Below are 121896 nucleotides of genomic sequence, written 5' to 3'. Positions count from 1 at the left end.
TTTAAGTAGTTTAATTAGAATCACCTGGAAAACTAATTATCACATGTATTTAAGATTGATTTCAGTGATCCATTGAGCCCTGAGACACAATACCATCCACAAGGTTATTTGAAAAACAAAACAAGTAAATCTTTGACACTTAAATCCAATCTGCTTAATAATTTGGAACACAGTGTATACACATATACTATATACATGCTATACACACATGTACTATATACAGTACACACATACCATTCACACGTACTATACACACTCATGCACTATTCACACACACACACACTATACATACACATTTACTGTACACATGTACTATATACAGTACACACATATACCATACACACTCATGCACTATACACACATATACTATATACACAAATGTACTATACACACATATACTATATACACAAATGTACTATACACACATGTACTATATACTGTGCACACGTACTATACACAGTAAACACATATACCATACACACGTACTATACACACACATACTATATACACAGTACACACATATACCATACACACGTATTATACACACATGCACTATACACACAGACTATATACACACATGTACTAAACACAGTACACACATATAGCATACACACGCACTATACACACATGTACTATACATACACTACCAGATGGATCAATAATATTCTTTTTATTAATGTCTAGCAGTGATACAATATATCAGAAATGTTGATGTTTCTCACCATGGAGACAACAAAAACTCTCACTGTCGCCCTAATCCACTCCCGCCTGGACTACTGCAACTCTCTTTTAATTGGCCTCCCCCTCACGCGACTTTCCCCTCTCCAGTCTATCCTTAATGCAGCAGCCAGGGTCGTCCATCTGGCTAATCGTTACTCGGACGCGTCCGCTCTTCGCCAGTCGTTACACTGGCTGCCCATTCATTACAGGATACAATTCAAAGTACTTGTTCTCACCCACAAAACTCTCCACAGTGCGGCACCCCCATACATCTCCTCCCTCATTTCAGTCTATCGGCCTAGCCGACCGCTGCGCTCTGCAAACGACTTTCGAATAACCTCTGCACTAATCTGTACCTCCCACTCCCGACTCCAAGACTTCTTCCATGCTGCGCCAATCCTCTGGAATGCTCTACCCCAATATTAGGACCATCCACAACTTGCATAGCTTTAGGCGCTCACTCAAAACTCATTTGTTCAGAGCGGCCTATCACGTTCCCTAATCAGTCATTTTATGTTTGTGTGTGTGTAGCCCATTCGCTATCTCCATCTACCCCCCACCCCCTGAAGATGGCTGGACCATCACTGTAAATACACCATTGTAAATACACACCTATGCTTTCTATCTCCCCACCTCATTGTAGATTGTAAGCTCTCACGAGCAGGGTCGTCTTAGGCTACGTTCACATTTGCGGTCAGCGCCGCAGCGTCGGGCGCCGCAGCGGCGCCGCATGCGTCATGCGCCCCTATATTTAACATGGGGGCGCATGGACATGCGTTGTGCTGCGTTTAGCGCCGCATGGCCGCAAGCGTTGGACGCAAGAAACGCATCAAGTTGCATTTTTTTTGCGTCCAACTTGCGGCCAAAAACGACGCATGCGGCGCAAAACGCAGCGTTTTAGCGTGCGTTTTGCCGCGTTTTTGTTTGCGTTGTGCGCTGCGGCGCACAACGCAAATGTGAACGTAGCCTTATTTTGCTTTATTGCTGTATTGTTAAGGCTACGTTCACATTTGCGTTGTGCGCCGCAGCGTCGGCGCCGCAGCGCACAACGCAAACAAAAACGCGGCAAAACGCACGCTAAAACGCTGCGTTTTGCGCCGCATGCGTCGTTTTTGGCCGCAAGTTGGACGCAAAAAAAATGCAACTTGATGCGTTTCTTGCGTCCAACGCTTGCGGCCATGCGGCGCTAAACGCAGCACAACGCATGTCCATGCGCCCCCATGTTAAATATAGGGGCGCATGACGCATGCGGCGCCGCTGCGGCGCTGACCGCAAATGTGAACGTAGCCATAACATTGTTACCTATGACTGTTGTGTTTGAAACTGTTAAACTGTAAAGCGCTGCGGAATATGTTGGCGCTATACAAATAAAGATTATTATTATTATTATTATGTTAAAAATACAAAAAAGTTACAGAATATCATAAAAAAGGTGTATGACGGTATATATAACAATAAGTATCCAAGTACCCTCAAGCACAGTAAGAGAATAAAATATATATCTGTGCAAGGTATATTTCCTGAGAATATTAATAAAAGCCAACAAAAATCAAGTGAAAAAAATTAATAAAAACTCCAATATATTTGTGCAATATGTGCAAAATGTGTTGATCTTTTGTAAGTTTCTTCTAAATGTACTAAACACAGTACACACATATACCATACACACGTACTATATACACTCATACTGTACACACATGTACTAAACAGTACACACACATGTACACACATATACTATATACACACATGTGGACAGAATGTCACACAACATTGATGCTTGGTGGGTGTGTGAAGCAAGCCTAGCAGGTGACGGTACAGACTGTCACATTTGCCCCCCGCACGTTTCGCCATCGCCCCCTGCGCCCCCAGCACGGAGCAGCATCATCTGTGCACCACATCAGCGGCCCGCTGCACAAGGAGGAAATGAGCGAGGCGGGCGGGCCCTAGAAGCCAAGTATCCAGCGTGTGTGAGGCTCTGTCCTGAGTGTCCCTTTGTCCCTCCTCTCCGTGCACAGCCCCGATGACAGCGGGGACCCCCGGACCCATGCCATCCTGATCCCGGCCCCAGCATGCCGGACACCGAGCCGGACAGAAGCAGGAAAGCTCCGGCGGAGGGGGAGAGGGCAGACCCGGCTGGCAGCCAGCATGGCACGGCTGGGGTCCTGGGTAAGGCTGCTGTCACGCATTGGTGTATGCGGGCTCCCGGCTGATGTGTGGGCACAGCTTGGCCTCTCCGCAGTGCCCTGGCCATGCTTTGTGTGCACCGGCTGCTAAATCCAGTGTTTGGGCTTCCGGGCTGAGCAGGCGGGAGGGTGAGACGTGACATTCAGGTGTACTGGCGGCTTCCTGAAAAGTCATGCACGGTGTGTCCCCCGTGTGTGTACGGTGTGTCCCCCGTGTGTGTACGGTGTGTCCCCGGCGTGTGCACGGTGTGTCCCCCGTGTGTGTACGGTGTGTCCCCCGTGTGTGTCCCCGGCGTGTGCACGGTGTGTCCCCCGTGTGTGTACGGTGTGTGCACGGTGTGTGTGCACGGTGTGTCCCCCGTGTGTGTGCACGGTGTGTCCCCCGTGCTGTGCTCCGCAGTGGTGCACGGCGCCTGCCTCGTGTGGCTGCAGACATGGCTTGTCACGGTTGTGGTGGGACGTTATGTGACTGGCGCTGCGGTACCGGACAGGAGCCCGCCGTGACTACATGGAGCGGGCTGGGACCATGTGCAGCCATCAGCTGTCTGTCTGTCCGTCCGTCCTATAGCCAGTAATGGGGGCAGGTGACGGTCTGACACACGGTGCAGCCGCCGGTCCAGTCACACAGCTGTGACTGTCGTCTTAGGGCTGCAGCCTCCTAAAGTCCCAGCTGTCCCATCCCCCTCCCCGCGGTCCAGCAGCGCTGCCCCCGGTCCTGCCCATCCGCCGCTATACACATCAGTGTGCAGTACCAAGCCCCGCTAACTCCGCACGGGAGTACGGCTGATTGTGGGGGTGCCGGAGCCCTCCGATCACACATCTGACCTAGCCTAAGACTAGGCCATCAGTGGGACAGTAGTGGCCAGCCTCTTTAAGGCATGTGATTGGCTGCAGTGGTGACAAGTGCGATAGATGTGGTGTCCCTGCTGCAGCTTCTCACCAGCCTGGAGCAGCGGATGAGAGGCCGTGCTGGAGCTGTGACAGATGTGTGACAGCTGGGGTTGTCATTTTCCAGGTCTACAATAGTATGTTCACACTTGTTCTTTGCTGTCAGGTTTCTGCTGATCTATACTGCATTGAAAGGGTGTTGTCACCTATTTGGGGTACATATGTAATGTGATGGACAAGCGGGGCATAACATTTTCCAAAAATTGATTCCTAAAATATATGTACTTATTATGTATTCATCTTGGAGCTTACGATATTATTGAATAGAGTTAAGCAAGAGAGCCACAGGACCCTGATCAGACCAGCGCCCACCTCCTACTAATGTATCAGATTGCTGCGAACCCTCAGTAAGGCTACGTTCACATTTGCGTTGTGCGCCGCAGCGTCGGAGACGCAACGCACAACGCAAACAAAAACGCAGCAAAACGCTGCGTTTTGCGCCGCATGCGTCCTTTTTTTGGTTGATTTTGGATGCAGCAAAAATGCAACCTGCTGCGTCCTCTGCGCCCGGACGCACGCACCGCAGTGACGCATGCGTCACAAAACGCAAGTGCAACGCATGTCCATGCGCCCCCATGTTAAATATAGGGGCGCATGACGCATGCGGCGACGCTATGGCGCCCGACGCTGCGGCGCAGACCGCAAATGTGAACGTAGACTATGTCTACGTTCACATTAGCGTTCTGCGCCGCAGCGTCGCCACATGCGTCATGCGCCCCTATATTTAACATGGGGGCGCATGGACATGCGTTGCACTTGCGTTTTGCGACGCATGCGTCCCTGCGGCGCACGCGTCCAGGCGCAGAGGACGCAGCAAGTTGCATTTTTTGTGCGTCCAAAATCAAGCAAAAAAAGGACGCATGCGTCGCAAAACGCAGCATTGTGCATGTGTGTTGCTGCGTTTTTGTTTGCGTTGCGTCGCCGACGCTGCGGCGCACAAAGCAAATGTGAACGTAGCCTTACCTTGTGGTGGGACACATATATGGCATCACCGGGGTCCATGACCAGAAAAGGCATCGGGGATGCCGCGATTAGTAGGTGGTTCCCAGTGCTCTGGCCCGGCAGCCATGGACTACCAATGTGGCTGTAGGTCCAGGGTCCTGCAAATCTTTTTTGGCTTCTCTAAACTCATACTCAAAGCCATACTGATAGGGAATTTAGATTGTGAGCCCCATCGGGGACAGCGATGATAATGTGTGCAAAACTGTAAAGTGCTGCAGAATATGTTAGAGCTATATAAAAATAAAGATTATTATTATAAGATTATTAACTTGACCTCCGAGTGAAGCCTGAGAATAACTGGAAAAACGTACTGTAAGGCCAGCTGCAGAGCTGCAGCACATCCACAGCAAAATCCAATACGGTTGTGGTGCAGATTTAGCCTCTCTACATTAATAGCTAGCAGCAGAGGTTGTTTAGCAGCAGAGGTTGTCTAGCAGCAGAGGATATTTAGCAGCAGCAGATGTCTAGCAGCAGAGGATATTTAGCAGCAGAGGTTGTCTAGCAGCAGAGGATGTCTAGCAGCAGAGGTTGTCTAGCAGCAGAGGTTGTCTAGCAGCAGAAGTTGTCTAGCAGCAGAAGATGTCTAGCAGTAGAGGTTGTCTAGCAGCAGAAGATATTTAGCAGCAGAGGTTGTCTAGCAGCAGAGGATATTTAGCAGCAGAGGTTGTCTAGCAGCAGAGGATATTTAGCAGCAGAGGTTGTCTAGCAGCAGAGGATATTTAGCAGCAGAGGTTGTCTAGCAGCAGAAGATGTCTAGCAGCAGAGGTTGTCTAGCAGCAGAGGTTGTCTAGCAGCAGAGGTTGTCTAGCAGCAGAAGTTGTCTAGCAGCAGAAGATGTCTAGCAGCAGAGGTTGTCTAGCAGCAGAAGATATTTAGCAGCAGAGGTTGTCTAGCAGCAGAGGTTGTCTAGCAGCAGAGGTTGTCTAGCAGCAGAGGTTGTCTAGCAGCAGAGGTTGTCTAGCAGCAGAGGTTGTCTAGCAGCAGAAGTTGTCTAGCAGCAGAAGATGTCTAGCAGCAGAGGTTGTCTAGCAGCAGAAGATATTTAGCAGCAGAGGTTGTCTAGCAGCAGAGGATATTTAGCAGCAGAGGTTGTCTAGCAGCAGAGGATATTTAGCAGCAGAGGTTGTCTAGCAGCAGAGGATGTTTAGCAGCAGAGGTTGTCTAGCAGCAGAGGATATTTAGCAGCAGAGGTTGTCTAGCAGCAGAGGATATTTAGCAGCAGAGGTTGTCTAGCAGCAGAGGATATTTAGCAGCAGAGGTTGTCTAGCAGCAGAGGATATTTAGCAGCAGCGGTTGTCTAGCAGCAGAGGTTGTCTAGCAGCAGAAGATGTCTAGCAGCAGAGGTTGTCTAGCAGCAGAAGATATTTAGCAGCAGAGGTTGTCTAGCAGCAGAAGATATTTAGCAGCAGAGGTTGTCTAGCAGCAGAAGATATTTAGCAGCAGAGGTTGTCTAGCAGCAGAAGATATTTAGCAGCAGAGGTTGTCTAGCAGCAGAGGATATTTAGCAGCAGAGGTTGCCTAGAAGCAGGTTGTTTTTTTTTTAAGAGAAGGACAGAGCAATAAGTGGCAGATCATTAAGGTCTTCCTGCCATAGTTTCGGCATAAAACATTTTAATAAGTCACAATATCTTTGCACAACTTGAAAGTTGCACAAAAATATTGCAACAGTTGGGCCCCTATTCATCAGGATTTTGCTCTAAATTGCTTTAAAACTCACAAAGTTTTTGCTAATTTTTTTTTGCAACTCAACCAAAGTGGTAGGAGCTGGGGTGGGATGAGTGTGCAACATGATGTGGGCATGACACCACAGCTCGGCTTACTCATGATGAACCGCCACGTTCCTTATGCCAGAAATCTTGCCCGATTTCTGGTATGGTGCATGTAGGTGCACGCTACCTGTCAGACATGTCTGATTCTTTAAGAAGAACATGCGTCTTAATGATTCATGACTCCAGCACACACCCCTCATCATGACCGGCAAGAAAATCACCAGTCTTGATGAAACTGTTCTTGGGTGGTTACACACCCGTCCCGGCTCTATACACCAGTATAGGCGTAACATCGTCATGACGAGGCATGGCTATGCCCGCCCATCTAATTCATGACAAGGTTACACCATTTTAGTGGGGTAACTTCAGGAATGTACTCCATTGTCTGTCTGGAGAACATTTCTGGGGCATCCACTGGTTATCAGATTCACCTAATTCATGAAGATATGTGGCACATTGTACTCCAGCAAGCCCCTTAATTAAGAAGTGCGTGCACAGCGCCAGTCTTAATGAATCAGTTTGCAAATACAATAGTGCTTAAAAGTTTGTGAACCCTTCAGAATTTTTCAGATTTCTGCATGAATGTGACCTAAAACCACATCAGCTCTTTGTTGGATAGCTGAAAAGTTTATTTGGTGTGATATTCCTACCTCTTCATACTGATGAGCTGGACAATAAGCTAGGCTGGCGGCCTGCGGGCGGCCACTTCATTCACTGTCCTCTATCATCGACCGTGCCATAGGCAACAACAAATGAACAAATGAGAGACACTATAGTCTAAATGTGTATCACCTCAGGGCACCTCCACCAAATAGACAGTAGATCTGTGTTTGCAACGATAAACATTGGCCACAAAACTGGACTTTCTTTAAGAATGTTTCAGGAAGCCTCTTGTTTTAGGACTAGCATCCATTGAGGAAGGTCTTGAATCCAAAGCTGAGGAAACGTGTTTAGGCACAAGCCACTTTGTACAGTTAGTTGATGGCTCTGAACCAGGTTCGGAGGTTGGTCTAGGGTTGCATTTCTGAGGGCACTCCACATTGAGCTGACAGTGAGGTTTGGATGTAGGATGATTGATTCTGTAGACATCTGGAGTTTGACACGAACATGTAGGCATGGATGGAGTCAAATCTGTGCCGCTGCTTCCTCATGTATCGTGGCATACCAAAGTGTACACCGTACTCTCATGTCTGATATTTGTCCAATTACTTAAGTCATTTTCATTTTGCATATAATTGACCAATGACCAGTTGGTGGTCATTTCATGGCTGAGACTGCTCAGTATAAACGCAGCTTGTGTCTGAACATGCATAACGTTTATCACCATGACTTATGCTGGATGGTGAATTGGCGCATTTTTAGTCTGTCTAGTCCAAGCTGAAATCATCTATTAGTCGGCGTACTTTTAGAACACTTCTTAAGGTACCGTCACACTCAGCGACGCTGCAGCGATATAGACAAGGAGCCGATCGCTGGAGCGTCGCTGTTTAGGTCGCTGTAGAGACGTCAAACACAGCAGCTCCAGAACGATGCAGGAGCGATCCTGTGACGTAGCGGTGACTCACTTATCGTTCTCGCAGGTCGTTAGCTCCATGTAAAACATTGCTGGCATCGTTGCTTTTGCTGTCAAACACGACGATACACGCCGACCTGACGACCAAATAAAGTTCTGGACTTCTAGCTCCGACCAGCGATATCACAGCGGGATCCAGATCGCTGCTGCGTGTCAAACACAACGAGATCGCTATCCAGGACGCTGCAACGTCACGGATCGTTGTCGTTCTCGTTGTAAAGTTGCTGAGTGTGAAGGTACCTTTAAACATACAAATATTTTCAGCACACGGTACATTTACTACAAATGCGCCTAGCCATACAAACTTTTTTAGGATTTTTTTTGTTAAATTCTACGTTCCCATGAAGTATCTCCACTGTAGACCTCCAGCAGCAGAGATGCCACAGCGATATCTGGTGCAAAGGGTGAAAGTTGCATCTAATCATATGCTACAGATCTCAAACTTGCAGCTCTTGACAAGTTCCGTTTTGCAGCGTGTGCATGAGATTTCTGATAGTGGCCCTAGAAAACATGCCACAATAAATCTGCAGTGTTTTTTCATATGTGGGAATTTACCCTAACGGTAAAGCCAGATATGGCCGCCATGTCTGGCCTTACATTAAGAGTGTCTAATGAGGCAGAAAACATGTCTAGAACCTGACAACTGAAACATGGACCCTGGCTGTGTGATCTCAGCCAGGTTAGTTCGATTCTGAAAGGCTGCAGCATTTCAGAGAAAAACATATTGTAAAGCCACCGAGTTCCACGGGAGAGTCGGTTCTCTTTCATAAATGTGGCCCCTCATGTACATCAAACTCGATTTATTTGCAGAATTCTGGTGTATTTTAGTTAGTAAATGTACCCCACTATGATTTTGACATCTTTGTACCGCCACTGTAAATATCCTGTGCAGTATGATGTTAAAAACAACTAACACAGAAAAAAAAAAAAAAAACACATACCATAAGATGCTGCCTTCCCAAAACCCTGTCTGATGACAAATGCACACCTAGCAGGATGCAGCAGCACCCCACTGATAAAGGCAAGGGGCAGCACAGGTGCAAACTACTGATAAAAACACCACCCCCACACCTACCAGATTATGGAGGGGTTGGCTGCCTAGTAGAAAAAATTGCACATTGATATGGCTTGTGTAGGACGTCTGTCACACAGGTATGTGTTATGCAATGTGTCTGGCTTGCAGCCTATTAATGACGCCCTTGTATTATCAGGCGGGCTGCCCAGCACTATAATATGCAAAACACAGGGACAGACGCCCTAATAGACCAAGCCAACAAAACGAGGCCCAGCTGCATCCTGCAAAAAATGATATGATAAGAAGTGCAAAAAAATTAATGCATATGATAAATACATTAAATGAGGTATTGGTTAATATTTTGGCCAAAATAGATAAGCTCGCAACCCAACGTCAAGGGTCCTCATGCTTGCGAGTCCTAACACTAATATCAAAAATATGTATGATGTTACTCTTTCAGTCGGATTTTAGAAAACCTCATTCACACAGTGACATTCTTTGGGTATGCTGTGATTTTGAGAAATGCGATCCAACATGCTGAAGACATGTTGGTTGATCATCCTTCTCCCAGAATTACCAATTACAATCACACTTTCCTTTTTATATGGTTATTCCTGTTTTGATTGGAAATCCTCTTAATTACCATGGCCAGTCAACAGAGAGGGATTGTACTGCCACATGTAGTTCTTCATTCCAATTTTTCGCTACAATAAACCCTCTTTAATGGGGCATTAATAAGTGATGGCGTATTGGTAGCCCATTCTATTATGAGTATGAGTCTATCTTTGGGGACCTGAAAATTACGAGGCCGTGGCACTGTTTCTGTCACCATTTTTTCCTTTTTTTCTATTGGCATTCCATTATGGGTCTATCATACCAAAATGTGATCTCTGGAGACTATAAGTATGGCCAGGAAAAGACCACATACCGGGAGCTGGGCAGTATCGCTCATTCTTTTACAAACATGGGTTTTTAGCGTTGCTCCTGCCACTCTAATAATAATGTCACCACTGTTGAATTCTATGACAAGGACATATAACAAGTGTGTATGTGCTTTAGTAATCAGGGGAATTAACTGGCCGGCATTTGTAATCCAAGATTTAAACACATTGACTGGTTTTTGATGTGTAAAAAAAAAAAAAAAAGCCAGACTGTGCTTTAGGTTATCTGCACGTTCTGCTTTGAAGTGCTTGGATGTAATTTCACTGCTACGATTCTGTCTCTTGGTTATTTGGAGCAAATTGCTTTAGTTGCATGAGTTTGTTTTTAATAGTTGTAGGTTTTCCCATCACTTCATACAGTATGTTCAGGATATTTGATATTGGGTAGATTGTCTCATCAATTCATATTTTTGGGATATCCTTTTGATCTATTTTGCTGATATTGGTAGCTAGGTCTTTACTATAGGCTAGCTTGTGTTTGTAGTGATAATATACCGTAATTTATATGCCATACATAATCTCAGGTACCAACCTGTCGACTTCGGAGACGGAGCAGATATTCCTGATTTCTGTCCCCTAGCGCTGTTATTCAATGTATCACTTAAATTTTTTTTATTTGAAATGCCAACAGATTGGACAGTTCTACGATAAATGTTGGATCCCCTCTTTTTGATGCTCAGCAGCCTGGTCTCCGAAGGGTAAAGTCTGAGAGTGCCTCTAATCAAAAAGCTAGTTGGCAAAAGTGTTATTAATGGTAGCAGAAAAAATCTGCAAAAATAAAATGTGAATATAAATATATAGACATTATGTTAGTCGAATAATGAGCCTGTAGAACAATAAGCATGCACAATATGCCAGCTTTCAACCTTGGGGGTACTTGATTTACTTGCAGCACTGCTGACAATGCAGTAAAAAGCTTCATGCACATGAGCGTATATGGGATATGGGTCAGATTTAGGCTCTGTTCACACTTCTGTTTGAATATTCCATTTGCGCATTCAATTTTGGTAAACAGAATTCATGCCCAAAATGGATCCATTGCGTAGGCGATGTAAATGATGCAGAACAATACCATTGACTACTATGAGGTTCATCTGTGTGATGTGCGTTATCTTCCATTTTAGAAATAGGTCCCCGGCGGCTTCTACCTACCTGCTTCCTTGGATTGATAGGTCTCTCCCTGCATACCTTTTATAGGGAGAGACCGGTCAGTGGCCAGCAGTGTGTGAAGAGAGACCACCAGGGACCTGCCTGTCAAACATACATGGCTGAGATCATGCAGCCAGTGTCTGCTGCATGCTCTCCATTGATCGGGCAGCATGTAGCTGTTAGGTTCCTTTTAAATACATTCCTCAACATTGAAATTGCAGCACCAAAAACTTGCAGAGTTATGGAAATCACATAACTGAATTCTTTTCAATCCTTTATTTCATCTTCTGAGATACATGTGTATTTTCAGCACCTGACTTTGTTGTACAAACCTGCCATCCAAATACAATAACAGCTCAGCATTACATTGATTTGGTTATGGAACCAGCGGTACGGCCATTTCTCCAAAGTTTCCTAAGAGCTATTTTTCAACATGACAACACCAGGTCGAATGTTGCTTATGTTACCATGAGCATTTTGGGTGGCCTAAATGTGCTATCATGGCCTGCAGCGTCTCCAGACTTGCCTCCCATCGAGCACGTGTGGAACGCCATTGGTCAGCAATTACAAAGAGACCTGTCAGCAGTGGATCTTGCTGATTTGTGTGCCCAGGTGCATTCAGTATGGCAGAATATTGCTCAGACAACCTCATTGATAGCAGCCAAAGCGTGTATGTGCGTGTATTTGTACATACAGTGGGGAAAATAAGTATTTGATACACTGCTGATTTCACAAGTTTTCCCCTCTACATAGAATGGAGAGGTCTGTAATTTTTATCATAGGTACACTTCAATTGTGAGAGACAGAATCTTTAAAAAATATCCAGAAAGTCACATTGTATGACTTTTAACCAATTAAATTGCATTTTAGTGCATGAAATAAGTATTTGATCACCTACCAACCAGCAAGAATTCAGGCTCTCACAGACCTGTTTTTCTTCAAGAAGCCCTCCTACCCTGCACTCATTACTTGTATTAATTGCACCTGTTTGAACTTGTTACCTGCATAAAAGACACCTCTCCACACACTCAATCACACTCCAACCTCTCCACCATGGACAAGACCAAAGAGCTGTGTATAGATATCAGGTATAAAATTGTAGACCTGCACAAGGCTGGGATGGACTACAGGACACTATTCAAGCAGCTCGATTAGAAGGCAACAACTCTTGGCACAATTCTTAGAAAATGGAAGAAAGACAAGAAGACCATCAATCTTCCTGTGTCTAGGACTCCATGCAAGATCTCGCCTCATGGGGCAAGGATGATTATGAAACCGGTTAGGAATAAGCCCAGAAACACATGGGAGGACCTGGTCAAGGACCTAAAGACAGCTGGAACCACAGTCTCAAACATTACCGTTAGTACCCACTATGTCTTCATGGATTAATATCCTGCAGTGCACGCAAGGTCCCCCTACTCACGCCAGCACATGTCTAGGCTCGTTTGAAGTTCGCCAATGACCATCTGGATGATCCAGAGGAGACATGGCAGAAGGTCATGTGGTCAGATGAGACCAAAATAGAACTTTATAGTATCAACTCCACTCGCCATGTTTGGAGGAAGAAGGAAGGGTGAGTGTAACACCAAGAACACCAGCCCAGCTATGAGGCATGGTGGGGGAAACGTCATACTTGGGGGTGCTTTTCTGCAAATGGAACAGGGCAACTGCACTGTATTGAGGGAAGATGGATGGGGTCATGTGTCATGAGATTTTATCCAATAACCTCCTTTCCTCAGTGAGAGCATTACAGATGGGTCATGGCCGGGTCTTCCAACATGACAATGACCCGAAACACACAGTCAGTTTAATTAAGGAGTGGCTCTGTAAGAAGCATTTCAAGGTCCTAGAGTGGCCTAGCCAGTCTCCATACCTGAACCCAATAGAAAATCTTTGGAGGGAGCTGAAACAATGTTGACCAGCGACAGCCCCGAAACCTGAAAGATCTGGAGAAGATCTGTAAGGAGGAGTGGGCCAAAATCCCTGCTGCAGTGTGTGCAAACTTGGTCAAGAACTACAAGAAACGTATGATCTCTGAAATTGCAAACAAAGGTTTTTGTACCAAATAAGTTCTGTTTTTCTATTGTATCAAATACTTATTTCATGCAATAAAATGCAAACTAATTATTTAAAAATCATACAATGTGATTTTCTGTTTTTTATTTTGAGATTTTGTCTTTCACAGTTCAAGTGTACCTACAATAAAAATTATAGACCTCTTCATTCTTTGTAGATGGGAAAACTTGCAAAATCGGTGGCGTATCAAATACCGTATATACTCGAGTATAAGCCGACCCGAGTATATGCCGACCCCCCCTAATTTTGCCACAAAAAACTGGGAAAACTTAATGACTCGAGTATAAGCCTAGGGTGGAAAATGCAGTAGCTACTGGTAAATTTCAAAAATAAAAATAGATACCAATAAAAGTAAAATTAATTGAGACATCAGTAGGTTAAGTGTTTTTGAATATCCATATTGAATCAGGAGCCCCATATAATGCTCCATACAGTTCATGATGGTCCCATAAGATGCTCCATACAAAATACGCCCCATATAATGCTCCACAAATGTGGATTATGGCCACATAAGATGCTCCATACAGATATTTGCCCCATATAATGCTGCACATGGCCCTATACAGATATTTACCCCATATAATGCTGCACATGGCCCCATACAGATAATTGCCCCATATAATGCTGCACATGGCCCCATAAGATGCTCCATACTGATATTTGCCCCATATAATGCTGTCCATGGCCTCATAAGAATCTCCATACAGATATTTGCCCTATATATTCTGCACATGGCCCCATACAGACATTTGCCCCATATAATGCTGCACATGGCCCCATAAGATGCTCCATACAGACATTTGCCCCATATGCTGTTGCTGCAATAAAAAAAATAAAAAATTACATACTAACCTCTCAGGCCCCCGGCACTTGCTATATTTACCTGCTCCCCGTTCCACCGCTGAGCATTGCTGTGTCTTCCCCGTCCTCCGCACTGACTTTCAGGCAGAGGCCAGCGTGCACTAATCACGTCATCACGCCCTCTGACCTCAGCGTCACTGCAGAGGACGCGGAAGACGCAGCGGCGCCGACGGTGGAACGGGGAGCAGGTGAATATCGCACACTGAGTTATACTCGCCTGCTCCTGGCACGATCCCTGCAGGTCTGTTCCCCGGCGCCGGCAGCTTCTTCCTGTAGTGAGCGGTCACAATATGGACCCCACTCCACTCCCATAGGGGTGGATCCTCATATTCATTACTGTAATGAGCGGTACCATGTGACCGCTCCCTACAGGAGGAAGCTGCCGGGGAACCAGGGATGTGCAGGGACCGCGCCAGGAGCAGGTGAGTATTATTAGACAGCTGTCGCTCCCCCTCCCCTGCCGACCCCTGGGTATGACTCGAGTATAAGCCAAGAGGGTTACTTTCAGCCCAAAAAAGTGGGCTGAAAATCTCGGCTTATACTCGAGTATATACAGTACTCGAGGTGAGCGGTGAGCCCGCATCAAAGCCGGGACATGTCAGCTGTTTTGAACAGCTGACATGTGCCCGCAATAGCAGCGGGTGAAATCTGATGATCGCTGCTATTTAGCAGAGCCGATCGAGTTGTGCCAGCTTCTAGCATGGCAAAAGTAAAAAAAAAAAAAAAAAAGTAAAAAAAAAAAATATATATATATAAAAGTTTAAATCACCCCCCTTTCGCCCCATTCAAAATAAATCAATAAAAAATCAAACCTACACATATTTGGTATCGCCGCTTTCAGAATCGCCCGATCTATCAATAAAAAGAAGGCATTAACCTGATCGCTAAACAGCGTAGCGAGAAAAAATTAGAAACGCCAGAATTACATTTTTTTGGTCGCCACGACATTGCATTAAAATGCCATAACGGGCGATCAAAAGAACGTATCTGCACCACAATGGCATTATTAAAAACGCCAGCTCGGCACACAAAAAATAAGGCCCTCAACCGACCCCAGATGATGAAAAATGGAGGCGCTATGGGTATCGGAAAATGGTGCAATTTTTTTTTAATTTTATTTAGCAAAGTTTGGAATTTTTTTTCACCACTTAGATAAAAAATAACCTAGACATGTTAGGTGTCTATGAACTCGTAATGACCTGGAGAATCATAATGGCAGGTCAGTTTTAGCATTTAGTGAACCTAGCAAAAAAGCCAAACAAAAAACAGGTGTGGGACTGCACTTTTTTTTCAATTTCACCGCACTTGGAATTTTTTTCCCGTTTTCTAGTACACGACATGCTAAAACCAATGATGTCGTTCAAATGTACAACTTGTTTCGCAAAAAATAAGCCCTCACATGGCCATATTGACGGAAAAATAAAAAAGTTATGGCTCTGGGAAGGAAGGGAGTGAAAAACAAACACGGAAAAACGGAAAATCCCAAGGTCATGAAGGGGTTAAAATCTTGCTTCCATTTTTCCATAATTTGCATATGATTAGCATGTCTATCAGTCCTGTAATTTCCATAACTCCATGACTTTTCCTTCTTGGTGCTGCAAATTCAACATTTAGGAGTGTATTTATTTGGAAAAAAGTCTAGCGTCACTGGATGGAAAAAAGACAAGTTCTGCACATTTTGGATTGATTAACGGCATTGAACATGGCTTTACACAGATTCCAGTAAGGCTTTTGAGATTTGGTGTATGGCAGGTTTATATAACACAGTCAGGAGCTGAAAATGCACATGTATAAAGGCAGACTTTCAGAAAATGACAGAAAACAAAGGGTTGACAAGAGGCTACCGTAGGTGGAAAATGGCAGACTGATCAGCAGTTATATACCCTGTTTATCCGAGGCACTCAGCACTGACAGGTTGAGTACTGTTGTATCCATCTATTAGTGCAGCTGCTGATCGCATCATTTTTTCTCTAACATGATATGTCAAGTAAGTTCCCTTATGGGCTCCAAATACTAAATGGCTCATCTGCTGAGGCGTCATTAAAACATTAACACTATCTGGCAACTGTCTGTATATAGCGGGATGAATGTTATGCGGCTGATGAAAACTAACTTGTTTAAATGGTTATTATTAGTGATGAGCGAATATACTCATTACTCGAGATTTCCTGAGCACGCTCGGGGGTCCTCCGAGTATTTTTTAGTGCTTGGAGATTTAGTTTTTCTTTCCGCAGCTGAATGATTTACATCTGTTAGCCAGCATAAGTACATGTGGGGATTCCCTACCAACCAGGCAACCCCCACATGTACTTATGCTGGCTAACAGATGTAAATCATTCAGCTGCGGAAAGAAAAACTAAATCTCCAAGCACTAAAAAATACTTGGAGGACCCCCGAGCGTGCTCAAGAAATCTCGAGTAATGAGTATATTCGCTCATCACTAGTTATTATGGATGTGTTGTTTTTCATTTAGGCACATCTTTTTTTTTTTACTTTTTTTTACCACATTTTTATTCAATTTTCATACAGAGGAAACTTTTAAAAACACCAAATGTGTCTCGGGGTTAGGGCTCATTCAGACATCCGTTTTCTGCATGCGAGTGCTATGTGGTTTTTTTTTGTCAGGCTGGGGTCACACATGGCGTAAGAAAATACGCCACGTATTATACGTCCGTACTACGGCCGTAATACGGAGAAATGTCCCCAAAATATTGATCCGTAGTCAGGGTGTGTCAGCGTATTTTGCGCATGGCATCCTCCGTATGTAATCCGTATGGCATCCGTACTGCGAGATTTTCGCGCAGGCTTGCAAAACCGACATCTAATGGATTTATGTGCTCAAATGTTAGGGAAAACATATATACAGTATATATATATATATATATATATATGTCATTGAGACACATATATATATATTCTGTATTTAGATTTCATTCAGCGCGATATCTGTGAACAGCCGCTAATTCAATTGCCGGCTTTTCATTTCTCCTGCACAAACCCGACAGGATATGAGACATGGTTTACATACAGTAAACCATCTCATATCCCCTTTTTTTTTGCATATTCCACACTACTAATGTTAGTAGTGTGTATGTGCAAAATTTCAGCGCTGTAGCTGCTGAAATAAAGGGTTAAATGGCGGAAAAAATTGGCGTGGGCTCCCGCGCAATTTTCTCCGCCAGAGTGGTAAAGCCAGTGACTGAGGGCAGATATTAATAGCCAGGAGAGGGTCCATGGTTATTGGCCCCCCCGTGGCTAAAAACATCTGCCCCCAGCCACCCCAGAAAAGGCACATCTGGAAGATGCGCCAATTCTGGCACTTGGCCACTCTCTTCCCACTCCCTGTAGCGGTGGGATATGGGGTAATGAAGGGTTAATGCCACCTTGCTATTGTAAGGTGACATTAAGCCAGATTAATAATGGAGAGGCGTCAATTATGACACCTATCCATTATTAATCCAATTGTAGGAAAGGGTTAAAAAACACACACACACATGATTACAAAGTAGTTTAATGAAATAAACACAGCGGTTGTTGTAATAATTTATTGTTCTCCCATTCCATTTCCAGGACCTCGCTTGGCAACATAATAAACGCACAAGATACATACCTTCTGCTGTCAGATCTCGTCCCACGAAGTAATCCATCTGAAGGGGTTAACTAATATTACAGGCAGGAGCCCTGCAAATGCAGCTGTGCTCCGTGCTTGTAATCCCCGGGGAATGAATGAAATGTAGGTCATTGACCTACATTTCCTTCAGTCGCGGTGATGCGCCCCCTGGTGGATGTCCTCATATGACCTGGAGCGTGGGAAAAAGTTCCCAGGCTGCAGTTCATGAGAACATCCAGCAGGGGCGCATCACCGCGACTGAAGGAAATGTAGGTCAATGACCTACATTTCATTCATTCCCCGGGGATTACAAGCACGGAGCACAGCTGCATTTGCAGGGCTCCTGCCTGTAATATTAGTTAACCCCTTCAGATGGATTACTTCGTGGGACGAGATCTGACAGCAGAAGGTATGTATCTTGTGCGTTTATTATGTTGCCAAGCGAGGTCCTGGAAATGGAATGGGAGAACAATAAATTATTACAACAACCGCTGTGTTTATTTCATTAAACTACTTTGTAATCATGTGTGTGTGTGTTTTTTAACCCTTTCCTACAATTGGATTAATAATGGATAGGTGTCATAATTGACGCCTCTCCATTATTAATCTGGCTTAATGTCACCTTCCAATAGCAAGGTGACATTAACCCTTCATTACCCCATATCCCACCGCTACAGGGAGTGGGAAGAGAGTGGCCAAGTGCCAGAATAGGCGCATCTTCCAGATGTGCCTTTTCTGGGGTGGCTGGGGGCAGATGTTTTTAGCCACGGGGGGGCCAATAACCATGGACCCTCTCCTGGCTATTAATATCTGCCCTCAGTCACTGGCTTTACCACTCTGGCGGAGAAAATTGCGCGGGAGCCCACGCCAATTTTTTCCGCCATTTAACCCTTTATTTCAGCAGCTACAGCGCTGAAATTTTGCACATACACACTACTAACATTAGTAGTGTGGAATATGCAACAAAAAAGGGGATATGAGATGGTTTACTGTATGAAAACCATGTCTCATATCCTGTCGGGTTTGTGCAGGAGAAATGAAAAGCCGGCAATTGAATTACCGACTTTTCACTAACAGCGCTGCGTATTTCTCGCAAGTCACACTGCAGGTCCGTGTGGAATCCGTATTTTTCGCGCCCCCATAGACTTTCATTGGCGTATTATTTGCGCAGTACGCTGACAAACGCAGCATGCTGCGATTTTGTACGGCCGTAGAAAGCCGTATAATACTGAACCGTAATATACGGCTAATAGGAGCAGCCCCATTGAGAATAATTGTGCCGTATGTAATGCGAGTTTTACGGACGTAGTTTCTGCGCTCTTACGTCCGTAAAACACGCATGTGTGACCCCAGCCTTAGACGAGAAATATTTTTTGGCTGACCAAATCTGCATATGAAAAAAATTGCAGCATGTCAGACTCACGCATTCAAATCCATACAGAGCTACAGCATGACATCCAATTTTATGGATTCATTGCAATTCTGTAATATAGGAAACTGTAAATTGTCCTGTAAATGATTAATATCTGCTGCAAAAAAACAAATTGTATACGGATCACAAGTGAGATAAAAATTGCCTTGAGTTTTCTGGATGAGACGGATTTTTTTTTTTTTTTTTATACAGCTGTGTGAACTATGCCTCTCACTGGAAAAAAAACTGATGAAACTCAGGCCAAATTTGGATGGTAAAACTCCGATGAAACTGATAAGATAAATACTGGTGAAATGTGAGCCAAATTTCTGAATGAGCCTTTAGGCTACAGCTTTTGGTGTGTTTTTGACACTGCGTCTTTTTGCTGGGTCAAAAACGCAGCGTCTTACAATTCCAGCAAAGTAGATTAGATTTATAGAAATTTCTTCAAAAATTTGCTTCTTTTTAGCTCAGCATAAACTGACCTGCGGTGCGTGGTTCAAATCCGCAGCGTGTCGTTTTCTCTTGTGGCACCCTGACTTTCCCCATAGACTTACATTAGGTGTCGAAATTCTGCATGTAAAAAACGCTCATGCATTTTTAGTGCGTTTCCACGGCAGAAACGCATCAACAATGCACGTAATCCACACATAATGTATGTCAATAATGTTTTGTCAAAGCCAAATACTAGGAAATTTAAAAAACAAAGTAGCTTTATTTAAAGCATGACATGCCAACAAGAGACAAGAGTCGCAACATTAAAAGTGAAATAAAAACACGTTAAAAAATTGCGCACGAAAGCAATAAAAAACGCCAGTAAGTTTTAATTAGTATTTAGTGAGTATTTTACCTCAGTATCTGTAAGCCAAAACCAGGAGAGGAACAGAGGAAAGTATAATAGAAACATATGCACCACTTCTGTATTATCACCCACTCCTGGTTTTGGCTTACACATACTGAGGTAAAAAACTCACCAAAAATTGAATGTGTGAGCTTTGCCCAAGAGTTGGAGAAATGGTGCAGAAAATCTGCAACCTCAAAAACTGAACAAAAGCTCATCGTGGGAACATAGTCTTAGGGCTCATTCAGTCGTCAGTGATTTTTCTCATAAGCAAAAAAAACTGTCCAGTTTCATCAGTGTTTTTGATCAGAGTGTTATTAGTTTGGTCAGTGTGTCTGTTTTTACTGTCAGTTTGGTCTGTGGTTCATCAGGATTTCTCGGATGGAAAGAAAAAAGTTTCTCTACCTTTTGCTTTCTAACAGTCCGTGAAAAATGGACAGCACACAGATGGCGTCTAAGTGCTGTCTAGTTTATTTTTTTTTCACGGTCCAATAGGCTTGCATTGGCAAGTTTGATTGGACACCCGAATTAATATTGGACAAGTCTCTGTGCAGACCACTCTGCCCGACAAAAAAATCTGACATTTGAACTATTCGATAGACTATCTTAGGTGTGATAAGTAACACAGTCGTGTGACTCTACAAGGAGGATAAACATGTTGTTACAGTACAGGGATAAAATTGCAGTGATATCACTATTAGAGCCGTATGTGACATTTCAGCACAGGGATGATGACATTTAGTAATGTGCGGAGATGTTACACGTAGTGATCGTGGTCACAGTGTAGAACTACAGTGATAATGCAAAAGTGATGTTACAAAACCGCACTGATGGCTTGGGACGTGTAATAGACACAGGAATATTGTCACTGACATCATGGAGTGTTCTGTTTGGTTTCATAAACCCAGTCGTCTTCTTCCTTCGGTCTTCGATGATGGGAACCTTGGTTCAAATAGTGCAGTTTGTTGATTTTATTTATTTGTTCAATGTGTTAACGAAAGTGACTGCTGTCTGAGCAGAAAGTGCTGTCTGAGCAGAAAGTGCTGTCTGAGTGGAGTGGACAATTAGTCTGAGTGGAGTTTTCTTAGCATGGTCTTTATGGATTTGATGTCTTGCTGAGAAACATTAAGGGCTCAAACTCAGGACATGAAAAATTGATTTATGAACTGTTTGAAAATATACACTATATGGACAAAACTGGTGGGATACCTATGTATTTCACCTACAGGGGCTTTTATGACATGCCATAGGAATTAATATGGACTTGGATGCACTTTGCAGCTAAAACAGTTTCCACTTTGCTGTGATGACTTTCTACAAGATTTTGATTCAATGGAGTGTCCTTTATTTTTTCTAGGCTATTTATTGGCAATCCCCCATGATATATTTATATACCATTATATAATTTTTCTGTTCAGTTGATATTGGTCTTTTTAGGATTTTGGAGGGTCTGTGGGATTTTTTGCCCATTCATCCAGAAGAGTATATGTGAGGTCAGACCATGATGGTGGAAAGGGCGTTGCTAGCAATATCCGTTCTACTACACCCTAAGGCCGGTTTCACACGTCAGTGATTCCGGTACGTGAGGTGTCAGTTTCCTCACGTACCGGAGCCACTGACACACGTAGACATATTGAAATCAATGCATCTGTGCAGATGTCATTGATTTTTTGCGGACCGTGTCTCCGTGTGCCAAACACGGAGACATGTCAGTGTTCGTGGGAGCGCACGGATTACATGGACCCATTAAAGTCAATGGGTCCGTGTAAAACACGTACCGCACACGGACGTTGTCCGTGTGCAGTCCGTGTGCTGTGCAGGAGACAGCGCTACAGTAAGCGCTGTCCCCCCCACATGGTGCTGAAGCCGCCATTCATATCTTCTCTGCAGCAGCATTTGCTGTAGAGAAGATATGAATAATCCTTTTTTTTTTTTGTTTCTTGTGTTTAACATAAAGATCCCTGTCCCCACCCCCTCCCACCCCCTGTGCGCCCGCCCGCTGTTATTAAAATACTCACCCGCCTCCCTCGCAGTGTCCTGTCCTGGCCGCAGCTTCTCCTGTATGCGGTCACGTGGGGCCGCCCATTACAGAAATGAATATGCGGCTCCACCCCTATGGGAGGTGGAGCCGCATATTCATGACTGTAATCGGCGGCCCCACGTGACCGCTCAGTGCAGGAGAAGGTGCAGCCAGGACAGGACACTGCGAGGGAGCCGGGTGAGTATTTTAATAACAGCGGGCGGGCACACAGGGGGTGGGAGGGGGGTGGGGACAGGGATCTTTATGTTAAACACAAGAAACAAAAAAAAAAAAAAGGATTATTCATATCTTCTCTACAGCAAATGCTGCTGCAGAGAAGATATGAATGGCGGCTTCAGCACCATGTGGGGGGGACAGCGCTTATCTCTAGCGCTGTCTCCTGCACGGTGCGTGTGGTACCCAGTCGGCACACGGGCAGCACACGTGTGCCGCACGTGTGCCACACTGATGTGCCACAGAAACGCACGGGCACACGGACATGGATAATTCCGGTACCGATTTTTCCAGTACCGGAATTATCTGGACGTGTGGGACAGGCCTAAAGGTGTTTGATCTGTGATGACCAGGCAAGTTCTTCCACATCAAACAATACTGCTGAAATCAGAGTGTATTCCCCAAACTTTTCCACACAAATTTTGAAGTAGACCGGTCTTGGTTCATGCACTGGACTTTATTTCCTTTCTCTCTTAACAATGCATTTGTATTAGTCCATGTCGGGTTATTGTGGTAACCCCGCAAACACCTTCTAGCATTATCTCCAAAAGTGTAAGGTCGGCTCATGCAGTCATCTGCTGCCTGAGTATTGAGATAGCATGTTATTGTCCTTGCTAGAAGTTGCTCCAAATTCCACTTGACTGAAGCTCTAGCCAGGTGCCTTTACTTCCTGCTACTCCTGACTTCCATTCAACCACCAGTATTTATTTCCAAACCGTCCAGCTAGGCCCACAACTGTCTCTTGAATCAAATTTCCAGATTCCCAGCTTCTTGTAATTGTTCTTGGCTCTGTTCCCACCATTTCAATCAAGGTAACTGATCCCTACAAGAAAGTAACCAGTTTGCCTATTAGTCACTTCTTTACTGTGTTTAACCATCTGTCTGCCGAAAACATGACTGCCATTAGTCCTTCATTGCACATGTCTCTACTTTAACCATTTTGTCTAGTTCTCTGTTGAAATTGGAGACTTTGATTTGTGTTTCAATTAAATCTAAGGGTATGTAAACACTGAGTCCTTTTTGCTAAGTTTTCAAAGCAGAATCTGAGCAGAAATTCAAAGTTTTTGAGATTCAGAGAGTTTTCGCTCAAACCATTCCTTGAAAAACTCTGTGTGCAAATGGCATAATAGTCACCTGAACTTAAAGGAGTTGTTCCAGTGGTGCCTGCAGTCACGGTCCCGGGGCTTTTTTGCAGTTGTTGTGACACCTTATGCCGTGTGCCCAATCAGTGCTGGCGTCACTGTCCCCGCCTTCGGATGTTTTGAACATGAAGAGGAAGTCCGGGCCGCAGCTGATCTCTGACTTCCTCTTCAGGTTCAATTTTGTAAGAAGGCGGGGACAGTGACGCCAGCGCAGATTGGGCGCTGGGCATAGTGTGTCATTGTACCGCAGGAGAGCCCCAAGACCGCGACTGCCGACACAGCTGAAACGGCGCTGGCACAGGAGGTGGGTATAAGCTGTTTTTATTTTATCGGGGCCAAACATTTTGATCCTAGTAGTGGACAACTGCTTTAAGGTTTTGGATAAGCTAGCTCCATGGGCAGGTTTGGATATGTGGGAAAGGTGTTGTTATCCCGCTCCTCAGATAAATGTGCCAACGCCTGAACGGGTTCAGGTGACAGAGTTCTGCTGGCCTAGGATATGCTGCGTGCACATAGCTGAGCATTGCAGGTACTTTAGAGCTATTTATGTGATCGTGACATTAGGCTCCATGGAATGGTGCTGAATTGATACATTATTACCATGCAATTTCAAACTGGTTACATGGATGATGTGTATAATCAATCACTGTTAAGCAGTGTGTGTTATCTAAATGCTCTAGTTATATTTCTTCTATTCTTTACTACAGCCGCTACGCACGCATCTGTCCTTGCATAGTATTGAGCCTTTGTCCATTATGAGAGTACATGAAGGTTGCATGGTGTCTCTATACTCTGGAGATGTAGTCTCATGAGATTTCTTTACTCAGGTCTATTAAATATTTGTAGCATTAGCAAACAGCTGTTGTCTCTGATGTAACCCTTGGACTTATTGAATATTAGAATACGTTTAAAAAATGTTCTGGATTTTATTAAGGAGGTTCCCATTAAACTGCTGTTGCCCTGCTGTGTCCATCTATGTCTACCAGTAGAGAAGAAGGCCTCCTTCAGACGTCTGTTTTTATATGGTCACAGATTGCACATACAGCCTTTATAGCCTGGGGGCATGTTGATATGCAACGTATGTATTTATTGTGATCCAATTGTTGTGTGTGTGTGGGGTTCTTTTTTTTTTTTTAAAGACTGTGTAGTGCAGGGGGGTTGTGGCAGTGTGATAGACAGGCACTGACCACAGGAAAGTTCAAAAACAAAGTCTCTTTAATGTCCAACGTACTCACAAATGGAAAATAAATGGTAACTTCCGGATCGCAGCCGGGAATCAAGACCTTCTGTATCAGAGACCGGTTGCCGTGAGCGACTGCACTACCGTGCTACGCTGAGGGGTGCCAGGCCTTTTGGCTCTGTTACCTCGCACAGGCTGAGCTTTTCAGAGCCACCTGCTCTGTAGTTTGCAAACCAAGACTGGCACATCCAACCCTCTGCTGCAGGGTTTTTAAAGTGGAATCTGTGGCCATGGGCCACTTGTAAGACCCGGCCTGGAGGAAGCAGACCTCACCACTACCATCCTTTAGTCCGCTCCAAAAATAAAAGCTCATGCCAGGTTTTCTTAAATCTGCCTTGGGCAAATAGCTTGGCCAAGACCAAACTTACTTTTAGGCCAGTTTCACACGTCCGTTTATTTCTGGTACCAAAAAAACAGTACCGGAGATGTCAGTGTGTGTACGCATCAGTACCACACGGACGGCCACCGGGGAAGAAGCGCCGGGCTGAACTGCGGTGACCTCAGGACCGTGGGAAAAAGCCGGTGATGAGGTCACCGCTAGTGAATGATGCTGCGCTTCTCAGCAGCTCATTCCCCAGTGGTTTTCAGCCGGGACGGTCGCATCTTGGCACCATCCAGATTGAAAACTATTTAGCCCCCAGACATGGATTATGGCATGGGACACAATGACGGACAGGTATGGTATATTGTTTGTTTAGTATTTTACTTTTATTACAGGCGATAGAGAGCATCGGGGAATTAGGTGTTGCAGTAAGTATGGTTTAATTTAGAATATTAAAGGAGTCTGTGTATTTTTTTTTCAAATAAAGTATTTTATTCTGGCTGTGTCTTTATTTAACATATAACTTTAGGTTTAATAATGGATGGGTGTCTTATAGATGCCTCTCCATTACTAAGCCGTGGGCTTGAGGTCACCTGAAAGGTGACAAAAACCCCGCAAATATTACCCCACTTGCCACCGCTACAGGGCAAGTGGGAAGAGCCGGGCAAAGTGCCAGAAAAGGCACATCTAATAGATGCGCCTTTTCTGGGCAGTTGCGGGCTGCTGTTTTTAGGCTGGGGAGCTTACCAGCCTGAAAATACCAGCCCCCAGTTGTGAGCTTTAGCAAGGCTGGTTGTCAAAAATGGGGGGACCCCTCTGCCATTTTTTTTTTTTTTTTTTTTTTTTTTATAATTTAAAAAAAGCAGTGTGGGGACCCCTCTATTCTTGATAACCAACCTTGCAGAAGCTGACAGCTGAGGATTGCAGCCCCCAGCTGTGAGTTTTTGTCTGGTTAAAGAAAATAGGGGGGAACTCACTTCGGGTTTTTTATTCATTTATTTCCTTAGATTGCAGCCGGTGGCTGTGGAATACCCCAATCATCCGCACCTACTGTCACTGTTATTAGCCCTTGCTGTCGTTCGGACTTTAATATAAGGCTTATCATTCTCCTTTGCTCGCCGGCAGAGCAGGGGAGAATGATGAGAGCCCGCTTCAGCACCAGCCGCCAGGGAACAGTGCTTACTGTAGCGCTTCTTCCCCGCGGTGCCGATGCGTGTCACACGGAGGACATCAATGTGTGTTCTCCATGTGCACGTGTGCGGGACGTTTTGCCGTCCATTCTGATGGTAAAGAACAGACATGTCAGCGTGTTTTGCCCACGGACACATGGTCCATGGAAACACACTGACATGTGCACAGACTCATTCATTAGTCTGTGACTGTAATGCTCTCCAGCGGCCTCAATACGCTTCTGTGCGCATCCTGGGGGACACATAGCGACCCTCACATATAACTCCTGTCGCTGCCTCACAACAGATATTTCTTCCTGCTCTTTCTTGTGGATCGAACTCGCCCATTCAAGTAAAATTGGCTAACCCACTAAAAGTTGTTCCATGTGGATATCCCCCCACAGTTATTTACTGATTAATGTGTAGAAGTTTGGAATCTATTTTTTTTTTTTTACCATATAAGAAAAACAGAAGCCACAATGATGGTATAGAAATGTACCAAAAATGGAAAAAAATTGGATTCGGCACATTGATGAAAAATGGTCCATCTTTTTCTTCTACAGAACCCCCCCTGACGTCTGAATAAGGCAGAAAGCTAGTACATTAGAGTGACGCCGCTCTGCGGAGCAGTGCTCCATTGCTGAGAGCTATGGACCTTTCCATGTTATTAGCCAGTGTGATAAATATTATATTGAGAAACTTTAGAGACCCATTAACCTAACTGTCTGTTAATTGTTTGTTCTGGACCATTACGTTCCCTGTGTACAAGCCTCAGCAGGGCTCTGGGGTATATCGAGCACTTCAGACTGACGGGAAATTATCCCTGGAAACAGCACTGTGCTTTGATGCATTCTCTTCCTTTTTTAGCCCATGTATAGGGTCCGAGGAAGGTTGATAAAAGGACATGGTGCAAAAAGAAAGCTTGGATTACCTGACATTAGAGGACCCTGTAACGGGTCATATCTGGAGTCCTTGGACACCAGTTGGATGCATGTTTAACCCTTGGATATCTGTTTTTGTATATACCATGCTGCTGCTGTTCTTGCAAGGTCACATTGCACTAGAATAGGCCTTCAGTGTGTGGGTATAATATCTGATTGTAGCAGTTACTAGAAATCTGTTGTGTGATGTTGTGAATGATAATGAGATTACTATTCCAAATAAGCCCTTTATGCTTGGAGAAATGTGGCCACGCTAGATATTATAAGACCAGTGATGTGCGAAAACATATGAAGTGTAAGCACCATGCATTTTCTGGACATGTTCTAATCCGACTTCTTCTTGGTAAAATAGAGAGTGTCTGGATTATTATCTTCAAACGACTGTGACCTAATTCATGACCTAGTAGGATATGAGCTTAGATGTGTAATTTTTCTTGGGAACGAGGGAGATTGGTAATCTGTGTGTGGCAGATCTCTGCCAGAGCTGGGGGCCTGCGTGATGCAGTAGGGGGGAGAATCACAGCTCGTGTGACCTTAATCCGAGAAACCAAGGTGAGTTGGGGGCTCTAGAGGAGAGGATGGATTTCTGTGATGATGAGCAGCATAGGACCACAAAAAAAGATTGAATGGATGGATTCTCAGCAGCAGTTCAAAAATATAGCACAATTAAAATGTGAAAGTTGACATAATACATTGTAACATTAAATGAAGGTTAGATATGAAAGTGTTCTTCTGACAGGCCTCGAGATATCCGGCAATTCCATATTAGATCTGAATGCATAAAACATTTACAGTGATCACACGCTACGTGTGCACAGTGCATATTGTATCAGATTTTATTACATTCTCTTTGTACAACATTTGTTAAAGGAACAGTAAAGTCTCTCTCCATGTTTACTGTGCAGACTATTAGGCCTGTAGTGTACTCCAGAAAAATATCTGCTCCCATGAGCACTACCCTTTTTATGTTTTGTGTTCTGATATTTTTTTTATACCATGTGTACAGGTGCTTCTCACAAAATTGGAAATCATCAAAAAGTATTTTTTTTTTCAGTTCTTCAATACAAAAAGTGAAACTCATATATTATATGGAGTCATTACAAACAGGGTGATCTGTTACAAGTGTTTATTTCTGTTAATGTTGATGATTATGGCTTACAGCCAATGAAAACCCAAAAGTCATTATCTCAGTAAATTAGAATACTTTAGAACACCAGCTTGAAAAATTATTTTAAAATCTGAAATGTTGGTCTACTGAAATGTATGTTCAATAAATGCACTCAAAACTTGGTCAGGGCTCCTTTTGCATCAATTACTGCATCAATGTGGCGTGGCATGGAGGCGATCAGCCTGTGGCACTGCTGAGGAGTTATGGAAGCCCAGGTTGCAGCCTTCAGCTCGTCTGCATTATTGATCTGGTGTCTCATCTTCCTCTTGATGATACCCCATAGATTCTATATAAGGTTAAGGTCAGGCGAGCTTGCTGGCCAACCAAGCACAGTGATACTGTTGTTTTTAAACCAGGTATTGGTACTTTTGGCAGTGTGGACAGGTGCCAAGTCCTGCTGGAGAATGACATTTCCATCTCCATAAAGCTTGTCTGCAGAGGGAAGCATGAAGTGCTCTAAAATTTCCTGGTAGACGGCTGCGCTGACTTTGGTCTTGATAAAACACAGTGGACCTACACCAGCAGATGACATGGCTCCCCAAACCATCACTGATTGTGGAAACGTCACACTAGACCTCAAGCACCTTGGATTGTGGCCTCTCCACTCTTCCTCCAGACTCTGTGACCTTGATTTCCAAATGAAATGCAAAATTTACTTTCATCTGAAAACAACTAGTGATGAGTAGTGTTGAGCATTCCGATACCGCAAGTATCGGGTATCGGCCGATACTTGCGGGTATCGGAATTCCGATACCGAGATCCGATACTTTTGTGGTATCGGGTATCGGTATCGAAACAACATTAATGTGTAAAATAAAGAATTAAAATAAAAAATTTTGCTATACTCACCTCTCCGACGCAGCCTGGACCTCACCGAGGGAACCGGCAGCGTTCTTTGCTTAAAATGCGCGCGTTTACTTCCTTCCGTGACGTCACGGCTTGTGATTGGTCGCGTGCCGCCCATGTGGCCGCGACGCGACCAATCACAGCAAGCCGTGACGTAATTTTCAGGTCCTGAATGCCTAATTCTGCATTCAGGACCTGAAAAATACGTCACGGCTTGCTGTGATTGGTCGCATCGTGGTCACATGGGCGGCACGCAACCAATCACAAGCCGTGACGTAATTTTAAAATGCGCGCATTTCCTGCCTCCCGTGACGTCACGGCTTGTGATTGGTCGCGTCGCCCATGTGACCGCAACGCGACCAATCACAAGCCGGAACGTAATTTTAAAATCCTGAATGCCTAGAATTAGGCATTCAGGACCTGAAAATTACGTCACGGCTTGCTGTGATTGGTCGCGTCGCGGCCACATGGGCGGCACGCGACCAATCACAAGCCGTGACGTCACGGAAGGAAGTAAACGCGCGCATTTTAAGCAAAGAACGCTGCCGGTTCCCTCGGTGAGGTCCAGGCTGCGTCGGAGAGGTGAGTATAGCAATATTTTTTATTTTAATTCTTTATTTTACACATTAATATGGATCCCAGGGCCTGAAGGAGAGTTTCCTCTCCTTCAGACCCTGGGAACCATCAGGGATACCGTCCGATACTTGAGTCCCATTGACTTGTATTGGTATCGGGTATCGGTATCGGATTAGATCCGATACTTTGCCGGTATCGGCCGATACTTTCCGATACCGATACTTTCAAGTATCGGACGGTATCGCTCAACACTAGTGATGAGCGAATATACTCGTTACTCAAGATTTCCTGAGCACGCTCGGGTGTCCTCCAAATATTTTTAAGTGCTCGGAGATTTAGTTTTCCTCACCGTAGCTGAATGATTTACATCTGTTAGCCAGCATAAGTACATGTGGGGGTTGCCTGGTTGAGGTTGAGATTAATAATGTAATAATATAGGAATATAAGTACATCATCTGTCTCTTGTTGGTGATGCATATTTTAAACCACCCTTGGTTGTCCTATATGGCCACATTCAGACATCCGTTTTTAAGGTACATGTTCTATCCATGTTATTCATGGCTAGATCACATACCCATTATAGTTTATAGGGCTGTTCAGACATCCATGTTTTTTGTGGAAGGCGTTTTCACAAAATAATCATAGAGAGACATGTCAGTTTTTAATTCTAGTTAAGGATCAAAATTACCCGTGCAAATCTATGGGTGCATAAAAAATTGCAGAGCAGAAAGATGGCATGAAAGTAAAAACTGTGGTCTGTCTGTGACTATCAGAGTAATGAATAGGAGAACATTGATGGGAAGACTGGCACACTGACCAAAACACTGATGAACAACAGTCCGTGTTTTTATTGTGTGGAGGAAAAACCACGGTGTCTGAATGAGGCCTTCTACCTGTGTGAGGCAGGGTATTGCGATGGTTGGTTTACTTTGGCACGTACGCTAACTTGAATATATTCTCTTCACGATTTATCTTTAATCCCCTCGGATGGTTTAATGCACTGAGGTTTTGTGGTAAAGCAACAATTATCGATCACAATGAAGCAAATGTCCAATCTCCAATTGCGGTAATTGAGCCATCTGCCTTGCAGCGTACAAGACATCAGCTGTTTCCGCTTTGCAGGCCACGGTTTGCATAGCTGAGCCTTCAGCTCCCTGGCACTGCATGGGTTAAGTCTGGTGCTGTTCTGTGTGACTTTGTGAGAAGGATAGCGAGCACATTGTACCGCAGTCACATTACTGTGACTCCTCCCAGCAGCATGAATGGAACAATTCATGGTCCAGAGGACTGACTCATGGTCCCAGACGCACAGTTCTCCAATCAGGTGCAGGGATCTAGGTCCATTCTCCGCATGCAAAAATGCTCAGCTTGTGCTGCAGGTATGCCCGGACCTGAACGTACTGCCGCTGCAGTGTTCGCTTATGGACATGCGTCATGGCTCTACAGCCTGCTTCCACCTATGTATGCAGGAACATGTATACGCATTTTATCAAAGGTTATTGTTAGTATGTCAGAACCAAGTACTTGAAAAATGATCGTGGGGCGACTGGCGAGTGTATAATTATAGTACGCTTCTTACAGTGGTTATGTCATATAGTGTGTGTAATTTCTGCTGACTTCTCTAAATTGGGCTGTAGAGCAAGAGCATGATCCTCAAATATATCTTAGGCCCAATCCAAAAGTTTTGACGTCCTTAACCCAGTATCGGGAGAGAACCATAATAGTTAGCTGCTTTCGGCATGAGCGTGAACAAAGGTGTAAGCCCATTTACATGAGCAGATAATCTGCTCATAACGAGCGCCGATCAATGATATTCCAGGATATCCATTTTCACAAAGTGCGTGAGTACTGTATACATATTGGATGTAGATTGTGTGTTCTGGGGCCATCTGATCTGTCGTGGATGTATTGGGTTGTGTTTCTCTTCGGAGTCCATTGGTGTGTCCTGCTGCAATTGCACTATTTCTTCTGTAGGAATAAGGATGATGTCAGTGTGTTTTGTGCTGAGTCGCCTTCTTGGAAACGTGCATTTGCGTGAGATGAAGAGATTTCCAGTCAGAAAGCTTCTCTAATAGCTTCATATACTATTGGCATTGTAAATCCTGTATTCTTCCAGTAGGTCCCTACATATAAAGTCATCCAAATGGTGTCATGTACACACTCATATCGAACTGTAGGTCTGAGTATTGCATATGGGACACTGTGTAGATTGTAATTTTTAGGCAGCCGCCTCACTGGGCTCCTTCTTTCTTCCCGATCATGAAGCCCACGATTCCATAATTTGCTGCAGTTTAAAAAAAAATAAAAATAACAGCCTGACAGACCAATTATCAGTCAATGGGATCCATGACAAAAAACTCCGCTCACCTCTGCCTAAAATCCTATAAAAATCCCTGAATCCAGTGTGCACCGAGCCTTTGAAGTAACGAGTAGTCACTGTGAAACCAACGCATCAAATACACTAGTATACAGCTGGTGAAAAAAATGGAGTTGTACTCATTTATCTGCCCCATTAATTTCATGAATGCTGCATATTATCCATTTACACCTGTCTAGGTCAATTGAGGGTCTTCTAATTTACATATAAATAACCAAACTGTATAAAATCTTGAGGTGAGAACAATCACAGAAGGTTGTTGGGGAAAAAAAATATTCCTAACACCATAGATAGATAGATCCGTTTTTCCCATAGTAACTGGTAGTATGTATGGTCAAAGTTTCCTGCGAGGATTTTTTGGCATGGTTATACAATGCCTCGTGCATATTATGGCTCCATACCACCTCAGAGTTGATGGACCAGGGCATTATAGACTGATACGAGCTCTGCGTATCCTTCAGGTGGCCATACACTTTAGATAGGCAGCCATTTCTCCCAATATCCTGATACATATGTCTAGACCTTTTTTTTTTTTTTTTTTTGTAAGTACTTCTTTGTTTTTCTTTACCCCCCTCAAACTTCTTGTCAAAATTAAAAAATAGCGTCTTTGTTTTTCTTTAAAAAAAAAAAAAAGAAGCTATATTGAAGCTCTTGTATTAGTCTCATTTCATTTGTGTACTATTTTAAAGAGGTTGTCCACTATTTTTACATTGCTGACCTATCCTTAGGATGACCGCGGGGTTGTCATTGCCGATCTGCTGTGAGCGCCTGATCTATCAAAATATAAAAAGAATTCATCCGATCGGTAAGTGGTGTAATGAAAAAACAATCAAAACGCACAAATTACTCTTTTTGGGGTTGCCGCAACATTGCAATAACGGGCGATCAAAAGATCGTATCTACACCAATATGGTATCGATCCTAAGTATAGGTCATCAATATAAAAGTAGTGGACAACCTCTTTAAGTAAGCTGCAGTACCGGACGACAGCCACTACAAGGTGTATGGAGCTGTGGTGTCACAGCTCATCTGTTTCGGGGCAACTTGTGGCAGTGCCAGGTGTTATACCCCATCAATCTAATAATGATGAACTATCCTAACAATAGAGCATTAATATCTTAATCCTGGGTAACCTTTAGAAATAGAAATTCTGCTTACCTGTAACCACCTCTGCATCATGTCTATACAGGAGATTTTGAGTTCTGCACCAGAAAAATAGAACTCTGACCCCCATAATGATAAATTGTGAAATGAAAATGTATTAAAAGGTGGAGATATCCCTTTATATCCTTTATATCATATAAATGACCAGCAGCACCACTCTTGTGGTTCTCCACTTTAGATTGGAAATAATGATGGCCCATATTTCAGTCACCTGCAGAAGCCAATCACTGGCCTTGATAGTCGGTTGAGACCGCTGGAGCGAGAGGATAATCCTGGTGACTATAGGTTACAACTGGCTGTACAGGAGCGATGATGTGTAAGGCTACGTGCCCACGATGAGCTCTTGGTGAATTTTTTTTTCTTTGCTGTGTGCTTTTGCTGGGTCTTCCAGTTCCAGCATAATGGATGGGATTTATAGAAATCTCAGGCGCACTGTGCTTTTTTTACTCTGTGTAAACTGAACTGTGGTGCTTTTTCCAAATCCGCAGAATATAAATTTCTCTTGCCGCGCGCCGAGTTTTCTGTGCAGAATTTCCCCATAGAGTTAAATTAGGTCTGGAAATTCCGCAGGTAAAAATGCACATGTGTTTTTAGTGCGTTTTTGCAATGAAAACACATAAAAAACTCTTGTAATTCGCACCTAAATATATCAATAAAGTTTTGTCAAAGCGAAAAACCAAGAAGTATCAAAAAGAAAGCAGATTTATTTGCAGCAAGCAGACACCCAAAAAGCAACATAAAAAATGTGTTAAAAACACGTTAAAAAAATCACACAAAAAAAATGTAATGAAAAACGCAAGTAACTAGGTGCAGAAAATCTACAACATCAAAAACACAAGCATAATGGCCCTGTTCATTAAAAGGGATAAAGAGGCATAAACATAGAAAATTAAATTTCTAATATTTTATTAATAATGTACCGGTAATTAAAAAGTGATTCACCAAAAAGCGTTTTTAAACACAAGGGTATTTCATTAAAAGTAGCAAATGACAAGACAAGCTATGGACTTTAGTAGCACACAATGGTTTCTAGGGAATATAACCCTAAAATAGGAATACAGACATGATTATTTGAAAAATTAATGCTCAAAAAAAGTGCAGAGTGCAAAGTGCATTAAGGATGGATAAATAAATGAACCTATCCAATAAAAATAAATCTAATATTAAGGTCAAGTGACCAAGCTAATTTTGAGCATACTAAGAGGCCCTAAACATTATGACAAAGTGCCAAGTGCTGGAGATCCATATTACATGAGTTGTGATCCACTGGAATAAATATGAGCCGTGTGGCTGGACAAGCCAGCGTGCAAAGGAATTATGGGAGGAAAAAGTGTACTTTTCCTCCCATGGTTTCTTTGCACACTGGCTATTTATATATAATGGGTGATCTATATCTGCACAGAGGATGAATGACAGACCATTCCAGGTACGTTTGTATCCGGTCCAGGCAGTGTTCTCTGAGCTGCCAGGATACATTGTAGCCCCCTGCGAGAGGTATTTGTACAACTGCTACTGATGTACATAGCTTATAAAAGATGGGTTGTGTGCTAGCCGATGAAATCTCAGATAGCGTTTGTCTGTGTTATACCCCAGTGTGAGCGAGCCCTTAAAGAGGATTTATCCCTGTAATTTTTCATTTGGACAAAGTACATGCTTCAATTGGCGCAGTTTGATTCTGGAACAGTTTTCTTTTTTCTTCTATGCCCCTCCATTCCAAAGTTACTTACCTTGGTAATAAAGATGCAGATATTTCCTTCAAGCAACTGGGCTTCTATGACAGATCTTCTATGTGCGTGATCGTCTATTTGATTGGCCAACATCAGAATAGAAAAAGTAATCGTCAAGTTCTTTGGTGTTTGTCCAGTTGGTTAAAAGGACAATTTACACCTTTATTACAGGGGAACATAACTTCCAAACAGAGGGACCTAAAAAAGTGAAAGTGAAACGTCCTCTTTAAGCAAACATCTATAAAAGATGAATACCATAGGCCTACGTGAGTGTACGCATATAAGTATAGTAACAGAATGGCCATAGCCTATATGTTACATACCACAGTACAGGGTCACTGTCATAAAGAAAAATTTAAATCCATAAAGACATCTCTAAAGGAGTAAGAAGAATTGACACTTCAACCTCCTTTTGAAGTAATCCTTCACATAGAACATATGGGATTCATAAGACCTAGACAGAAAGACTTGAAACAAGGAAAATGAGAGAGCGAACACTTCAATTTCCATTGAAGTGGGGACCTCCTGCGTCAACCATATAATTACACAGAGAGTTTTGCTGGGAAAGAGACACAAAGTCTGAGATCCTTGTATTCAAGAGGTAAAGAAGTGAAAAAAATCTAACACCATCAGATGTAACTGGACAATTGCAGTTAAACACTCTGTCTCCGGTGTCCAGATATGAATATTGGGGGTTTTGCATTGATTCGATATTTATGGGAGATACATTTTTGGTGTCATAGTGAAGGAATTTACCGAACGCATTCACTCACAGCACCATAAGGCGTTTCTAAACTCCTCCAACTTAATAACGGTCTGATAGATGGTGCTATCCCGGCCATGTTTAGTCTCTATAGATAGATTAAAAAAAAACATGACAACAGTATCTACCACCAGGGATCTCCAGGGGTAAAGAGATCTTGTAAGTTGGGAATCTCCTAATATTCTGAAAGACCCAGCACATCTCACAATCAGCCAATAAATATGAACGTTTGGGTTTCTGTCTTTGTTCCTTCTGGAAGTCATCGCTGTGAATTTTCCTAATCCTACCACTTCCCTCCACTACGCTCTGAGCTATTTCCATGATATAAGGTTTATTCATTTTTTTTTGTTATTCCTTTTTATTTTATGTACCGGTAATTGTATATACCATATTGTTTTGTTCCTATTTTGTATCCTCTTTGTATATATTGTTTATAACCACTGCCTACCTTTCTGGATTAAGAAAAAAGGAATAGCTCTTTTCCTCTTGCTCTGTAAACCGCACCCCTGAAGCCATACGCTACCTGTAACGGGTGTCCAATCAGCCTGGATAAACGATTGGTGGTGCCAGCTAGTCGTGTTTCAGTTCTTTTGTTATTGTGGCGTTGGCAGTGACCGTATGGAAGTATATACATATTCCGTGCGTTGGAATCGGAGGTGTATATACCATATGCTTGCTTTGAGTTTCCCAATAAATGGCCTAGTAGTAGAAGCAGCCGCGACCTCGTCCATCACTCGTCAGCCAATTGTGTTATTGTCCTGATGTTTGGCGGCAGTGGAGTTGTGTTCCCTTGACAAACTGGTGACAATGGTGGGATCTGTTTGACAATCCACCCATATCCCCCCTTCCGGCTGTTATTCTTGACAGTCACAAACATGATTACATTTCTGAGGTTAGTTTTCCTAATCTGATTGTCACTGTGTGCATTCCTAACATATTTCATGCTGAGCAGTAGTTTCTGATTTCAGTGTCACGCTTTTAAGTCCCTGCACTAGACAGAAAAATTCCATAAAAGGTCTATTATCATGGATCAATTCTGAACCCTATTAGATTCATATTGCTGCAATCAATTATGTGCGACCGCCCAATGTTTTTCCTACATAGCATTTCTCATTAAAGTCCTGTACCACAGCTTGGCCTTACATTTGGTTACTACACTTCCTCTGAACAAGACATGCTGCATGTCACTTCCCAGAAGCTACCATCCAGGGTTACAGTTTTACTACCCGTGGCTTTTGCTGTGTGTGTTAAATGTGATCAGAAGCAATCTTAGTAATGCCCTCACAACATAACACTATATGGAAAGTCGATCACTCCCAAAGGACATCTCCATACAAAACGAGAAACACAGGTGTGTTAAAAAATTGAGCAAATATTTTCCTAATGTGTGTGTTGCACCGCTCAATAGGAATGACTGCGCTGACATCTGTACTTGGGCGCCAAATGAGCATTGGACAGTCCCTTTTTGATCAGTGTTCCTGTGCCCATTAGCTATAGGGTAGATATAAAACTTGGTACAATTCTCATTGAAATCTATTGGCTGTCCATGTAATAGACCCTCCAGAAAAATATAGATATATCTTTTGTAGCCAAGATGGAAAACGCAACTGAGAACATCCCTTCTAATAACTCAAAATACCCTAATAAGGCATTTAAAAATTGACGTAAACCAAATGTCGTAGACGGCACTGAAATTGTCAGTTTTTATGCAACTCCTAACCAGATTTAGCCAACTTAGCTTTCGGAGCATCTAGGGTTCTGTTGTGAATTTTCATTGATTTGCACTTGCATTCACCATAGTAATCAGTGGAGGGTGAGCGCGCTCACGTGAGCGGTTTCGATGCCAGGCAATATGTAGCTAAGTGTTCAGTATGTGTGCCAGTCATCTGTCATTCTCACCCCAACACCTTATCGTCTGAGCCACACATCTGGGTAGTGTCTTGTCAGCACATAGCGGTAAATGGACCTGTTGGCTTTGGCCATCTGACGTGGGAAGCTGTCTGAAGAGACCTCGCTGTCAAGAGCTGGGCAAGTGCAATTATCTGTAAGTCCTGTGCACAGCAGCTACTTTTGTCATGGTTGAAGTATCCCACGTTAACAAGGGTGTGCAGAAAATATTCATTTAATGTGTTCAATCATAGGATAGTTATTGAATGCTTGGATTCTTTTGCAGAACTGTGCAATGACACTAGACCTGGGAAATAGACGTCAGAATGGCTCGTGGCAATGAATTGCATGACAAGGATTACATTTTTCCCCCCTCATGCCTATATAGCTGTTTATTTGATGACTTTTTCAGTAAGACATGTGAAAATATGTACATGCCATTATGATTATAGCAGAAAAACTTGAAACTTGTCTAGGCCATCAAGAAGGGAAAATAATGTTTCCAAACTCTATGTATTGTAGCTACAGTGGCTTGCAAAAGTATTCAACCCCTTCACATGTTTCGTGTTTTGCTACCTCACACAACCTGAAATTTCAGGGTTTTTTTTTTTTATTTTTTTAAAGGTTTGCATCAATTCATGTAAAAAATATGCTTTCAAATTCAGTGTGCATAACTATTCACCCCTAAAGTCAGTACTTTGTAGAGCCTCCTTTTGCGGCAATTACAGCTGTAAGTTGCTTTGGAATCTTTGAGTTTTCCACTTCTTTCCACTGGGATTTTTGCCACATTGTTTCTTCTGATGAACAGCAATTTTCAAGAGTGACCACAGATTCTCCATGGGATTAAGGTCTGGCTTTGACTTGGCCGCTCCAAAACATTTACATGTTTCCCCTTAAACCATTCTAGTGTTCCTTTAGCAGTATGCTTTGGGTCATTGTCATGTTTGAAGGTGAGCCTCCATCCCAGTCTCAGATCACTGACAGAATGAAATAGGTTTGCTCATGAAAATCCCTGTATTTTGCACCATCTTACCCTAGACTTGGACCATTTTCCCTGCTGCCAAAAAACACATCCACAGCATGATGCTGCCACCACCATGTTTCACTGTGGGGATGGTGTTCTTGGGGTGATGAGCTGTGTTTGTTTCGCACCAGACATAGCGTTTACTTTGGTGGCCAAAAAGTTCAATTTTGCTCTCATCTGACCAGGGCACCTTCCCCCCCATACATTTGTGGAGTCTCCCACATATCTTTTAGCAATCTCAAAACAAGCCATAGAATTTCAGTGTGTAAGTAACGGCTTTTTTCTGCCCACTCTATTGTGGTCATATGGACAGATGCTCCAGTCTTTGCTTGGGAACTGTGCAGCTCCTTCAGGGTTATCTCTGGTGCCTTCCTGATTAATACCCTACTTGCCAAGACTGAGACTTTGGTGGGCAGCCCTCTTCTGGCAGGTTTGTTGTGTTATCCTGTTCTTTCCATTTGATGATAATGGATTTGATGGTGCTCTGGGGGATCATCAGATATTGGGATTTTTTTTGTTACCCAATCCTGGCTTGTACTTCTCAACAACTTTGTCCCTGACTTATTTGGCAATCTCCTTTTTCTTCATGGTGTTGTTTGGTTAGTGGTCCCACTTGCTTAATGGTGTTGCAGCCTCTGTGACCTTTCAGAAAAAGTGTGTATATACTGACAGACCATGTGACACTTAGTATTCACATAGTTGGACTTCCTCTCACTAAGCATGTGACTTGTGAAGGTAATTGCTCACACCCAAAATTTTGGGGGGCTTCATAGCAAAGGGGGTGAATACATATGCACGTCCCAATTTTTAGTTATTTGATCCCATAAATTTAATTAATGCCTGTATTTTTGTCACTTCATTAACTTAGACTATTTAGTACTGATGCATCACACACAAATCGGATTACAAAATATTTAAACACAGGTTGTAATGTAACAAAATAGGTAAAAAGCTAAGGGGGTGAATACGTTTGTAAGCCACTGTATGTTCAATGACTGGCTTTCTGTGTAAGGCTGGGGCTTCATTGTGACTACTCTGTGCTGCTGCTACACGGTGGCATACCTTAATGCAGGTGGTTGAGGTTTAATTGGAAGTCGCAAGGTACTTCACCCGTCACAAGCTTGTCGGGGAAAAAAATCCAACTGTGCCCCTGTTAAAATCACTTTTAGATCCAGCTTTACGACTGAAATGTTTAGGCATGCTGAGCTAGAACCAGCGCAGAACGGCCAGTAGCAAGTTAGCTACTGGAAGACCAATGAGAATCCCTGCACGTTTCTTCTGGATTGTGCACCACCCTCTTATTGGAGCAGCTGGTAGAGTATCTTCACACAAGGCTCTAAAAGCAGTGGATTATCTCTCTGAAAATCCACTGTGTTTTACAGCACCAGTGTTGTGCATGAGATTTTTACAAATCCTATGCACATGCTTTGGAGAATATCCGCAGTGTAAATTGACCAGCGCGTGGATTAGAATTCCCTAGCTTTTCAGTTTAGCTGCAGATGTTCCTCTGGATTTCGCGCATTAAGGTGTAAAGTATAGCCTCAGCATTGCACAGTTGGAAATTCAGTGATATTCACACAATTTAGAATATATAATGCCACTGCAGAGTGGATGTGGAATTCCACAGCAAATACCGTACACACTGTAGGAATGGTACCCTTAAATTTTATTTAAACTTTTCTTGCTACCGACATACCTTATGCATAAAATAAAAATATTTATATCTCTAACATGGTAATGTATGGATACCTTAACGGATATACATATTTATTTATTTTTTAAATTTTGTAGGAATTTTACAAGAATATTACAAACTCAAATACAAAATTCAGGTTAATTTCAAGTATTCTGAACTCCCAATAAGATGTGCAATTCAGTGAGTAATAGGAACAGAAAAGGAAAAGAAGAAAAAAGAGGGCAGACGATGGGTACATACTACAACACAAGGGGTAGGAAATAAGGGGAGGGGTAGGACAAAAGGGGTCAAGAAGTGAAGTGTTATGGACTCCATCAGGCATCTACCAAACATACTTATTTTCACTTAAATGCACATATTGTTGGCTCAAAATCATTTTTTCGATAGGGTTTCTTTAAAAGTATAGCACAGTTGGACTTCTACAGCCTCTATACATCACTGTACAAAGCAGACTGTAGAATGAGTCACCAGTGAATCCATAAGACAGCTCTTTCCCTCTCTTCTTCTGAACAATCTTCTGATTCATAACAGGAGTTCAGGATTAAAGAAATAAGCATTTGAGACCCAGCCATCAGAACATGCTCTGCGGCTGATTTATTAGCCATTCTGCAGTCTGCTATGTACTATGATACATTGAGGCTGTAAAAGTGAAGCAGTCCAAAATTTTTTATTACATCAGAAACACATTTTAGCGAAAAATACGTGTATCGAAGTAGACAAAAGGCATTCCAAAGGCATCCATGTCCTTAAAAAAGGTTTTCCCCCACCTAGGCGAACACTTGACAAGTAGGGTAGCTTGCTGAATACGAATAGTGCGTAATCTGCACACTGTTAAAATTCTGCTCTATTAGTCAGTCCAGTGGGCAACATAAGACTAGAAATATGTGATTTGCATACTCGTCACAGCCGTTTAGAATCTCATCCACGAGAAGTGGCTAAGAATGTTCTATTGAGAGAATCTGATGAGAATCTAGTCAGTACATGGCCACAGGTATGCAATCATAGGACCATCACACACAATCTGTTTAGCTGAGCCAAATCCTAACAGAGTATATGTTACACACTGTAAGGCCAAATTCAGATGTCTGAGAAACAGTCCATGTCTGAACAAGGCCTTAGTATTCTGCACGCTGCCCTGCTTGCCAAAAGTTTACCCTGGGGAAGAAAACTTTTTAAGCATAGTTTTCCTTAAACTGGCCATTCCTGGTCATTTTCTACAGCTAAACTGTTAAAGCTGGAAACCTACTGTATATCGTATAAGCCATGATATTGTGTACAGGTTACCTGCAGGTTACATGCTATTATGCGGTGCTGTTTTGGTTGGTCTGTAAATGCTCTTATCTCGCATACTTTTCCTATTTAGCCTGGCTAAGTAGCTATTCCTGTCTCACTATATATTGCACAGAGAAGATACTATTTTTCATTTGTTTGTTCCTATTGGGGCCAAATATGAATAGAGGAGCATAATAAACAGAAGAAAAATGAGCTTGGAATGCAATATGTAAACAGTATCTAAGCTAAATACGACGTATCCCTGGCTGTTTTTTGCTAATTAAAAGCAAAAAATGCCTTAACCCAAATGGAATTTTGCCGAGAAAGTGTTCTTTTCTTAGTTCTACATAGTTGGTAGCCTTTCAGAAGCTTTATTTTTCAGGTAGAGATCAGATGTCGATGATTTTATTGCTGTGGTTAGAATGATCCTGCTGCCAGCTTTTAGACTGGAATATGATTACAACATTTACTTGACACAATGTTTCTTCTGTGCATATGCTCAGAGTTAAATTCTAGTTTTATATTTTCCTTATTTATAAGGAAAATCTAAAACTAGAATTTAACTCTGAGCATATGCTTTACAATACATAATCTCTGCAAGAAGGGAGTGCTTACAAAAAAGGTCAGACTGGGGTCCCACCAGGGGAATGGACTTTAGGGGCCACACTACAGCTATATGCAAATACCTGTTAGCCATTGTCCCCGTTATACTGGAGTGTCCACTGTAAAACACAGGCAGCTCCTGCACATCTACTGTGCACACACTATAACTGGGATGTACAACTACGGTAGTTTGCTTTCAAGGGATTCCACATGATCGGTGATATATGACCATTGGAAACCGCGCTGATCAGAAGAATGGGGGACTTTTATCCCTTTTTTGCAATGGAGCAGCAGGTCTGATGTCTGACCGCAGCTCCATTCATCCTTTTTTGGGGCATCCAGAAAAAATCCACTTAGGGAATCAATGGATCAGTGGTCGAGTCGACCATGCATCTCCATTCTAATGATGCCTTGAAAGATAACTGTTCCTGTGCATTTTAGAAGCTCATATAAAACAATTCTTATTAAATATCAAATTTCTGTATTATTTTTTCTTACCTTATAAATAAAGTACACATTTGGTATTTCTATAATAAAAAAATGGCAGAATTGAATATTGTTTCACCATTTATTGGTATTGCAAAATTTGTTCTCCATTTTTAAGTACATTTTATGGTGAAATCAATGTTGTAAGTCAAAATGACACACAAAAACCCCTTATAAATCTATGTCATCAGAAAAATAAAGAAAACTTGTGCCTCTTGGAAGAAGGGGGAAAAATGAATGCATAAAAGCAAAAATTTGCTATGGTTGGAAGGGATTAAACTTGGTCTGACCAAGTTTAAGAATGTGACCTGTGTTCCAAACAATTGCTTTGGGTTCTCCCCCTATCCTCGCATACTACACCCACATGGTTTTATCATGTATGCAAATTTTAAGGAATTAAAATACAGAAAACAATTTTTTATTTGGAAACTGGATTGCTTTACTTTTGTTAATGTGACATGCATTAGAGTATGCATTAACCCCCAGTTATGTTTTCACATTCATGATCAGGCCAAATTTTACAATTCTGACCACTGTCACTTTATGTGGTAATAACTCTGGAATGCTTCAACGGATCCAACTGATTCTGAGACTTTTTTGTGACATATTTTGCTTCATGATGTGTAAAAATTGTTGAATATGACTTGGGTTCTCTGTGAAAATATTGGAAATTTGGCCAAAATGTAGAAAATGTTGCAATTTTTTTTAACCTTAAACCAGTTAGTCATGTTGTGCAAAATAATTTATAAATAACATTTCCCACATGTCTACTTTACATCTGCATCATTTTTAAAAAATAATTTATTTTTGTCAGAAAGTTTGAAGGGTTAAAAGCTGATCAGCAATATCTAATTTTTCAACAAAATTTACCATTTTTTTTTCTTTTAGGGACCAGATCACATTTGAAGTGACATTGAGGGGCCTATATGACAGAAAACACCAAAAAGTGACACCATTCTAAAAAGTACACCCCTCACAGTGTTTAAAACCACATTCAATGAGCCAATTATTAACGCAGTGTGAAAGGAAAAAGTGAACATTTTACTTTTTTCACAAAAATGTTACTTTTTATTTTCACAAGGGTAACAGGAGAAAATGGACCCCAACATTTGTTGTGCAATTTCTCCTGAGTACGCTAATACCCCATATGTGGGGGAAAACTACTTTTAGGGCGCACGGCAGGGCTCGGAAGGAAATTAGCACTGTTTTCCTTTTTGAACGCAAAATTGGCTGGAATCGACAGCTGACACCGTCACATTTGGAGAGCCCCTGATATGCCTAAACAGTGGAAACCCCCACAAATGACCCCATTTTGAAAACTAGACCCCTCAAGGAATTTATCTAGATGTGTGGTGAACACCTTGAACCCTCAGATGCTTCATAGAAGTTTAGAACGTTGAGCTGTGAAGATAAAAAATCTTAATTTTCGCACGAAAATTATATTTTAGCCACAAATTGTTTATATTCACAAGGGTAACAGGAGAAAATGGACCTCAAATATTTTCCGGGTATGTGAATTTCATCATGTGGTGGCATACGTGAGTTGTGTAGAGTGTATTAGGTTGGCCTATGTGGGTAGTGCAGAGTGTATCAGGTTGGCATACAGGGGGAATTATAGAGTGCATCAGTTTGACATACGTAAATTGTGTAAGTCAGTAGTAAACTTAGGAGTCCATGGATGTGTTGTATGTGTTGTACAGTTGTAAACATTTTTTCATACACAGGCTAGGTTTGTCGGGGCAGGTGTCGCATTCATAAGTGGTGTCCTTTCTTATCCCCTTTCTGTAACACACTTTGCGACCTTCCTTTCTTTGAATTTTGCGGGATCTTACCTGGAAAATATTGGCCTGGTAAAATACTGGCACCTTCAGTTCCAGAAATACTGGAGTCCGCTCCTTCCTGAATTCCAAATATTATGGCCTTGATCACTACCTCCTGGAAGTGAAGGAATGTGCCGGTCTGGCCTGCATATCGTGACAGCACGTAAGCATTATAGATTGCCATCAGTACGATGTGCACTGCCAGCTTTTTGTACCACACCGTAGCTTTTCGCATGGCACTGTATGGCTGGAGGACTTGATCAAAGAGATCAACTCCCCCCATATATTTCTTGTACTCCAGGGCACAGTCTGGTTTTGAAACCTGTGTAGTGGTACCTCGTACAGCGGTGGGGATGCTGCCATCACCATGTATGGTAGAGTTGAATTCCATACGTGGTCCTCTTACTGGGCAGTTATTGTCGATATTTGAGCCTCCCCTTGAATTGTATCAGGGACATCATCCACACAGATGTCCCTTTGGGGAATGTACACCTCAGCAAACTTGTTGCTGAAGTGATCAATGCCAGCAAACTTTGAAAAGTCTGTCAAAGTTGGGGTCATCTCGGGGAGGATTTTTGTAATGCAAAAATTTGTGCATGGCGTCAAAGCGTTTATGGGTCATAGCCATGCGGAACACGAGATGCCATGAGAAGGACAATGCCCCAAAACTTCATAATTTCTACTGCGTCTACAGGGGTCCAGTTAGAAAATGATGAAGTGGGGTTTTGGGCCAATAATTGTTGGTCGCACAAATTTGTCTTGGAAACCATGAGGTTTATAAAATCTTCAGAGAAGAAGACTTACAAAAAGTCTATTCCTGTGAGGCCGTAATATCAAACTTGATTCCTGATTGCGCCACAAAATCAGTAATCTGTAGCTCATAATCTTTGGATGGTGAGGTCCGTTGGGGGTCATGAATGGTGGGCGCTAGTTAATTTTGTGTCCTGGGGCGTCTGTGTGGCAGTTCGGTATCACTAGATGAGGAGGTAAAATAAAGGAAGGTGGCACCCTCTCCCTCATTATCACTATCTGGAGCAAGGAAGGAGTATGCCTTTTCAGTTGAGTTCTGTGTTTGGGATGAGTGGGACATTTTTTCACATTTCCGTGTGTGTACCAAATTTTATTCAGGTGTGTGAGTGTTTGGTGTAAACTTTTTATTATTTAGAAGAAAAAGAATTAAAAAAAGAATAGAAGAAAAAAATTTAGAAAGAAAAAGATAAAAATAAAAAGAATATGAAAATTTGGTAAAATGAAAAACAAACTTTCTAAACTGATGTCTGTAAAATCATTTTTTTACTAAGAGCCCGTAACCATCTGACACTAACCCTGACTATATTCAGAAAAAATACTGTAGTAGATGCTGATCGCTGAAGTATATTTTTACTGTCCCGAATCTAACCCTATCAACTAATCTAAATTATTTTTATTTGATTCTTTTTTCACACAAAAAAAACCCAACAGCCGGATACGCCAATCCGTGATATGCGTTACTGATCAGCGCTTGACAGCCGTAGGACGCATGAATGTGGTGCAAAGGGGGGAATGGACAGGGAGATACAAGTCCTGGCCAAAAGCGAGCATAGATGCTGATCGGTGATGTGCGTCACTGATCAGTGCTCAGCTGCTGTAGGACGCACTCATCTGTATGGTCTCTGGTAATGCCTTGTTGGGCTTATCATAAGTTATAACCTACATTTTACAAGCCAACACCTCTGCAACTGAGATGGGAAATAAAAAACCGAAAACTCCGTTTTATTCAGCAAGGCAGCCGCTATTTCATGATGCGGCCTGTTTAACATGCCCATACTGGTGAAAGGTCCTCTTTAAAATGTGCAACAATTGTCTTAATATAAATATTATGTATTTTTAATAGAACAATTTTATTATTATAAATATCATTAATGTTGGTTTTTTTTTTTTTGTTTTGTTTTTTTAAGAAATACTGTATAAATTGTCATCTTATGGGTGTGCACTACTGTTTATAGATTTCTGAGGCATGTATTAGACAAATCCCGATTATGGCTCAGTGCATTAGCCTTGACACACTGGTATATTACTCAAATCAGAGCTGTAGCTAGGCTTTCCATCACCGGGGCTAAGAGTTTCATGTATTGAATTTAAATGCCCTGTCACAGGCACCCTCCCCACTCTCTACCCCCAAGACATGGGGCAAATGCCCTGATTGCTTCCCCCCAACTATGACATTGCTCTGGTTTGGCCAGTGTATGTTATTAAAATAATTAAAAGTAGCACTATGATAGTGTTAGTATTAATTAGGGTTACTACTAATTAGACTAATAGAGTTACTTTTAATTAGTCTAGTTTTACCGATCGGTTAGGCGGCATCGCTCATGTCCTAAATCATTTTCTTTGACAGTAAATAATACTACATCTGTGGTTGCCATACAGGATTATTGACTAACACTACTCTTGAAGGAAGACTTAGAAATAATACTTTAGATTGATACTTAGTACTTGGAGACACTTGGCTGGCATTCAGACTGAATCTGAGCTGAGATTAACCATTAAACTGCTGAGCAGGGGCTGGATGTGCTGCGCTATATATATCCAGCATCTTCACGAGTAGCACTATCACGTTTCATTGACCTTTGCACTGTCCCAATATCATACCTGTGTATGATTTTCCAGGTTCTGCACTTAGGATGATTCTTGTACAGTAATTACTGACAATATGCAGTTTTGTCTTTCTGTGTTTCATAGATTCTAACTGCCCGCAATTTTTCACCACAATATGCTGCCCCATGTAAGCACTGCTTATACCAATTTATTATTGACTTGTATTATAATAACCAAATTGCACCAAACATTTTGTATCATATATGTAATAGTCATTTAGGACCAAGTACAGTAGTCTACTGTAGTCTTGAGGAGGGGGCCTTTATTGCCTTCCTCCATCCCCCTATCAATTAATCTATTGACTGCACACAGTGGCCGTTAGTCAATGGTGTCACTCCCTGATTATGAAAAAAAGACATAATTAAGAAAGTGCTGTATTCAGTCTAAGTGACAATCAAATATTTTTGTGCCGTATGGAGCAATAGTTTTATGTACCTTTTTATGGTGTATGGATCAGCATATTATGGTGACCCCTCCACTATAATATTTGTTAGCTGTATTGATTACTCTCTCTTATGTTCCTACAGATAAGCTTTTCGGAAAGCGCCTACTCCAAGCTGGCCGGTATATCACATCCCACAAGTCCTGGATGAGGACCGTGCCCACTGAAAATTGTGACGTGGTTATGACCTTCCCAGGTAAGTTGTGATATTTCGGGAACAGTAACCCTAGTGTGAGTTACCCTGTGCATACTAAAGTTATTCTCCGTTATTGTGCTCTGTTGTTTTCCCAAAAACTTTGGTCCTATTGACTTCAATTAGATTTTCCTGATGGCAAAGTCTTGTATTAGCCACTGTCCTGTTAAGAACCTTTTTTTCCCTAAGTAGTCAGATAAACAGTAAGTATGATTTCCATAGGAGTCATGTTTTAAAGCAAGGAGACCTATTCCAAAATGTGCTCTTGGCTTAATTTTTACATGCTGTGCCCTATGATCTCCTGTTTTTGTAATGTATTCCTATATCTACAGACACCACTGATGACCATACCCTGCTCTGGCTACTGAATCATGTAAGACTGGGAATACCTGAGCTAATAATGCAAATTCGCCATCATCGACATACAAGAATCTATGCCTTCTTTGTCACAGCTACATATGAGAAGTACGTTTCTAATAATAAGAGTCCAGAAATATTCAATGATTTTTCAGTTTGATCAGTCAGTGAAGACAGGAATATGTGAACATAACTAGCCAATGTTTGAGATGTGTTTTACCCTGACAAGGTATAATGCAGTTGCTTCTAAACAATAGGGTGGTCCCACGAACAAGGTACATTTTAATTAATAGAGCTTGGAGTAATAATTTGTTTGACAATTGGATGTGCTAAAACAATAATGCTCTTGTGGTGAGATCTTCTAAATCTGGTCCTGTTATGTACTGTCTTATTTGCTGTTTCCCGCCACAAAGAGCTGCACCAGTTCATGGTCGGCACATACCACAGCTCCTGGCCAGAGAATGAAGCATAAGTAACTTATGATAATTGACTATAGAGACGACACAGCGGGGGCTCACAGCTGCTGCTTTCTGAGGTATCTTGTTTTATCACAGGAGTTGAATATTTCTGTCATTTCTCCAGCCCACTGAGCTCATCATAAAACAAATCAGTGATCTAGGAGTTCCAGTGGCCCCCGAGCTTGCATTGTGACTGACTTGACTTATGATGAGCTCACAGGACTGGTGATGTGGCATGAGCACTTGCTCCTGTGATAAAACAGGAAGGGAAATGTGGGAAGCTGTGAGATCCTGCTTTGTCATCTGTATACTTTCTGATCATAAATAACTTGTGCTTCCTACCTTGGCCAGGAACAGTGGTATATGCCGACTATGAACTGGAGCAGCTCTACAGGGTCGGACACAGCAATTAATTATGAAGTACACATAATCTTATAAATGTGCCTTTGTTATCTCAGCACAGGAACACTTTTTAACACATCCAACTGTGGAACTCATTATTATTCCAAGATCTGTTGATCAATCTACAACACTTTAACCTTTAGTAGGAATGGTCATCGTAAACATTTCTTAATTTATTAGTTGCATGCCAAATTTAAGGCAGTACATACATATATTGTATATTCATTCAGTAGAGAAGGATGTCTCTGTGTTAAGCCAGATGCAATGAATGGTGAATTTACAGAAAATTGTCATGCATAATTACAGTCACAATGTAGTGACCGCTTACAGCCCTCTGCTCAGAGAAATTGAGTGACAGGGAAGATTAAATATAACCCATTTTTGTCTGTGTAGTGTTGCAATCTTGCCTTATCTAAGCAGCTGTAAAACCAAGCTGTAATTAGCTACTCTAATAAAAATGAGATGACTCTGCTAATACTGTTTGGGTCTGTACAAGCAAGCCAACACGAGAACAACCATAAACAAGAAGTGTTGGCCCATTACAGTAGCGCTTATCAAGGAATGGAATAGATTGGGGAGCATGTGAACATTCATTTCTGGAAGTTAATGTATAGAAAGCATAAAGATCTGAGTAGCTTTGACAAAGGGCTAATTTGTGAATTTTAGACAAATGGGTCAGGGCATTTCTAAAATGGCTGATATCATGGGGATGTTTCTAATATACAGTGATTAGTACATAATTGATCTGTTGAACCAGAGGCACCTGGGCCAGCTCTGTTTAATCCACCAGAATAGCTGCTGTAGCCAAAATTGTTTCAGGCTACAAGCTGCATTGCAGCACAGCGTGCATGGTGCTGTGTAGCTGGTAAACATTGAGTGTCTATGCTGACCACTCTCCACCTCCAAAAGTGCCTACATTGAGCAAACTGGAACTTAGTCCGTTTTAATGTTTGGAGTTTGAAGTCCGGGCTGAGCAAGAGATTGATTGAGAGATTTTCCAGCTCTAAAGTTCTGGTCTCCATTGGTCTGAACCTTTGGCTAAAGGTCGGTCGGGTACCAGAACCCGAACTTCCACGGGTCTCCTCATCCCTACACATGGGCACTGGATAATGAAGCAATGGAAGAAGGTGGCCTGTGTGAACCATGTTTTCTTTTCCATATGTAGAGCATTGCCTTGTCTTGTGTAAGAGGAAATAAAATGTACACGTTTACTTTTACAAATTCACATCGGTGCATGTGCGGTAGAAAGGAAAGGCTGCTTCCAATTTTTTGTGCCCGTTGCTTTAGTTTGACAGTAACACAGAGCGAATAGAATATTTAATCAAATTTTGCAGAGAACTGTTCCAGTTTGACGTAGGAATAACTTGTTCGCTGTATACTGCAAAGATCTGCAATGTTCCAATAGACCGCATTGTATCTCAGGTCCTCCCTGTTTTCAAGGCCGGTGCTTTGTTAGCTAAAAAAATTCTTGTTTCTAGTCAAAACTTGAAAATCTGGGAATTTCACAGGCATTTTAAAACGAAGTCTTTTAACTTACATTAAAGGGAAATTGATAAGATAACTAAAGGGTTTATCCAGGGTTTTTTTTTTTTACAATGGGTCTAAACACTAACATTCAGGTAGTCTCCTGTTCTATCCGGAGCTGTCACAGAGTGGTCATTGACTCACGCCCCGTCAACAGAGCAAAGCGGAAGCGCGGAAGAGAAACCACTGCTCTGTTGATGTAACATCAGTGGAAGCCTCTGAATCGCCGGCAGGAGCGGTCTGTGCTGGCAGAGATCGGCTCTGGCCCAACCGGAAGGTAGGTAGCAACTACCTTCCTGTTTGTTCTTAGGCCCATAGTAAGAAAGAAAATAGGCCTGGATAACACCTTTCGGTTATCTTGTATTTAATAAGATCTTGTGAAAGAGGGTGACTTGCTGATTGCTGTGCTTTGAAACCCAGGACACTGCAAAGCCCGTCTTGAATGGAGTGGAGGTGCCCATCCTTTAACTTATGTTCCATTCATTGTTGGAATAACTGAGCGCTATAATCAGAAATTAAAATGAGGAGGAAATTAAACACACAGTATATTAGAAAGCTGCAAGTTTGTTCATGATGCAAGTATTCCGCAGTTACCATTTCAACTATGAACATTGCAACAGAACGCAAAGGCCCTGATTCATCAAAGCAATGTCACTACTGTTCTGGTGTAAATCGTTTTGAAAAGTCACAACCTTTTTGAGTAACTCTGATTTGAGCAAAAACATTCGGTATTTTTAAGCAGAGTCATGGAGTCAGTTGGTGTTCATTTTGGTGGACTCGGTATAAAATGGACCGACTAATAAAATATATAATAAATTGGTTCAGTAGTTCAGTGCAGGATGTGCTGTAAATGTTTTCATAATAATTTGGGAAAGTGATGAACTGTCCTATAAATGTCTGCTCTGTTCCTGATGTAAGGATCTGGGCTTTTAGGTGAGATGAACCTGTGCTGCACTTTATGTACAGGCTCAGTAGTGACCAGTGCTGTGGGGTCGGAGTTATGAAATGTCCTATAAATGTCTGCTCTGTTCCTGATGTAAGGATGTGGGCTTTTAGGTGAGATGAATCTGCGCTGTACTTTATGTACATGCTCAGTAGTGACCAGTGCTGTGGAGTTGGAGTTATAAAATGTCCTATAAATGTCTGCTCTGTTCCTGATGTAAGGATTTGGGCTTTTAGGGGAGATGACTCAATACTGCACTTTATGTATAGGCTCAGTAGTGACCAGTGCTGTGGGGTCGGAGTTATGAAATGTCCTATAAATGTCTGCTCTGTTCCTGATGTAAGGATCTTGGATTTTAGGTGAGATGAATCTGTGCTACACTTTATGTACATGCTCAGTAGTGACCAGTGCTGTGGAGTCAGAGTCAGGGATATTGAGGAGTTGGAGATTCGGCTTACCAACTCCACAGCCCTATTTTTAAACCAGTTTCTGCAAGCTCTGGCAAAATGGATTGCATAGGAGTGAAATACGGGCAGAACGGGGACGTGATACCACAGTTCGTCAAATTTATGATGAGCTATGGTGTTACTTGCGACAGAAATCTTACTACAGTTCCGGACTGGAGTAAGAGTTGTGGCACACAGAGACGCACGCGACTGGTCAAGCACTCCTGATTAATTAAAAAGGCATGTGCCTCCATTGTGGACATTCAGCATGCAACTGGTTACTCCAAGGAGCAAGTTTGCCACAGTTTAAAGTTTCCCTACTTGCTGTACAAAGCTTTCAGAAAAATCACTGCTTTCCAGTGTATTGTTCGATAGGCTGGGTTCACACATTACATAATTGTCCTGTTCTTGTGTAAGGTTAGCTGCGGTACAGTATACACCCTGAAACTGTGTAACAACGTACTATAAAATGCAGACGGAGACTGGTTTCACAACCCTCCTTGACAAATGACATCAAAACTATGTATCTGCTTGCTGTGGATTTTCACTTCTGCAGTACACTCTCGCCTTTAGCAACTGTTTCTGGGGATTTCACCGGTTAGGCTATGTCTCCGCAATAAGCTTTTGTTGACTTTTTGATGCTGCACCATTTCTGCACCTATTATTTAAATTACCGTAGGTTATTTGTGTTTTTTATTGGGTATTTCTGTGCTTTTTTTAAAGGGATCCTGTCACCAGAAATAACGCTGTTAACATTTAGATATGTGGTAAATCGGCAGATCAACAGTGTTATTATGCTGCCCGGCGCCTGCACATAGCCAAATGCAGCGGGTAGAAAATGACCTTTAGGGTCCCCACCAGCATTCGGTTTCAGTCATGGAGGCGGGGGTGCCACGGGTTTAGTCACCGCACAGAGGGGCGTGAGATCTCTATAAATCCCATCCTCTTTGCTGGAACTGTAAGTTGCTGTGTTTTTGCTGCAGCAAAAATATGCAGCATTAAAACGCAGCAGAGTCCCATCGTGGGCACTTAGCCTTACAATCCAGTGGGTGAATTCTGCAGTTTAATCCCTATTGAAATCCACATGCAGATTTGCAGTCTGACCCCAGTGTGCACATTTTACATTGTGTATTTTGCCCAATGCTTTTTAGGCCAAGTCACATTAATATATATAATGGATCCAGTCTGTTCTTTATTCTCCAGTACTTTATCTCCGATCACTACAATTCTGTTTTTTTCTGAGTGGTCAAAGTCCTTAAGTCTAAAGTTGCCGCAGTGAGCGCTGCCTAGCAGAGTAAAAAAATAAATGTAATTCCCATGTAGTTCTTGATTTTCATGGCGGTTTTATATGTTGACATATCCATTTAATGTAAAGAAAGATAGCTCTCCTTATCCTTCACTGATGAGGTGTTACATTGGGCACTCTTCCCAACTTACTTTCATCACCATATTCACGAATTGTTGTGGCCTCTTGGTACTTGATGACAGTCAAACTCAACATCCCATTCATGGTCTTGTTGGAGATTGCGTTTTTCTACAAAGCTGCCGGTGTTCTTGTAAGCACTACCTCTTCCACAGTGACTGTGGTAGACCCTGATCTGTAATACCATTAGGTCAGGCTTACGACATGCGATTTCTGGAGCAGCAGTAATCTTTACGTAGGATCTACTCTTGGCAATGCTAGGATATAGATTGAACTCGGCTCAAGTCCCCCTTCAACCTCAGACCTATGAAACTGTGTCTCTGTTACATCGCACTGTAATGTAAGTGTGTGGTCCTGTTGTGACTAGCCACAATGTCGGCACATTCACTTACATGACAGTAGACTTGTGAATCCACCAAACTCCACCTCGTAGCCTAGGCCTAATAGCTTGTGCCCGTGCACTTCAAATTGCAAGTGGTTCTGTTATTCTGTTACAGATCAGTTAGCCACACACAGTACATTTTTTTTTCGTTCATAGTTCGCCATTGATATTTACAGTTGTAGAAATTTTCTACAAGTATATAATATTGGAGAATTACCGTAATGTCTTAACGGCCAATGAAATTTGAGCTTGTCTATATTACAGTTTACTCCGCGGTGCGGAGGAGATTGGACTCCGTAAGCCAGTGAAAACAGAGTTTGGAGGTGGAACCCGTGTTTTCTCCTGTGAAGAGGACTACATTTATCAGAATATTGAAAATGAGCTACATTTTTTCACATCTCAGGTACATTCTTCTCATTTATTTAGATTGGATTATGGTGCGATGGTGTAAAACCGCTCTGCAAATTGCGGCCCACCGGCTACAGCTGGCCCTCCGACTGTTCCATACTGTGCCCTATGCCACCCGTCCACCTCTTGCCGCTGTCATCGCTATCTGCAGGACGCTATGTCAGGGCTCATGCTGTATTTAGGAGGCTATATGAGGGCTCACACTGTATATAGGAGGCTGTGTGGGGCTCATGCTGTATGTAGGGAGGCTATGTGGGGCTCATGCTGTATGTAGGGAGGCTATGTGGGACTCATGCTGTATATAGGGAGACTGTGGGGTCTCATGCTGTATATAGGGAGGCTATGCGGGGCTCATGCTGTATGTAGGGAGGCTATGTGGGGTTCATGCTGTATGTAGGGAGGCTGTGTGAGGCTCATGCTGTATGCAGGGAGGCTATGTGGGGCTCATGCTGTATGTAGGGAGGCTATGTGGGGCTCATGCTGTATGTAGGGAGGCTATGTGGGGCTCATGCTGTATGTAGGGAGGCTATGTGGGGAACATGCTGTATGTAGGGAGGCTATGTGGGGAACATGCTGTATGTAGGGAGACTGGGGTTCTGCTGTATGTAGGAAGGCTATGTGGGGTTCATGCTGTATTTTGGGAGGCTATGTGGGTGTTCATGCTGTATATAGAGGGGCTGTGTGGGGTCTCATGCTGTATATAGGAGGCTATGTGGGACTCAACCTGTATATAGGGAGGCTGTGTAGGGCTGTATATAGTGAGGCTGTGTGGGGCTCATGCTGTACATGGGGAGGCTGTGTGGGGCTGCATATAGTGAGGCTTTGTGGGGCTCATACTGTATATAGGAAGGCTATGTGGGGCTCATGCTCTATATAGAAAGGCTATGTGGGGGGGCTCATGCTGTATATAGGGAGGCTATGTGGGGGGCTCATTCTGTATATAGGAAGGCTATGTGGGGGGGCTCATGCTGTATATAGGGAGGTTGTGTGTGGACTTATGCTGTATGTAGGGAGGCTAGTGGGGCTCATTCAGCATATATGGGGAGACTGTATGGGGCTGTATATAGTGAGGCTGTGTAGGGGGGCTCATGCTGTATATATGAGAATGTCGGCATACTTAATTCTGCACAAAATTATCGTGTACGACTATAGGCAAAACTGTGAATATAAACTTAAAAGGCCATAAAAATCCACGAGTTTAATGGACAATGAACCCAAAAAAGTTATTTCTAGATTGTTGATGTCTAAGAAGTAATATAACTGTTAGAGTCTTCAACATTTCACAGCCAGTCCAGGATTTGTTTTTTTGTTTTTTATGGCTGTGATAGTCTACAATAGTTTGTCTATTGCTGTCTATAACGATATTTTCTTTTTATTGCTACAATGCATCTATGAAAATGAAGCAACTTTAAAAGTGTTCTATTGTCTTGGTTCTACAGATCCTGTGCAGTCTATGGCCCCTATTTCTCACGACTGACGTTTTTTAAGCTGGTGTTGATGAGGGGGCATGCTGGAGTCAAGACGCTCTTGATTTGTTAAGAAGCGCATACACACGCCAGGAGGTTGTCATGCCCCTGTTATGTCCCAGCTTTACCCACTTTGTTAGAGGTGGACAAAAATGGCATGAGAACGTCATAAGTCGCAAAATTTTAGCTTAGCCTCGTGTTGCACCAAAAGTTTGCAACTTCAAAGCTTTATACACGAGAACTTTGGTGTAAAAGCTGAGATGATGAGACCCCATGTGTCTACTTGGTAGCCGACCATGAGTAGTCTGATCATGCAGTCATACTCCCTTCCATCTGCCCCCTAGCTCTTACTAATACCGTATGTCTATTAGTTGGTCCTGTAGTCTATTCTAGTCTATTAGCTTACCAACGAATAGATGTGCTAGGATCTGCAGAAACCAAATATGACATTTTATAATCGAGACCTGTATTAAAATGACAGAATTTTTGATTTTAGATGCTTTGGAAAAAATACAAAATTTGGCTGTGAAAGTGTAAGTAGAACTAGGATCCAGCTAAGAATGCTTCATTCTCTGCAGGCATTTTCTAATAATACGAGGCCTAAAGAGACTTATACTCCATGAAGTTTCATTTTATTTTAGTAATTACGGTACTATTCTATCAATATTCAAATTGCGTCTTCTGAGAAAAAGAGGACTTAAACTCTATAGCGCCACCTGTTGGAATTAGCGATCCTACAAGTCACAATCAACCCTTTAACGACTTTTAACGACTTGTAGGATCGCTACTTCTAACAGGTGGCGCTATAGAGTTAAGTCCTCTTTTTCTCAGAAGAGGCAATTTGCATATTTAATTTCCCAGAGGAGCATTGCACGGCGAATAAGCCTCCTTACCTTGACAAGCCAGCTGGTATGTCACTATCCATAAGGAGAAACGTTATTCTATCAATGAAACTATAACTGTTGCAACATAACTCCGTGTACTTACTTGAAGAAAAACCTATACATTTTGTCTCACTTTTTGCATCACATGTAATTGTTGCTGTTCACTGGATAAATTGCTGAGCTCGTTCTGAAAAGCAGTTGCTTTGTCATTTACTATACATTCCTGCAAGATGTTAGAAAATGTATAACCCTTAGAGTCTGTTCACATCTGTGCCATAGTAATTGCACCGTGATCACCAGCATCACCCGAAGGAGTACACTGACTTTTAATGGGTTCCACCAAAACCTTTACACTGGGTGCTGTAAGGCTTAGAATGAGGGCTACAATAACCTGGAACATTCAGTACCACTCACATTGTATTTTCTTTCAGGAACGTCAGAGCATCATCAGGTACTGGATGGAGAACCTCAGAGCGAAACAAGGGGAATCTTTGCACAATATCCACTTCTTAGAGGGCCAGCCGATCAGTGAGTGAGCTCCTGTACTCTTCTGCTTCGTGGAGGTCGGCCAAATGTTCGGTCTACAGGCGATCTCTGTTCGATCTCCTGATAAATTGGGCCCATAGTCATCAGAATAAGATATGCCATGGTTTTGATTGGCTGGGACTTTTAAAATTTTGACATTTGCTAGTTTTTTTTGGTTAGTTAGTAGTGTATATTTTGTAAAACACTACACTGGGAATCATTAAAGGGCTTGTCTGCTGTTTGTCGCAAAGGTCCCCAAAAATAAGCACATATTCACAAGTTGTCCCACTGCCGATAACAGCTGCAAATTGCAAGCAAATATGGCAGCTTGTGTTGAGATTTTCAGAGTCCACTGGCACAAGAGAGGACGATGGTTGCAAGATAGCAGAGCCAGCTTGCTGAAATTGCTATTTGACCAACTGATTGAAATCCTGAAGAGAGACTCTTAGGGTATGTGTCCACGTTCAGGATTGCATCAGGATTTGGTCAGGATTTTTCATCAGTATTTGTAAGCCAAAACCAGGAGTGGAACAATTAGAGGAAAAGTATAATAGAAACATGTGCACCACTTCTGTATTTATCACCCACTCCTGGTTTTGGCTTACAAATACTGATGAATAATCCTGACCAAATCCTGATGCAATCCTGAACGTGGACACATACCCTTATCTATGTGCACTGAATTCTGTCCAGTTTCTTCACCCTGGTGTTATTTAGAGGGAAAATGCAGGCATTTCCTGGTCAGAGTGGGCAGGTTGTGTGTTATTTTATCTCTTCTGTTTCTTTCCGCCTTGATTTCGCCTATTAATTTATATTCCTCTGAAGAATTTCGGTAAACAGTGTTATATTTATTCTGCAGTATAGGTATTTACTGATTAAAGTAACCCCAGAGCCCATATATCCATGTAAATAAATTGCCCCTTGAACCTGTATATGCAACACAACATGAATATTTGTGTGAATGTGAAAATCTGCCATTACTGCTGACTGTGTGCAGTGTGCTATGTGAGGAGCTGTTTTTCTGTGGGGCTGTCAGTCAGTGTCTGAACTACAGTCGCACTTTATGCTACTCCAATGAATGACCCTATAGGTAGCACAGCAGTCGCTAGATTCATGGCTTACATTTTGCCATGAAACAATAGTTTTCATGTTATATTTTAGTCATCGAACCCTGTAAGTGTGTACTTTTGCTTATATGAATAGTACATGAGTTAACCACTATTTGTACCAATTCAAGGGATATATGATTAAAACCCACTAATACTGGCTTATGTGACTTACTGTTCTCAAGAAACTCTTTTATGGAGAATCCTCTTGTTATATGGCAGAAATCTGATTCGTCATAAGCAAGAACAAGAGGGGCGCACTCTCTTTGCTATCGGATGGTGCTCAGAGGAAAAAAATTCAGTATAAAATGTATGTGTAACCTCTGGCACTCAAAAAATACAACTTTCTTTGCTTTGAATTAATGGATTTATTCACTACCGGTCACATTTAAACAGACAATCTCCAACGTTTCGGCTTTTTTAGCCTTTTTCAAGGAAGTCTAAGATAAACAATAAACAGTCATTTATCAAACAATATACCATACAGAGTAATTTATCTCATTATCTGTATACATTGAATGTCACATAATTCTACATGGAAGTGAAAAATCCTGAAGAGAAAGTCACCGAAAATTAGTGGATCAATATACCTGCCATTATAGTACGGAAAGTGAAAATAACATAAATAAACCATATACCATATGGGCCAGGTAGAGGCCTCCAGAAACCAAAATACAGGAAAAAAAAGGAGGAAAAAAAGGAGAACCAAGTGCAGCCATTAGTGACTTAATTAAACAAGAGAGCCCGGGTATACACCATAAACTAAGTCCAAATAGTACCTGGATCCTGACTAAATCTGTAAACAACTTAAGGGGAATCAGCCAAACTGCTATAAGAAAAAAGGAGTCGCTCTGATAAGGGATGGATATAGTGATAATAATAAACAAGGACCCCAGAGTGCAAATACCTTAATCCATGTGCGTCCTAAGGAGACCGGTGTGTGTGCTAGCCCGTAGTGATGGGTAGTGCCGTAAAGTGGGTATAAATGCTGTGCAGGCCGATACGTCACTTCCGGTCACAGCACAGCACTGTGTGTGGAACAAGACAGAAAACGAAAGCAAGCGCATGCGCAGAACTGGTAAAAAGACATCCTTGAGGTATGGTACCCATTGACCTCAAACTCTGTAAGAAGTCAGTGGTGTCCCTAATAAAGGAGGTGATATGTGTAAGTAAGGGAGTCAAGATTTTTTCAATTGTTCTAGCTACTGGTGACAATAGGGAACCAGTGGACGCCACAATAGGTCGCCCAGGGGGACATGTTGGATGTTTATGAATTTTAGGTAACACATAAAATACTGGAATTACCGGATGCATATTACACATAAATTCACCAAGTTTAGAATCAATGACGTTCTGGTCCTTATACAATTTAACCAGCTGTTGGATCTTCCGCGAGATCTCTGAAGTGGGGTCTCTGTCCACAGGTAAGTTAATTAATTCAAAGCAAAGAAAGTTGTATTTTTTTAGAAATCTGATTGGTGTCATGTCGGACGCTGTTCAGACCAGGTCGTTCGACAGACAGCAGTAATTCCGCTTTTGACCACTATTTGCTCATTGGCGTCGGCTAGATTTTATCTAGCTGTTCCGGGGTTCATTTACCTGATCCTCGGATTGGAAGCTGGGCCATGCCCATTGCCTTTAAATAGTTCTCCTGATCATTGAGCGTCGCCGATTATAGCTTCTGTCTTGTGCGTTGTTATCTCGGTCTGGAGTGGAGAGCTAGTTGTTGGAGATTCGTTGCTGGTGGTGTATTTTCCTTTGTCTTATTTACTCCTTCCTATATTTGTACTTATTTTGCCCTGCACATTTATAGTGTATTCCTGAGTGACTGCGGCGTGGTGTATATTTTCCTTTATCCTTGTCTGTGCTAACTGTGGGTATTGGAGTATTACCTCTTCACTGGGTGGTGGGCAGAGGTTTCAGCCTAGGGTTGAAACAGGAGACAGGGTGAGGTTCGAGGCCTGGACATGCACACCATCAGTGTAAACTCCAGGTAGAGGGTCAGTCAGGATTTCCCTAGTCTGAGGGAAATTGCAGGGGCCCGGGTTATTAGCTCTCGCTCACCTAGTCTCCCCGTGACATTGTAATCGGCCCAACAAAAAAACAACAAAAAAAAAAGGGGGTTTCTTTTTTTTTGTGTTTTGTCATGGATCCCATGAGACTTCCATAACCCGCCAGTTGAGGGCGCTGTTCCTACAGGTCACTGAGTTCAGGGGGGCAGTGCAGCAACAGGAACTAGCAGTATCTAATGTGCAAGCTGGAGCAACAGGAAGAGTTGCTGAGCCTAAATTTCCTTTGCCTGAAAAATTTGCTGGGGAACGCAGTAAATTTGTTTCTTTTCGTGAAGCTTGCAAACTATATTTCCGCATGCGCCCGATCTCCTCGGGTAATGAGGCTCAGCGTGTGGGCCTGGTGTTGTCATTGTTAAGCGGGGATCCCCAAGCATGGGCGTTTTCTTTGCCATCTGATTCTGCTGCATTTGACTCTGTGGAGAGTTTTTTTTCCTCTCTTGGAAAAATCTACGATGAACCTGACAGAATGGCTCTAGCAGAATCTAAGATACGCACTATTCGCCAGGGGGAGCGAGTTGCAGAGGATTACTGTTCTGAATTTTGTCGCTGGGCGATCGATACACAATGGAATGATCCAGCATTGCGGAGTCAGTTTATACATGGGATTTCTGGAAGGGTTAAAAAAGCCCTTCTGATGTACGAGACTCCTGCTTCTCTAGATTCCGCGATGAGTCTGGTTGTCCGCATCGATCGCCGTTTGCGTCGGGGAACATGAGACACCGCCTATGGGAGAGGGTTTAGGTTCACGTGAGGTTGCTGCAGGTGAGCCCACGGAGCCTATGCAAATCGCAGGGGTGTCACATGTCAAGCGTCGAGCCCCTGAGCTCAGGAAGCAGGGAGCCTGTTTTTACTGTGGTAAAACTGGTCATTTTATTAACATCTGTCCTCTGCTGTCTTAAGAAAAACGCAACGGCGGAAAACTTCTAAGCTCAGAGGGTGTGGAGGAGACCAATCTGAGCTTATGTATATCCTCCATGGTGGTTTCTCAATGCATGCTCCCTGCTAAGGTTTTTATTGATGGCAGTGAGCTGCCAATTACTGTTTTTGTTTGTGGATAGTGGTTCAGCCACAAATCTCATTGATGAGGAGTTTGTGCGCACAGCAGGTTTTAGGATTGAAAAACTGTCTCATCCTATCCGCGTGGTCACCATCAATGCTGCTCCTCTCTCTCAGGGGGAGATTACTGAATTTGTGGCTGAGGTGAAACTCCACATTGGAGTTCTACATTCCGAGCGGGTTACATGTAAGGTGCTCAGGAATCTTCCTGCTCAGGTAGTTTTGGGTTTTCCTTGGTTGTCTATGCACAACCCGGTAATTGACTGGAAAACTCAGGACATAATTCAGTGGAACGAGTTCTGCCAGGAGAATTGCCTGGCCACATGTGTGGCTGCGGTGACTTCAAGGGTTCCGGAGTCACTTCTGGATTTTGTGGATGTGTTCTCTGAGAAGGGTTGTTCAGAGTTGCCGCCACATCGTCCCTATGACTGTTCTATCAGGTTTAAACCAGGGGCCAAATTGCGTAAACCAAGGATGTTTAACATCTCCGGTCCGGAGAGACAAGCGTTAAAAGATTACATTGCTGAAAGCTTGAGCAAAGGGCACATCAGGCCGTCATCCTCGCCGGTGGCAGCAGGGTTCTTCTTCGTGAAGAAGAAAGATGGCGGATTACGCCCGTGTTTGGATTTCAGGGAGTTGAACCAGATTACGGTTCGTGATCCATACCCTATGCCTCTGATACCAGATTTGTTCAACCAGGTGGCAGGTGCTAAGTGGTTTACCAAGCTTGACCTCAGGGGACGTGCAACCTCATAAGAGTCCGTCAAGGTGATGAGTGGAAGACGGCTTTTAATACCCCTGAGGGTCATTTTGAAAATTTGGTGATGCCATTTGGGTTGACTAACGCACCTGCAGTGTTCCAACATTTCATCAATGATGTGTTCTCGCATAATTTTGGGAAATTCGTTATCGTGTACCTAGATGACATCCTCATATATTCTTGCGACCGTGATGCTCATTTAGATCATGTCAGGCAGGTGTTACAGCTTCTCAGAGAGAATAAGCTGTATGCTAAACTTGAGAAATGTGTATTTTCTGTTCAAGAGTTGCCTTTCTTAGGTTATATTGTGTCTGCTTCTGGTTTTAAAATGGACGCCGCTAAGGTGCAAGCGGTGCTGCATTGGGAACGTCCTGATAACCTGAAAGCACTTCAGCGGTTCCTTGGGTTTTCTAACTACTATAGGAAATTTTATCAAGGATTTTTCCATCATTGCTAAACCGCTAACTGACATGACTAAAAAGGGTACCAATTTCTCCGTTTGGCCTGAGGCTGCTGTGCGCGCATTTGAATTTCTTAAGAACAGTTTTGTTTCAGCCCCCATTCTTGTGCAGCCAGACGTATCAAAACCCTTTGTTGTGGAAGTCGATGCGTCTGAGGTTGGTGTGGGGGCGGTACTATCTCAAGGCTCATCTTTGAGTGGTTTACGTCCGTGCGCCTATTTCTCCAAGAAACTGTCGTCCGCCGAACGTAACTACGATATCGGCAACAGGGAGTTGTTGGCAATTAAGTTGGCCTTTGAGGAATGGCGACACTTCTTGGAGGGGTCGGTACATCAGGTAACTGTTATTACCGATCATAAGAATCTTCTGTATTTGGAGTCAGCCAAGCGTCTGTCCCCCAGGCAGGCTCGCTGGGCATTGTTTTTCACGCGGTTCAATTTTGTTGTCACTTATAGACCGGGGTCTAAAAACACTAAGCTAAGGCGGATGCTCTGTCCAGGTGTTTTCCGGGGGGAGAACCTCGGGAGGATCCACTACCCATCCTCCAAAAGGGTGTTGTGGTTTCGGCTCTCACTACCGAGGTTGAGGCTGAGATTGCCGAGGCTCAGGAGGAGGTACCATCTGAGCTTCCCATCAACAAATCTTTTGTACCGCTTCATCTCCGCCTAAAGGTTTTGGCGGAGCATCATGATGCTGTCCTCGCTGGCCACCCAGGGGTTAGAGGTACCTTGGAGTTGGTGACACGTCGGTTTTGGTGGCCCAAGATCCGACAGGACGTGGTCTCATACGTGTCAGCTTGTACCACGTGCGCTAGGGCTAAGACGCCCCGCTCCCGTCCTGTTGGCACACTACTTCCTCTTGAGGTACCTAGTAAGCCTTGGACGGAAATCTCCACGGATTTCATCACTGATTTGCCCTCATCAGCTGGGAACATGGTCATCTTGGTGATTGTTGATCGGTTTTCTAAAATGTCTCACTTTGTGTCTTTGCCTTCGTTGCCTAACTCTGGCTCAGATATTTGTGCAGGAGGTGGTCAGACTTCATGGGGTTCCGTCTGACATCGTGTCTGATAGGGGGTCTCAGTTTGTGGCAACATTTTGGAGAGCATTTTGCTCACGGCTGGGGATCAAGTTATCTCATTCTTCGGCGTTTCATCCTCAGTCAAATGGTCAGACTGAGCGTATGAACCAAAATTTGGAACAGTACCTACGCTGCTTTGTCTCTGATAACCAGGAGGAGTTGTCTACCTTTCTTCCTTTGGCTGAGTTTGCCATCAATAATCACCGCCAGGAGTCGTCTGGGGAGTCTCCGTTTTTTTGTGTTTACGGGTTACATCCTCAGTTTTGTACATTGAGTCAGAGGGGCTCTTCCGGCGTTCCGGAGGAGGACCAGTTAGGACCAGTTAGGAGCACAATTGTCATCAGTCTGGAGGAGAGTTAAACAGCGCCTGTTGAGTGTGGGTGCTAGGTACAAACGTGTGGCTGACAGTAGGCGTGTGCCAGGTCCGGACCTGAGTGTGGTTGACTGGGTGTGGTTATCCACAAAAAACATAAGACTCAAAATACCGTCCCTTAAATTGGGTCCACGGTTTATTGGTCCATTTAGGGTCACCGCCGTCATTAACCCAGTAGCGTACCGATTGGAGCTTCCTGCGGTGTATAAGATACACAACGTGTTCCACAGGTCTCTTCTAAAGTAGGTGGTGGGTTCTGTGGACGCGGCGCCTATGCCACCTCCAGTCTTGGTGGATGGTAATTTGGAGTTTGAAGTCTCCAAGGTGGTTGACTCTCGTGTAGTGCGTCGCACTTTACAGTACTTGGTACACTGGCGTGGTTATGGGCCTGAGGAGAGGTCTTGGGTACCAGCCTCGGACATTCATGCGGATCGGCTGGTCAGGTTTTTTCATCGTCGCCATCCAGACAAGCCGGGTCCTATAAGCCGTGAGGGCCCTGGGGTCCCTCGTAGAAGGCGGGGTACTGTCATGTCGGACGCTGTTCAGACCAGGTCGTTCGACAGACAGCGGTAATTCCGCTTTTGACCACTATTTGCTCATTGGCGTCGGCTAGATTTTATCTAGCTGTTCCGGGGTTAATTTACCTGATCCTCGGATTGGAAGCTGGGCCATGCCCATTGCCTTTAAATAGTTCTCCTGATCATTGGGCGTCGCCGATTATAGCTTCTGTCTTGTGCGTTGTTATCTCGGTCTGGAGTGGAGAGCTGGTTGTTGGAGATTCGTTGCTGGTGGTGTATTTTCCTTTGTCTTATTTACTCCTTCCTATATTTGTACTTATTTTGCCCTGCACATTTATAGTGTATTCCTGAGTGACTGCGGCGTGGTGTATATTTTCCTTTATCCTTGTCTGTGCTAACTGTGGGTATTGGAGTATTACCTCTTCACTGGGTGGTGGGCGGAGGTTTCAGTCTAGGGTTGAAACAGGAGACAGGGTGAGGTTCGAGGCCTGGACATGCACACCATCAATGTAAACTCCAGGTAGAGGGTCAGTCAGGATTTCCCTAGTCTGAGGGAAATTGCAGGGGCCCGGGTTATTAGCTCTCGCTCACCTAGTCTCCCCGTGACAATTGGTCTTGCTTTGACTGTTCAGACACTCGCCAGCAATGGGAACGGGGTTTCCAGCCTCCTTTTCCTAGTAGAGAAGTCACTTTCTATAAGTCTCATGGGAGTCTTACACATCATTCAGGTTAGACTGTTCTTCTTTATCCATATATCTCATAGACATTAGAGAGTTATTCCTCTGCATTAGCACCCACTTTGCAAAAGTGAGACCAAGAAAGCCCATTCTTGCGTCAGTGGGGGTTCCTGCAGTCACACTTTGATAGATTACACATTGTTGCAATATTATAGCTAGATGCCAAAAATGACTTTATTCATGTTACTACAAATGCCAAAGTTGTATTATTATTCTGTGTCTCATTGACTGTTCCCTTTTTTGTTAGTCCCTGAGCTTGCTGCCCGTGGCGTCATCCAGCAGGTTTTCCCTGTGCATGAACAGAGAATATTGAGCCGGCTCATGAAGTCCTGGGTCCAGGCAGTGTGCGAGCGACAGCCCCTAGGTAAGGGATCACTCAATGATGTTTGTGCCTAACATTATCTGTTCTCACTTGTCCAAAAATAGTGTGTGCCCACAAAACACATCGCATTATAGTAATAGAGATGGGCAGACACTTGTATGTTTTGGTCCAGCAGGTTCAGCCAAACGGTTACAAAAAGTCTGGGTACCAGAACAGTACCCGGACCCGCACATGGACCCCATTCACTTGAATAGGGGCTCGAACATCCAGTGTTTGCCATGCTGTCATGTGCATGACACGCGGCAAACAGTGCTTCTAATCCGCGGTAAAATCATCACCGCCGGTCAGACAGCCGCGGTTCCCACGCTGTCAAAAGACAGTGTGAGCGTTCAGCTTTGATCAGAGATATAAAGTTTACCTCTAGTAACTGGTGTCAGCTGATGGGACTACTGCTCCCATCAGCCGACGCCTGCTGCCGCTAATAACCGCGAGAGCAGGAGTGGCTGATGGGAGTATTCATCAGCCAGCTCCTGTACTGTAAGTAATTAAATAAAAAAATAAAAAACAGGCGTTGGTTCCCCTGTATTTTTGATAACCAGCCAGGCAAAACTCAGGGTTTTGCCGCCGCCTGCTGTCGCTGTTATTAGCGGCAGCAGGTGTAGGCTGATGGGAGTAATAGTCCCATCAGCTGCCGCCTGCTGTCTCTTTTATCAGTTGAATATAACTCTCATCATTCTTCCCTGCTCGCTCTGAACGCCGGCAGAGCAGGGGAGAATGATGATAGCTGTCTTCAGCACCTTGGGAACGGCGCTTACTGTATCGCTTCTTCCCTGGTGCCGGTGCGTGTCACGTGGATGATATCCATGTGCACGTGTGACTTTTGTCTGTGCTAACAGTAAAAAAACGGACAAATCAGTGTGTTTTGCCCACAAACACACAGTCCATGGAAACACACTGACATTCACGGAGCCATTCGGCTGCGGGCTGCTATTTTTAGGCTGGGGGGCCAATATCCATGGCCCCTTACCAGCCTGAGTATACCAGCCCCCAGCTGTCTGCTTTAGCTTAGCTGGTTGTCAAAAATGAAGGAGGGCTCAACACCCTTTTTTATTATTATTTATCTAAATAATTAAAAAATATAGTGTGGGGACTCCTCCATTCTTGATAACCAACCTTACTGAGCTGACAGCTGAGGGTTGCAGCCTCCAGCTGTGAGTTTTGCTTGGCTGGTTATCAAAAATCCGCAGTTTTTTTTTTAATTATTTACAGTGCAGGCGCCGGCTGATTAATACTGCTGCTCTCACTGATAGCGGCAGTAGGCATCTGCTGATGGGAGCAGTTGTCCCTTCAGCCAACACCAATGACCAGAGGTAAACTTTATACCTCAGATCATAGCTGTGGGCTCACCCTATCATTTGACAGCATGGGAACCGTGGCTGTCTGACCGGCGGTGTTGATTTTACAGCTTATCAGAAGCTGTGTTTGCTGCGTTGTCATACACATGACAGTGCGAAAAACACCTGGTGTTCAGGAGGAATCCGGATAGTAACACAGACTTCCTGGTGAAGTCCATGTTCTGTGTCCATGCCCGAACAATGAGTGTTCGGTATGGACGTCGAATTTGACTGTTCGGGTTCGCCCATCTCTATACAGTACATTTAATAAATTATACAAAGTGTCCATTCGGCTGCATTTTACATTACTCTCCAGCAAAGCATTGCATAGCCTCTTATAACACCCACTCAGTAGCACTTGTACTTTGTCATTGAGCTTTGTACTGTAATTACTTGGAAAGTGCACACAAGCACTTTTTGGTCTGTGTATAATTTTCCGTGAGCTTTAAACTGATAAAGCCATAGGAATTGATAAGTCTTCATTTTACAATGTACCACATTTCCGTGTCATCCATACCCATAGGAAGATAATGAGCATTCTCAGAACAAAGACTTGTCTTGTTTCCACCTACTTACTGGGTGTTTGAGATATTTGCCATCTGTTATGCTGGGCTACTAACAGTAGGTTGTGTGATCCCTTCTGTATGGACGAACGGGGCTATAAAATGGCACAAAGGATTGTTGTTTATAGTGGCTACATTTCTAGTTTGATGGCATGTCATTTGCTTCATATTATAAAGGATGATTGTACTCCTCAAACATGCCTTTTAAAGCTTACAACATACACCATATGGACAAAAGTATTTTATGGCATCCCATGCTATATTGATTAGCATTAAAGGGAATTGGTCAGCAAGTTTTTTCTATTTAATGTGAGAGCAGCACAAAAAAAATATAGGGCACAAAAACCTAATTACAGGGATATGGCACTTATTAGGTTGTGTGCTGTAGTTCCAATATAATCAATATTTTATCAGCAGGAGATTAACACTATAGGACTACATCTTACGTGCACGCCAGTCCAGCTAATCTGTATAACCACGCCCCCATCACTGATTGGCAACTTTACAGTGCATAGGCAGGAAGCTGCCAATCAGTGGTGAGGATGTGGTTGGAATACATGGCAGCAAGTTTATTAGTTCTCTAGCGATAATTTCCTGCTGATTAAAAGCGTTTTTTTAAAATTAAAACTACAGCAAACAGTCCAGTAAGTGACACATCGCTGGAATCGGGGTCTCTCTCTCTGTATCATGCTGCTCTCAGATTAGGTGACAGATTCCCATTAAAAATGTTGGTGTTTTTGTTTTTTATTTGGCTATTCATTTATAAAAGTCAACATGCTAGCCCCAGGAGCACATAGTAGGCTGGCACTCTGCTGTGATGTTAGAGACAGGGACAGCTGTGGACAGGCTATTTAGTGACTGTCACTTTTGTAGTACCTGAGACCTAGGAAAGACATGATGCCCCTCTCAGCCCATACAGATAAGACTGTCTATGTATTTCCATGGTCTCTTGCAGGGCAGCCTGTGCGCCACCCCTTCCTGTACAATGCAATAGTGTAACCTTTCTCTGGCCATTAATATCTTTTCATCACAGCTGCGATAAAGTACTGCTAGACTGTCTGTACAGAACTGTGTCACCAATATGGCCACTCCAAGGAGGATTTTATGAAAATAAAAATCTAAATAACGACAACATAAAATAAATTAATATAAAAATTATTCCAATTGTTATTGCCTAGCCAAACAATAGGTGACAACTTGTGGACTGGTGGTGGTTCACCACTCTGTTCTGATGGAGCATTACAGTGCCCATTGTTTGAATATGTGCTGGTCTGGTGGTTCGGTCCTCACCCCACCCCCAATCCTGAACTTTTAACACAACCCTACAAACAAACGGGCTCTAAGGCACAAAATATGACAAAATATAAATCTTTATTAAATGAATAGCATACAAGTTAAAAATGGATCACACAATTTTAAAGGCAACATCGCAATCATGTGGGGTCTCATTGCTATCATGGCTGTTACACAATCCTATCTTTACACTAAGAATCAGAATTCCAAAGGGTATCTTAAAGGGAACCTGTCACCCCCCTCCCCCAGGCATTTTTAACTAAAAGAGCCACCTTGTGCAGCAGTAATGCTGCATTCTGACAAGGTGGCTCTTTTAGTTCTGGGTGCTGTAACTGCCGAAATAATCAGTTTTGTACTTTGTCCTAAATACCTTTTCTTCAGTCAAGGAGGCAGGCCTTTCCCCCCTGCTGCAGACGCCACACAGCCGTCACTCAAATCTTCTTAGCGCCGGGCGCCGCCTCCTCACCGCTGTTTTGAAATGAGCCGGCACCTGCGCTCTTTTCTCCTGCCTTGGGCAGGCGCAGTGAGCGCTGCCCGTCTGTCCTCATATGCAGTCTAGCTGACTGCGCCTGTGCGGCTGCCCTGCCTGTGATTCCCAGCCCCGCAATGTGAATAAATCAGAAGACTGCGGGGCGGGGATCCACAGGCAGGGCGGTCGCACAGGCGCAGTCAGCTGGACTGCATATGAGGACAGAGGACGGGCAGCGCTCACTGCGCCTGCCCAAGGCAGGAGAAAAGAGCGCAGGCGCTGGCTCATTTCAAAACAGCGCTGAGGAGGCGGCGCCCGGCGCCAAGAAGATTTGAGTGACGGCTGTGTGGTGTCTGCAGCAGGGGGGGAAACGCTGGCCTCTTTGACTGAAGAGAAGGTATTTAGGACAAATTACAAAACTGATTATTTCGGCAGTTACAGCACCCAGAACTAAAAGAGCCACCTTGTCAGAATGCAGCATTACTGCTGCACAAGGTGGCTCTTTTAGTTCAAAACGCCTTGGGGGGGGGGGGGGGGTGACAGGTTCCCTTTAATTACGGGAGTTGTTTCAGTTAATAATTCACCCAAATTAATAACAGGCCGGGTGCACATGATCCGGAAGTTGCAGCGCTTTGGATGCAGTGCATGTTCAGTGCATCCAACATGCTGCCGTCTACTGAACGCAGGTAAATCTGCATGTCTTCACCGAACCATGCGGATTCAATACATTGTACGGGTGAAATTTATTTTCCAGAGGCTCGCGTCTCCACAAGAGAAATAGACATGCTGCAGTCTGGAAAGACGCGACACATGTCCGTCTCCGCGGGGGAGCCGCGGGCGTCAGTGCACGCATAGTGGACATGGGATTTCACTGTACTGTAACATCGGGACGGTGCGTGGTTGGAGACCGCTCAAGTACACAGCATCCAATCTGATCGTCTGCACATAGCCTTATAGAAGAAAAGGGGGCTGGAGGGAAATAAAGGCCAGCTCCTTGACACATAAAGAGCCCAGTGCAGTGGTAAGAAGATTTATAGCTACACTAGAATAGAAAAAGCAAAATATATTGTTGAGATTATTCCATGCCGCCAATAGCATGCAGCACAGGCTAATGTAAAAGTAACGAGTTATTCAGGGTATTATAACTAATCATCCACTTTGAGTATCGCAGTAACTCTGAGTTCCCCTTCTCTGGTACACCTCATCAGTGTAACTACACACAGCACAAGTCTAGCAACACTGTGTGAATCCTCAAGACAACAACATCTTTGTCTCTCCGTTGTGGAGAGATGTCCTTTTTTCTTTTTGTGCCCAGTATGCTAATTCCTGGCCTGTGGTTCCAGAGAGCATGTTAGAAGAGTTTTCTCCAGGGGCGTGTAGTCGTTCCCTTCAATGTAGCTTGGCAGCTTCTGAAACTGGTTGAACAGTTTGGTCAATGTGACTTGCCTAAGTGCATGTAGGAAAGTCAGGAATTGGCTTACTGGGCATCAAAAGGAACAAAATGCCATATCGGCAACAGAGGGACAAAATGAGAAACAGAAAACTGCTGCAGATTCAGGGGCGCACGGTGCTTTGGGTAGGGTAAGTAATTCATTTTTTTTTGCACATGATATGTCCTATTTAAATGCCTGAGTAAAATCAGAAAAGCTTCTTTTCCTTTCCCAGACAAGGGCTGACTAAGCAATGTCAGAGCCAGGTCTCCTGGCGCGTGTGTGACATTGGCTTCAGCGCTCACATGAGTTATCAATCAGAGGTTGCTCATTAATATTCCATCAGATCGGATGTCTGCTCTGGCGAAATAATAATGGCAGCAGCCAGTTAACGAATGTTGATTGGCTGCAGCATTCCCGTGACATAGAAATGTTATGCGAGTGATGGGAGACTCTGCACCAACATTGGTGGAGCTGTCCCAAGCAGGATGTGGCTTTAAGCTTAATCTGTTACTGGGAACTAGAACATTAAAGAAGGGGTTGTCCAAGTAGTGGACAATGGCTTTAATCGAGCTATATACAGTAACTCACCCCCTCTTCCCCCACTTACATGGCAGCGTCACACGTCACCTCTCCTACATATGACGTATCTCATGATGTCATGATGTGGTCATAGGAACACCATTTCTAGGATGCAGATGAGTTGGATGGACAGGGAAGAGGTGGCGGATGTGCATTGTCACTGACATAGATCTTAAATGACTCACTGATGCGTAATACAATTATTTTATCCAGCATGAATCAAGTTTATGTCTGCTCTAGATAAAACTCAAGCACTATGCAGAGAAAAATGACTTAAAATTAGAGTGTAAAAGCATATTTAGCAGGTGGGAATAAATAGCAATTTAGAGAAATATTTGTAATGCCACATGTGTAATAACATTTCATAAACACCTTATGGCACAATAATATACATTACAAGGATTTTAATAGATGATTAAAAGTAAGTGATCTATGAAGGAGTGCATATATATGATTTGTAGCCAAATACAGTTTGTAACCCGCTGGGCAGCCAAAGGGATTGCGTCTAAGTGCAGCAGGAGCGATGACATCTCTACATCGCACCAGCTGTTCCTCAGTAGACACTGCAGACCAGAGCAGCGGGGGAACAGAGTTAGGTGAGTAGCTTACCATAATTTTCTATTTTAATTGACAGTACATTGAGGGAAAATCTTGGGACATCATGCTTTGCAAGAGTGCTGTGTGAGGACATCATGCTCTGCAAGGGTGCTGTGTGAGGACATCATGCTCTGCAAGAGTGCTGTGTGAGGACATCATGCTCTGCAAAGGTGCTGTGTGAGGACATCATGCTCTGGAAGAGTGCTGTGTGAGGACATCATGCTCTGCAAGGGTGCTGCGTAAGGACATCATGCTCTGCAAGAGTGCTGTGTGAGGACATCATGCTCTGCAAGGGTGCTGCGTGAGGACATCATGCTCTGCAAGAGTGCTGTGTGAGGACATCATGCTCTGCAAGGGTGCTGCGTGAGGACATCATGCTCTGCAAGAGTGCTGTGTGAGGACATCATGCTCTGCAAGGGTGCTGCGTGAGGATATCATGCTCTGCAAGAGTGCTGTGTGAGGACATCATGCTCTGCAAGAGTGCTGTGTGAGGACATCATGCTCTGCAAGAGTGCTGTGTGAGGACATCATGCTCTGCAAGAGTGCTGTGTGAGGACATCATGCTCTGCAAGAGTGCTGTGTGAGGTCATCATGCTCTGCAAGGGTGCTGTGTGAGGACATCATGCTCTGCAAGAGTGCTGTGTGAGGACATCATGCTCTGTTCAAAGAGGCTGTGTGGGGATGTCATACTGTGCAAGGGCTATGTGGGAACGTAATACTGAGCAAGGGAGCTGTGTGGGGACGTCATACTGGAATGCGGGCTTTGTGGGGACATCGTACTGTGGAAAGAGGGCTTTGTGGGGACATCTTACTGTGTAGGGGACTGTGTTGAGATGTCATACCGGGCAAGGGGGGGCTTTGTGGTGATGTCATACTGTACTGTGTACGGGACTGTGGAGGCATGATACTGAGTTGGGAGCTGCTGTCAAAGGCTGAAAAACAGGAGCAATATGATTTATAAGCTTTAAAAAAACAGTAAATGATGTGGTTTTGATTAGCCAGTAGTGATAAAAAAATGCACATGTATTAACAGTAGCAGCTAGTCAGCCTAATCCTACTCAATATTAAATGTTAAAAATTAATATAACACAATAGTAAGAAGAAGAAGAATTTAGTTTGTTCGTTTTGTTGAGCCCTCCTCAACAGTTAGTCTTTCTAGTGGCCCCTAGGAAAAATGAATTTCTCAACCCTGCTATAGATAGATCACAGACCTGAGCAATTGCAATATGATAAGACTCCACACCCTCTAGAAAGCCAGTTATAATGGGAAATATAAGCAGCATTAGCAGAAACCTATCGGAATGGAGAAAAGTGATCATTACACACCATATAGAAATGGCATATAGACCAGAACTGGTACATAAGAGCCTCTGTGTTACTATAGAATAATAGTCTGTGTTGGTTTAATATCAAGTTCAATATTCTATCACAGAGTGCAATCTGTCACTCGCTCCCCGCAAATGCATGCTTGGAACCCATACCACATGGTCTCTGGTTCTCTAGGAATATTGTGGGTTTGGACAATGGTTTCAGAGTGATGATATTATGGACAGTATGTCAGTGTTATTTGAGGACTATCCTAATGTGTCTAGTTTCTGGGTGGGGTAGAAGTAGTTAAAGTCACTAATGTAAATTGCTAGTCCTCCAGACATACATTAATAATCTGGCAGTTGTTCTAGAATTGAAGCATACCATAATTGGCGATGTTATAGTTTCAGCTTTTGTATATTTTTCTCTCCAGATGAGATTTGTGAGTATTTTGGGGTGAAGATTGCCATGTATTTCTCATGGCTTGGCTTCTACACCTCATCACTGGTCTATCCAGCTGTCTTTGGCATGATGCTTTGGTTCTTCACTGAATCTGACCAGGTAAGTGGTCTCTTTGAGAAATGAAATAACATTTTGTAAAGTTGATTATTATTGTTATACTGATTTGTTGGCTGTTGGGTTGTTTGCCTTCACTTGTGAAGTCTAATAAGCAGACTAGAGCTCTTGTTGGTGACTACTGGACTTGTAGAATTCGTTTTCTATCACATAGAGAATTGAAAGACTGCTAGAATTTAAGTGTTACCATGCCCCTGAGATGAGTGAAAGGCACAAGGCCGTGGGGAACTGATACTGGGCACAATGTCTAGTTTAGTGTGGTGATCTGTCAAAGCACGTGGAACAAACAACTTAGTGTTACTGAGGTCTTCAAGGAGAAGCAACGCACTGATCTGTAGCTGCACCTAATAATTCAGTTGGTATCTTGGTGACCTAGCCATTATTTTTTAAAGCGTTCTTCCCATTTCAGCCATCCATGGATCAGACTTGAACAGCTATATGTTTGATTTTTATAATTTTCCTTAATTCATTGTGTGCAGATGACTATACCTAAAACGTAACTTGGGTACTTTGACATCTGTTTGCCTTTGTTAGACCAGCCGTGATATCTGCTGTGTGGTCTTTGCACTCTTCAATGTAGTTTGGGCTACACTGTTTCTAGAAGGTTGGAAACGGAGAGGAGCGGAGCTTGCCTACAAGTGGGGGACACTAGATACCCCTGCAGAATTCATTGAGGAGCCGCGACCACAGTTCAGGGTAAGTGCGAGAACCGTATGATGTCAGACTAGAGCATATTTGTGTGGTGTCAGGACCCTTTGCTGCGTAGTATTCGCAGTAATGTGTATAATTTGTTAGTGGTCTTTTATCGGTTTGCAATGGCAGCTCCTTCTGTATTCTGAATCTTTAATAGGGTGTCAAGAGGATCAGTCCAGTGACCAATTGTGAGGAGTTTTACTATCCCCCATGGAAGCGACTCCTTTTCCAGTCCTGTGTCAGTCTGCCTGTCTGCATGTCCTGTCTCTGCTTCGTCTTTGTCGTGATGCTTGCTTGCTTCGAGCTGCAGGTAAGTGAATCTTACACGCCTTCAGTCGTGCAGCCATGCACAGGAGCTCAGTGACTAGTCCTTCTGTCACATAGATATTAATGGGAATTACTAACATTTTCAGCTGTCTAGGGCTTACATTTCTTTAGAAAATACTGATTACCTAGATTTTTTGCTCAATGGGGAAGAATGGAGCTCAATACAGACTTAGAAGACCTATTAAATGTATTTCTCCCACAACTAGTGAGCTATAGGTAGTGGAAAATGGGACTAAAGTGCAGCTGTACCCCCTTCAATTTTGCAGAGAGAAAAAAAAATCATCATAGTGGGATGAAATAAAAGCAATTTTAACTTTTAAATTTTTCCTTTTTTTTTTACACCGTTGTAATTGAGAAAAAATGGTAGCTAGTACCGATTGAGTCAAGATACTCGCAAAACATGGTATTTAGGAAGTAGACAAGCGCATAAAATCATAACCACTGTCTTAGTCCTTTTAGAGACCCAATAATGATAAACTCCAAAGTTGAGTAGGGAGGATGGCGAGGGCTGGGTGCTGCATGGTGCCAAGCATGTGATCTGGTAGGGAGGATGAGTGGACAGTCATACTGCAAATTAAATCAATATTAAATAGAAAAGCACAAATGGTAATAGAAAAAAAAAAAGGGTAGCATAAGCAAAGAGAAGGAGATGCTTAAGTCGACTGTGATTAAGAGTCCGGAGAAAAGTATAGGAATCAATATATACTTTGTGTTCAAACTTTATTTTAAAACTTTTACATATGTCTTTTCTTAAAGTACCACTCCAGCGTTTTGTTTTTTTTATTGTACCTCTGGAGTGGTGCTTTAAATATAAGCCCACTGCCCCTGTCTGATACTCACCTGCCGCCGCCTTCATCCATTTCCAGCATTGTTCCCGGCAGTCTCCAGCGAAAAGTGACTTGCCAGCAGCTCCAGTCTTTCATGGAGCAGAGCGGAGGTCACTTTTCAATACAAGTCTATGAGAGGCTCCTTCTGGCTCATAGACTTGTACTGAGAGTGTGTGACATAGCTCCGGACTTCCGGCCAGTCAGAAGCTGCACTCACAAGATGGTGCCGCGGGACCAGAGTGGAGCAAAAATGGTGAAGACGCCAAACGGTGAGTATCTGACCAGGGGCTTACATTTAACATGCCACTGCAGCACTGAAAAAAAACACACTGGAGAGGTGCTTTAAGCGTTATTTATCCTTGTTCCAATACATTTTTTCTCTTCTTGACATTTTGCACTTTTCATAAATCCTGTCAACTGGCCACAGTCACCAGTCTTGGCCATGGGGAAGCAAAGGCAGTTAGATAATAACCTGTCTATTGATCATAATTATCTATATTGTGCATTAACCACAACAGAAAGATCTAAAATGTTTTGAAATTCTGTCATTGTTTTTGCCACCGCTAAATCTGACTATTCTTAATGTTCTTTTCTAGGAGTTTGTTCTCAGTATCCGAGAGCTCCCAAGACTTGTACGCTTCTTTCCCAAGATCCTTTTGGCTGTTATAGTTAGTTCCTGTGACGAGGTGTACCGAAAGATTGCGTACTGGTTAAATGATATGGGTACATGTTACTGATCTGTCTTACTTTCCTACTTCTCATCACATTATTTCTTTACAGTTTATTACTTGTATATTTCTTATATGTTTATCTTACCTGCATCATATCGAGCTGACACTAGTCTTTAGTTAGCACTTTCCAGTCTGTGAGGCCTGGGACATCTGGGCGAAAAGAAAGTTCTGACAGGTTGGATTCCTATTGGTCAGATCTGTTGATTCCCTCAAAGATTAGTGCCATAAAGTGTCTGGCACAAATTGTGGTTTTCACAAAGTTTCGTATTTGGGTGTTTTTAGATCTTTTAGAGTCAAATGTTTGTATCGTTACTGAAGTACAATGATAAGTGTATCATAAGTCTTTATTCTTTTACTGACATTCATCAAGTTTATGTAGAGACTCAATAATTACATTGTTGACCATTATTTTTCAAGACTTTTTGTAATTTACCCTGACATGCTGGGTATCAGCTTCTGGGACAAATCCTGACTTATGGCAGCCCATTCTTACCTAACCAGTGCTTGAATCAATCAATAAGAAGCAATGCAGCACAGTCAACTCTGAGATAATAATTATCGCAACATCATGAGCACAGTTTGGGGTCAAAGGGATATCGAGGTGCTAAGCTACAAGTAAGAGTCCAGCAAAAAGGGGGGAAAAGCGGCACTCGCCATCCCTTTAAAATTCAATCTTTAGTTCTTGCACATGAAAGCCATAAAATCTGGTGGCAGGAGAAAGCGTGGAGAAGAAAAGGAGAAGTCTGAAGGGGCTTCTTCACTGAAAATAATTTTACCCCAGTCCCCTGCAGTTCAATCCCTGTACTTCCTGCAAAATGTCAGACTCTTCTTGATGTTTTTCTTGGAGAGAAGTGGCTTCTTTACTGCCCTTGACACCATTCTAGCCCCCAAAACTCTGCTCTGACAACTGCTTGCTGCCATTCACGTGCAAGCTCTGCACTGGTTTGGAACTAATCTCATAGCTGAATTTTTTATAGGAGACAGTCTTGACTTTCTTGGGCATCCTGAAGCCTTCTTCACCTCAATTGAACCTCTCGATTTGAAGTTCTTGATGATTTACGGGCAATCTGTTTGATTTAGGGGCAATCTTACAAGCAACAATGTCCTTGACTCTAAAGATCTTTTGATTCAAATCAATGATGCTCTTGTTTTTTAAGACCATGATTTCAAACCTCAGCCCCCTTTTACAGCACCCATCTTATAATTCAAGTCAGCATGACAGAGTGATACAGGCTGCTTGTCCTTGTTAACACTTTCTCCGGAGCTAAAGAGAAGTTCACTGAAATGAAGTAAGCAGGCAGGGCTTAATATTCAGTGGACGAGTTTTTTTGTTTTTAGCAATTTTCATGACCATTAATGACTGCAATTTTTTTTACAATTCATCCGATCACTTTTCATAACAATCTAGAGTTAATGCAAATTTCCACCATAAAAAGAAAAGCAGTACATTTTTGAAAACCCAAATGTCTGTCTGTATCAAAACTTTTGGCTTCTACTGTATAAGTGCTTAGCTGAAGTTTTGGCTGTCAGTGACCCATCCGTTTTCTCTGACCAGCTTTATTTTTCTTCATGCCGTTTATTGTATGGATATTTTCCATTTCCCGTATTTATTCACCTTCTTTCCCCTTAATATTTTATTTTCAGAGAATTACCGTTTACAGAGTGCCTATGAGAAACATCTAATCATCAAAATTGTTTTAGTAAGTACTCTTCTGAAAAGATGGGTTGTCTAAAAGGTTGGGAGAAAGCGTTAAAAGTTGTAATGTCCCGGATTACCGGGATGCTCCTGTGAAGGACAGATTTAGCAGACTCTCAAGAATACCACCATAAAAGTTTTATGGCACAGCTAAGCAACTTACTTAGCAGGGAAAATATACATTTTTGTACCGTGATAGCCAGTAGATGGAAAAAAAAATAAGATTTGAGAGTCCTCAGTGGGTGATAGCTTTTAATGGCTAACAAGATGTAACAAATTGCAAGCTTTCGAGACTACTGATGAGGGGACCTGAGTAGTCTGGAAAGCTTGCATTTTGTTACCATCTTTTCAGTTAGTCATTAAAATGTATCACCCACTGAGGACTCTCAAATCTTAATATTTTTAGCAGGAACGGCCATTTATCTTCTATTGTAATGACGGTACCAGACATTTTGCATGTGAACGTTCATTGTGCTGAGTGAAGAGTCATGCTGATGAGCCTTCATTTTAAGCTTGCTACAATTGTGTATTCATACAGGAGAACACAGAAGCACCATGAAGCATTGATATTTTAGAAGCTATTTTACTAGCCTTTGTACATTCTCTATTGCATGAATTGAGATTTAAAGGGGTTGACCAGGATTAGAAAGAGTCTGCTTATGGACCATGCCTGGTAATGCTGTTCAGCCCTATTCACCTGCATGCATGTAGGCAGCAATACAAGACGCAGATCTGGCAGTCTTTCTTTGGAAAAAGAGAAATCTGATTCCTTTTCTCATCCTGGATAACTCCTTTTTTAAGAGCAATCTTGTATTTTGAAACCTATGTTTGTTTTTTTCTTTCCTATTAAGTTTCAGTTTGTAAATTCCTACCTGAGTCTTTTCTACATTGGTTTCTACCTCAAGGACATGGAGCGACTCAAGGAGGTGAGGGGGAGCATCCGTCCCTGGTTTTCCTTTTTTTCCTGTATGCATTTCTAGTTATTACAATGTTGGTCTTGTGATGATGACATTTGTACCATTGCTTGTACATATTTTTTTTTTCTAAAAAGGCTGTATTCCCACTGGTTTGTGTGCACTAACTTACCATGTTTTAACCAATAAAACATGTATTAGCTTTACTAATAAATTGGAGCCCAGACCCATTGTATGGCCTGAGCGAGGGTTGAGTAGCTATGAGAATATATATACACACATACAGAGTGCAGTCCATCAGTCTTTGCATAGTGACATGGTTGTAAGTTTGGCTCTTAATCCCATTGGACTTGTGCTGATTAATGGGGATTATTGTCACCTATTCTGTTTGATTTTTTTGGTTGTCCGTGCATACTTCACTTCTTTCTTCATCGAGCCATTTTCCTGGTTTCTTTCTGCTTTCATCATGTTTAATGTCACTGATGGGGACAGCTATGCATGCCTGGGAAGTGAAATGTCTTTTTTTTTTTTCTAGAAATATCCTGCCAGTGTGATATAGTTGTACCGTAGAATGTCCATCTCTGGCTGTAACTTGTCTCTCTTTACAGCGGGTGCTGAGTCTTGCTCCTTCTTATGTTGCCTCTCAGGACTGTGAGTTGTACAGTCAGCGTAAATGCAGTATCTCCTGCAATTAATCATCCGCGTTCAATCAATGCTGTGGTTGTGTGAGATGGCAGCAGGAGCAAAACTCGGATATTCTCCCTGTCTAGCGTTGCTTCCTATAAGGCTTGCAGCCCGGTGTGTGCATTGTCTGTATGCATGGGGTGAATTGCATTCAGTTCATTGTGCTGCCTACGTCTTGATCAACAGTGACCGGATTCAAACAGAATCACATGTCATAGGGTTTCTACTCTAATCTCACTTTGATCTCTTAAAGGGTTGTTCCCTTCTCACTATTTTTTAAACTACATCTGTTGGTCAGAGGCCCACATACACATTACATGGTTGACCGGACCTGCTGGAATCTATGGCTTTCGCTGACTTTCCTCTTATGTGTATGGGGGCTTCTAATTCATAGTGGTGTCAGGGCTCACACTCGTCTACTTAAATAAAATCACTCTGATGTTGTTCCTGAAAAGCAGGACGAGTGTCATGTGAGTACAGTGTGATTTTTATCACGTCGCCTCCATATGACATTGGTGTGCAATCTGTATCAATGCGTTTTTAACATCAGTTTTTACATACAGTACTTCTATATAATTTCAAGCTAGTTTATAAACTAATAAAGCAATCTTAAATATCGGTAGATGATAAAAGGAGATATCTGATCACTGCTTTGCATGTGTATTTTTCTGCACATGTATTTAGTTATTAAATAAATGATTAGTTGTCTACTTTTCCCCATCTGGTTAATAAAAATAAGGAGGACCCCACGCCATTATTTTCTTTTATTTAATTTACTATTTGCTAAATACATGTAAGGTAAGGTACACGTGTACCGCACTAATTATATATCTCACTGACCTCTTTCTATCCTATTCTGATGGGTCTTGCTGTGAATTTACTGTACTTGGCTGATGAAATGTCAGGTTTCCCTTGAGTTTGGTGCGTAAAAATCAAACGACAGGAGCATGGTCTATATACCTTTTAAATTGTATTTTTTTTCTCTCCTTGCACCCATTGATTTGCATTGGCGAGTCTCATCCGATAGACATGGCCACTCCCTGCACGCTACGATTTTTTTCTCCGTCCAATCTGAGCTGAGAAAGAAATTGCAGATAAACACTGCATCAGCGAGTAACATTAATCAGAGTGCAATCAGATTTTTTAATCTGATTGCACTCGTCCGATTAAGCAGAAGAGTATGAGCCCTTAGTGCTATATTATGCTGGTCTTTGCAAATCTCACACACTCCATGGATTTTGTTTTGCAAGTCTCGTAGACAATTCACAACTCTGAAGTGTACAACCCAAATCTTGTTAATACATACTTATCAGTTAAAATAAAAAAAGATACGGCATAACAACCCAAACATGTGATTTTGCTTTAATCCTTTCATTTCTGTTCTTCTTTTCCACTTTTCATTGTTTATTCTCCTTTTTTTTCCCTTTTTCTCTCCTTTTCCTTATGTTTTCCTTCACCCTTACACCTTCCCTTCCCAACCTCCCTGCAGCTCCTGCTCGTTTTCTCTCTACCCCACAGCTTCACCCGTCAGATTAAAGATGCCCTACTCCCTTTCCTCACCCTAAAGTTTCACCTGTTCCTCATCGTCCTCAGGGGGCTTCTCAGATCAGCCTGGCGCTTCATCAGGTCTAAAGTATGAAATGGGTGGTGGAGTAGCGGATCCATCGCCTGCTTCTAATATTACACTGTTGGATAAACTTTATTTAGGAATAGGCAAATAGTTTTGAGCTAGGTGAGCAATAGTAGTAGTGATAGGTCAGTCACAATTAGATGTATTTAGTGATGATGTTCTAATGCTTTACAGGAAAGCTCTACCTATTTTTTATTAATTTATATTCTGCATTATAGGGCCTCTCCAATGTCATGCAGTTAGAGTAGCATAATTGTTCAGAACTCGGCAGATTTTTCAGTTGCAACATAAAACAACTGCTGCAACTAAAAACGTAAAATTAAAGTGTAAAAGCCTAAAGTTTGCGTTTAGAGAGGTAATCAGAATATCAGAGAAGCGTGGATTCCAAAGTACAGAACCCATGTTTAGCCTCTCCTCTTTTCTTGTCTGCCATTTGGCTATTTTACTTGGTATAAGGATCACCCAGGAAAAAAAGGACACCACTTAGAAATCATATGATTATCAATGGCGAGAACAACCCTTTTAAATAGTTCCTTGTGACCACCATTATTTGGGGAGACACCCTTCTAGTTATGGCAGGGGTGGACAATTAATTTTCCTGAGGAGCCACATGACAGACCGTGCCTGTTGTGGAGGGCCAAACCAATAGGCGTAATTCTGCTCAATATTAATTATACTTAATTGATATTACTATTAGTTGTATCACTTAATATTGATCAGAATTATCTGTGCTGACATCCCCACATATAACACATGAACCCGCACACAGCCCCCCCTTATGCTGTATGAACAGCCGCCTATATACCGTAAGAAGCCACATACAATGTGGACTCTCACTTAGCCCCTCTATACACAGTAAGAGCCCCCACATAGCCTCCTATATATAGTAGGAGCTCCCACATAGCCTCCTATATACAGTATGAGCCCCCTTATACACAGTGTGAGCACCCACATAGCCTCCTATATACAGTATGAGCCCCCTTATATACAGTGAGACCCCACATAACCCACTATATACAGTATGACCTCCACATATCCTCTCTACATGTAATGAGCCCTCATCGCCTCGTTTATACAGTATAATTCCCCACATAGACTCTCTACATGCAATGAGTCCTCATAGCCCCATTTATACAGTATGATCCCTACATAGCCTCTCTACATGCAATGAGCCCTCATAGCCCCATTTATACAGTATGATCCCTACATAGCCTCTCTACATGCAATGAGCCCTCATATCCCCCTTTATACAGTATGATCCCCTACATAGCCTTTCTACATGCATTGAGCACTCAAATAGCCACTTGTATACAGTCTAAATACAGTATGAGCCCCCAAAAAGCCTCCTAGATACAGTATGAGCCTCCACATAGCCTTAAATATACATTCAAACGTCCGATGAACATATGAAAAAAAAAAATACTCGTCTCGCTCCTGGTCCCCCAGCACTCTGCTCCAGTCTCCGATGCACTGACAACGCACAGTAGACACGATAGTGACATCATTGCATCTCTGGACTCCGTCGCACACACTTGTGGAAAAAGTAGTCCGTGGCTCTGTCCTACGCCAATGTATTCACCCCTGTCTACATCCTGAGGATGCGGATAGCTGTGACAGCGGGCGGCAGATTGACAGCAGTCAAGGGCATTGTGCGTCCTGTGGGCCACTGTTTCAGTTCTTTGGCTGGCTCGGTCCGCAGGATGGACTGGAACTATTAGGGAGCCTTACGTGCCCTGTGAGCCGCAGTTTGCCCAACTCTGGTTTATGGCAACTGCTGTGAATGGAAGTCAATTAACCAAGAAATGATGGAGATTGTTACAATCATCAGTAAATGATCAATTGCGTAGAGTCTGCTTCCACAGAGTCTAGTTTGTGAAATGGGAGACCTATACAGAGCCTTATCTGTGTGTATAGTAGTGTTTCTGTCCTGCCTTATGTTAATATCCCCTTATTCGTCAGATCTAACTCCGGTCAATCCCATGAATGTGTATGAGGGTCTCCCGACACTCCTGCAACTGACAATGTCGGGGGGGGGGGAGAATGATCAAGTAGTCAGACTTCTGAAGGCCTATCCTTTTGTTTTACGAGAGATAAGCCACTTTCAGAGGAGTATGGTAGTGGCACTCTCATAGAGAACACAGGAGCGCTTAGCAAAAGATGGCCAACTTGGGAGAGATGACTATTAGAGATGAGCGAATGTGCTCGGATAAGGTTTGTCCGAGCGTGCGCGGGGGCTAACTGAGAAACTTCGGCGTGCTCGAATAATATGTTCAAATCCCCGCGGCTGCATGTCTCGCGGCTGTTCGACAGCCTCATTAGATTCAGGAATTGCATATTATTCGAGCATGCCGAAGCCGCGCCTGAGATGTTTAGGTGGAAGTGTGTTGGGGCTATCAGGTATTCAGGTATTTAGTGTCGTAATAAGTAAAGCTGTGATTTCCTCTAGTAGCCAGGGTGTAAGCTGGGTATCTTTAAGATTTTTTTTTTATGTGCTGCGTATTTTAATTCATGTAATAATCATTTGGCATATGTACACATGGCGCTCATTTTCTGTACAGGGAAGCAAGAATGGAATCACCACCTTGTAAAGGATAACAATGATTTTTGTCAGGGTTTTCTATTCTTAGCTGTGATTTGTAATAATCTCCGCATTTGATTTACAAGCTACTTGGATAAAATGGGATTTTGTGCGTCTTTTTAGTGAGTGCTAGGCTTTATCATTGCCTAAAGGCGTCTGTAAACTCTTTATGGTTACATTAAGGAATTGCATCAAGGAAAAGGCAGGTATGGAGGGTTACATCATGTTTTTTGTAATCAGTTCCAGTACAGTATGATGAATTCGGCCCAGTTTTCCACACTCTGGGTGATCCTATGGTGCTGTTTCCTGAGCAGAACGTCAGTACTGCTGTAGATTAGGAGTGCACGGCCTTCTCTGGTCTGAAAGCAACATTAACATAGTCAAGAAGCTCGCAACCCAACCCTTGGCCAACGCCGAGCTTCTTTATTAAGGCCAAAATATCAACCAATACCTCATTTAATGTAGTTATCATATGCATTATTATCTTTTCATCTTTTTTGCACTTTTTACCATCTTTTTGCTGGAAGTGGCCGGGCCTCTTTTTGATGGCTGGGTATACTGGGGCGTCAGTCTCATTGTGGTACAAGTTTATCGTACTGGGCAGCCTGCCAATTATAATATTTAGGGCGTCATTAATTGGCTGCGAACCAGACACCTTGCTTATCACACATATCTGTGAGTGGCGTCCTTCTCAAGCCCTATTAGTGTGCATTTTTACTACTAGGCAGCCACCCCCTCCATAATTTGGTAGGTTTTTGAGTGGCTGCTTTTATCAGTAGGTTGCACCTGTGCTGCCCCAGCCTATATAATGGAGGCCGGCTGCATCTTGTCAGTACGTTTGTCATCTGACTGGTCTTGGTTAGGCGGTTTCCTCGTGGTATGTTTTTTTTTGTTTTTCCCTATGTTCAGGTACTCAAACTTTTGCATGCCCCATTTTCCTTTTAGTAATTTTTAAAATGTCAAAGATGAAAAAATATATATTTTTTGCCTAAAATACAAAGGAAATGTGCCATCTTTAACTTCAGGCCTTTTAGAGATCATTTCATCTTCAACTTGCTTATCTGTTCACAATAACTGTCATTTTGACCAGGGGTGCCCAAACTAATCACATGGTGATATGGGGCACTTGGCCACTATAGTAATCATATCTTTACTGTATAAATTAGGTCCTCCGTTGTGGTATGCTAATTAGGGTGCTTCGTGCACCTTTGGTATGGTCAAGCAGATTTGGTGCACCATTCAACCCCCAAATTTGGATACCCTGCCTCTTTCTGATGATTGACGTCAACCCAGCAGTGTCTCAAGAGAAAGCTGGTGTCCGTGCTCACTCACCCTCGGCGTTCCTAGATCAACACCGCTCTCTCCTCCCTGATGATCAACTACTGTAGCATGCAGAGAGCTGTCTGAGCATGCTCTGACCTAGGAACTCCTACTGTTGAGTGAGCCAGTGTTGTCAGTCATCGAGGAATGGGAGCCACAGTCTTTGTCTCTGACCAACCCAGCGATGTCAGTCAGAGAGGGTGGCGCAAGGATCCCATTTCTGGTAGCAGAACTGTGCACTAACGCTGCTCAGTCACTCTCAGGGTGCACCAAGCACTATTAGCTTATAGGAATGAAGAGCAGTTTTTGAATGACTGGGGTACAAGTTTGTCCAATAAAGGGATATTTTTTTTTATAGGGGCTCAGTTCCCCATATGAGTATGTGCTTAGTTTAAATTGTGTTTTGGGGGTGATCTTTAAACTGTCTGTCACTATTCAACATGAATCATTAGGCTAATTACTATACATGACCACGATTGTGTAACTATCTCCAAAAGCTTTATATCTATATATTCTAAGTCATAAGTCAAAAAGCAGGCAGCTCTCCAAAAAATAAAGGTGGAAAAGTGCAATAAATATATATAAATATATATATATATATATATATATATATATATATATATATATATATATATATATATATATATATGTGTGTGTATATATATATATATATATATATATATATATATGTATATGTGATCTCTTAGCTATATTCTATATATTCTAATTTAATGTTAAAATGGTTCTGTATATTACAAAGTTTCATTGATCAGCTTTTGCTCTCCTTTAACTGATCTTCCAACTGCTTTTTGACAGTATCTAGTCAGTGTTAAAGGGAATCTGTCAGCAGGTTTTTGCCATTTAATCTGAGACTGCATAAGGTAGGGGCATAGACCCTGATTCTAGTGATGTGTCACTTACAGGGCTGCTTGCTGTTGTTCTGATACAATCACTGTTTTATCAGCACTCCTCACTAGAGGACTAGTAAACCTGCCGACTAATAGTCCTCCATATTCATGAGCTCTGTATAATCCCTCCCCCACCACTGATTGGCGGCTTCCTGCCTATGCACAGTGTTCATAGAAAGCTGTCACTCAGTAGTGTGAGCAGGGTTATATACAGCTCAGCATTCAGAGAACTGATAAATGGGAAGCAGATAAAACTAATTTCCTGCTGATTAAAAGCATTTTTTTATCAAAACTACAGTAAGAAGTCCAGTAAGTGACACATTGCTGGAATCGTTCAGTTATCTGCTTATATCAGTAGTTTGATCTTCCATGCAAACAATCTTTTCTTGTCCATAAGACATTGGTCGCATGGGTGATGGGACTGTGGATTCCCACAATCAATCTGTACAAAGCATAATGTGATATTTAATTGTACATTCTTTAGCAATACACACTAATAACATAACAGTTATTTGGAGTCTCCTAAGTAACTTTTTACATGTCTGTTCTTCACCTCAGATGCTGGCCACACTCCTGGTCATACGTCAATTCCTACAGAATGTGAAGGAAGTCTCAGAACCCCACTTGTACAAGAAAGTGCAGCAAGGAGACATTAACCCAAGATCTATTGTACACTTTGTTCGGTATGCACTAAGAAGACTTGTGCAAAAGTATGCACTCCCTCAGCGGCCTGCAAGGACTCCGGGGGACCCTCTAGAGCCTGGCTTTGGAAATCGGAAAAAATGTTTAAATGGAGGTTGTGGTGTGCCAGAGGAGGAGGAGGATGGAGTCTCCGAAGAAGACGATTTCGAAGAAGAAAGCATCATGGATTGTGGACTGAAACTGAAGAGGGTTAGCTTTTTAGAAAAAGAGGAAAAGCGTATGGAAGAGTCCATTTTGTCTCAGCAGGATGATGATATTGGCTTTCTACAGGAAGGGAGTCCTACACTTATGGAAAAAGGCAGCGACCCAGCATCAGTTTTCCAGTTGGGGGATGATGAAGAAGATGAGCGAGAAATTAGTGGGGAGCTGCAAGACGTTGAGGAACAAGAAACTACTGTAAAGATGAGGCCACATAGGAGAAAAAAGAAAAGACATATTGTGGAGCAAGAGTGGGTTAGGGAAGGTGATGAAGAGGATGAAGAAAGTGTAAGAAGGCAGAAGAGAGATTCTTGGATGGACCCTCCAGAAGACCATTATCCTACAAAGCTGACGCAAGCCGAGGTTGAAAGTTGTATGAAGAAGTATGAGGTGAGGTTTGGTGAGATCAATAAAGTTGACCATACATGTGAGATATTGCTTATAAGATCCAGCTAAGTTTGGTGTGAACACCTGAGTGACATCTATGGTGGTCATATACATGACATTATAGGCAGATGTCCAGTGGTCTGCAGATTACTAGTTCTTGTGTATAACTTGCTTTTCATGAATTGTATCAGGTTACCCAAGTACTCATTATAGGGTTATAGGATTTTTCGCCCCCAGCAGTTTGCCCCTGCACATTTCGTCCCCAGTATTTGTACTCCAGGATGATACTTACCTGTGGCAGCTGCAGCTCCTTGGATCACAGAGTGCAGTCTAGCGGTTCCCCGTGACGTCAGATGGAAACACTTGATTTAACATGTCACAAAAGTGCAGCACTCTGTACAGTACTTTTGTGACATGTGGATTGATGACAGACGGGAATTCATGAACCACAAGGACAAACTGGCGAAACATCCAAACACAAAATTCTGGGGGCAAAATAGGGTACAAACAGGGCGAACTGCTGGGGGCAAACTGCTGGGGGCTGGGGGAAACATCCAAATCCATCATTATAGTAATTGGACTATAACTACTTGCAAATTGCTTACTGATAATAAATGTTGGAGTGGCACCCTCATAACTGTTCAAAAACTGTACTGGCCAAAAAAAATCTGAAAAAGAAAACATTGCTGGCACCAGGTGATGCTGCTCAGCCCCACAATCACTGTTGATACTAAAGTGGCTTGTGAAAATATTCACCCCCCCCCTTGGCTTTTTACCTATTTTGTTACATTACAACCTGTGTTTAAATATTTTGTAATCCGATTTGTGAGTGATACATCAGCACTAAATAGTCTAAGTTGGTGACGTGAAGTGTGAAAAGTATAGGCAAACATTTATGGGATCAAATGACTAAAAATTGGCATGTGCATATGTATTTTTCCCTTTTGCTATGAAGCCCCTAAACATTTGTGGTGAAAACAATTACCTTCACAAGTCACATGCTTAGTGAGAGGAAGTCCACCTGTGTGTATTCTAAGTGTCACATGGTCTGTCAGTATATACACACCTTTACTGAAAGGTCACAGAGGCTGTAAAACCACTAACCAAACAACACAATGAAGACCAAGGAGATCTCCAAACAAGTCAGGGACAAAGATGTTGAGAAGTATAAGTCACGGTTAGGTTATATATATATAAAAAAAATAATACATTCTAATCTCTGATGATCCCCCAGAGCACCATCAAATCCATTATCATCAAATGGAAAGAACATGGTACCACAACAAACCTGCCAAGAGAGGGCTGCCCACCAAAACTTAGCTTGGGCAAGGAGGACATTAATCAGAAAGGAAGCGCAGAGACCAAAGGTAACCCTGAAGGAGCTGCAGAATTCCCAAGCAGAGACTGGAGCATCTGACCATACAACCACGATAAGATAGAGGTGGCCTTTATGGAAGAGTGGGCAGAAAAAAGCCTTTACTTGCACAGTAAAATTGTAAGGCTTGTTTTGAGTTTGCCAAAAGAAATGTGGGAGACTCCACAAATGTATGGATCAAAGTGCTGTGGTCAGGTGATACCAAAATTGAACTTTTTGGCACTAATATAAACGCCATGTTTGGCACTAAACCAACACACTTCACCACCCCAAGAACATCATCCCCACAGTGAAATGTGGTGAAGTGGGGATGTTGTGGGGATGTTTTTCGGAAGCAGGGACAGGGAAAATGGTGTGAGTCGAGGGTAAGATGTATGGTGCGAAATACAGGGTTATTGTTGAGCAACAGTCTGACAGTGATTTGAGACTGGGATGGAGGTTCACCTTCCAACAAGACGATGACCCAAAGGATACTGCTAAAACCCTCAATTGATTTAATGTGTAAATGTTTTTTGCAGTGGGCTAGTCAAAGCCCAGACCTTAATCCCATTGAGAGTCTGTGGTCAGACTTAAAGATTGCTATTCACCAGAGGAAACCATCTAACTTGAAGGAACTGGAGCAGTTTTGCCTTGAAGAATGGGCAAAATCCCAGTGGCAAGGTGTGGCAAGCTCATAGAAACTTATCCAAAGCGACTTGCAGCTGTAATTGCAGCAAAAGGAGGCTCTAGAAAGTACTGACTTTGAAGGGGCGAAATAGTTTTATGCACATTGCAGTTTTCAGATATTTTGTCCTATTTGTTGTTTGCTTCACAATTAAAAGAAAATCAAAAGTTCACAGTTGTTGTTTACATGAACAGATTGTGAGGTAGCAAAACACACACAAAATGCCAAGGAAAGGGGGAATACTTTTGCAAGCCACTATACAGGTGCTTCTCACACAATTAGAATATCGTCAAAAAGTTAATTTATTTCAGTTGTTCAATACAAAAAGTCAAACTCATGTTATACAGATTCATTACTGACAGAGTGATCTATTTCAAGTGTTTATTTCTGTTAATGTTGATGATTATGGGTTACAGTCAATGAAAACCCAAGCACTGTATTAACTACTTAGATGTTGTGGTCAGTAGCTATCACAGCAACTAGGTGGTTATACAGAGGGATAAGGCTCCATCTAACATACTACCAATCACAACTTAATAACTGGCAGAATTTCTGTCTTGGACCATAATAAACTCACAGTTAATCTACATATGGTATAGTGATGCCCTCTAGTGGTGTCCATCTTTTAACCCCTTAACAACTGCCAATACATAATAAAACTGCTGGTGCTAAGGGGTCTTATTCCCTCATTGAGCATAAGGGTATAGCACCCCACTGAGTCACTGGAGAACACGACCAGGGCCGGATTTTCTGCTCCCCCATCACTTGATCGCTGTTATTCAATGAATAATGGCGATCACGTAAACAAAAGTGTGCCCGCTATTAAAATCATTTGTCTGTCTACCGACATGACATGTCAGAGGAGAGAGAAATTATATCCCCAAGCCTCCCCCCATACCTCTACCAGCCCCTGGTACCTCCTGCTCTGTTGCCCTTTTCCTCTTCCTGAACAAAAATGGCAGGCACATACGCAGTGCGCCCGCCGAGATCTGCCGGCCGGCACCTGGCAACAGCAGGGAATTTTCCTATTGGCTCCTAACTTGATCACTGTGATAGACTATCACAGTGATCAAAAACCAATAATTAGTAAATCGTCCCTCCTGTGTCATCTCCTTAGTCAGATTATTATTTTTTTTTATTTATAATTTTTATTTCTTTCATTCCTTGCCTTTAGGATTGGGCTTAGGCTTGGGGGTGGGCTTGGGGTTAGAGTTGGGCTCAGGGTTAGAGTTTATTTAAAAGTTAAAAAAAAAAAAAATTTGACGACTAGTGTTGAGTGCAAGTGGTCGCTGCTTGAGTTTGCATTAGGTGCTTGGGCATGCACCGAGTATCGCGGGTGCTTGAGTGACAAACAAAAAAAAATATGCGGGGATTGCCAGTGATACACAGGAAATCGCCACTTTTTTGGGTGTCTAACAGCCCTGAAACATGCTGGGCGGGGACTAGAGCATGTCACTCGAGCACCCGCGATACTCTGTGCAAACCGCAGCACCAGACGCAAACTCAAGTAGCGAGCACTTGCGATGGGCAATAATGATGACCTATTCAATTAACCTTTGGGTTCAAAATCCTCACTATACCCCTGGATAAAATCCTTGAGGGGTTTTCTTTCCAAAATGGGGTCATTTGTGGGGGGTTTCTACGGTTTAGGCACCTTAGGGGCTCTGCAAATGTGGCATGTTTCCAGCAATCTATTTCAGCCAATTTGTGTTCCAAAATTCAAGTATTGCTCCTACTGTTCCCAGCCCTGCCATTTGTCCAAACAGAACTTTTTTACTATATGTGCAGTATCTGTGCGCTCGACAGAAAGTGGATAACAAACTGTTGGATTCACTTTTTGATGTTACGTTTTGCAAAAGTGAAAAAATTGGGGCTAAAGCAAGATATTAGAAGTAAAAATATTTTTTATTTTTTTTATTTCATTCCACTTTAAATTAATTCTAAAATATTTCCAGACCGCAGTTTGGAAGTATTACAGGGGTTTGTTTTTTAAGATGGTATCACTTTTGGGGAGTTTCCAATATATAGGCCCCTCAAGGTCCATTGAAATCTTAATAAGGTCCCTACAGAAACAGGTTTTGTAAATTTGTTGACAAAGTGAGAAATTGCTACATCCTCACAAAATAACATGAAGTTTGAAAAATGATGCTGATGTAAAAGGCACGTGGTAAATGTTATTTAGTAATTATCTTGTACAGAATGACTAAGAATATGGCTTAAGGATATGAAGATTGAAAGTTTGAAAATTGCAAAAGAAATAATTTTTAAATATTTTTTTTTTGCCAAAAATGCGATATTTTCACAAATAAGTCATATCAAGCTAATTTTTCCACTGACGTGAAGCACAATTTGTCATGAAAAAACAGTCTCAGAATCGGTTGAAGCGTTGCAGAGTTATTACCTCATAAAGTGACAGTGATCAGAATTGTACAATTTGGCCTGGTCATTAAAGTCAAAATTAGCTAATTCATTGAGGGGTTAGAACTCATTGTGCACTTGTTTGAACACACGTGTTTTATTGTTGTGCTTTTATACAGCTACTTACAGGTTTTGCTTTTGATACAGCTTTTTGAGCCCAAAACAGGAATCGGTCTTTCTTTTTATAATTTTCCTTCCTAGCTTATATTTATTCTGTTAGTGTACCAATAGATGCTACTGCACATGTGCAGCCGCCATCTTTCTTGAGCCAATTTTTTTTTTCTCAAAAAATGGAGGCAGTGCATGCACAGTAGTAGCATCTATGGCAGCCGTCGGCGCCATTTTGTTGGAGGTGCCGGTAGTTTACTTGGCAAAATCCTGATGACAGGTTAGCTTTATATATTTTTATATTTTTTTGCTCATGGTCTGCATGTACAAACCTCGATGACTGACACTTGTGGGTATTGCTCTTCCATTAATGTTATCCATGTGCTTTTCATAGGATACCTTCCAGGATTACCAGGAGATGTTTGTGCAGTTTGGCTACGTGGTCCTCTTCTCATCTGCTTTCCCCCTCGCTGCAGTATGTGCCCTTGTAAATAACCTCATTGAAATCCGCAGTGATGCCTTCAAGCTATGCAGTGGACTTCAGAGGCCGTTTGGCCGTCGTGTGGATGGTATAGGACAGTGGCAAGTAAGGAGCTGGTGGGTGTGGACAGCAGTCAGAGATTTCTAAAGAAAGGGGTCTGATGTCCTTTTTTCCTTTGCTAGAATGGGGAAGTTGATGTTGGAAGCGTTATTGACGCTAATTACATTACTCGGTGGCTTAGAAATATTTGTGGAAAATGAAGTAAAGCCTTTTGGCCGAGAAGTAATATGGCCATACTTGGAAGTAAGATGTGTGTCCTTCTCTTGCAGAATGTGATGGAAGCAATGGGCGTCATTGCCATTATAGTGAACTGTTACCTGATTGGACAGTGCGGACAGCTTCAAAGATTAATTCCATGGCTGGGGCCTGAATCGGCCATTATATTTATTGTAGTACTGGAGGTATGTGACAATGTTTTATGTACATAATGGTAGAGTTTTTGTGTGTGTACAAAAAAAAAAAATGTATAGTTGATAAATGCACTTATTTTCCCAATATAGCCTATTGTGCTTCATTGTTATAATGTATTTCAGCGCCAGCTTGTAAGTGCAAGCCGAGTTTACAGACTCCTTGTAGGTGATGAGGTTTGAACCCCAGATGTTAGTACGTGCCATGTTAGCCATGCTGCTCCACGTGCCACTTCTGCAAGTTCTTGAATGCCACACCGCCACTAGTAATTGGTGAATGAAGCATTAGTCCTGTGTTTTTTCTCTTGTTAAATTGAAGAAAAGGCATCCAAAATTTGAAATATGTACTGTCATCAGGCTGGTTGGCCATGTTGAATGGCCAGAGTATCAAAGTCTGAAAAGTGGCATCAAATTTATTGCGCAGTTTGACTAATAGGAACTTTGAAGAATACCGCAGACTCCCCTGTATGAATATACCATTCATTAGGAAACTCTACCTCTCCCTCCTCTTACCCCTGTCAGCAGTGAGTAGCAAGCTGCATGTATATATGCCTATGAGTTATGCATCATTTGGGCTAGAAGGAAAGTATTCTGATGTGTACATAGAAATCATAGGGTCCCATAGTAAAAAGTCCAGATTTGGCCCATCCCACCTCTACTCAAAAGAAAAATATTCTGCAGAGTCATTGTTCGTAGGGGAGTCACAAAAGGGAATGCCTGCAAACTTTCAAAGACAGGGAAAGGGACATATATCACTGCACACACACAGAAATAGTGTCCGGCTAAAGCTCCATAGTGTCCTACAATCCTTTTATGGCTCCCATATAGTATGATGCTGCCACCCCCCACTCACACATGATATGCCCACACAATTTACCCTCGTACAAACCGTATGACTCCCCCACAGTGATCCCCTTCTGTAACCCCAACACAGTGATGTCCCAACAATGTCCCTCCACACACATTGTAAAGTCCCATGAGTGGCTACCTTAACACAGTATGTTGTTCCCACAATGACTCCCCCCAGCAGTATGATCATATACATACACTATGCATCAGCACACTGCAAATAATGAATACATGAATTCCACTATTGCTGTAAACGTTAAAAATGTAAGGTATCCAACCACATGACAGTGTACCTAAATATAGATGGTCCCTATCACTTCTGCCCTTCCTCTCCATGTGATAAAACAGGCCTCATCTGAATGTGGAGCGAAAGAATACTAGACATAGCGTGCAGGCTGAGCCCTGAAGGAGATTCCTTGTGTGATGCCCCCACATTCATCCTGCCACAGTGCCCACCAACATGTTATGCCACCACAGCCCCCCTACACTCATTATGAGGCCCCCACAGTGACCTTTCTCCACACAGTATGATACCCCTACACAATCACCTCTCATAGTATAGTATTATACCCCACAGCCCCCACACATTACATGATGCCCTCACATATTATGAAGCCTCACATGTACCCCACAAGTACTAATTGACAAAAAAAAACCTTCCTTCCTCCTGACATGCTACCTCACACAGTGGGGAGAGGAGCTCCATGCAGCAGGTGTGACGATCTATTGACGCCATTGCACCTCCTGCGCTGAGACTTGGACACACAAGCTGAATGGTGGAGTATAGAGCTGATGGCTCATCGTGTATACAGAAGCACTCCCACTAAGTTTTTATTCATGAATTGTGTGTATGTGCATGTAATATAGGGTGAGTGTATTAATATACTCGCCTCCTGCTACTCTCTCTGGTGTCCAGGGCCGGTGTTCTCTGCTTCTCAGTGACGTCATCGCTCTTCACACTACATGTGTGAGTTGGCAGTCTCTATTATAATGTAAGTCTGTGGAGCCTTATTCTGAGCCTCGTTCTGATGCTCCATAGACTTATGTTGTAACGTGTGACCTGGACAGTCTGCAGAGAGATACGTCACTGAAAAGAGAAGAACGTGGCTGGATACCGGTGAGAGCAGCAGTAGGCGAGTCTGGTACCACACTTACTCTGGACTAGAGCCACATACACATTTAATGAATTAGAAATGTATTGGGAGTGCTTCTTTAACTGTATGTGCATCCTGAGGTCGCAGATACAGCTGGAATCAAGACACAGATGGGGAGAGGATGCGATGCCCTTCAGCTCTGAGCTTTCTCAATTAAGTCCCAAGTCAGCCATTTGGTCTGTAAATTGATATCAAACACCCCATTAAACCTGTTGAAATTCTGTTGCTTTGTTTCCATTTTTCAGCATTTTGCACTGCTTCTAAAGTACATAATACATGTGGTGATCCCAGACATTCCTGGGTGGGTGGCTGAAGAGATGGCAAAGCTGGAATACCAAAGGCGAGAAGCATTTAAGGTACAAAGATAGAGCTCTTAATATTATCATCATCATCATTGATGCATCATCATTTTTCCATCCATTAATGTCTGACAGATGTGGGTACAACTTTTGTGACCTCCACCTACTTTAAGAATGGGGCTCATCTTTCACCACCATGGATGGGGGTGGAGGCTACACATGCGCAGCTTTCTCCATTCACTTCTATGAAAGTTCTCAAAAATTAATATGTCTGTCATTTGTGCTGCTAAGTTTTCATACAATGAATGTCGGTATTGACTTGTCTGTTACCTACTAGTGATGAGTGAACGTGCTCCGATAACATGCTATGAGCACGCCCAACATCCTCGGATAGCATGTTCGCTCATCCCTATTACCTGCTAGTGATAAGTGAACATGCTTTTCTGATAAGGTGTGCTAACCGAGTGACTTCGGCGTGCTCGAATAATATGTTTCAGTCCCCGCTGTTGCATGTCTCACGGCTCTTCGACAGTCACAACACATGAAAGGATTGGCTTTTTGTTATAGAGCTGCAGGGACTCGAACATATTGGAGCACGCCAAAGACACTCAGTTAGCCCCCGAGCTTGCTCCAATAACACCTTATCCTAGCACGTTTACTCATCACTATTACCCTCCTATAAAGGCTGTAGACCAAGTCAACCAGTTTCTCCCCACGTATATTCTAATCATTGGTTAGGAATAACTTTTACATACCTGAAGTTTCCCATTACCTTTCTCCCATAAATTACAGTTATCTCTGTGCCGTGATGAAAACCAGCTCTCTGTGCAGAGAACACTAGACTGTGGTACTCATATATGTTTTCTAGGTCCACTTTTAGGCTTCTTTCACACTTCCGTCTTCCAAATCTGCACAGGATCCGTCAAGACGTTGAAATGACGGATCCTGTGCAGATTGTGGAAAACGTGTGCACTGGGCCCGTCTTTCTGACGGGCCCGTCGAGGCTATGTGCACCTGTTGTGTATGCGTCTTCGCAGCAGTTTTCCACTGCGAAAACGCATACACAACACAAACCAGGTTAAAAAAAATAAAAAATCGCAGTATTCTCACCGACAGGCGTCCCAGGCACCGATGCTCTCGGCAGCTAGCGTTCCTAGTAATACATTGTGAAATCTTCTCGCGACTTCGACTTCTCGCGAGATTTCGCAATGTATTACTAGGAAGTAACGTTAGCTGCCGGGAGCATCGGTGACGCTGCGCGGGAACGCCGGTAGGTGAGAATATTGCGATTTTTTTTAATTATTTTTAACATTATATCTTGTTATATCTTGTTGCTGCATAGGCAGCATCAATAGTAAAAAGAGAAAGAGAGCGAGAGAGAATTTCCCTGATGGGAAATTTTTCCACGCATGCTCAGTTTGAAAAGACGGGACCCGTCGCTGGATTCCTGCTTTTCACAGGCAGCGACGCATCCTGCGCCCATAGGCTTCCATTGTAGCCAGTGACGGGCAGCGCAGGATGCGTCGCTGACCGATTTTCCGACGTGCAGAAAAAACGTTCCTCTGAACGTTTTCTCTGCCTGACGGACCGTTTTTTTTATGCAGGATCCAGTGAAAGACTTAGGCTACTTTCACACTAGCGTTAACTGCATTACGTCTCAAAACGTCTTTTTTCAGAAAAAACGCATCCAGCAAAAGTTTTTGCTGGATGCGTTTTTTCCCCATAGACTTGTATTGGCGACGTATTGCGACGGATTGGCATACGTCGTGTCCGTTTTACGACGGATGCGTCGAAATTTGGCCACACGTCGTCGGCAAAAAACGTTGCTTGTAACGTTTTTTGTCTCCGCCTAAAAAACGTGTCGCGACGCATCCTGTGGCATACGTCGTTGGCTACAATGGAAGCCTATGAGCGACGGATGCGTCGGGACACGTCGTACGACGCAATGCAGCGCTGCAATACGTTTTTTTGCACTGAGCATGCTCAGAAGCTGGATTTTGTTGCCAATTGGCCAGACACCCCCAAATCTATATAAACCTGGCCTGGGCCTTCAACCCCACATATGCCAGCAAGACCCAGAGAGAAGACTGCCAGCCACAAGACCCCAGCCAGCCACGTATTTAAGTGCCACGTATATAAGTGCCACGTACTATAAATACTATAACTACGTGGTTATACGTGGCACTTATATACATGGCACTTATATACGTGGCACTGAAATACGTGGCACTGAAATACGTGGCACTTGTATACGTGGCACTTATATACGTGGCACTTATATACGTGACACTTATATACGTGACACTTAAATACGTGACACTTAAATACGTGGCACTGAAATACGTGGCACTGAAATACGTGGCACTATGACTGTCAGAAAATGTTCATTAAACGGTTAGGGGTGAGGTTAGGGGTAGGGTTAGGGTTTGGATCCCTTTATCATCATCCGTAGTTCATTAATCGGATGTATCCAGAGTCGCCTCCGTCTCCGTTGCTGCAGAAGCATCCTCCGTTTTTCCGCTGCCGCCTCCTTCTCCCGCACTATGATATCCAGGCGATTCGTCTCAAAGATAATGTCGGTAACCAAACTAGCAATGCTCACAAGAACACCTTCCATCGCTGCCACAAAACTAAAACCCTCAAAGATGGGCTGTAAAAACAGTAACTATATAGTTTTCCATATTTTCCAGTAGCCAATCAAATTTGGGAGCCTCCCTTTTAAAAACGGATCAGTCGTAAAAACGGATGCAACGGATGGTAAAAACGGATGCAACGTATGCAACGCATCCAGTATTTTCGACGGAAACGTTTAACGGATTTGCGACGGATCCGTCGAAATGCTGTATGCGTTGCATACGTTTTTCACTTTTTTGACGCATCCGTTTTTTCGGCAAAAAAACGGATTTGCGACGTAATGCAGTTAACGCTAGTGTGAAAGTAGCCTTATGAAACGGATGGCAATCCATCGCTAAGGCTACTTTCACACTAGCGTTAACTGCATTACGTCGCAAATCCGTTTTTTTGCCGAAAAAACGGATGCGTCAAAAAAGTGAAAAACGTATGCAACGCATACAGCATTTCGACGGATCCGTCGCAAATCCGTTAAACGTTTCCGTCGAAAATACTGGATGCGTTGCATACGTTGCATCCGTTTTTACCATCCGTTGCATCCGTTTTTACGACTGATCCGTTTTTAAAATGGGAGGCTCCCAAATTTGATTGGCTACTGGAAAATATGGAAAACTATATAGTTACTGTTTTTACAGCCCATCTTTGAGGGTTTTAGTTTTGTGGCAGCGATGGAAGGTGTTCTTGTGAGCATTGCTAGTTTGGTTACCGACATTATCTTTGAGACGAATCGCCTGGATATCATAGTGCGGGAGAAGGAGGCGGCAGCGGAAAAACGGAGGATGCTTCTGCAGCAACGGAGACGGAGGCGACTCTGGATACATCCGATTAATGAACTACGGATGATGATAAAGGGATCCAAACCCTACCCCTAACCTCACCCCTAACCGTTTAATGAACATTTTCTGACAGTCATAGTGCCACGTATTTCAGTGCCACGTATTTCAGTGCCACGTATTTCAGTGCCACGTATTTCAGTGCCACGTATTTCAGTGCCACGTATTTCAGTGCCACGTATATAAGTGCCACGTATATAAGTGCCACGTATTTAAGTGCCACGTATATAAGTGCCACGTATATAAGTGCCACGTATAACCACGTAGTTATAGTATTTATAGTACGTGGCACTTAAATACGTGGCACTTATATACGTGGCACTTATACACGTGACACTGAAATACGTGGCACTGAAATACGTGGCACTTATATACGTGGCACTTATATACGTGGCACTTATATACGTGGCACTTATATACGTGGCACTTATATACGTGGCACTTATATACGTGGCACTTAAATACGTGGCTGGCTGGGGTCTTGTGGCTGGCAGTCTTCTCTCTGGGTCTTGCTGGCATATGTGGGGTTGAAGGCCCAGGCCAGGTTTATATAGATTTGGGGGTGTCTGGCCAATTGGCAACAAAATCCAGCTTCTGAGCATGCTCAGTGTAAAAAAACGTATTGCAGCGCTGCATTGCGTCGTACGACGTGTCCCGACGCATCCGTCGCTCATACGCTTCCATTGTAGCCAACGACGTATGCCGCAGGATGCGTCGCGACACGTTTTTTAGGCGGAGACAAAAAACGTTACAAGCAACGTTTTTTGCCGACGACGTGTGGCCAAATTTCGACGCATCCGTCGTAAAACGGACACGACGTATGCCAATCCGTCGCAATACGTCGCCAATACAAGTCTATGGGGAAAAAACGCATCCAGCAAAAACTTTTGCTGGATGCGTTTTTTCTGAAAAAAGACGTTTTGAGACGTAATGCAGTTAACGCTAGTGTGAAAGTAGCCTAATACAAGTCTATGGGAAAATGCAGGATCCTGCAAATTTTTTTGCAGGATCCTACATTCTCAAAAAACGACGGACTGTGACGGGAGCTGAAAGACGGAAGTGTGAAAGAGGCCTAAGGCTACTTTCACACTAGTGTCGGGCTCGGCCCGTCGCTGTGCGTCGGGCCGACGGTCCCGACGCTAGCGTTGTCTCCGCCGCACAACGGGGGCAGCGGATGCATTTTTCCAGCGCATCCGCTGCCCCATTGTGAGGTGCGGGGAAGTTCGGGGAGGTGGGGGCGGAGTTCCGGCCGCGCATGCGCGGTCGGAAAAAGCGGACCGTCGTGAACAAAAAACGTTACATGTAGCGTTTTTTGCTCCCGACGGTCCGCCACTGCACGACGCATCCGTCGCACGACGGGTGCGACGTGTGGCAATCCGTCACAATGCGTCGCTTAATGTTAATCAATGGTGAAAAAACGCATCCTGCAAACACTTTTGCAGGATGCGTTTTTTCGGCAAAACGACGCATTGTGACGGAATGCAGTTAACGCTAGTGTGAAAGTAGCTTAGGCGTCTTTCACACTTCCGTCTTTTTGCTCCCATCAAAATCCGTTGTTTTGTTAAAAAAGACGGATCCAGCAAATCTTTCTGCTGGATCCGTTTTTTTCTCATAGACTTGTATTAATGACGGATTGTAACAGATGGCCATCCGTTTCATCCGTCGTGCGCAGGATCCATCGTAAAATCGATGTCCGTCGGGCGGAGGCAACCACATAGAAAAGTTTTTTCTGTACGTCAGACAATTGGCCAGCGACGGATCCTGCGCAGCGACGGATCCCATTTTTTTAATTTGAGCATGCCTGGAAAGATTTTCCAGTAAGGGGAAATATCTCTCTCGCTCTCTCTCTCTCGAATTTGGTTCCTTAAAATTCAGGCAACACCTCATTCGACGGATCTGTCAAAAAAACGGATCCAATGCATCCGTTTTTTACAATCAGCACTGGATCCGTCTTTTCAACATTTTGACGGATTGTGACTGATTGTACACAAATCATCTACAAACGCAGTGGCTAGCAAACACTTGCTGACAACAGTCCATCAGTAATGCATAGTTTTACACTCTTTCACTAGTTTTACATGGTGTGTTAAGTATTTCTTTCATTCTGAACAGAAACATGAACGTCAGGCCCAGCATCGGTATCAGCAGCAGCAGCGCAGGAAGCGAGAGGAAGAAGAGAGACAACGTCATGCTGATTATCATGCACGAAAAGAACGGGAGCGAGGGGGAGAGGAGGGAAGATCTGGTCAGGACTCTCAAACACATGAGAAGAACTCGAGTAAAACTAAGTCATGTGGTTCCCAAGGAGGGAACACTCATGACAAACCGAAGAGGCCCAGCTCCCTGCTGGCCAGCAATAATGTGCTCAAGCTCAAGCAAATTATACCCCTGCAAAGTAAATTCTTGTCAGGGACCAATGCCAAATCCCCACAGTCTCCTCCAGGGGGAGATACCAAAATACCTAGCTTCCTGAGCTTCAAGTTTTTGAAGTCTCCCGAGACACGTAGAGAGGCAGCACCAGAAAGAGCCCATTCTCCAACCAAACCTTTCCATCCTGGGAAGCTATTTAACTTTGGTAAAGGGGAAGGGCAAATGGGAGGCAATGGTTTGGGAGCACCAATTTCAATGCAGCCTCGTGGAGCTACAGCTGTAATAGCCTCAGCAGATGGGACAGTTCCTGGAAAGTCTCAGCTAAACGGAGTAACAGAAGACATGCCTGTGGATGACACAGATGACCAGGGGAGGGCACATAAACAGTGAGCTCCTTTGACCTTATAACTGCCTTCATCCCTATAACAATATAAGGGCATGGAAGCACTGCAGGAGGTGGGTTACCCTTCTGAAAATGTCTCGTGGGCTTATCAGAGAAGATTCTAATGGTCTGGAGATGCCATCTTGTATAATGAGCTACACTGGTGCAATATGCTATAGCCACATGCGCCACCTAATGACACTAGGTGCTGCATTGTGTGATGCTGAGTATCGCTATACACTTCCAGCCTTACTGGATAAAGAACTTTACTGTGTTATGATGCTGAGTATCCATATACACTTCCATCATGTTGATCGAGCAGATTTCATTATTCCGTCATACTGCGTGCACAATGATGATGAGTTTTCTCATCATGATGTCACAGTGAACACAGTACCATAATATATCCAATACATAACTAAGCCCATAATAGTGAAATTCTGAGGTGTATAATGACGCAGAGTGAATCTTTACCGAACATTTCCTACTGGTCAGATACAGAACTAAGCTCCTGCTGCATGGCAATGGTTATGGAAGGCAGAAGGGGCATAAGAGGTATTGCAGCTGGTATCCTCTCCTGCGGTGCCTTATTGCAGGCCAATCTGGCTTTGGAGAGGATTGACCGTGTCACTACAGCTGCATCTCACCACTTCTCTATGTAATACCTATGCTACCTTTTTCAATCCTATAGCTCATTTGCTGACCTAGAGGCCATATGTACATTTTAGTTAAAAAAAAAAAAAAAATCCAACCATAAGTATGTAACATGTATATGTAACGGTTCTATCATGTCACCATATGTCAGTCATAGGATGGGTGAAAGGCAAGAACTATACAGTGAGCGAAGGGGGTCTACAGTGCCCCCATACTGCACTTTTTTCTTTTGTTATGTGATGGTTTTAGTCAGTCAAATCTTGTGTAACTCATCTGGCGACACTTACAAAACAGGAAGCAATTTTGCTTTTCATACTTCCTGTTCTGTACTGGAACAATGTGCTGCTCTTTGCTCATAAGTGTATCCTATACTGAACGTTGGTACTTTGTAGTATTTATCTTCCAAGGGTGGAAACTGGATCTGCAAGAATCTGTAATGCAGACATTGAGATAAGCTATCCTCACTATTGCCCTGCTTCCTAACAAGTCATGTTAGTTTGTCCTTCCATTGAAACATACAATCAAACTGTAGGAGGCAGCAAGTCCATGAACGTCACATATTCGTCATGGGGAGCATTCTGTAAGTTAAAGCTGAGGCTAATAACTTGTTTCTGTAAAAGACCTTGTCTCGTTATCATCTACTTTTATTCTTGACATTTTAGCAAAATGCAAAAAACCATTGCACTTTTCCAATCAAGCCTCGTATTGTCATTAAAGCAATATTGCTCTGAGTGTTGCTCCTGCTGGCATAGACATGGCACTCATGCTGCATTCCTGACACATGATGGAATAAGTACACTACTGGGAAGGTGGATCATTCATCAGATTTGCCTTAATGTTTTGCTGTTGTCACGTACATCAGTAAAGGGTTTCAATTGTCTCTTAATAGTCACTTTTCAGATATGCGATATCTAATGCAATTGGGGGTGTTCCCAATTTTCCCCAAAAGACAGAAGTCAAGGGAAAGAAGGTTTGAGCAATTTGTATTTCAGCATGCCCAATTCTTTGTTCTCTTAGGAAATAATCATTTGTCAATGGGTTTATTCTCGCTTTTCCTTTGAGAACACTCGCACCCTTAGCCGAGCCATAGTTTGCATATGTATAGGGGAATGGCTGACCGTTACCTAAGGTGTATGACCACCTTAACCATATGTTTGTTGCACCATTCATCTGCAGGGGTGTTGGTATTACTTCACTAATCCCAGGACATGAGTAATGTGCGTCTTAACGGAAACACTGTATTACACTACCGCAAGCACTTTTTTAGATAAATGCCTAAGAGTCCAAAGTGGAAAATAACCATGGAGAGGATATAGAAACTGGCCTTTCCAAAGATTAAAGACCTCATTCACATGTTCAGTATTTGTTGAGTTTTTTACCTCAGTATTTGTAAGCCAAAACCAGGAGTGGAACAATCAGAGGAAAAGTATAATAGAAACATATGCACCACTTCTGCATTTATCACCCACTCCTGGTTTTGGCTTACAAATACTGAGGTAAAAAACTCACCAAATACTCAACGCGTGAACGTGGCCTAAAAGTGAGTTCACATACCACCAAGGTGCAGAGTTTTCAGTTTGCATTCTTTTGTAGGGATAAAATGGATCTATATTTCACATCTACTCCTATTAGGAGAAATTACAGATCAGTTATGATCCATTTTAATAAATCCTATTTGTAATAGATCCATCTGGCTTCTAAATTATGTAGAAAAGCTGGAGAATAATACTTGGACCCGGTGATCCTTGCAACACAGACTTATCCCAATTTTCTCTCTACTTAGCCACTGTTTTGTGTAACTTCTTATTTTCGGGATAGTATAAAATTACAATTAGGGCTCGCTCGGACTAGCATATAAAAAATCAGTCCCCTTCTCATCCAGAAAAGTGGCACGATTTTTTTTCTCGCTTGTCATCTGTGCGTAGTCAGTACAATCCGTATTTTTACTCAGCAGCTATTAATCTTTTACAGGACCATTTACAGTTTCCTGTGCTACAGAATTGTAATGCATCCATAAAATTTGGATGCCATACTGATGCATGCGATTTTTTTTTCTCACACTGATCAGATTTTGGAGTGAAATCGCAGCCGTGAAAAAAAAAATTGCAGATCTGCACGGCCTCATTGACTAACATTGGTCCGAGTGCAATACCTTTTCTCGCATTGCCCTTGTCCGAGCTTTACGCTAGTGTGAGCGAGCCCATAACATCAGATTAGGTGGTCTCCTGACAATCTCAATTTAGGACATGCTTTTATAATTCAAACATAGCAGAGGCTGTTTTCTCTAAATTGTGATAAGATCTGGTCTTGGAAAAGCCCTGGTCAGGTCTTGGTGCCAGCGTTAAGTGAGGAGCCAGCTATAACACTGTATTGCGGGATCCACACTGCAATCGAAGACGTGAGCACTGTAGAAGTGACACGGGGCTGTTCTATCAGCAGTAAAGCTAGAAAATACATGGCACTCATTTATACAAACAAACCAAGACTTAAAGTTTCATTATTATTAATTTGACAACAATGAAAATGCATCTGATTATGTTTCAATTTTTTCAATTCACTCATATTTTGGTCTTAATGTCAAATTCCATAGTGCGGTGCCCTTTTATTACAATAGAGACGTGCACAAGTGATCATGGAAGACCCTTCCATTTCTAGCAAGCACAGCGGATATACTTTGTGATCACAGTACCCCCCATTCCTCAGCACAGCTAGCCTCCAAACAAAGACTGCCAATTCAAGGCCATATAATCGCCAGAACTGCTTCCACAGAAATCCTCATCTGCTGTAATGGAAACCATTTATATCCCATGTTGTTAATTTCCTGACAAGCCATCAAATTCTCCTATTTTTGAAGGTAGTCGTCCACTGATTATCACTATAATACAACCAGCATATATTGTAATGGAAAGAGTTTTTTTGTAATATGTCTTTTTCTCTACATGTAAGTGGAGAGCTCAGACCATTGCCCTAATATATAATGGTGCGGTCTCACCAACATACTCCAGAATTTAGAAAAGGCAAACTCATGGATATTTCAATTGATTTATTTTACTGACTTATATAGCACCATTAATTCCACAGCAAGTTACAGACCTTATCGGAACTGTCCCCATTGGGGCTCACAATCTAAATTCCCTCTCAGTATGTCTTTGGAATGTGGGAGGAAACCGGAAAACCCGGAGGAAACCCACACAAACACCAGAACATACAGACTCCTTGCAGATGTTGTCCTTGGTGGGATTTGAACCTAGGACCCCAGCGCTACAAAGCAACAGTGCCACCGTGCTGCCCTGGATATGGCTTCTAATTAAAGGGAACCTGTCATGTAAAATAATACTATCATCCTGCAGATATTGGGTTAATCTGCAGGTCAATAGCATTCTGACACCGTGCGGCATTGACAGTGAGAGCCCCACTGCTGGGAGTCATTGAGCTTTATTTGTCCCGGCAGCGTTTAGCTTCCAGCCATAGGAGTAGTGCCTACATGATTTGACTCACCGATCTGTGCATGGAGTGCAGTGTCTTTCAGTCTGTGCCGAGGCCACGATTACAGCCGTCGCTCTCTCTACACTCAGCGGTGAGTGAAACCATGCCGGTACCACCCTCAGCCGAATGCTGCCGAGAGGAATACAGTTCATTAACTCCCGGCAGCAGGGCTCTAAGTGCGAGCACCGCATGGTGTCGGAATGCTATTATCCTCCAGATTAACCCTATATCTGCAGGTTAATCGTATTATTTTACATGATAGGTTCCCTTTAATTAGAAGCCAGATCATATCCAGAAGTTTGCCTTTTCTAACCCCTGGTGTTATCTTTTATTGTCAATGTAAGCTGTGCCTGGCCCCTGATTGTTATCAAGCAATGATCGACCGCCCACGAATATATAGACCAGTTCTCCCAAACTATGTATCCACTCTCACATAAGGGTTGGTCCCAAGTGGAGAACCATCTCTTATGACACCCATAGGGCATAAAAGACAGGCATAGTCTATACGAGATAGCCATCAGATTGTGAGGAAATCTTGGGAGTGAGATGCAGTTCGTGCAACCACTGGAATACAGGGATGTCCAATCACTGGGCAGTAGACGTAGATCAAATCAGATGCATATTTGACAGATATTATGCACTAATACTCCCTTTGCTGCCTGTGCATAAAATGATCCACAGATTTCCATAACTCCCACTCATTGTAGTGGAGAGTATGCATACTGGTCACCGTAAACCCAACAACTGGTAACAAGACCAGTGCCTATATGAAATAATATATCCCACCAAACTAAATGAAAAGAATCTCTTATGGAAAGAAACGGTCAGCTTTTGGGGCATAATGTAGAAATTTGGTGCTTGTCGTAAAGTCCAGCTGGGGTTACAACCAATTTATATAATGTTTGATATGTGTGCAAAGTCACTAAAGTCCTAGATATGGAAAGAACCAGTGTAAGGCAGTCCCAGAACAATGTGACATGGGAGCTTAGGTGTCGTATATCTTTATGGGAGGCATAGAGGAACTTCCCTTGCTCCCAAACCCTTGGCAATCTGAGGATATACATAAAGGAATAAGTAGAAATGTGCGTAAGTTATGGTAAGCTTGGCAGGTGACATATGAAAGAATTATGGTCTATGTGGAAAGAAATACTCCTGGAAATTGGCAAGTTTAGGTATGGTTTCTTTGTGTAGTTATATTGAAAAAAAACGTTTGTGGGAAAAAATAGATAATTTGCAAGTATCATTCAGCGCCGTGGATTTCCAAACGGTTGGAACATAAAAGTGGCAGCAAAAGATTGTGCTATATCTTTCAATAGACATGTTCTGTGTTTGGAGCATGGAGGTTCCAAAGCTGTCGTAAGACAAGTGGATCACTTCTTGTCATTGGAGCAGAGTCCTCATATTTAATTTCCAGGGCATATGTTTGATCTTTACATTTAGATCTGGAGATAATTGGGTGCAGGAATGAGATTCACTGAATTAAGTGGCTCATGCCACTTAATGAATTTGGTTAATTTTATCAGAGGCATGCATATCACCAGAAATGCTGGGCATATGCTAGTGTCTTAATAATAATATAATAATAATCTTTATTTTTATATAGTTCCAACATATTCCGCAGCGCTTTACAGTTTGCACACACTATCATCGCTGTCACCAATGGGGCTCACAATCTAAATTCCCCATCAGTATGTATTTGGAATGTGGGAGGAAACCGGAGTGCCCGGAGGAAACCCACGCAAACACGGGGAGAACAATGTCTTATAGACTTTGTGTGCACAAACCTTAAAATCCTTTTGGATTGTCACAAAGACTCTTCATTATCAGATTGTACTAGAAACTGCAGCCTGAGCCTAGCCCATTGCAGACATGCACTTTTTAGTGTGATACCCAAACATTTTGTGGTTTTATGGATTGGAACTTGGAGCACCATATTCTGATCTATGTTCAGTAGGACCAGAAAGTAAAGTTTCAGCTAATATTTCTAAAGGTACCTTCACACTAAACGATATCGCTAGCGATCCGTGACGTTGCAGCGTCCTGGCTAGCGATATCGTTGTGTTTGACAGGCAGCAGCGATCTGGATCCTGCTGTGAGATCGCTGGTCGTTGCTGAAAGTCCAGAACTTTATTTCGTCGCTGGATCTCCCGCTGACATCGCTGGATCGGTGTGTGTGACACCGATCCAGCGATGTCTTCACTGGTAACCAGGGTAAACATCGGGTTACTAAGCGCAGGGCCACGCTTAGTAACCCGATGTTTACCCTGGTTACCATTGCAAATGTAAAAAAAAAAAACCACATACTCACATTCCGGTGCCCGGCGTCCGCTTCCCTGCACTCCTCCTGCATCCTGTGTAAGTGCTGGCCGTAAAGCAGAGCAGTGACGTCACCGCTCTGCTCTGTGGGAGATGCCGGAGATGTTCGGCGCTGACACAGGATGCAGGAGGAGTGCAGGGAAGCGGACGCCGGGCACCGGAATGTGAGTATGTGGTTTTTTTTTTTACTTTTACAATGGTAACCAGGGTAAACATCGGGTTACTAAGCGCGGCCCTGCGCTTAGTAACCCGATGTTTACCCTGGTTACCAGGGGACTTCGGCATCGTTGGTCGCTGGAGAGCCGTCTGTGTGACAGCTCTCCAGCGACCACACAACGACTAAACAGCGACGCTGCAGCGATCGGCATCGTTGTCTGTATCGCTGCAGCGTCGCTTAGTGTGAAGGTACCTTAAGCTGCTGCACTAATTTTACAAGCTTGTGGGAATAAGGAGATACATTACAAATGCAAATATAAGTAGGACTTCATATTTTCGCATTCACTCTGGTAACATCTGGCTTTAACAATCTGCAGCTGAAAAACCTAATCCTGACTGAACGCCATTCTCTATTTTGCCCATGTGTAGCCAGGTGGTAAAATGCATAAAAAACCAGGAGATTTCATCCATGCAGTATCATTGCAGTGTCAGCAATGACATCAAAGTTACACTTTTACTGTGATCAAAAAAATCTTTTGTGTTTGGACTGTTATAGGCCTCCATGTGATATAACAATCCAGAACAAATCCAGATGTATAGGTAAAGTCCATCTTCAGGATTTGCTCTGTGCGGATCGACTTGCCACTAATCCTCAGAATAAAAAAGATTGCGGCAGTAAGTTGGCATTGCCACCACTGTGCTGAAAACTGCAGCCCCTATAAGTCCCCAAGTTTCACTGTGAACAGGATACCCTGAAGGACCTCCATCGCTCATTCTAAAGACCCCCTAGTGACACTAGACTAACAGTGGCCTGTGGCCATCAGTCTAATATGTATGGGGGCCTCAGAAACATGAATGTCGGGGTAGTTAGAGATCTGACATGTCTGACTTTGGACTGACAATCATTTTTCTCCCTGAGATAAGCCGCCAGAGATGTCTGAGAGAATTTCTCATACAGAATACGGGACCGCTTAGTAGAGTGGGCATTTGTGTATGAACAAGATGGGCAAGATATTAGGGGAATGATTGACTTGGAGGCTTTATGATCAACAAGAGCCTTGGTGGGATTGGACCTCCCATTTATCTTAATGTAAGCGATATGCCATAACCATACATTGGAGTACTTCTTTAAGCTAGCCATAAATGAAAAGATTTACATTTGATCCAAAAATAGTTCTAATCTGTGGAATAATCAGGATGCTTGATGGATCCATCCGGTACATGGTATATCATGTCTACTGATTGTATAATTTCCATTCTTGGAACTTTTTATGGCTCTGCAGACAAGTTTTGGGATGATATAATCACTATATTAGACCTATATATTATCACTATATTAGATCTTCAAGTGCATCCAGAAAGATATGGTGCTTCAGGGATGAGTGGCTCGTGTACCTGTATCCTAACGAGAAACTTTACTCCCCATTTGTGGTGTACTGGCAGCCATGGCAGTATGCATTGGCCGCAATTCTGATGACCGTTATGTCATGTATCTGAAAAAGTGTGCATAGAATTGTATGCCAGTAAGGCAGCAGATGGTCTAACCTGAGCATTGTGTAAATGCATTTACAGACTGTGAGTGTAAAAGACGTTATGTTATTTGTTGGATAAGGGCAAGTTAAGGCAGAAGTTCACATCTCTTTCCATTCCTGGAGCAGTGTAACGGCCCCTTTCTCAGAATAGTTGCGGGTGGTCGCATTGGTTGGGTACCTATGGCACATCATGTGAATATGCTATGTGTCCCAGATGTGATAACCCCTATAAGCCTTCCGGAGCCCAATGACCAGAGTCCCACAGACCCAAGGAACCGCTATTTAAGAATGTATATGCCCATGTGCCACATGGCAAACCCATTCACAAGTGGTCTTATTCCAGGACACAGCAGTGTGCATGCATCTGTGTAGAGACTTAGGAGGAAAGGGAGGCAATAAATAAGTATTTATATAAGAATAATACATTGAATTAATTCTAAATATTATACACGAGTTAAGAATATTGAAAAAGGAGTAGATAAAAAAAATGCTGTGCTTTCCGGAATAATATATCTCAATAAATTTATGACATGCTTGGAAAAGGCATTTTTTGGCTTAGTGTCATAAAGCAAAATAATGTGATGTGTTTGTACAAAAATACTGTGATACAAAGAATATAGCGATGAAAAAATGTGCAAGGCAAAAGCATACAAGTATTGGGTAAAAAGCCCAACAGTCAGAACGTGCACAAAAGACTAATTCAGAAGTACGACATGATATATGATCGTACAGTGAAACAAAAAGTGAAAATACAACCAGAAATAGAATGTTGAAGACTAAAATATTTATATAAAAATGTAACCAATTCGTATATATATATAAAACTGTGCCAGCTCTCCATTTTGCAGCAGATATCAGAGAACGGAAGCAAGGAGGGAGCTGCGGAGCTCCACATGATGCAGGCAGTCCCCATAACTCTACTTTTAGGTGCAGATTAGGTTTAAGGATCCTTTACATGTTTTGGTTCTCCTAATCATTTTTCGAAAGAAGATAACTCAACTTTCATAAAATGCCAAGGGGGTAAAGTGGAATTAAGGGATTCTGACTCTTCATAGGGCTTGGGACAAGTAGTGAAGACCTTGGAACTGATGAAACTCAGTCTTAGGCCGGGGTCACACTTGCGAGTGTGATGCGAGAAACTCGCACGAGTCTGTCGCATTAATACCCGGCACTGCCGCCGGCACTCGGGACCGGAGTGTGTGGCTGCATGTATTTCTATGTAGCTGAACGCTCCGGTCCGAGTGCCAGCGGCAGTGCCGGGTATTGATGCTAGAGACTCACGCGAGTTTCTCGCATCACACTCGCAAGTGTGACCCCGGCCTTCTGGTAGAGTTCGAGTCTTGATGATAGACCTGATTAAACTCATGTGTTGATAAGTTGCTTTGGTTGGTGAATCCCTACTGGTTCCTATTTGACCCTGGCGGTCAGCAGTGATGCAGTGCTGTTGTGGCATTTCTCATGAATGAGTTATGTTTTCTGTGTTGTTACCTTTCAGTTGTGTCCATCCATCACCCCTACCAATTTCTATGACATGGCCTGTATGGCTTTCTTTTGTTTCTCCATCAGTCCCTGAAGCGGGCATGTGTTGTTAAAGGGAACCTGTCAGCAGGATTGTGCACAGTAAACTATAGACAGGGTTAGGTCGGCGCTGTTATACTGATTATAATGATATGTTAATTGATGAAATCCGTCTTGTGGTTGTTTAATCTTTATTTTCAGTTTGTAGTTAATGATATGCTCATGCTCCGAGGCGGCCTGTGGGGGGTCTTCATGTGGTGCTCTGATGCATGTGTATGGCTTATTGTGGGTCACTGATCCCTCACTGACTTGCCCCCTAGTTTACTGAATACTGAACATTATATATATATTTAAAAAATAAATAAATCCCCTTCAGCAGGCTTCGTCAGCTGCGCTGCAGTATAATCTTATCTATAATGTGTATTTAATTATTGTTCTTAATGGTATACATAAATTTTTAAAATTAGAAAATCAGTCTGAAAATGGAGCCGGCCATGCCTGCGCAGTGCCAGCTATTGGCGATCCAATAGCTGCCACTGTGCAGGCGGCGCCATCTTTCTAGAGAAAAAAATTGCCTACTTCAAGATGACGCCGCCTGTGCATTAGCATCTGTCAGATCGCCGATAGATGCTACTGCGCAGGCGTGACCAGTGGCATATTAGTGGAGACTTTTTTTTCTCTAGCAAGCTGCTGCCGGCGCCATCTTGGAGGAGGCAATTTTTTTTTCTTTTATGTATACCATCAAAAACAATAAATAAATACACATTACACATGTGATCATGCTGCAGAAGGGAATTTAAACAACAACCACAAGACGGATGTCATCAACCAATGTATCATTGTAATCAGTATAACGGCACCGACCTGACACTGTCTGCAGGTTACTGAGCACAATCCTGCTGACAGGGTCCCTTTTATGTGGCCATTTCCTCCACAACTGTCTATAAATCCCTTGTATAGTAGGTACCTAATATTATGTGCTTGACTTTAAGCATAACTGATGCCTCCACCAACTTTACTAGAAGGTTTCTCTGTGTTTCAGATTACAATGCAATTCAACTAAAAAGCAAACAATCTATGCAAGGAAAAAGTAATATTGTGTTACTACTAAAACACACACAATTCTCTTAAAATGTTTGTTAAATCTTGGAACCATTTTGGGTTTCAATAAGTGTTGTGGTATCAACACAACTAATGATGTACTTATGCTCCAATATCCAAAAAGGTGAATCACAAGGCCTTATTCAGACCTCCGTATTTCACGGATAGAACACATACCCATTATAGTGTATAGGGCTGTTCACATGTCCATGCTTTTTTGTATACTATGTGACCACAAAACAAAAATCGGCAACCTCTCCGTATGCATCCATGAAAATCATGGAGCGCACACGACATCCATGTGATGCCCATGGTTAACATTGTAATGGATAGAAGCTTTGTCATTTATTTTTCTGTACTTGAAAATCACTGATAAAACGGACACTGACCAAACATTGATGAGACTCCGATCCAAAATATTGATGACACTCGGACCATTATTTTTTTTTTTCCGCAAGTGAACAATCGTGGTCTGAATGAGGCCTGAGGCTGTGATCACAATGTGCTCATTTGGCGCAAATTATTTCCTTTATTTTTTTCTTTTTGCACAGAAGTGCCAAGTCTGCACATGTGAACAAGGCCAAAAAGTATTTCGTAGTCATATCAAAGTCTTGGGCGTCTCATTCTGGCCTAGGTAAATCATGTCCTAAGTGACCTTTTGTACTAATAAACGTGTGACACTTACCAAATATAAGCACTGGATCCGATTGTATAAAATAAAAAAACAACCCTAAAGCATTCAGAATGTGGCGCGATTATTTAACTACTGTCCATAGCAGCCCAGTTTGCATCATAAGGACATGTGTATCAAAAACGTGTCTCTTGGCAGGAAAAATGCTGAAAAAAAAAAAAACTTGTTTAGCTTAATCTCCATTTTATGGAAAATTAGGTTGCATCAAGGAAGACCCCAACGGTCTCCCCTAACGTGTAATAAGCCACAGTGTGCGGAGTAGATCCCAATATTGACATAAACTAGTGTCCTTGTTATTAGTACACATTGTTCCAAGGTGATAAGAAATAAACATGTTGTTGCCACAAAGGTTCAGACATAAGTGTATAATAAATGCAAGCCCATGAAAATCTGCGGCTGTGGGCCGCCTCGGTGTTGATACGATTTCTTGTACTTGTGCAGTAGTATGGACTGGACACAAGGTGGCGCTGCATTTAAGATGCTAAGCTAACGTCCATGTAAAGAGGACTTATAAGAACTTTAATGAAGTTACATCATAGTCAGCAATTTAAGTAGAAAAGTTACAAATCTTCCATAAATGTTCTTTCTGCTGCAGCGACGCATTTGATTAACCTCTTCATTGGTCTTATTATTAGATACAGTTGATCAGATAACGAGCCTTTTCTCTACTATAGGCCTGCAGAGCTTTGCGTGATATCCTTTATACACCTCCATGGTGGAGACCCTAAACACATACTCAGCTTACCTTCTTTTAAAGAAACAGCCTGGGATAGGGGATATTTATTTCTTTAATTTATTTTCTCATATTTTTGTAAAATCAGCAGAAATGCAATAAAATTATATTTCAACAAACCTCCGTTTGTAATAGTTTTCTTTCTGGCCCCTGCTAAAGATACAACAGAACATCTGTGCAGAACCATTGTTTTGATGCTGCCCGAACTTGTGGTGAGTGCATGTGTACACTCCGCAACATTGAAATTACAACACCAAGAAGAAAAAAGTTGTGGAATTATGGAAGTTACAGGATGGATAGACATGTTAGTGATATGTAAGTGCAAAAAAATGGTAATTTAAAAAATAAAGACATCTCCATATAGTCAGTATTGAGAATGAGCACCACCTGCAGAATTCCAGGCACTTATACACCTTGGCTGCTATCACTGAAGCTATTAATGGTTGCTGTGCCATTGTGAATGCACTTGGGGCACACAAATCATCAAGATCCACCACTGGCAGCTCCCTTTGCAATTGCCAACGACATTCCATATGTATTCTATGGGAGACAAGTCTGAGACGCTGCAAGCCATGCTAGTACATCTAGGCCATGCTAAGAGTAGCACTAGCAACATGTCGGCTTGGCCTTGTCATGAGAAAAAATGGCTACTGGGACACAGAGAATTTGCCAGACAACTGGTTCCATAATTGGTCTATTCTGCACTGCAAGTTAAATTGCACATCACAACTCATGCCCAATTTCAGTGTTCAGTGATGTATGAAACTTATACGAGTTGGTTGAAGGTGGGTTTTCAACAACTACATAGGAGGAGAAAAAGTGCATGTTACCACATATTCTGCTTTTAAAGCACCATGCTAGCTTATTTTAAAGCTATAGAGGTGCTTTAAATCTAAGATCTCTGACCCTGGTCTCATATTAACCAGTTGTTGTCTACCTTCTATCCTTCCAGTGGATGAACCGGAGGTCACTTTTCAATGCAAATCTATGAAAGCCTCCTTCTAGCTCTTACAGACTTGCATTGAGAGCTTGTGACTGTCACTTTTGGTCAGTCAGAAGTTGCTGTCACAGGATGGCACTGCGGGACCAAAGCAGCACCGATAAAAGGTGAAGACGCCGGCGTGTAAGTGTAATATTGCAGGCAGGGACCTCAGATTAGAAGCACCATTCCAGTGCTGAAGAAAAAAAAAACGAGTGGCGCTTCAAATCTGTTTTCTCCAGCAGCACTAATTTTGCATTCGCCTAACAGCTGTCTTCTAGGTTACAGTGACTGACATCACTACAGCCAGTGATTGGCTGCTGATATCTAATTTCATACTAAATATAAGCAGGCAACAGCTATAATTATATGGCCATACACAATAACATGGAGTGTCACACATCTAATCTCTAGGAAACCAAAATTGTCAGTGTAGGAACAGCAATCTGATATTCAAGTACTCTCTTGAGGTTCCCCAAAAGTCAGAAAAGGAATATCAGCAATATAAAGGAGCAGATACAAGCTAATGTGTGCCATTTGCTAATGTAGAAGAGTATTAACGTTTTTTCACACCGCTTTCGCTGCATTATTACTGCGGCCATTGATAAAAAGAATATTCAAAGGCCTTGTTCACACAGATACAGTGTTAGTCAATGGTACATATTATTTTCAGCCACAGAATGGTAACGGTTCCTATCACTAACTTATGTAGGTTTGAAGACTTGTCATTCTGTTTTATGAATTAAAGGTGCAGATTTTCACTGAACTGCATAGATAATGGAACAGAATCGTCATGGAGGGGACATATGTAAGGCTAGCAGAACCCCTTCAACTCAATATTGACAGATGGATTATGCTATCCATGCCATGTTTCATCTCTATAGACAAGTAAAATCGCAATAAGAAACATGATGACAATATCTACCACCTGGGTTCTCCAGGGGCAAAGATATCCTGTAAGTTGGGGATCTCATACAATTCTAACAGACCTAGCACATCCAACAACCAGCCACCATATGAGCTCACCAAAGGAAGGCACCGTATATACTGGTGTATGAGCCAAGGCACCTAAGTTTGCCATGAAAAACAAGGAAAACGTATTGACTCGAGTATAATCTGGGTATTCATGTATGCATGGCTCCTTATTCCGATCCTTGTATGCATGGCTCCTTATCCCCATCCTTGTCTGCATGGCTCTTCATCCCTATCCTGGTATGCATTTTCCTCATCCCTATCTTTGTATGCATGGCCCCCATGAGATAAGCATTAAAAAAAAAAACATCCTACTTACCTTCCCTGCGTGCCCTTGCTGCACCTTGTTTCGGTGCCTGCAGCTCTAGTAGCTGAGCGATCACGTGTCACCACTCATTAAGGTAATGAATATTCACTCCATGGGAGTGGAGAGAGGTGAATATTCATAACTCTAAAGTAGCACACACCCGTGATCACCTGGCAGCTGTAGGAGGCAGCTGCTGCAGCTGACACTGCTCGCTATAAGAAAAATGAATATCCACTGCCAGCAAAGTGAATATTCAATTCTCTTTAGCAGTAGGCACAGGAATTAGCTGCAGCAGCCGGCTCCTGCCTCCTGTGACCCGCTACTCCACAGCTCCCTGTCCCCCGCTGTCTTCTGGGACAATGAATCGAGTATAAGCCAAGGGGGCGGTTTCAGCACAAAAAAATGCGCGGAAGTTTAGGCTTATACATGGTGTGAAACTAAGATCAAAACTAAAGGGCTTCATTTGGTGCTTGTGACTCCATCTTGTTTACGAGATAAATTCTGTTATTTAATTAGGTAAAAGTTCATAGCTGTTATAAAGTCACATTGTTCCAGCCTGGACAAGATATGAGACTGAGGGTGTAAGTGTGTTTTTATACTATTGGTTGAAGTATAACTTGCTAAAATCATAAGAGGTGACATAATAAATGGGGGTTAGAGATCTGCCTTTGATACTCCCACATAGAGATACGTCTCCGTCTGGTCATTCTCAGTTGCCGGCAATGCCATGTGGATTAATTTGGAAATCACTGGGTGAACCATGAAGGGTCACTTCAAATCCTCCCCTAACAGCTTGGTGCCCAAGGTGGGGCCCCCAAATAGGGATGCCTCTGCTCCCGGAGGACAAGACAGGACCCTCGGACCAGACACAGGCACTGGAAAATTGGGACTGATCATCCCCCATGACAACCACGGTAAGTTCGCAGTTATACTGTTCAGACTGACCGTTAGGTGAGGTTTTCCTGTGTTTGTTGCTGGAAAGAGGATCGGAGGTTGTCCCCGGGGTCATTCTTGGGTGGAATCATATAGATGTGTAGTTCCGTTGGGGGCCCAGTGTTCGAACCGTACTTCATAAGGGATGGACACCCCGGATTGACCAGTGATGTAATTCTCTTTTTAGTCAAAATATCCTAAAATCCTGATCACTGCGGCGCGGTGAAGTGATCGAAGATTGGGTAGGATACGTAACTCAGGAATATATATATATATATATATATATATATATATATATATATATATATATATATATATATATAACCAGAGGTGTCTGGAGGGATAGTCTAAGATGCCCTCCTCCTTTCACTGAGTACCGCATTGGAATTTTGGGCAATCCCAGTGGGGGATAGACCCGGTGGAACAGACTGAGCGGCCGCTCCAGTACTGTGCACAACTGAAGTAAGGATAATTAGCTCTAAAGGAGAATCATGTTTCCGTGGAAGAAAAAGAAGAGTTTGGATTTATGTGATGGATCTGATACTGTTAGTCTTATGGTTCAAAGATGGGGAAAGAAATCTGTCAGGAATGCAGGAAAAATATTCTCAATCATGGGTTTTCCTAAGGGCGGGAGGCTACAGCCTACGCTATGGGACAAAGGTATCAGAAAGAACAAGGGAAGTTTAACTGATAAGGGTTTGCTTAAAGACACTGAGGAATTCCATGGTCTGGCATGTGAATTGTGTGATGAAGGTTATGTGGAAGTAGAAGACAAAGTGAATTCTGATTGTTTCTGTTATTGTTACGTTGAAAGAGGAAAGCTGTCTACTACTATGAAAAAGACTTGATGTTTTGTGGTGCACGAAGGGATTGAGAAAGTGACTGAGGGTTATGTGCCAGAAAGACAAACAACTAAAAATGATGATCTGGGACAGGGGGTCTCCCTGTTAGATAATATGGTCCTGCCCCAGGAAATCAAGCCTCTCCTCCCGACTGTAAGCTCCGTGCCCCTCAACCCCAAAGCACCAATATATCCTGGGTTGCCAAAACTCAGTGCGCCCCCACCCTATGATCCTGCCGGGTGGATTTGTGATGTATGCGGAGTTACTAATTCTCAGTGGAGAGAGGTCTGTTACAATTGTGGAGCAAGAAGACCCTGAGTTGTAGCCCCCACCTTTCCCTTCCTAAACGCTGACGTTATTATCAGCCACCACCAGCACCAGTCCCTATTATGCCTAGTATTGCTAGTGGTTATGAGTATCCACCCCCTCCTACTTTAGTCACCCGGTCAGAGACAGGATACACAGAGGAGATAGAAGATTTCCAGGAAATGTATTCTAATGTTATTCCTGGACCCCACCGTCATGATGTGCTCTTTAGGATAGGGACAGGGGATCTTACGAAGCAGCATGTTGGGGCCATAGTAAATGCCGCAAATAATCAACTTCACCATGCTGGAGGAATGGCCGTAACAATTTCACAGAAAGGCGGACCCATGATACAGGAAGAATCTAATTCATATATACAAACGTATGGCCAGGTAGAAACAGGACAGGTCACAGCAACCAGAGCAGGACAGCTGCCTTGTGAATATGTAATACATGCAGTGGGACCACGATATGATCCTACCAACATTCCTTGATCCCAACAATTGCTTACCGAGGCTGTCCAGAAAGCAATCCTGTATGCTTCCTCTGTCCCCCCGGTACGATGCCTCAACGTACAATGGCCATACCAATAATCTCTGCCGGTATTTTTCAATATCCCAGGAAGGATGCCGCCATGGTCATAGTATCATCAATAGAGCAGTGTATACAGGAAAACCCCATAAAATTGGAGGAGGTCCGATTTGTCCTTGATAGCCGCCTAACGGCCAATCAGGCAATACAATCTCTAACTGTAACAGAACCTCCTGCACCACATCCGCAGCAGATGCCTCTTGTGCCCGTACTACCGCGACCTCCTTCCGCCCCCGAGTCAGTAATATCAGAGTTTGAAGAGGATGATGTGGAAACTACTCCTGACATGCCAAGTATACGCCCTTTTCCCCATCCCAAATAGGCACCCATTGTAACCAGTTACCCGATCCAGAAACCTCCCCCATGGCCTTCTATAGGCAAATGGCAGCGAATCGAGAGATTTATTCCACTCCCCGAAGAGATCTATTACTCCTACTCCGAGTGAAGGCTGGGGAGGGCTATTTTCCAATTATTGAGGGTGGCATAACGTATAATGTGAATTTGGATGGGGGAACATATGAGAATGGTGTTGATTTCTGCAATGCTTTAAAAGTTTAGGCACAAGATAGACTAGAGGACTAAGCTACCTCCGTTACAGATGTCACACAGGACAAGCGGGAAACTGCCGAGAAGTTTTATGGGCGTCTTATGGTAGTGTTTAAAGATTTGGGGTTTTTTTTCACTGTATAATAAAGCCCATTCACACCTTTTTGTGGCAGCTTTAATGTCCGGCCTCAAACCTGAATTGAAAGAGGCAATAATGTCAGTCAGACCTGATATCGAGACTTCCATTCTGGATGATGCATTGAAAATAGTGAAAAGTTTTCAAAAGAATTTAGCCCGCTCTGCATCAGCAGGGAAATTAAAGGTTAAACCAGCAGCTGCAGCGATTCCTGCTCCAATCCCAGCCCCCACCCCAGCTGCAAGCACACAGCTCCTTCTTTATCAGTGGCCTGCGCAGCAGCAGCAGATTCCAGTTCCTGCCCTCCCACCATACACAAATTCAATCCCCTACTCCAATATCCCTTCCGACCCTATGTCTGGGAATCCCGCTCCCTAGCCCCGCCGCACCAGTTCTCGCTTGCAGTGCTGGCGCTGTGGCCGACCCGGTCACTTTCAGAGAGATTGTCATACCCCTGCTGAAAGATGCTACCCTAAAGTTCCCCCTTCCAGTCACATCCTGAATACTGGAAACTCTGGGGGATACTCTAGTTACAGACAGCCTCATAATCGCCCATACTGAAGGGGTGGCCAACCAGGGTCTGCCATCACAATGTCCTCCACCAAACCTGGGGCATGCTCATCTGTCAAGCTTCCTGTCGCGGACACCCTTGTTAAGTTCATGGTAGACACTGGGGCGGCCAATTCCATAATCAAGTCATCAGATGTACCTACGGATATCCCTATTCAATTCTCAGACCAAGAGCTTGTTTTAATTGGAGTAAATGGCAGACCCAATAAACATACTCTTACAAAACCCATCCCTGTGGGACCCTCCCCTGAGGTCACGGCCCAGTTCGTAATCTCTCCCACATGTCCGGTAAATTTACTGGGGGCAAATGTATTATCACAGTTCCGCTCCAGAATACAATTCCAAGATGATGGTCAGATGGTTCTTACATTATATAACCCCTATGCAGATGAACACAATGAGGAGATCTGTATCCTACACGCCTTTCCTACATGTAACACGCCCTTGTTTCCCGTTAAGAAAAAGACCCCACCCGGCCCACCCCCTGTGTTCTGGCTGGTACAAGATCTACGGGCAGTTAATGCAGCTACTGTTCTGGAAACTCCGGTGGTGCCTAATCCACATACCCTTTTGTCCCAGATACCTCAGAATGCTGCTTGGTTCACAGTCATCGACCTTGCCAATGCCTTCTTCAGCATTCCATTACACCCAGATTGCCAGTTTCTGTTTGCATTCACTTATCAGGGACAACAATTGACGTGGACAGTTATGCCACAAGGGGCCCAAAACAGTCGCAATCAGTTTGCAAAAAATATGGGCGAGTGTCTTTTACCCAGGCAGTTAGATCACCCCTATGTCACGCTGCTTCAGTATGTGGATGATCTTTTGTTGTGTGCACGAACAGAGCAAGAAGCCATTGCTGCCACTGTTAGTCTCCTCAAGTATCTGGCAGATCTGAACTGTCGGGTTTCGGCCTTGAAACTTCAGTTCTGCCTTGGTCAAGTGATATTTTTGGGTCACTGTCTCCTTCAGGGTGTCAGACACCTCACAGAAGAAAGAAAGATAGCCGTCAGCTCCCTTCCTTTTCCGAAAGATGAGACTGAACTCCAGCGTTTTCTTGGACTATGTAGTTATTGTCGTCAGTGGATACCGGAAGCATCCCGCATAATGCAACCCCTTTACAGTGCCTTAAAACACGGTATAATGAACTATAAGAAGAGATCACCGGTTTGTATGGAAAGCCTTTATCGTGCTTTCTCTGAATTAAAGCAGCTTATTGCTTCCGCCCCTGCCTTGGGCATCCCGGACTATACTCGACCGTTCCATTTGTATGTGTCTGAGAATGAAGGACACGCAGCAGGGGTACTTACACAATCACATGGCAATAGGTAACGACCAGTGGGCTATTATTCGGCCCGCCTCGACCCCGTGGCCCGGGCATCACCAAGTTGCATGAGGACAGTTCACGCCACTCAGTCGTTGCTTGACAAGACTGCAGACATAATTCTTGGACATGAGACGCACATTTTTGCCTCGCATGATATTGCGGCAATACTGACACTCCAACAGCCAAGACATTTGACTGTACAACGACACTTGCGGCTGCAGTGTTCACTCCTTTTGCCTGACTATGACAACTTGCATCGCTGTACTACAATTAACCCCGCTACTTTACTGCCGGTCCCCAAGAAAGATGGCAGTGATGAGGATTATCTCCAACATGACTGTTCCCAGCTCCTGACTGAAGAGACAACTACTCCATCAAATGTCAGCGAAAATCCACTTCCAAATCCTGATCTGGTGTTATACACGGATGGTTCAAGATATGCTGATGAGTTTGGCAGATTCCACACTGGATACGCTGTTACTACAGAAGACACTGTAGTGCACGCAGCTGCGCTCCCACCCTCACAGTCAGCACAAGAAGCAGAAGTTCAGGCTTTGTCTACTGCATGTATGTTGGCCAAGGACAGGCGGGCTAATATATACACGGACTCACGGTATGCATTTGGTATTGCTCATGATTTTGGAGCTCTATGGGCCAATCGAGGGTTTATTACTACTGCCGGAACCCCAGTGAAAAATGCTGAAGCTGTTAAAATTGTCTCAATCAAATTACCTACCCAGGTAGCCATTATCAAGGTCAAGGCGCACGGTCCTAGGAACAGCCCACAGACTGTTGGTAACGCCTTTGCAGA

At 43.0% G+C, this 121896-nt stretch overlaps 1 protein-coding gene across 2 annotated transcripts; it reads left to right on the top strand.

Moving 5' to 3' along the window:
* The first annotated feature begins 2482 nt into the window (after positions 1-2482).
* On the top strand, positions 2483-102119 carry ANO8 (anoctamin 8). 2 transcript variants are annotated; one of them, XM_077252250.1, is made up of 18 exons: positions 2659-2886; positions 47741-47851; positions 48181-48313; positions 54048-54186; positions 56973-57069; positions 65477-65593; positions 73621-73748; positions 74298-74459; positions 74614-74766; positions 76207-76333; positions 77986-78041; positions 78889-78963; positions 81125-81268; positions 86630-87361; positions 92318-92509; positions 92734-92865; positions 95120-95230; positions 100750-102119. In XM_077252250.1, the coding sequence occupies exons 1-18, from the start codon at positions 2790-2792 to the stop codon at positions 101395-101397; spliced, it is 3354 nt and encodes a 1117-aa protein (XP_077108365.1). In that variant the 5' UTR covers positions 2659-2789; the 3' UTR covers positions 101398-102119. The 2 variants fall into 2 exon arrangements, with proteins under 2 accessions (XP_077108374.1, XP_077108365.1); XM_077252259.1 differs by lacking the exon at positions 81125-81268 and having other exon boundaries at positions 2483-2886.
* The last annotated feature ends 19777 nt before the right edge of the window (positions 102120-121896 follow it).

This window comes from Ranitomeya variabilis, chromosome 1 (genome assembly GCF_051348905.1).
Source record: "Ranitomeya variabilis isolate aRanVar5 chromosome 1, aRanVar5.hap1, whole genome shotgun sequence".
Classification (NCBI taxonomy): Eukaryota; Metazoa; Chordata; class Amphibia; order Anura; family Dendrobatidae; genus Ranitomeya; species Ranitomeya variabilis.
This window is presented reverse-complemented; position numbering and strand designations above follow the sequence as displayed.

What these genes read in the sequence shown, in the direction of transcription:
- ANO8 (XM_077252250.1), top strand. Translation starts at nt 2,790, where the DNA reads ATGCCGGACACCGAGCCGGACAGAAGCAGGAAAGCTCCGGCGGAGGGG. An exon ending in CGTGGTTATGACCTTCCCAG is followed by an intron (nt 47,852 to 48,180) that starts GTAAGTTGTGAT and finishes CTATATCTACAG; the next exon opens with ACACCACTGATGACCATACC. An exon ending in ATGGTATAGGACAGTGGCAA is followed by an intron (nt 92,510 to 92,733) that starts GTAAGGAGCTGG and finishes CTTCTCTTGCAG; the next exon opens with AATGTGATGGAAGCAATGGG.